The 125,411-nt window shown below is 48.3% G+C and overlaps 4 protein-coding genes and 1 pseudogene across 8 annotated transcripts; 2 read left to right on the forward strand and 3 right to left on the reverse strand.

The window, feature by feature from the left end:
* The first annotated feature begins 4,994 nt into the window (after positions 1-4,994).
* LOC124506810 (olfactory receptor 287-like) lies at positions 4,995-5,921 on the forward strand. The gene has a single exon (XM_047072795.1). The coding sequence runs from the start codon at positions 4,995-4,997 to the stop codon at positions 5,919-5,921; it is 927 nt and encodes a 308-aa protein (XP_046928751.1).
* A 25,682-nt stretch (positions 5,922-31,603) lies between these two features.
* On the reverse strand, positions 31,604-32,560 carry LOC124506475 (olfactory receptor 226-like). Its single transcript, XM_047072551.1, has one exon. The coding sequence runs from the start codon at positions 32,558-32,560 to the stop codon at positions 31,604-31,606; it is 957 nt and encodes a 318-aa protein (XP_046928507.1).
* A 5,050-nt stretch (positions 32,561-37,610) lies between these two features.
* On the forward strand, positions 37,611-57,803 carry SCART1 (scavenger receptor family member expressed on T cells 1). 5 transcript variants are annotated; one of them, XM_047073678.1, is made up of 16 exons: positions 37,617-37,761; positions 39,643-39,684; positions 40,072-40,168; positions 47,220-47,537; positions 48,783-49,079; positions 49,977-50,285; positions 50,668-50,973; positions 51,090-51,407; positions 51,476-51,790; positions 54,723-55,037; positions 55,184-55,249; positions 55,325-55,639; positions 55,897-55,944; positions 56,432-56,569; positions 56,963-57,145; positions 57,615-57,803. In XM_047073678.1, the coding sequence occupies exons 2-16, from the start codon at positions 39,679-39,681 to the stop codon at positions 57,683-57,685; spliced, it is 3,102 nt and encodes a 1,033-aa protein (XP_046929634.1). In that variant the 5' UTR covers positions 37,617-37,761; positions 39,643-39,678; the 3' UTR covers positions 57,686-57,803. The 5 variants fall into 5 exon arrangements, with proteins under 5 accessions (XP_046929638.1, XP_046929634.1, XP_046929635.1 ...); XM_047073679.1 differs by having other exon boundaries at positions 40,072-40,159; XM_047073681.1 differs by having other exon boundaries at positions 37,618-37,761; positions 39,643-39,779.
* A 5,065-nt stretch (positions 57,804-62,868) lies between these two features.
* LOC124507137 (olfactory receptor 13A1-like) lies at positions 62,869-63,785 on the reverse strand (annotated as a pseudogene).
* A 13,009-nt stretch (positions 63,786-76,794) lies between these two features.
* On the reverse strand, positions 76,795-77,706 carry LOC124506799 (olfactory receptor 13G1-like). The gene has a single exon (XM_047072785.1). It carries the CDS (start codon positions 77,701-77,703, stop codon positions 76,795-76,797), a length of 909 nt encoding a protein of 302 aa, XP_046928741.1. The 5' UTR covers positions 77,704-77,706.
* Positions 77,707-125,411: the final 47,705 nt, after the last annotated feature.

Raw genomic sequence — 125,411 nt, forward strand, 5'->3', positions numbered from 1 at the left:
TCCTTCTCTGTTGGGCATGGGGGATGGAGGCCCAGGACCATCCAGCCTGGAAGAAACCAGGTCTCCCAGCAATTTCTATGTCAACTATGCAGCATCTCAGTGGACATTTTGGTGCAGGAGCTGGAGGTCATAGGGTGAGGTTCAAACTCTGAGGTTCTCAGGCAGGAGGTCTGCAGAGAAGGTGGGCCGGGACAGAAGGTGATTCTGTAAGGACCAGGCTCAGAAACTGAGAAGGAAGCTAGGTGTGGGTCAGCCATGGTCCTGGGGTCCCAGGTGTGAGCTAGGTCACAGAAGCCCTGGTGCACCCTGGGGCTGTCCTGGGCCCCGGCCCAGCCCTGGAGGCGGGGCTCTGAGGTGTCTGGTCAGCGTGATCATGAGCCCCCGCACCCTCCTGCACGTGATCACATTTGATTCCAGGGCAGAGGAAGCAGGACAGACCATCGCTCTTTCACGGAGAAAGGGGTCCAAGAGGGGGTGCCCAGCTCATGGTCTGGCTCTGCGTTTCTGGGCACAAGCCCCTGGGCCTTGTCACCTCTTGAGTGGCTTTATCAGTGGGGGAATTAGGGATTTGAACTGCTCTTCTTCTATTGTAAGGAAATTACCAGAACCATGAAGAAGCTTTTGGTCAACATATGTTTGTCAGGCGAATGTGATAACCACTACACTACGGAAACTGGTCAACATAGGCTTGTAAGAGCGTCCCTTCATAGGAGGAGCCGGAACCCAGCTGTCCCTGCATGTCCCTGTCCCTGTCCCTGTGAAAGCCTGGTGTGTGGCGCTGAGCCTGAGGGTCAGTCTTCAGTGGGAGGCTCTTACCTTCTGCGCAGGGAAGGAGGGAGACTTTCCGAGGCGATGGTGACCATTTCACAGGTGTATGCGTATCTTCAGACTCACCAAGACGTATACTTGAAGCATGTGCACCGTTCTTGTATGTCAACCATAAGTTAATAATGAAAAAATAAATGGGGGCGCACAAGTGTGTCCCTGTCCGTGACACGGGGAAACATAATCCCAAGGAAGGGAAGACGTAGCAAATCTCCACACTGATCTGTGCCTTGAAAATCTCTCTTCTACTTCGACATCTCCCAAATTCCTAGAGTGTTACCAGATTTGGAAAAAGTGTTTATTGAATCAAACAAAGCAGCGCTCCGTGTTTTCCCAGACCAGTGGCAGCCCCTGCCTTTGGCGCTAATTGATGAGGCACGGCTCCTGCCCCAGGGGACACCCTGCGCCAACTTTTAACGAACTCCCAATTAGGGGCAGCCCAGACACCTGTGTGGCACTGGAGTCCCAGGGCAGTGTAACACTTGTCACCCCGGAGCAGGCCGGCAGGGGTCAGCATACGTCCCGACTGCCACAGTGCCCCTTGTCCCTGGGGCCTCGTCAGGACCCGCTTTGGCCAATGCTGATGAGGGAAACGGGGGGAGGCTTGTGGGGAGCACACTCCCACCATCTCCCAGGACCCCTGCCCTGGGCGGCTCAGTCTCTGCCACTGAGGCCCAGGCCCCGAGTGACCACCTTCCCATGGCCATGACCCCAGTTCCGCATATCCTGAGTGCGCCCCGTAGGTGTGCCCCGAGGTGTCCCCGGGGTTGGTGCTGGCAGAGTGCAGAGGGTGGGCTTTTGCTCACGGCCACAGCCACCTGTGGACAGGGCACGCCGGGCTGGACGCCACCTCGGGAAGCTGCCTGGTGGCAGACAGCCCCCAGCTTGGCTCTTTTTACTGCAGCCATTTCCTGCGAGCCTGGGTGGGGGCGGGGAGTGGGGCAGCCTGCTCTGCCTGTCAACCTGTGGGGCGTCATCACCTTGTTTCCAGAGGGGACATGGAGGCGTAGCTTACAGATGGGGAAAATGCCCCGCTTGCAGACGGGAGACCCAGACACAGAGCACCTGCCAAGAACACCAGTGTCCGGGGAGCAGCCAGCCCGTGCCCTGGGGCCGCTGCTGTCCCCAGGTGCGGGCACCCCGTGTAGGGCATGGCCCCAAGAGACGAGCCTGGCATGGGGAAAATGCACTTGAGCTGTGGGTGAGAAACGGCCTCCAGGCACAGCCTAAGGGCAAGAGGCCCTGCTTAGGAGGCTGGTTGCTGCCCAGGACCACCCTTGGGGCCCTCGCCAGCCCCTAGAGCCAGTCTCATTGCAGCTCTATCATTAACAAGTGGGTCCTTGCAGGCCTGCCCCCGAGGGAGGCTGGGTGAGGGCAGAAGTCACCAGAGTGTCGGAGGGCACAGGGCTCACCCTCTACCCTCCCCATTGGTGGGGGGGCAGGCGGGGGGCTCTCCAGTGTGGGGGATCCCCCTCCCTGCCCTATATCAGTTGCATCCGGTCCTTGGGCTGTGAGCAGGAGCGCCAGGGCTGTGTGTTAGCTGACGGCCAGCGGGGCTTGGTGGAATCACCGTCCTGCAGGAGAGGAAGAGGGGACACGGCACGGCCACAATCTGAGGGAAGGACAACAGCCCAAGGAACAGGACAACAGGGGAGGTGCCACTGGCTTCCTTCTCATGGCGGGGGCTGGGGCAGCCTCCACACCTGTGCTCCGGGGTCTGTGCTGGGCTCACCAGTACTGGCCACTCTGAGTACCCAGAGTCAGGGTCGCCTGGGCAGAGTGGCCTTGCACGCCTGGGGCCCCCCACAGGGGGCTTGGGGACTGCACTCCGCTCTCATGTTGGTGGATGGCCAGGCCGTCTTCCCGGACAGCCCGGACCTGCTCCCGGCCAGTGCCACGGACGCCCTGGAGCTGCAGATCTGCAGCAGCTCCTGACCCCCCACCTCTGTTCCTTCTTGCTGCGTCTCCAACAGACGGGCGGTGGGAAGCAAGCGGTCAGGCAACAGGAGACCACAGGGGCCCCCTGCCCCCCCAGGACACAGCCCTGCCTGGAGGGTCCTTGGAATCACCCCGAGCTCACCCTCCTGGTCTCTGGGCTGCTTCGGGGGGGATATCCTGGATCGAGCTCACACCCCCTGGGTGAGTGACCTTGATCATGCTATGTCCCTGCGAGCCGACCTGGGCGAGTGGACCCTCCCACCCACACTGTCCCTCTTGAGGAGTCAGGCCACTGTAGGGGGGAGGGTCCCAAGGTAGACTCATTTTGGGACCGCCCGCCCATTTATTTAGTTCTATCTTCTCTAGCCCTTATGGGACCCCTTGCAAGATGTGGAAGATTCCATGGGATTTGAGTGGTCCTCACACTGCACAGCCGGGAGGGCCTGACGCCCCTCCACGCGTAGCTCCAGGGGCACAGGAAGGCGGGAGATTTGGGGCCGGAGAACTGCGAGAGCCCTGGATAGGTCTCTTTTTAGTCTTTGTAGCCGTAATCTTGAGCGGTGAAAAAGGTTTCTAAACGAAGCTTGTCCTGGAGTCAAGGCTGAGCAAAACAGCCCAATTCTCCGGGTCAGGACCCAGTGCCCCGGGCAGAGTGCTGGGCTGCAGGGGCAGAGTGAGGGCTCACGAGCCGTGCAGTGGACTCAGGCCCTGGTGCAGCCTGGGCAGCGGCCTGTGCCCACCTGAACTCTGGAGGTGGCAGCTGAAAAGCACGCTGGCCCCCAGGAGATGGGGTCACGGGGGCCCTGCTGCGAAGACTGCTTCTTCCAGGACCCACAGTGGCCCCACTCCTGGGACCTGAGGGTGGGGAGGGGACTGGCCTGTCTGCTGGGGTTGGCTTTTGCCCGAACGTTCACCACACAGCTGCATGGCTGCGAAAGGCGGGGGCTACAGCCCGACCAGGTGTCCTGTGGCTGTGGCTGGAGCTTGGTCACTTTGTTACCGATTGGCACTGTTGGGGGTAGCTTTGCTGACTGCACTGTGGGTCTGGGGAGGGGACGCAGCCAAGGGACCCCCAGCCCATCAGGAGCCAGGGTGACTGTTCCAGGGGCTGGTTCAGGTAGTGAGTGTGCACACACGTGTGAGCACAGGCCCATGCGTGTGTGTGTGGTGTGCACAGGTGTGAGATTCTGTGTGGGTGGTGTGTGCACCTGTGCATGGCAGGGGGCAGGAGGGGCGCAGGCAGAAAACTGCAGGGGTCGCTGTGACTCCTGAGTGCAGTCCTCCCGGGGTGGACCCAGGGTCTGGACACTGTCGGGGAGAAGCCTTGCTCTGGGCTCCACGCTTGTGCGGTCACTTCCTGCCTCTGCCCAGCTGCCCCCTCGGACACTCACTGGGTGCTGTGGGCCCAGAGCAGCCGGCTGGGCAGAGTCCAGCCCTGTAGAGAGGGGTTGGGGGTGGTGCCGAGCTCAGTTCCCATCAAACCCCCTCCTCACTGGTGCCGCAGCCCCTCACTCTCTCAAGCAGGCAGCCACCCTCAAGTGCCCCCTCCCCTCCAGCAGGTTCCATCGCCCCCCCCCAACAGTGCCACCTGCAGCTTCTTGCCAGGAGGGGGCGCTGGTGATGGAGCTGTTTGCAATTCCACACGTCAGAGCCTGCTGGCTGCCGGGTTCCCAGCTAACGAATAATCCAGGGTGACAGCCCCAGGCAAGGAGAGCAGGGCCCCCATGGGCTTCCTCTGACCGTTGTTGTGCTGGGTGTGTGTGTGGGGGGGGCTTTACTGGGCACAGAGGTAAGAATGCTTTCCTAGGAATCAATCTGGTTTGTTGGATGAAAATGCGAAAAATGAAGCCATACGTAATTTCATTTGTGAAAACATGACAATTCCTGTCCTTTCCCTGGCCTCGTGAGTCTAGAATAAGGACCCCTCCCACAAGGTGACAAGGAGTCTAGAATGAGGAGATGTCCCCCCTCCCTAGGTGGCAAGCGACTGATAACCTGGGTCCAGTCTCCTGAGCGGCTTCCCCCCAAGAGGGCGAGGTCCACGGTCATCCGTGGTCCACGGGCTCCCACAGGGACACCAGGCCTGGCTGGAGCACTGGGATTAGAGACGAGGTGAGTGGACCCCAGGGAGAGGGGAACGGGCCGGGCCCCTCCGTTCCTAGGCCTCAGGGAGGGCTTGGGGTAGGAGGTCCCGCGTACTGGCGAGGGTGGTGGGTGTCCGGGCCGCCTTCATGGCCTGGGGCCGCAGCCAGAACCTCTCCACATTCATCCTACTGGGCTTCCCGGGGCCACGGGGCCTGCAGACCTGGCCCTTCCTCCTCTTCCTGGTCGCGTACGTGCTCACGGTGGCCGGGAACCCGGCCATCATCTCCCTGGTCGGGGCGCACCGGCGCCTGCAGACGCCCATGTACTTCTTCCTCTGCAACCTCTCCTTCCTGGAGATCTGGTTCACCACGGCCTGTGTGCCCAAGGCCCTGGCCACGTTCGCCTCGCACAGTGGAGCCATCTCCTTGGCGGGCTGCGCGGCGCAGATGTACTTCGTCTTCTCGCTGGGCTGCACCGAGTACTTCCTGCTGGCCGCGATGGCTTACGACCGCTACCTGGCCATCTGCCTGCCGCTGCGCTACGGCAGCACCATGACGCCTGGGCTCTCCGCCCGCCTCGCTCTGGGCTCCTGGCTGTGCGGCTTCTCCGCCATCACCGTGCCCGCTGCCCTCGTTGCTCGCCTCTCCTTCTGCCGCTCCCACGTCATCAACCACTTCTTCTGTGACATCGCGCCCTGGATCGTGCTGTCCTGCAGCGACACGCGGGGTGTGGAGCTGGCGGCCTTCGGCATTGCCTTCTGTGTCATCCTGGGCTCCTGCTTTGTCACGCTGCTCTCCTACGCCTACATCGCTGCCACCATCATCAGGATCCCCTCGGCCCGGGGCCGGCACAGAGCCTTCTCCACCTGCTCCTCCCATCTCACCGTGGTCCTCATCTGGTACGGCTCCACCATCTTCCTGCATGTGAGGACCTCGGTGGAGAGCTCGCTGGACCTGACCAAGGCCGTCACGGTGCTGAACACCGTTGTCACTCCCGTGCTGAACCCCTTCATATACACCCTGAGGAACAAGGACGTCAGGGAGGCTCTGCGGAGGTCGGTGCAGCGGAAGTGAACGCTCCGAGCGCACACAGTGGGACCGGGCCATCGGACTGCCCCGTCTGTGGGAGCCAGCGCTCAGCATCGCTCTCTGCACGGGCTGGAAACAGCATCCTGATGTCCCAGTGTGGGCGGGGGCTCTTGGGCGGCAGGGGGCTCGGGAAGGGTGCTTGGCGGTGTGGGAGGGGCCCTCCCATCCCGGCCTCAGGGGGTCTCCGCCCCTCTCACAGGCTTGGGGGTGCTCAGCCCCCGGGGTCCAGACACAGATTGTGGAAGCGAAATGAGGACACGACGCCCCGGGAAGCACTATGTGCCCTGGCACATAGCCGCTGCCCGCCAGTACTGGGCGCTGGACCAGCCCGTGAGCCCCCGGCCCGGTCTGGGTCCCGGGGGGCTGCGAGCTGTCTTGTCAGTGAGGGGTGGGCTGTCTGCCCTTGGGTTTTTCCCCACTGCTAACACGCGTGGCTTCCTGAGTCTGCCCTCATTGGTGGCACACGGACTCCCGTTTGGAGTCAGCGTGTGGGTTTGCCTCAGAGCACCCCCCTCAGGGCTCACCTCCTCCTGGGGTCTGCACTGCGGGACGCACCCGTGTCAAAGGGCGGGGGGCTTGGTTCGGCCTCTGAGTGGCTCAGTGGTGTGAGGTCCTCGGGGTCTGGAACCTCTGTGGAGGCCTGGTCTGACGCGACAGCCCATCATTACATATTCTCAGAGCAGCAAGCACAGGCTCCGAATCCAACCCTCTGCCGGCGTGACTTGGGCAAGTGACATAACGACTCTGTGACTTTGTCTACGAATGGAGACGGCGCGTGCGCAATCCCATGGGGCCCTGATGAGTGTGCGGGGAGCCCGTGTGTCCAGGGCCCGACGGGAGCAGGTGCTCGGGAGGTGCTGCTGGTGGCACCCATACTCAGCAGGTGCACTGTCCCTCTTCCCACCTCACACACGGGTCAGGCAAGGCCGAGGGACGCCACGTCCAGGGTGTTTATTCTCTGCAGTGACCCTGTGCCCACAGGTACCGGTAAGCGTCTGCCCAGTGGGTTGAGGAGACATCTCCCAACAGTGGGAAGGTGGGGTTCCCAGACACCCCGTGGGCCCAGGGCCAGAGTAAAAGTATACTGCCTCTCTCCGACTCGTCCACTCGGTCATCTGTAGCTAATGATGCTCGTGAAGCCTGTGCTTTTGTGACGTTATCTCCGAATCATGAATTAAAGCGTGTCTGCATGTAACCGACTCTTGCCTTTGCTAGAGGGGTGTGGTCAGTTAGAACACCTCACGTCAGCATGGTGTGTCCACAGCCACGGAACCCGGGTGGGAGGCCGGCCGGGGCAGGGCAGGGAGGGGGGCCAAGGTCCTGTAACTTCATTGCTGTGGCACCGGAGGCCCAGAGAGGCTGACCGACCCCCTCAAGGCCACACAGAAGGGTCAGCACAGCCAGAAACCACTTCAGTGGGCCAGCCGCTTGCTTGGAGGGGATCTCGTTCTCTTGCTCTCTCATCGAGGCCTCACTGTCGATGCTCCTCCCCAGAGACAGAGGCTGTTTCGATGGACGAACTTCAAGAGCACCAGTCGGGGCAGGGGATCCACCAAGGCTCCTCCACGCCCCACCCTACCTCCGTGCCCCACCGCCCCCACCCACACGTCCCTCCCCTCTGGTCCCTCCCCTCTGGTCCCATGTCCTCAGCCAGTCAACCTCCAGAGGGTCCTCGGCTCAGGGAACTGGACTCTGGCCCTTGCTTGTCCCCCACCCGCCCCGGGTAGCGCTCCAGGCGGATGCCCTGGTCTGCGTGACCCTGGGTGTGGCCGCAGGCAGAGGTCCTCGCCCATGTAGGCTTGACCTCCTCAAGCCACCAACAAATGCTTCTTGTCCCTGCCCCTGTCAAGGGTTTCCCTGGGCTAAAGACCCAGAGCAGGGGCGGCACAGCTCCCCTCCTTCTGGAGACACCGTGCGCTCCGTCCGCACCCGCTTTGCCGGGCCCCAGAGCAGGTCTGGGATGGCCCTCCACCCCTCCAGGCCGTGGGTGCCACGGCCTTGGATCCCCAGTCGCGGGGGCACCTCTCCTCCTGGCGCGGGGGGGGGCCCTCCTCCTGGCTCAGAGCCGCTCTGGGGGCCCCCTCATTGGGAACGCGCCAATCCTTCGGTGTCCCCTCTCTGGATTAGGAATTAGGCGGTTTCTGGAGGCCTGAAGGGAATGCTGTGTTCCATTATCGGCCGGTGTGAGGGCCGGGCTGCAGGCCTGAGGTCGGGCCTGGTGGGCTTGGTGGGTACGAAGCGCTTCTGGTGGTTCCCTGGGGAAGAGGGGTGCAGGGCATGCTGGGGACCAGGGAGGGGGCTCCAGCTGGGCTTCTCCGTCCAGCTTCTGACCTCCCCAAGCCTCGGCTTTCTCATGGCAAATGGGGTGATGCTCACGGTGAGGACCGCCAGCTGTCGGGGGTGGGGGTTCATACCCGCAAGGTGCTCTATGCGTTTATCACTGAAGGGTTTTTGTGCAGTTTTTGTGACCCAACGAGTCACGCGAGGACAAGGCCACCTCAGTGATCTGGTGCTGGACACACCTTCCTCAGGGAAGTTTGGGTTTCAAAACCGGGGTCCAGCAGGAGGGGGGCAGGGGTCAGGGAGCAACATTAGAGCAGCTCAGGGAACAGTTTGAACCTGAAGCTCTTTGAAATGCGGGTGCTGCGGTGTAAGCCAGGGTCCCGGCTCTGCTCACACTCACCTGGGGCAGCTGTCAGCACAACAGGGTGCCCCGGACAGAAGCCCCGCCCTCTGGGCCCGGCCGGTCTTGGCTCTGAGGGTCTCAGGGTCCTCAGTAAGTCAGTGAAGGAGAACCAGCTTTTAACATTTCCTGCTTTTTAATCCTTTCCTTTCTTCTTAGGGGAAAAGCTTTTTTAAAAATGGTTTTTAAAATAATAGACTTTAAGGGCACTTTTAGGTTTACAGAAAAATCGAGCAGGGACGTAGAGCTCCCATATACCCCTCCCTCAGTTTTTCCTTATTAGCATCTTGCATTAGTGTTGCGTACGTTCATTACAATTGATGAACCAATATTAACACATTATTATTAACTAAAGTCCATAATTTACATCAGGGCTCACTCTGAGTGTTACACGTTCTATGGGTTTTGGCAAACGCACCTGTAACGTGTCCGCCATTACAGAATCGCACGGAGCAGTTTTACTGCCTAAAATCCTGTGTGCCACGTGTTCGTCCTTCCTCCCTCCTTCTTGAACCCCTGGCAAGCTCCGATCTTTTTATTTTCGCTATAGTTTTATGTCATATGAGTGGAATTGTGCAGGATGGGGCCTTTCCAGATTGACCTCTTTCCCTAAGCAATATGCATATGTTTCCTCCATCTCCTTTTGTGCGTCGATAGCCTATTTCTTTTTTATTACGGAATAATATTCCATTGTCCGGATGGACCACAGTTTACTTATTCTCATCTATTCAAGAACATGTTGGCTGCTTCCAGATTTCGGCAATTATGAATGAAGCTGCTATAAGCATCTAGATGTAGGTTTTTGTTAGATGTGTTTTCAAATTACTTGGGTACATATCTAGGAGTGTGGTTGCTGGATAGTATGGTAAGGCCATGTTTTAAGTTTTGTAAGAAACTGGCCAACTGTTTTCCAAAGCGGCTGTACTGTTTTGCATTCCTTCCAACAATGAACTAGAGTTTCTGCTGCTCTACATCTTTGCCAGCATTAGTGTTCTCAGTGTTTTGGATGTTAGTCTTTCTACCGGTGTATAGTGGTATCTCATGGTTGTTAATTTGCAATCCTTAATAAGCATCTTTGCATATACTTATTTTCCATCTGTGTATCTTCTTTGGTGGGGTGTCTGCTCATATCTCTTGCTCATTTTTAAATTGGGTTGTCTGTTTTCTTATTGTTGAATTTTACGTGTTCTTTGTGCATTTTGGATACAAGTCTTCTATCCAATGGATGTCTTTCACAGAGCAGAAGTTTTAATCTTAATGATGTCCAACTTATCCTTTCATGGATTGTGTTTTTGGTGTTATACCTTAATAAGCCATCACCAAACCCCAGATCACCTCAATTTTCTCTTATGTTACCTTCTGGAAGTTCTGTAGTTTTGCATTTTACATTTAGTTCTAGGATCTATTTTGAATTAAGTTTTTTGGTGCAAGGTGTAAAGTCACTGTCTACATTTTTTTTTTTTTTGCATGTGGATGTCCACTTGTTCCAGCGCCATTTGTTGAAGAGACTGTCCTTTCGCCGTTGTATTGTCTTTGCTCCTTTGTCAATGATTAGTTGCCTGTACTTACAGGAGTCTGTTCTTTTTCAGTGATTGATTAGTCTGTTCTCTCACCAATACTGTGCTGATTACTGCAGCTTCACATAAGTCTTGAGGTCGGATAGTGTCAGTCATCTGACTTGGTCTTTCTTCAGTATTGTGATGGCTACACTTCAGAATCAGTTTTTGACACCTACAAATTAACTTGCTGGGATTTTGATTGGATTACATTGAATTTATAACTAAAATTGGGATGAATTGGCATCTTGACAATATTGAGTCTTCCTATGCATCAGCATGGAATATCTTTCCATTTATTTAGACTTTCTTTGATTTCTCTCATTGGAGCTTTATAATTTTCCTCATATAGATCTTATATGTATTTTGTTATATGTATATGTTATATGATTTATAACTAAGTATTTTATTTTTGCCAATGGAAATGCTGTTGTGTCTTACATTTCAAATTCTATTTGTTAATTGCTGACATATAAGTAATATATAAAAGAAACTGACTTGTACATTGAATTTGTATTTTGCAACTTTGTTGTAATTACTGTTTAATTACAAGAGTTTTTTGTCATTTTTTGGATGGGATTTTCTACAAAGACAATCATGTCATCCTAGAAAAATTTTCTTTCTTCCCTCCCAATCTCTATACTTTTATTTCCTTTTCTTATCTTATCACATTAGCTTAGTCTTTCAGTATGATGCTGAACTTAAGTAGTGAGATGGGACATACTTGCCTTTTTTCCAGTTTCAGGAGGGGAAATATCTAGTTTCTCATCATTAAGCATGGCGTTAGCTGTAGGTTTTTTTGTAGGAAAATTGAGGAAATTCCCTTCCAATCCTAGTTTGCTGAGTTTTCATCATGAATGGATATTGGATTTTTTCAAATGCATTTTCTGCATCCATTTATATGATCATACGACTTTTTGTCTTTAGCCTTTGGATGTGATGGATTACGTTAATTGGTTTTTAGAGGTTCCATCTTGCATACCTGGAATAAATCCCACTTGATTGTGGTGTATAGTTTTTTTTAAAAGAGAAATTGTTGGATTTGATTTACTAATATTTTTTGAGGATTTGTATACCTATGTTCATGACCTGTATTCCATAGTTTTTCTTTCCTGTAATGTCTTTGTCTGGTTTTGTTACTAGGGTAATGCTGCCTTTATAGAATGAGTTATGAAGTTTTCCCTCTGCTTTTAGTTTCTGGAAGAGCTTGTAGAGAACTGGAATCATTTCCTTCTTAAGTGTTTGGTAGAACTTATCAGTGAAACCATCTGGGTCTGGGGCTTTTTCTTCTTGAAGATTATTAATTATTGATTCAATTTCTTTAATAGATAATATGAACATTTTTTTTTAATTTTTTTTTCAACGTTTATTTATTTTTGGGACAGAGAGAGACAGAGCATGAACGGGGGAGGGGCAAAGAGAGAGGGAGACACAGAATCGGAAGCAGGCTCCAGGCTCTGGGCCATCATCAGCCCAGAGCCCGACGCGGGGCTCGAACTCACGGACCGCGAGATCGTGACCTGGCTGAAGTCGGACGCTTAACCGACTGCGCCACCCAGGCACCCCTATATGAACATTTTTAAGGGGACAAATAACCTTCCTTTTTCTCCTTATTAGTAAAGCATATATGCTCATTGTAAGGGTGGTTAAGAAATGACCATATCCATGGCTTAGTATAGGTTGTTTAAAATGCTTTTCTAAGTATATCCTCACTTTTATAAAAATATGATCACAGGACACCAAAGTTTGCAACCGAAATTTCCATTTAATATATATATGACTATATATTTTCATATCAACAAATAACAGTCCTAAGTCTTATTTTTAATTAGCAGTTATCATTCAAGTAAATGATATACCATAATTTATTTCACCAACTTCCTACTAATTGGCATTTAGAGGATCTCCATGTTTTTCCTTTATAGACGACACTGCAAATAACGTGCCCGAATGAGCCTCTTTGCACCCAAGCTTGATTCCTTGCCAAATTACTGCCTTGCATCAAAAGGCTGTGTCAGTTTACACCCCACAGTGTGAGCGGGTCTGTCTCCTGTGCTGTGCTATTGACCCAGTGAATGTGAACAACAAAACTCCCTTACATGTGGTCTGGTCATTACATTTTATAGATCACATCATCTCATTTCATGCCCATGGCTTCCTTGAAAAGTAGACCAGGTAAGGTTTTATCATCTTGTTTTCCACACAAGGTAAGACCAGGCAGAGGTCACCACAGCCAGCCAGTCTGCAAAGCTGTACCCAGACCTTCACCCTCAGACTTCATCACCTAGCTCACTACTCCTCCCTCTTCTAGAAAACAAATAAATTTAGTTAAAAGTTCTGGAAACCCATCCTCTCTCATCACCTTGGTCACACTAATATGTACAAACATTGTGGTGTGATTGTTCTGAGTCCTGGTTCCTCTCTGTGACCTGTGTTTCCTTATCTCTCTGTGTTCTTGATGTGCTGTCCCCACTCTCAGGAGCACCCTTTCCTCTTGTGCTGGCTCCATATTCTTTAGGCCTCAGCTCTTGGGTTACCTCCCTCATCCCGTGCTCCCAGGAGCCCCATGCCCATTCCTTGGGCACCCGAGACAACCAAAATCCTCAGGGTCAGCTGCCCCTTAACACATCAGGGTTACTCATGCTCATGGCATGCCATCTGCCTCTGGGCTACCATAAAGGTTGGCCTGTGGCTGTAGAACTCCACTGGTTTTTGAGGAAAGCCCCACCCAAATGCAACTTGGGTGACCCAGATCTTGAGCTGGACTCTTTGCCTTGTGGACTTGGCTATGTCTGGATTTGGTTTTTATTTCAACCATCTGGTCATGGTGGCCATTTCTGAGCCTGTGATTAAGGTGCACTCTCTCCTAAAGCTGTTCAGGTGACTCCTGACTCCATCCTAAGCCACCTTTTCCTGGCAAAAGGATGTTGTAGTGTTTATCTGTCAGTGTTGATTCCCCCTACACTGTTAGCTCCTTGAGAACAGAGGCCAGTGGCTATTATCTGTGTCCCTACCATTAGCACTGTCATCTTCTCACTCACCAGTCCAATCACCCACCTAAGATCCATCCGTCTACTCACCATCTATCTACCCACCATTTTTCTACATACCTACCATCCATCCATCCATCCATCCACCCACTAATCCAGCCAGCCATCTGCCCACCATCCATTCACCCATCTATTCATACATCTGTTGACCCACCCAAGCCCTCCTTTTCTTCCAACTTTTTGATTCCTTCCCTTTCCCCTCCCCCCTTTCCTATTCCACAGAGGGAAGGAATGTTTCCAGGGTGTTTGAGGAGCAGCTGTGGAGCCTATGTGTCTAGAGTGAGGTGATAGAAGAGTATAGTAAGAGAAGGTGATATCAGAATGGAGGCGATCCAGGTTATGCAGAACCTTGCAGGTCCTGATGAGGACCTTAATTGTGCTCTGAATGAGTTGGAAGCTCTTAGGGGTTTGAGTAGAGGAGTGATGAGATTTTGAATATGTAGAAGAGACACTGTAGTGTGGAAACAGGGAGTGCCGTTGGGAGGCCATTGCAATAATCCAAGTGAGAGGTGGTGGTGATGGCAATGGTGGAGGAAGAAGCCACTGGGGTCTAGATATATTCTCAGAGTAGATCCAATACAACTGCTGATGGGATGTGACGGAAAAAGAAGGGCCAAGAGTGACTCAGGGTTTTGGCCTGAGCAACTAGAAGGATAGAGTCCATCAGTAGAGGTGGAAAAAGCTGTGGATAGAGCAATTTTGGAGGGAATTTCAAGGGCTCTACTTTGGACACATCAAGTCTGTGAGATGAGGAGATGTCTGAGTGGAGATGGTCAGTGAGTAGCTGGACACAGGTCTGGACCTCCGGGGAGAGCCTGGACAGTGGTACTTATTTGAGAATGTTGCAGCGGAAGTCACAAGACTGGGTGAGACCCCAGAGGAGGGGCTGAGGAGAGAAAAGAGAAGTTGGATGATGAGCCTGAGCCCTTCTGATGCTAAGAGATCAGGAGCGTGATGGCACCAGCCCAGGGAACCGGGAAGAGCAGGCACGAGGGAAGCAGAGAGCCAGGTGCTACTGATAGTGCCTTCCCACCCTCATCTGGACCTTTGGCTTCACTGTGGGAGAGGCCACATGGCTGTGACAGAGTAGTTTGGGTGAGGTGGTGGGGACAGAGGCTTGGGAGAGGGTGAGCAGAGAGTACACACTGATACTCCATCAAGGAGCCAGGAAGTGGCAACAGCTGAAGGAGGAAGTGAGGTGAACCTATGGGGATAGCATCACATTTGATGGAAAATGCCTGGTATTGTGGAACAAGAGAAGGTAAATTCTGGAGTGACCTCACATCAGGTGAGAGTGGCCATCAGAAGAGGCGCTTTGTGGGGCATCCTGGATCACTCCAGCCCTAGGTTGAAGGTGAGAATTTTGAGGCTTTGGGGCCATTTCAGTAATTCTTTGAAGACCAGGGGGCAATGTGGGGCCTGTCTACCCTGGATCTGTAGACATAGAGTTCCTGTGCTCACCCTCAAGAGGAACTTGGAATGAACAGCTTGGCTGGAACTGAGCTTGGAGCTTGGCTGCAGCTTCCTCCCCAGGAGGATGCTGTCCAGGAGATGCCAGCTCCTCGTAGGCAGCAAGGGCCCTGGGCACACTGAGTCTGTGACACTTCTGTGCCTCCTGGGCTGTTCTCCAACACAGCACAGCTCATGCTGAGCTGGGGCTGTCTGCTCAGCCTCTGCCCCCTGCCTGACCTGCTTCACCCAAGGGGGTGTGTTTTAGCTTGAGCCCTGTTTCTGAGAAAAAGTTTGTGTTCTTCAGGCAATTGGAAAATCCTTAATAAACCTCTTGGTACCCAATCAAAGTTTACAGTTCCAGCCAACTTTGATGGGAGAAGTTTTAACAGCTGGGAGACCAAAGTGCTGTCTTCCCAGGGGCATCATTAAAAAGAAGGTGGGTGGGCTGCCGGAGGCTGAGCAGCCAATGGGGGGACATGCCTTGTCAGGCCCCAGTTGATGACAAGTTGGGTGGTTCTGGCTTGTTAGGCACAGGGAGTTGTGGGACCCGGGACTCTAGGGCATCATCATGAGTGTGACGAAGTCTATCTCAGTTACTAACGACACCAAATTCACTCAGAGGAGTTTGGCTCAGAGGAGGCAATTAGTTTTAAACAATTATGTTGTTGGACACAGCCTCCAGAGAGTGGGGTGGCTGCAGCAGGAGGCAGAGCCAGGAGAGGGGGCGCTGTGGGAGATGAGGTGTGTTGACTGCTTCCCAGCCTCAGCAGACGTTGGATTCCCCGGTTTGTGTGGAATTTTCCTGCAAGGACCCTGGCTGCCACATTCAGTTGGGACAGGGTCTGTGGGCTGCCCCCAGAGCATCATGCAGTGTGGCTGCGACCTTAAACACCAGCAGGCTGCACATCATGGCAGGTCTCCAACACTTCCCCACCTGCACCCAGAACACAGTCACGCCAGGCAAAGGGCTGCTTGTTCACCCCTTTTGATTTCTAGTAAGCTATGTAAGTATGTGGCAAACAAAACTTTGACAGTACTTTGCAGTTATTTACTATTTATTTATATCGACGTCTGATTGATAGATAACATTATATTAGTTTTAGGCATACAACACAATGATTTGGTATTTGTGTATACTGAGAAATGATCACCACAAGTTTAGTTAACATCCATCACCACACATAGTAACAACTTTTTTTCTTGTGATGAGAACTTTTAACATCCACTCTCTCAGCAGCTTTAAAAAATACAACACAGTGTGACCCAATGTAGTCACCGTGTTGTGGACTACATCCAGTGTGCAAACTTTTTATTGAATCATAAAATGCATAAAGAAAAGTGCCCAAACCTTAGGTGTATAATTTGATGAATTATTTGAAATATTTGAAATATCTGAAAGAGACAGCGCATGTGAACAGGGGAGGGGCAGAGAGAGAGGGAGAGAGAGGAATTCCCAAGCAGGCTCCAGGGCTTGAACCCACAACTGTGAGATCATGATCTGAGCTGAAGTCAAGAGCCAGACACTTAACTGACTGAGCTAGCCAGAGACCCTTGATGAATTCTTAGAAACAGCACACACGTATGAAACCAGCACCCTGCTGAGAGCCAGATGGACCCCATGGCCCCCAAATGTAACCATGATCTTAACCACCTACCACCACAGGTTAGTTTTGCCTGTTTTTGTCTTTATGTAAGCGAAACCACACGATGTGCTCTTGTGGGTGTGGCATTTTCCCTCAACATCATGGCTGTGAGGCTCTCTCAGGAGGCGTGTGCAGCTGAAATTCATTCCCATTGCACGAACAGATCACGATTCACCACTCAACTGTTGATGGACATTTAGGTTGTTTCTATCTTTTGTTTATTATAAGTAGTTCTGCTCTTTCAGGGAGAATATGCATGCATTCCTTTTCTTTTTTTTTAATGTTTATTTCTGAGAGAGAGAGGTGCAGAGATGCAGAGAGGTGGGGGGTGTGGACAGAGGATCTGAAGTGGGCTCTGCGCTGACAGCAGAGAGCCTGACATGGGTCTTGAACTTGCAAACTTTGAGATCATGACCTGAGCTGACGTTGGATGCTTAACTGACTGAACCACCCAGGTGCTCCCTTTGGGCACATATACAAGAATGGAATCACTGGGTCATAGGTCTGTGTCTGTTCAGCTTTAGCAGATGAGCAGTCTTTCTGAATGATTGCTGCACCGTCCAGTCCCTTAGGGGGTGTAGGAGCACTCTCTGTCCTCGTCAGCACTTAGTACTGTCTGCATTTGAGCCATCCTGGAGGATGTGTCACATTGTGGTTTCAACTTACATTTCCTGATGACTATGAAGTTGGGCGTTTCTTCATGCTCATTTGCCACTGGGATATGAGTCAGATCTCTCTTGATCTTGGATTTGAGAGCAGGACAGGGCTTCTGTGGGAACCCGTTTATCCCCACTGACCAGCAGGGCTGCATTGCACCATGCTGTGTTTCCTTGGAGATGGTGGGTCAGGTCAACCTCTTTGTCCCAGCACATCTCCCAAAACCTTTCTGTTTGAAATGCATGTGGTTGGCTAACAAGCTCCTCTTAAATATGAAGAAATGTTGGATGGGGCCACAGAGTTGCTGTGAGCTTCTCTGGGCCACACATCAGGCATTACTTGTCACTCGAGGCAGCACAGCCTCGGCCAGGAGCCGGGGTGGGCCCTGCTCCCCGTCTCAGTGGCTCTGTGACCCTGTGCTCCATCTGTCAGCTGTCAGCGGCTCTGTCATCATGCCCATCTGCACAATGAGAGTGACCACCATGTCTGCACTGTGAGGACCTGGGTTCCCCCTCACCTGTCCTGTTGGCAGGACGAAGTGGGGCTAGAGTCTCACTTTGTTGAAGAGACTCATGGTTACATGGTGAGCACAGTGCAGACCCATGACCTGAGTCTCTGTCCACCTACTGTCCCCGACTTGAATGCAGTGACTCAGCCTGGCAGCTGTGAGCGGAGGGGCCACCCTGACAGCCCCCGGGGATACTGTCCACGATGATTTCTACTCTGAAGATGACTGAGTTGCTCTGAATGCAATTCTTTATTTTTATTTACTTATTTATACTTTAATTTACATCTGAGTTAGCATAGAGTGCTATAATGATTTCAGGAGTAGATTCCAGTGATTCATTCCCTACGTATAACACCCAGTGCTCATCCCAAGAAGTGTTTTCCTCAATGCCCCTTACCCATTTAGCCCACCCCCCTCCACAACCCCTCCAGCAACCCTCACTTTGTTCTCTGTACTTAAGAGTCTTTTATGTTTTGTACCCCTCCCTGTTTTTATATTATTTTTGTTTCCCTTCCCTTATGTTCATCTGTTTTGTCTCTTAAAGTCCTCATAGGAGTGAAGTCGTATGATTTTTGTCTTTTCTCTGACTGACTAATTTCACTTAGCATAATACCCTCCAGGTCCATCCACGTAGTTGCAAATGGCAAGATTTCATTCTTTTTGATTGCTGAGTAATACTCTATTGTGTGTGTGTGTGTGTGTGTGTGTGTGTGTGTATATATATATATATATATATATATATACCACATTTTCTTTGTCCATTCATCCTCGATGGACATTTGGGTTCTTTCCGTACTTTGGCTATTGTCAATAGTGCTGCTATAAACATGGGGGTGCGTGTGTCCCTTCGAAACAGCACATCTGTATCCTGTGGGTAAATGCCTAGTAGTGCAATTGCTGGGTCATAGGGTAGTTCTATTTTTAGTTTTTTGAGGAGCCTCCATACTGTTTTCCAGAGTGGCTGCACCAGCTTGCATTCCCACCAACAATACAAAAGAGATCCTCTCTCTCCGCATCCTCGCCAACATCCGTTGCTGCCTGAGTTGTTAGTGTTAGCCATTCTGACAGGTGTGAGGTGGTATTTCATTGTGGTTTTGATTTGTATTCCCCTTTGATGAATGATGTTGAGCATTTTTCCTGGACACAATTCTTTAAGAAAATATTCCTGGGGCGCCTGGGTGGCTCAGTCGGTTAAGTGTCCAACTTTTGGTTTTGGGTCAAGTCATGATCTCATGGCTTTGTGGGATTGAGCCCCCTGTCGGGCTCTGTGCTGGCAGTGCAGAGCCTGCCTAGGATTCTCTCTCTCCCTCTTTTGCTGCCACTTCCCCACTTGTGCTGTCTCTGTCACTCTCAAAATAAATAAGTAAACTTAAAAAAATTAGAAACAAGAAAATATTCCTTTTGGTATAAAGCACCGTTTACTCTATGATTATTACATTAGTTGTTGTGATCACAATCATCACAGTTTCATTCCTGCTGAAGTGAATAGAATGTCTGTATGTGGCTGTGTGCTGTGTGTCTCTGCTCACTGAGCAGCTGGTGAGCCCTGGCTTTGGGCCGGTGGGTCGTTGATGTGGCTCTGACCCCAGGTCACAGGTGTGCCCGTCAGCTGGGGTCATGACAGGCAGCGGGGAAACCCTGCTTGTCCCCTGTTGCTTTGATGTTCATATTGCTATACTGTTCATATTAGGTGTAGGTCATCTGGTCGTGCAGTGACTGGGTAATAAGGCACCTCAGGTCTTACCAGCTTACTTCGGAAAACAGCACGGCGATATCTTTATCCACTTACCATGTGACCCAGCAATTTCACTCGTAGGTGTTTACCCACGAGGACTGGAACTGGATGTACACACAGATGTTTATGAGTGTGTTTATAGCAGCACTGTTCATGGTAGCCCCAAACTGAATGTGACCCAAGGTCCATCACCTGGATAAGCAGTGTGGGATAGTCACATTGTGGTATCCCACACGGCAACAATAGGTAGAGACGAAAAGAATTACACAGGACAATGTACTGCATGCCTCACTTACGTGCTATTCTAGGAGGGGCAAATCTGAGTGACAGGGAGCTGCTTAGACAGAGGAGACTGGTCTGCATTTTGATAGTATTGATGGCCACACTATTTCATGCAGTTACCATGACGCATCAGACTCTACACTTTACATGAGTGAATTTCATCATATGCAAATAACACCTGAATAAAAACCTCAGTGGCTTAAAGTTGCATTGCGATCGCATCGAACAAAAGCCCTCTATTACCCCTCATGAGTCTACAGCTGCAGTTTTCCTGGCTTGGCTGTGTTCAATGAGGCGTGTGTGGGTAGCTGTGGGCTGGCTGGGCTCTCTCATGGGCTTGGGGGATGCACTTGCTCTCCTCCAGTCCTGAAGCCATTTGTGACCCAGAACTTTGGAGCTGGATGATGGCAGGTGGTTGTTACAAGGATTGTCACTCTTCCTTTTGTTACCGTGGTGCATCACATTAATGGATATTTGTGCTTTGATTCATCCTTGAATCCCAAGGATAAATCCCTCTATCATGGTGTGTGAGCTATTTAATGTGCCACTGAGTTTGGTTTGATAGTATTTTGTTGAGGATTTTTCTATGTATGTTCATCAGGGATATTGGCCTGTGATTTTCTTTTCTTATAGTGTCTTTGTCTGGCATAAGTATCAGGGTAATCCTAAAATTTACACAAAATCACAAAAGACACCGAATAGCTAAAGCAATCATGAGAAAGAAGAACAAAGCTGGAGGCATCACACGTTCTGATTTCAGAAGCTACAGGGATTAAAACAGTGTGGTCCTGGCCAAATCCAGACATATAGGCCAACAGAACAAACCAGGGAAGCCGGAAACAAGCTCAGGCAATGGAACTGATCTCCAGCAAGGTTCCAGGAACACACGTGGGTAAGGACAGCCTTCCAAATGTTTTTGGAAAATGAGACCCTCATGTAAGAGGATGAAATTGGACCCTGGTCTTACACATAAATAAGCTCAAAATGGATTAGAGATTCAAATACAGGCCTTGAAACTGTAAAACCCCTAGAAGAAAACACAGGGGAGAACCTTCATGCCATCAGTCTTGACAGTGATTTCTTGGACATGACACCAAAAGCATAAGCAACAAAAAACAGAAGTAGATGAGTGGGGTGATGTCAAACAACAATCTTCTGAACAGCAAAGGAAAGAACTAAGAGTGAAAAGATTGTCTGCATTTCCACATTCATTGCAATAGTAAAGGCACAGAAACAACCTAAGTGTCCATCAACAGATGTGTGGATACACACACACACACACACACACATACATGCAAATATATAGACACATATACAAATACATCTGTGTATACACATATATACAAATATACATATACACATAGACATACACACATAAAATATTCATATGCATACGCACACATACATGCAAATATAAACACACATATACACATATACATGCAAATAAACACACATACACACATTTATACACACACATGTACATGTACACACGTGCACACACACGCACCCACACATACATGCATACAAACATATATACACATAAAGACATACACACATATACACGTATATGTGCACACATATGCACACATACACACATAAATAGACACACACATATACTCATATGCACACATGCACAGATGCACACACATGCACACATGTACATATACACATGTACACACACATAAACACACATATACACAATTCACATATATACACACATACATACAGTGGAATAGTATTCACCCTTAGAAAAGGACATCCTGCCATACACGACCTCATGGGTGAACCTGGAGGACATGCTAAACAGAACGACCCTACGACCCAGCAAGAGCACTGCTAGGAATTTACCCAATGGATACAGGAGTGCTGATGCACAGAGGTGCCTTGTACCCCAATGTTTATAGCAGCACTTTCAACAATAGCCAAATCATGGAAAGAGCCTCAACGTCCACCAACTGACGAATGGATAAAGAAGATGTGGTTTATATACACAATGGAATACTATTTGGTGGTGAGAAAGAATGAAATCTGGCCATTTGTAGCAACGTGGAGGGACCTGGAGGGTATTATGCTAAGTGAAATAAGTCAGACAGAGAAAGACAGATACCATATGTTTTCACTCATATGTGGAATTTGAGAAACTTAACAGAAGACCGTGGGGGAAGGGAAAGGGGGAAAAAAGAGGAGGGAGGGAGGCAAATCATAAGAGACTCTTAAGCAATGAGAACAAACTGAGGGGTGATGGGGGTGGGGGAGAGGGGAAAGGGGTGATGGGCATTGAGGAGGGCACCTGTTGGGATGAGCCACTGGGTGTTGTATGGAAACCAGTTTGACAATAAATTATATTAAAAAAAATAAGCCAGACACAGAAGGCCAAATACTGCACCGTTCCACTTCCATGAAGCACCTAGAAGAGTCCAATTCATAGAAACAGGGTGGAGTGGTGGTTGCCAGGAACTGGCCAGGGGGACAGGAACTTGTGGTTCAATGGGCACAGAGTCTCAGTTACACAAGTAAGTTCTAGAGATTTGCTGCATGACACTGCTCATGTTGACAACACTGGGGCATACACTTGAAAGTTTGAGAAAGGAGAAGGTTGTGGAGGCAGAGCCCAGGGTGGCCCCATGTCCCCTGCTGTATAATTCTTGAGAGTGAGTGGGACCTTTTTCCTTCTTTCAAAGCAAGTTCTTTTTTTTAAAGTTTATTTATTCATTTTGAGAGAGAGAGAGAGACGGAGAGACAGAGATAGTGCAAGTGGGGGGGGGGCAGGGAGGGAGAGAGAGAGACAGAGAGAGAGAGGGAGAGACAGAGAGACAGAGACAGTACAAGCGGGGGAAGGGCAGAGAGGGAGAGAGAGAGAGACAGAGAGAGAGAAAGAGAAACCCAAGCAGGCTTCGAGCTGTCAGCACGGAGCCTGATGTGGGGCTCGAACTCATGAACCAAGAGATCATGACCTGAGCTGAAACCAAGAGGCAGATGCTTAACCGACTGAACCCCCCCAGGCACCCCCCCCCAAGCAAGTTCTTTATTGTCCAACCAATCATCAGTTGTTCAATGGGGCCTAGGGGTATACTTGGTACATTGTATTAGACACTATAAATCACAGTGTCTGTCAGTTTGAGGCATACAAGCTAAACATTTCTCAGGAATTACTCCATGGTAAAAGTAAAATCTGGACTGGGGCGCCTGGGTGGCTCAGTTGGTTAAGTGTAGACTTAGGCTCAGGTCATGATCCCGCAATTCACGGGTTTGAGCCCCATGATGGGCTCTGTGCTGACAGCCGGGAGCCTGGAGCCTGCTTCAGATTCTGTGTCTCCCTCTGTCTCTCTGCCCCTCCCCAGCTCACACTGTCTCTCTCTCTCTCTCAAAAATAAACAAACAAATAAATAAACAAATAAATAAACAAATCTGGACTTATTTGCCAGAATTACAATGAGAATTTTTAAAAGTCAACTTTTTGAAATGTTTATTTATTTTTGAGAGAGAGTTGAGGGGGGAAGGGGAGAGAGAAAGAGATCTGAAGCAGGATCCGTGTCATTAGTGCAGAGCCCAACATGGGGCTCGAACTCATGAACCATGAGACCATGACCTGAGCCGAAATCAAGAGTCAGACTCTCAACCGATTGAGCCACCCAGGTGTTCCTTAAAAGTCAACATTTTAGGGGGGCTTGGGTGGCTCAGTTGGTTAAGCAATCGACTCGATCTCAGCTCAGGTCATGATCTCGCAGTTTGTGAGTTCGAGCCCTGCATCGGGCCTGCACTGATGGTACGGAACCTGCTTGGGATTCTGTCTCTCCTTCTCTGCTATGCTTGTGCTCATTTTCTCGTTCTCTCTCAAAATAAATAAATAAACTAAAAAAAGTCCACTATTTATTTATTTATTTATTTATTCATTTATTTATTTTTTAAGTGTTTATTTATTTTTGAGAGAGAGAGAGAGACAGAGAGAGACAGAGCACAAGCAGGGGAAGGGCAGAGAGAGAGGGAGACACAGAATCCGAAGCAGGCTCCAGGCTCTGAGCTGTCAGCACAGAGCCTGACATGGGGCTTGAACTTACGAACTGTGAGATCATGACCTGAGCCGAAGTCGGGCCCTTAACGACTGAGCTGCCCAGGTGCCCCAAAAAGTCAACATTTTAAAGAAAAACACTGCACCTCACATTTATCCTGGTGTGAAATTTCTTCCTAGTAATACAACTTCATTGTTATCAATAAATAAGTTCTACTTTGTTAAAATTTGCCTTATATTCCCCTTGTCTGTAATTTGAATGGAGGCTTTTTGAAAAAAAAGACTTTAAAAAGGTTAAGCAGTGGAAATACCTGGGTACAAATGCGGCCAACAGTTTTCTGGGCAAAAAGCCTCTAGTCTAATGAGGGAACCCAGTTCATCTCCAATTAGCTTTTATTAATATTTTGAGGACAACGTAAAGCACTTGAGAGTGGACAGCAACCAGCAGGCATGCAAAGGGGGCGGGACATCACTCTCATGACGACAGGTTACGTGGGACTCCCTCTGGGTCTGGCCCTGCTGGCCTCGAAGGAGCCGCGTGGCCTCAGTGCTGACAGCAGCCAGAAAAAGAATGGGGACCTCAGTCCTGCAGGTGCGAGGAGATGAATTCTGCCAAGAACCTGAGGGAGCTTGGAAGTGGGTCCCACCCCAGTGGAGCCCCAGCTGACATCTGACTGCAGTCTGGCGAGACCCTGAGCTGAGGGCCTGTGGAAACTATGAAGTAATAGTTGTGAGCTGCTAATCTGTGAGAAGTTGTTGTCTAGCACTGGAAAACTAATATAGATGGTTAAGGGAAGGATGGGGGAACGTGAGGCTGAAGATAATGTTAAAATAAGCAATTACTGAAGAGGCTTTTAGGTGTGGGCATGAGAGTCGTCTGAGGCTACTTAAATAGCACTTCTCCAGACTGCACAGGTGCTTTTGGCCACAGCCAGGTGACCTGGGGTGCAGAGGAGAAGCCCCTCCAGAGGCTGGTCCCCTAGAGCCACCCTCAGGAACTTCTCGGGCCTCTTCTGTAAGGCCTGGGCCAGCTGGTTCTGAATGTCTGCAGTAGTGGCAAATGTCCACCTTAGATAGTGACCCACTATCCTGAGTCCAGGATCCTAGGCTGGCAGGATTTCTAGCATTGAAGGCACTGTCTCACTGATGTCCACAGAAGCTGCTGGAAAGTCAGCTTCCAGTTCCCTGGGACCATCTGCCCCTCCCCTGGCTGCTTCTAAGAGTTTCTCTCTGTCCTTGATGTCCTGTAATTTTGGTGTAATGTGTCTGGGCATCATTTATATTAATTCTGCTCAGCATTCATTGACCTTTATTGAATGTATACATTTCTATTGCCCATCAGTTTTGGAATATTCTCAATTATGGTCTCTTCAAGTATTGCTCTATACCAGGGACAAACCTTTTTTTTTTTTTTCCAAGTTTATTTATTTATTTTGAGAGAGACCAAGAGAGCGTGAGCAGAGGAGGGGCAGAGAGAGAGGGAGAGAGAGAGATAATCCAATCAGGCTCTGAGCTGTCAGCACAGAGCCCGATGTGGGGTTCGAACCTATGGCACTGTGAGATCACGACCTGAGCCAAAATCAAAAGTCGGCCGCTCAGCCGACTGAGCCGCCCAGGTGCCCCAGGACAAGCCTCTTCTGGAAAGGGTCAGAGAGTACACACAGTTGGCTGGCAGGTCTCACTCTTCCTGCCCACCCGTCCTGCTTCGCAGGCAACCACCGATCTGCATTCTGTCACCGTTGATCAGTTTGTGTTTTCTAGATTTTTATATATCACACTTTTCCCATTTGACATCATTACTTTGAGACCATCTATGTTGCCTGTGTCAATAGTTCATTCCTGTTTATTGCTGATAAATCCAGCATGTGGATGCACCGTGATTTGTTTCTGCACCTTCTCATGGAGCTTTGAGGTGTTTCTGGCTTGGGGCTATCACAGAGAAAGCTGTTATGAACATACAATTACAGGTCTTTGAAAGACATATGCTTTCATTTCTTGTGGGTAAATACCTAAGAGTGTGATGGGGGCCATAGGGTGGGTGTGTGTTTAATGTTTCAGGAAACTCTACTTCGTTTTCCAAAGTGGTTATGTCATTACATTCCAACCAAGACTAGCGATCTGAAAATATCTTCTCTCAGACTATGGCTTGGATTTTCATTATTTTAACTGTGTTTTTGAAGACCATAAACAAATTTTTAAAAATCTTTATTTATTTTTGAGAGAGAGAAAGACCACGAGTTGGGGGAGGGGCAGAGAGAAGGAGACAGAATCTGAAGCAGGCTCCAGGCTCTGAGCTGTCAGCACAGAGCCTGACACAGGGCTTCAACCCATGAAATACGAGTTCATGACCCGAGTCAAAGTTAGATGCTCAACTGACTGAACCACCCAGGCACCCCCCCACCCCCATTAAGATTTAAATTTTGTTGAAGTCCAGTTAATGATTTTTTTCTTTTATGGACTTTGGTTTGCTTTTATGTCCAAGAAATTTTGCCCAACCCAAGGCAAAAAAGATTTCCTCAAATGTTTTCTTCTAGGAGGTTTAGGTTATATTTAGGTCTATGAGTTTATTAGTATATATGGTGTGAGGTATGGATCAAAGCCTGCTTTGGGGAATAAGAGATACCTGAATTTTCCAGTATTATTTGTTGAAAAGACTATTATTTTTCCACTGAATTGCCTTTGCATCTTTGTCAGAAATAAGTTGTCTTTCTCCCTGTTTTTATATTATTTTTGTTTCCCTTCCCTTATGTTCATCTGTTTTGTCTCTTAAAGTCTTCATATAAGTGAAGTCATATGATTTTTGTCTTTCTCTGACTAATTTTGCTTAGCATAAGACCCTCTAGTTCCATCCACGTAGTTGCAAATGGCAAGATTTCATTCTTTTTGATTGCCAAGTAATACTCCATTGTATATATAAACCACATCTTCTTTATCCATTTATCCATCAATGGACATTTGGGTTCTTTCCATACTTTGGCTATTGTTGATAGTGTGGCTATAAACATGGCGGGGTGGGGGGACAAAACAGAAGAGACTCATAAATATGGAGAACTAACTGAGGGTTATGGGAGGGGTTGTGGGAGGGGGGATGAGCTAAATGGGTAAGGGACACTAAGGAATCTACTCCCGAAATCATTGTTGCACTCTATGCTAACTAATTTGGATGCAAATTTAAAAAAATAAGAAGTAAAACAAGTTAAAAAAATAAGTTGTCTTTGTATGTGTGGCTCCATTTCTGTAGTCTCTCTACTCTGATCTGCTGATCTATTTGTCTCTCTTGATGGCAATGCTACACCGTCTTACCACTGTAGCTTTATAATAAAACTTGAAATCAGATAGTATTAGTTTTCCAAATCTGTGGCTCTTTTTCAACTTGTTTTGAAAATTCTAGGTCCTTTGCTTCCCATATAAACTTTAGAATCAGTTTGGTAATCTCTAAGAGAAACCTGCTTAGCTTCTGATTGAGAGCGCATTGAATCTATAGATCAATTTGGGGAGGATTGTCACCCTAACATTTTGAGTGTTTCAACCAGTTAACATGGTTTACATCTCCATTTCTTTAGGTCTTCTTTAATGTTCTAAGCAATATTTTGTAGTTTTGAGAGTACAGTTCTTGCACATTTTTGTAAGATCTACACTTAGCTATTTTATGTTTTTTTGATACTAGTGGAAATGGTATCTGAAAGATATTTTAATTTCCTATTGTTTGTCACTGGTATATAGAAATACAATTGATTTTTGAATAATAAGCTTTATTGTAGATTCCATGAGTTTCCTCTTTGTCCATCATGTCAGCCACGAATAAAGACCATGTCAGAGGTACTGGGTGGTAAACTCGCTGCTCCTGGGCTTTGCACTTGAGTCCTCTCTGCTCTGCCAAGCCCACTCCGTGTATCCAGTTTCTGGAGTTTTGTTGCTGCTGTCCTCTCTGTCATTGTCCTTAGTCTATGGGTTCCTTTCTCATCACTCTGGTGGGATTTAAGGCGGGAGGATGTGATGCTCAATCCACTATCTTTAACTGAAAACTGTGTCCTCATTGAGGCTGGGGGAGGAGACAGAGGAGGCCCTGGAGATGGCCTGTGGTGGGGGGAATGGCCGTCAACGGGACTGCTGGTGGTGAGGCGTTCCAGCCCACAGAGTTCTGTCTCCTCATCTGCTAATGGGCCATCCTGTTTCTTGTGGCTCTGGGGAATGGGGCAGGTCTGGCTCCACACTGCTGCTCAGACAGGAGTAGGGGCCTCCTCCTTGTCTGCTGCAATAGCCCCCAACTTCACAGTGAGCAGAGAGAGGGGTAGGAATATCCGTCTTCCAGAGTCTGAGGAAACAGAACAAATGGAGCATCAGATCAGGCAGTTCTGGCCCCGATGAGGAAGGAGCCAGCTGGATGCTCCCAGTGGATGCCAGGGGCCTCTCCCATGGCCTCCAGTCCGACAGCTGCCTTTGTCCCAGTCAGTGCTTGGTCCCTGCACCAGGGCACATGTGGACAGAGCGGCTGGGCCTGCAGGATGCTTCTGTCCACCTGAGGGTGGAGTGCCTGGAACACGTGTATATAGTAGATGGACAGACACGGGTGGATACCCGGGGAGCTGGGGCAGTTTAGGGGATGTCTTTCTGTGTGAGCCCCACTTGGAGTCAAGCTTGTGAGAGGGGTCAGGGCAAAGGGGACTGTTCCCCTCAGTGTCCTCGGGTAGGGGCTGGTGAGACCTGGATCACAGGGTCTCAGTAAGGATTTGGGAATTTAACCTGTGGACGACAGGAGTCTGATGGCAGGATCAAGTGAATGGGTGAGGGGTAGGAGTCCAGGGTGGTCCCAGCAGGGGTTCTGCTTGGGGACGGTGTGGAGGGGGACAGAGGCACAGCCCTGCAGGGCTGGCAATGTGGGGTGAGCACAGGTGGATGCCAGTATTACAGCGTGAGGTCTCTCTGTCCCCCTGGAGGGGAAGTCATCCAAATTTGGTGGGAGGGGCCCCTGTGGAGTGGGGGCTGTTGAGAGGCCTGGAGCCCAGGACAGGGTGTGGGGTGGGGGTAGGTGGAGCTTAGGATGAGAATCGTCCCGGACCGGGTATGGCCTGGAGAGCAGGGGCCAGCTCAGAGAAGGGTGCCCTTTGCAGCTCTGGGGAGTCTGGTAGGGAGATCCCTCCTGCAGTCCTCGCCCAGAACGGGGAGAGCTGAGGGCTGGGCTCCCTCCCAGCTGAGGCCCTGGCCTGTTCCTGCCCAGATGGCCTACGTCCCTTTGCCTCAACCCCTCCCTCCTCAAGCTCTTCCCATCAGCTGGCTCGGCAACAAGGAGCCCCCTCCCCCCAACAGCCGCCTCCTCTAGCAGCCCCCTCCTCCGCCAGTGTTCCTTCAATGCCCTTTCTCCAGCTGACCTGGCAGGTGTGCCCCTTCCAGCACCCCCTCTCCCTCTCCCACCTGACGAGCCACCTGCTGACAAACCCAGTGGAACAGGTCTGTCCTCACTTGGTGCCTTACGGGGACCTCCCCCCTGGCCACCTCTCCCGCCTCAGGGCTTCCTTGCTGAGGGTGCTTCTCTGCTTCATCCCCGGCTGGTGACCTTCTCGTACTCCTGACGGCGCACCCTCTGTAAGCTGACGACTCTCCAAGTTCTGTTTCTGGTCACTTTTCCCTGGAGCTCCAGAGCCAGGAACCGGGCAACCTCTTGGGCTTTCCGGGGTCCTCCTTCTCAGACCTGCCTGTCTGGGTGGATGGACAGCTGACCACCCAGCCTCAGGTGGCCCAGAGCTCAGGCTCCTCCCTCGGGCGGCTCTGTAGCCTCACAGTCCTGCCCACGGCACCCGTGCCCCCCCCCGGACCAGGTCCTGCCCACGGAACCCGTGTCCCCCGGACCAGGTCCTGCCCATGGTGCCCGTGCCCCCCCGGACCAGGTCCTGCCCACAGAACCCGTGTCCCCTGGACCAGGTCCTGCCCATGGCACCTGTGCCCCTCCCAGACTAGGTCCTGCCCACGGCACCCGTGCCCCCCCGGACTAGGTCCTGCCCACGGCACCCGTGCCCCTCCCAGACTAGGTCCTGCCCACGGCACCCGTGCCCCTCCCAGACTAGGTCCTGCCCACGGCACCCGTGCCCACTCGGACCAGGTCCTGCCCATGGCACCTGTGCCCCTCCCAGACTAGGTCCTGCCCACGGCACCCGTGCCCACTCGGACCAGGTCCTGCCCACGGCACCTGTGCCCCTCCCAGACTAGGTCCTGCCCACAGCACCCGTGCCCCCCCGGACCAGGTCCTGCCCACAGTGCCTGTGCCCCCCCCAGACCAGGTCCTGCCCACAGCACCAATGCCCGGCCTGGACCAATTCCTGTGTCTCTGGCGCCTTGGAGGCCCTGCTGTGTGCTGGGCCCGGACCCGAGCGGTGTCTGTTGCTTCTGGGTGTCTAAGCCAGGCTGTGAATTCCCTGACCCAGCTGGTCTCTGCAGGGCCACATAGCACCCAGTGAGAGGCTGGCACTCAATGCTTGCTTTATGAATTGATAAATCAGTGAGCACAATAGTGTTTTCACCCCATGTTTTAAAGCAATCATTTTACAGTAGTTTGATTTGGAAGCACATCCACATGAAAGAGGGAGGTGCCTGAAATTGTAGACTTACAGGCACCTTGCATGGGACATTCGCTAACCCTAGTGGCCGCCACGGCAGTGGGGTCTGTGCCAAGACCCTTGGAAAGGACTCAGCGACGGGTTGGTCAGTGCTGGTCCGTCCAGCAGCAGCTCCCTGCTTAGCTCCGCCCATAGCCCTGGCCCCCGCTCCTTGCAGTGTCCTCCCTGGGACAACAGAGAGCCCCTCGCCGCCTAGCACCACCTCCTAACGCAATGACGGTCCGCTGCTACCTCGCTGCCCTGCGCTCCGTGAGCCCTTGCCCTCGGTAACACTGTGCTCGAGGTGGGGCCTGGTCTCACAGGCTTTGGGTCACGTTCAGCACAAGGCCCATCACACGCATTGAGCCCAGTGTGTGCTGAATGAGTGGTCTGAACCCTCAGTCTGTAGTGTGTTTCTGGGGTGGCCCTGAGAGTGAAGCTCAAAGCCCCCATCGTCCATTGCACAAGACGAACATTCTAGGTTTCCCAACCTTGCCAGCACAGTTGACAGCTATTACCTGAAATCCTGCACAGGCACCACGAGATTTCTGACCAACTCTCAGGCGGCACAGGCTGGGGCCAGGCCTTGTGACTCTAGAAGCCGCCGTGGAAAGTTCACGGCACCATCACAGTCATCTGCTGGCTCGCGTGGAGCGCCTTTTGAAGCCAGGCGTCAAGGAGAGCAGGAGAGCAGGTGAGGGCTCCTCTGGGGAGACCCAGGTCCTGCCCTCCCGGGTCAGCCAGGCGTGCAGCGGGCGTGGATGCCACCCTATTGCCCCTTGGTGACAATGCGTGTGTGGGGGCTGTGGCTGGGGCAGGCATCAGGGCCCACGTACACTTTCAAGGCTGGCCTCGCTTACTCCACCTACTCCCAACAGAGAGGGATGCTGGTCACAGGGACACTGGTCAGGGGAAGCTGGTTTCAGTGGCCGGTTCTGGTTTTCATTTGGGAATATCCACCACTCCTCAGAGTCTTATTTGCTCTGCTGGGTTGTCAACACACCTGCCCTGGGCATCACCCTGCACGGCCCGAGACCTCCCATAACTGCAGGGGGTCGTGGTGCTGCGGCTGACCGGGTCTCTGGGGGCCTGGTTAGAGGAGGGAGCGCCCAGCTGCCTGGGGCCTCAACAAGGACGTGGGGCCAGTCTGCAACCTGGCCTCCCACTCTTGCATGATGTGGGGGACGGGGGTGTCCCCACCTGGAGCGGGGGTAACTGGTACTCTGCAGCAGTTGCAAAGTGTCCCAGGATGATACCTTGTGTGGCACCCGGAGAGGGTCAGGGTTGGGGGCTCCACACGAGGCATCTGTTCCAGGCATTGGGAAGGGGTGAGCCAGGTTGGGGTGGTCACCAAACCTGTGTCCTGGGAAGGCACCACTCAGATGAGGGACAGGAAGGACTCTGCCTTCAGCCCCTCACCCCACCGGAGCCACTCAGGAGATAAACGGGAGACACAGAGGTCTGGAGCAGGTCTGAGGGAGCGCGAGGTCCCAGGGAGGCCCCTAGGACGGGGCACCCAGGGCCTGGGCCACCCTCTGCACTGCCTTGCGTAGGGCCTCCTTGACCTCCTGGTTCCGCAGGCAGTAGATGATGGGGTTGAGCAGGGGCGTGAGCACCGTGTAGACCACGGACACCACCTTGTTGAAGTCAAAGGAGTAGATGGCGCGTGGCCGGGCGTAGATGAAGAGGGAGGCGGAGTAGAAGATGACCACCACGGCCAGGTGCGAGGCACAGGTGGAGAAGGCCTTGCGCCGGCCGGCGGCGGACGGGATGCGCAGCACGGTGCCGAGGATGGCGGCGTACGAGAAGATGGTGAGCTGCAGCGGCCCCAGCAGGATGAGCAGAGCCAGGAGGAAGTCGACCAGCTCCGCCACGGACACGTCGGAGCACGCGAGGCTCAGCAGGGGGGACACGTCGCAGAAGAAGTGGTTCATGACGTTGGGGCCACAGTAGCCCAGGCGCGAGATGAAGAAGACCTTTCCCAGGGAGACGGTGAAGCCCGAGAGCCAGGAGCTGGCGGCCAGAAAGCTGCAGAGGCCGGGGCTCATGATGGCCGGGTAGCGCAGGGGGCTGCAGATGGCCACGTAGCGGTCGTAGGCCATGACGCCCAGGAGCGTGCACTCGGTGCAGGCCAGCGCCAGGAAGAAATACAGCTGCGTCATGCAGCCCGTGAAGGAGATGTGTCGGAACTGGGGCTCCGCCAGGCTGAGCAGCATCTTGGGCACGGTGACGGAGACGTACCACACCTCCAGGAAGGACAGGTTGCTGAGGAAGACATACATGGGCTTGTGCAGCTGGGGGCTGACCCGGATCACTGCGACGACGACCACGTTCTCTGTGACGGTCAGCATGTAGGCCAGCGTGAACAGCACCACCAGGCACACGTGGAGGCCCAGCGAGCCCGAGAAGCCCACCAGGATGAACTCTGTCACCTCCGAGCGATTGTCCCCGAAGGGCATGGTGTGCACCTGGTGGCAGAGACAATGGGTCAGATGCTGGCTGGTGGGTGGGGTGCTGGAGGCCACGGCCCCTGCTCTGCTGCCCACGGGTGGGCCTCCCCTCAGGCGCTGGGTGGGATCTGGGCAGATGTGGGCTCTGCCCTGGGGCCACCGGCCCTGCCTGGCCGCAGACTGGATGAAGGCTGTGGTGGGCTGGGTGCCATGAGAACGTCTCAGGGGCCCGGCCTGGGGACCCGCTCACGGGTGTGGATGGGGCCCCACGGGATGGTGGGGGAGGCCTTGGCCAAGGTCACCCAGGTTAGGAGAATGGTTGCTGTGGGGAGGGGGCAAGGGGTTGGCCTGGGGTGGACAGGGACCTGCTGGGCTCCCGCCGTCTCTTGGGTCGGGCGGGGGGGAGGGTATCTGCGGCCATGAGATGGGGCTTCCTCATCTGTACGCACAACGACAGCCAGAACTTGCCCTGCAGGTGGGATGCAGACCTATCGCACCTCCAGGGGGGTGGGCTGCTGAGGAGGACGTCCGTGGGCTTGTGCCACAGGGGCTGATGGGGAACACGGCCACTCCTGGGGTGCCAGTTCCCTAGGAGAATTCAGGGTCCCAGGGAATTGGGAGGATGCAGGAGGCCGAGTTTCCCACCCTGGGTCCCCTTTCCGCCCTGTCCTGGCCAGGTGAGCCGTGCTCCCTGCCATGGGCCCTGGGGGTCCAGCCCTCCACCGCCCGACTCCACGTGTGGCTCGCCTGGTTCTGTCCAAGCCGCACTGGTATGGCCACAGGTGTGCAGGGGGCCCTCAGGGCCGTGACTTCCTGTGCCCCCCGATTCCAGCCCCTGCAGGGATGGCTAGGGGATCAAAGGGGCAGGACTGGCAGGTGGCTTCCTTGCCTCCACAAGGACCTGTTTCACACCAGTGAAAGGGCCAGACCCTAAAAACAGAAGTCAGCTTCCTTCACCCCGGGCGTTCCCCTCCTGCCCGCCCACGGGTTTCCTGGCTCAGGGGCCCCCTGAAATGCTCCCCTGCACCCCACCCCACATCAGCCAGGGCCTCTGTCCTAGGAACGTCCCTGCAGGCCACAGGCGTGCTTCCTGACCTCCAAAACCTGTGTCGGGACCAATCCACTCATTTGTAGAACGGTTGGGGTTTTGGCTTCTTACCTGCACCCTGAGTGCATCCGTACACTTGGCGTGGAAGTGAGTTTGCTAAAACAAGCTGGCTGATACGGAGAATGGGCTTGGAGCACAAAAACCAGCCTCCGTTCTGCATCTTGCTGCCTCGAACCCTCAAGTTTAGTATATGTGCTGCCAAAGTGAGTGCTGCTGTGAGCCCTCAGAGGGCATCCCCCACACCAGGCCTTACCCACCGGGGCCTCGGACCTGAGCTTGGGGCCGAGCGGGGTGTGGAGGGCGGTCCTCCTGCCCTGATGGAGTAGATGCCCCTTCTGGGGAGGCCCTTGAGCCCAGCACCTGGTAGGGTGGGCTGCCCCCAGCCCAGGTGTCAGCTCTTCTCGGCTTCCTGCCTCTTCCCGGAACCCCAGAACGCCCCAGGGCTCCTCCTGGCCTGTGCCCTTGAGTGACCACAGGCCCTTTGCCTCTCTCCCCTGCATGCTGCCCCAGATCCCAGGCAGCAGATCCCAGAGCTCTAAGGTGTGGCTCTGGGATGGGTGGCTCCAGTTGAAACCCCACCCTCCCGGAGACACCTGTGCCTAGGATGGGATAGCCACCCTCTCTGCCTCGGTTGTCCCATGGGGTCAGAGCAAGACCCTTGCTGGGCTGTCCTGGCCCCAGAACGCCACGAGGGGGTGGGGATACACCAGCTCTGAGGACCACAGAAAGCCTGCACATCTGCTGCGTTCACTCGGGTGGGCTTGGTGGCCCGGGTGGGCAGCGATGCCTATGCAGCAGGAGGCGGCCTGGCCAGATCTCAGTGGGCCTGGTCAGCTCCCCCGTAGCTGGGGCTCTATCTCTCCCCCACTGTGGCCCCTGGTGACTCCAGGAGTGTCTGCTCAGACCTGCCACTGATCAGCTGTTGGACTTGGAATCGATGTCTCTCTCATCCGGAGCCTGTTTGTGTGAAAGAGGGAGCAAAGCCGTCGGCTTAGCCGACGGGATGGGAGACTGGTGCTTCATTAGGAGCCCCAAGTTCTCGTCACACAGACAGGAGAGGACACACGGTGAGTCCCCAGGCCCCACCGTGATGCTCCATGTGTGCTCCCCAAACTTCACATGGGTGCGGAATCACACGTGTCCTCCCCCAAACAGATTCGCTCAGGCACCCAGCCTCCCTGAGTCAAAGTCCTGCACGCCCCACGAGAGGCCCCTGACGCAGGTGTTCATGCAGACACCAGGGTCCTGCCAGCTGGACCCCCAGCAGACGCCCCCCAGCGGGTCCAGATCCGGCACACAGACCTCGGTGCCCATGCCTTAGACACACAGATGCCCCTATAGACCCGGTCCTGCCCAGGAGACAGGTGCTGGCCCCCACCCCCCACGGCCTAAGCCTCAGGAGCCATACGCTGTGCCACAGAAACACACACGGACACAGGGATAAACCCCCAGACCACAGACACCTGGCCCTCAGAGACACTGGTTCGAGACAGACTGCTCGCTTTGTTGCCTTCATCGCATGCCTGGGCACACACAAACTCACGAGCGGGGGCTCACACAGGAGCACACACAGACACAGGTGCACATGCCTGTGCACATTCAGGGATGCACTGCACACGGACACGTGCACCTTTCAGCTCTCACCTGTGTGGAGACTGCTGGTTTTAGGTGGGAGATCGGGTTTGGAATCCCAGCCCCGCCCGCCCTCTGCTCTCAACCCGCCGCCCCAGCTCCTCACGGGTGGAGGGGAGGGTCTCTCAGTTCTCTGGCTTTCCTCAGGACTCGGTGCTGTTCCAGCCAGGGACTCAGCAAAAGCGGGTCCCTACCTGGTCCTTGAGTGCTGAGAGGGGGCTCGGCATGAGAGGTGACAGAGGGCTCTGACAGGGCTGTGTCCTGCTCTCAGCTGAATGTGGCACTGGGTGCCGGCCCCATGCGTCTCCCCCTCCCAGGGATGTCACATACCCCGTGAGCATGTAGGTCCAGGAGAGAGCTTGGAAGACACGAAACGAGATGAGCCGCTGCAAAGACCCCTCCTCACAATGAAAAAGACAAAGAGACCTCAAGTCCGAGGCGGCCACTGGTGCCTCCCCTGCTGTCTGCATTTCACAGGACCAAGAGTCAGGTGTGGGGGGAAAGTACGGGGGAGCCCCGGTTCGCGGCCGTTGGGAACATCCCCTCTGCATGGGGAGAGCCTGGGCAGCCCAGGAGCTGAGCACCCCCAGGCCCCCCAGACCACGAACGAGTGTCTTTCTAAAGCATAACCGAGCGGAAGACGGAAAGCTTACCTCAGCCCTCGCTCACCATCTGCTCACTGGAGAAGGTCTCACAGGAGAGACAGGCAGAGCAGGAACTGGGCAGACTGGCAAGGCTCCGTCCCTCCCCGCTGTCCCAGGGGCTGGTGCCCAAGACACCAACGGCTCCTCTTGGGAAACCCTTGAGCCTCTGCTCAGGGACCCACACCCCCTGGGAGCAGCTTTGTCAGCCAAAGTGGCCAGAATCAGAGGCCAGATGGCCTCCCTGGTTTCCTTGTGGGCACAGGGCAGCTGTGACCTGATGGGGGTGGGGTGTGCGTATGGGGGTCACTCTCGTCCAACCAGCAACAGCTCAGTGCAGCAGAGGGGCCCGGAAGTCTCTGCCCCCACCCCGCCAGAACTGTGGGTGACGAGCAGGCCCAGGCTGGTCCCAGACCCCGCTCTCCTGAATGGGCTCCATGCTGCCTCATGGTCACCCACCTCCCTGCTCTCCAGCTGGTCACTGTGAGGGTCACATGAGGTGGTCAGAGACGCCCCCTTGTCAGCCGTGACACAGCTGTGGGGCGGAGGTGTGTCCCTCTCTCCCACAGAGGTGGAGGTGAGAGGAAGGTGTCCAGGACCCCGCACTGGGCTACAGCCCTTCCCTGCCACATGGGGTCCAAGGTCTGCCCACACTGTCCTGTCAGTCTCTGTACTCAGTCAGAGAAGGGTCCCCACAGGCCACAGGGGACGGCAGACCGGCCCCTTAGAGGTGGGCAAGGGACCTGCTGTCTGCTGGCCTGGGGTCCGTGCCTTAGTGGAACCCAGATCTCTGGAGCTGCCTCTCTGGTGGCACAGGGCGGCATGGGTTGGCCTTGTGTCCCTGGGCCCCTAAGTCATTTTAAAGAAGTCACGTGTTCTCAGCAAAGTCTGCCGGCTCCTACAGCGTCTCAGCAGGGCCCTGGACTCCAGATACGACACTGAGCAGACAAGCTCCTGTGTGTGGCGCTCTGGTGCTGCAGGGAACGCACAAGCGGGATTGGGGAAGAGCGCTCCCGCCAGCGGGGTCACGGAGGAGGTCTGGGGTGCAGTTATAGCTTGTCCAGGAAGCTGCGGACCGCGGGGGTGGCGTGGGCTGCCGGGTGGGGAATGGGGTGATTTCTGTGTGCTGGGTGTGGCGGGACAGGCCTGGACTCAGAGCTGGGGAGTGGGTGCGGCCTGGCGGCGCCCCGGAGACGGGCCAGGTTCTGGGCAGAGCAGGGCTGCCGGGGAGGGGGGGCAGACTGGCAGGGTCCAGATGGGGTGCAGGCTGCAGTCCGAGCTCGCGATCACCGTGGTGGCGCAGGGCGTCGCTGGGTTTGCTGGTGGATCCGGCATGGGGCGCAGGAGCGAGGGCCCAAGGATGTGGGATCGGTGGCTTTTGGAGTCTTCGGGGGGGGGGGAGGAAGTTTTCCGTGTGCAGATTTAGGATGAGGGGAAGTTAGGTGGGGGCGTGGACATGTGAGTCCGGAACCTCGCGGAACCTCCCGGAGGTGGGCGCTTGGGGTCCGCCGGGGTGCCGGCCGAGGGCCAAGGAGGGTGCAGGAGCAGGGCTGGCTGGCTGCTGTTCCGTTGCTGTAGGCTAACTCTCACTCGCGCTGGACGAGGCCCTTCAGGTGCAGTGCGATGCGACAAGAGCGTGGCCAGCGCGAGTGGCCAAGAGAGGACGCTCGGATACTGGTCCACGTGTCCACACTCTCGGCCCCTATGCCATCTTCCCTGCTGGGCCTTGAGGCCGGGCTGACCATGGCGCCCTGGGCTCCACCTGTGCCACCAGGCAGCTTTGCAGAGAGGTGGCTGGAGCCTTCCAGACAGGAAGCTCTGTGACCCGTGTGAGTGTCCTCGCCCTCGCCCTGGCCTGCTTGGGGCTTCCTGCCCTGGTGCAAATCCCAGCACCCCTGCACCCTCCCGGGAGCCTGGCCTGTCTCCGGCAGTGGGGTCGGGGGTCTCTCCGCGGGTGTGTCTTGGGCTGTAGGGCTGCTGGTTTCTTGCTGGTTTGTTGCTGACTCTGGTGGCTGGGAGGAGTTTTCTTCTGGGGACCCCAGCATCCACAGACAGCCCTCCCCACTCACAGCTCCCGGCCTCCTGTTTCCCTGTGCCCGCTCAGCCCCTTCCCACAGACACCCCTGGCTTCCCATGGCCCAGAACCTCACCTCTGGATCCGAGCCGTGTAGATGAAGGTCCTGCCTGTTTCTCACATCGCTGCCCCAGCACCTTAGTCCCACCTCGGGCCCACCACCCCCTCCCCAGCCTCAGTGCTCACCCCTGCCCCCTGCAGCAAGATCTCTGGCAGCCTCCCCCCCGCCCCCCCGCCCCCCATCCCTGCCTTCCCCAAGCAGGTGTCCTAAACTCTGGCCCCCGCCCCACCCCTTCTCAGAAAACAAGCCAAGGGGCAGGGACTCTGACATCCTGCTTCAGACACCTTATCTTTACGCACACACATCCTGGGGGCTTTCCTGCTCCCGGCTGTGCTGAGCTCTGCACCTGGCCCCCAACCCCTAAGGGCCCTCCCCTGGCTTTTGCTGCTGGGTCTGCCTTCTAACGTCAGCATGGACACAGGCTCCAGCCTCCTGTCTGAGAAGCGAAAGGGGAGGAAGCCCCAGCCCTCAGACTACACCCTCTGCCCCTTGGTAGCAGCACCCGCCTGTCCTCATCTACCTTCTCCTCGGCTCTAGTGTCCCTGTCAGCTGGGCAGCAGGCCGCCCCTCCTGTCACTGGCCTTCAAGAAGCAGAGAATCCCCTCCTAACCCTGCTGTCTGCCTCCGTCCACACTGGCTGGGCAACAAGCAATGGAGACCCCACAACTGCGTTACTGCTAATCCAGACGGGGCTGCACAATTCTGCTGCTCGTGGGTTTGACAGCGATGCCCGCCCATTCGGGATTCCATGTCGATTCTAGAATCATTTTGTTAGGTCCGGGATCCCTCCTTCAGCAGTTAATTTGGGGGATTTTTTTTCCTGTCTTTGCAAGATTGAGTCTTCTGGGCGCCTGGGTGGTTCAGTTGGTTAAGCTTCTGACTCTTGGTTTCGGCTCAGGTCATGATCTTGGCTCATGGGATCGAGTTTCATGAAGGGCTCTGTGATGATAGTGTGGAGTCTGCTTGGGATTCTCTCTCTCCGTCTCTGCCCTTCCCCTGCTCATTCTCTCTCTCTCTCTCTCTCTCTCAAAATAAAGAAATAAACATTAAATATGAAGATAAACTTTTCTGACTCATAAACTTGGCGTATTTCCATTCTTATTTAAACTTTGCTGTGATGTGGGGCGCCTGGGTGGCGCAGTCGGTTAAGCGTCTGACTTCAGCCAGGTCACGATCTCACAGTCTGTGAGTTCGAGCCCCGCGTCAGGCTCTGGGCTGATGGCTCGGAGCCTGGAGCCTGTTTCCGATTCTGTGTCTCCCTCTCTCTCTGCCCCTCCCCTGTTCATGCTCTGTCTCTCTCTGTCCCAAAAATAAATAAACGTTGAAAAAAAAAATTAAAAAAAAAATAAACTTTGCTGTGATGTCTCAGTTGTCTGTGTAAAGGTTTTCCACATCTTTCATTAGAGTAATTCCTAGATGTTTAATATTTTTGTTGCTTTTATAAGTGGTAGCTACTTAAAAGAATTCATTTTCTGTTTGCTGCTTTTATGTAGAAAGATAACAGCTTTTTGTTTATTAACTGTGTCCAGTGAGCTTGCTAAGTAAACTTTGTCATGAATTCTAACTTCTCTGCAGATTCTTCTGGATTCCCTATATTCCCGGTGGCATTGTATGTGGGTAAGAGGGCTTCACCTTCCCATCCTGTCTTACAACTTCCTTCTCCGAACTGACTGCACCGTGAGAGCCCCCAGGGCAGAGCAGAGGCGGACAAGGTGGGGAGGGACAAGGTGGGGAAGGATAAGGTGGGGAGGGACAAGGTGGGGAGGGATAAGGTGGGGAGGGACAAGGTGGGGAGGGACAAGATGGGGAGGGCTGTCCTGTGGTGTCTCCGGCCTCAGAGAGCCGGACACTTGCTGTGGCGTGTTTCCATGATCCTTGTTTTCAGATTAAGGGAGTTCCCTGCTATTTCTACTTTGCAAAGTATTTATTTATTGTAGTAAATGGTTTTTTTAATATAAAACTTTTTGCCTCTTTTAAGATGATAATATGATTTTTCTCCCTTAGTATTTCAGTGTGACAAGTGACAATGATGGATTTCCTAATGCCAAACCAACTTGGCACTCCTGGAAGAAGGCCATCGTGGGCACCGCTGGTATGCTTTGTACGCATCGCTGATTTTATTGGTTCTGGGCCCAGGGTTTTCTTTGTGGGAGGATAATCTTTCCTTGAGAACAGGACTATTGAGGGACAATTGACATACATTAAATAGCACATATTTGAAGTGAACAATTTGATTAGCTTCGACATATACATATCTATATCTCCATGAAACCATTCCCACAACCAACGGAATGTGCATTTTCATCACCCCCAAAACTTTCCCCCTTCCTGCCCCTCCCCGTACCTACCTCTCCAGGCGACCACTGACCTGCTTTCTGTCACCGCAGGTTAGTTTGCATTTCCTGGAAATTTATGTAGTGCAGAGGATGTGGAGGACCTGAAGCCCCAAAGAGCACAACCACTTTGGAAACAGTTCCGGCCTTTCATGGTGACTTACACACCCCTCACTGTGCTCCTCAGTATTTACTTAAGAGAAATCAGAATATATATCCACCAAAAGGCTTGTACAAGAATGTTCTTAACCGGTTTATTTATAATAGTCCCAAACTGTACACAATCCAGGAAATACACTTTGGAACAATCCAGGGAGCTTTCTCAAGTTTTGCCGGTTGTGCATGTGCTCATTCGTGCGTCCGTGGAACTCACAATTTTACCACACGTGTAGCTTCAGGTGACCACCACAGCAATGACGTGAACTCCCTGGGGCTGCCGCCTTACATTCACACCCCTCCACCCCGACATACCTAACCCTGCTAACCTGTTCTTTGTGTCTACTGTTATTTCAGAAATATCGTATACATGGGATCATGCGATATGTGTCCCTTTCAGATTGCTGTTTTCATTCAGCATAATTTCCTTCAGGTTCACGCAAGTCGTCGTGTGTATCAATACCTTGGTCCTTCTTACTGCCGAGCAATGTTCCATGTATGAATGCACCACGATTTGTTAACCGTTGAGCCACGGAAAGGCACCTAAGTAATTTCCAGTTTCTGGCTACCATGAATAAAGCCACTGTAAGCGCCAGAGTAAACGTTTCTGCACGAAGGGAAGTTTTCACTGCTCTGGGGTCAATGCCCAACTGTGCGGTCGCTGAGTCGTGCGGGCAAGTCTAGTCTGAGTGTTAAAAAGAACTGCTGAATTATTCCACAGGGCGGCCGTGGCTGCACTGTTCACCTCCCCACCAGTGATGCATGAGTGATTTAGTTTCTTGACTTCTTGCCAGCATTTGGTATTATCACTAATTTTTTAAAAAGCCTTTCTGGTAGTTCTGTAGTGATACCTTATTGTGTTTTTTGTCTGCAGTCACTGAATGGCTAATGGAGGTGAGCATCCTTTCATGTCCTCGTATGACACATCTGTATGTCCTCTTTGCTGAAGTGCCTGCACACACCCATTTTCTTTTCTTTTCTTTAAAAAATTTTTTAAAACATTTTCATTTATTTTTGAGAGACAGAGAGAGACAGAGCGTGAGCAGTGGAGGGGCAGAGAAAGAGTGAGAGAGAGAGAGAGGGAGAGAGAGAGAATCTCGAGCAGGCTCCACATTGTCAGCACAGAGCCTGGCATGGGGCTCAATCTCATGAATGGTAAGATCACGACCTGAGCCAAAGTCAAGAGTCAGATGCTCAACCGACTGAGCTACCCAGGCACCCTGGGTTATCACCTTTTCTATTCCAGGTATTGATTTGGGTCTTTTTTGATCTTTGTCAAACTTGTTAGAAGTGTGTTAATTTTATTTTTATTTTTTTCAAAAACCCAGCTTTTTGTTTCACTAATGTTTTGCTATTATTTTCCTGTTTTTAACTTCATTGATTTCTGGTTTTATCTTTATTGTTTCCCTCCTTACTCCTTCCTTTATTCCTTTCCTTCCTTTCACTTTTTCTCTAGATTTTTGAGATAGCAATTTAGATTATGGATTTGAGATCTTTCCTCTCACGTAAGTATCAAACACTATAAATTTCCCTCTCACCATTACTTTAGCGGCATCCCATAAATTCTGATATGTTATTTTCATTTTTAATTCACTTTTTAGTATTTTCAAAATTTCATTTGAGACTTCATCATTAAGCCATGGCTTTTTTAGAAGTGTGTTTAATTTTCAAGTGTTTGCAGATTTTTCCATTGTCTCTCTGTTATTGAGTTCTTGTTTTTTTCTATTAGGATACAGTCAGTTTTGTTGAATGTACCATGTGTGCATGAAACAAATGTGTCTTCGACTTTGTTGTAGGAAGTGCTCTGTGATCCTGTTGGTTGCTGTTCCATTCTTTCAGACCTTGCTGAGTTTCTGTTGATTGCTGTGAATGGCATCTTGAAGTGCCCAAGAATTGTGGATTTGTCTTTTTTCATTATGTAATGTCCCCCATTCTTCCTAGTAATTTCCTTTTATCTGAAAATTTTGTCTGATATCAATATAGCTACTTCTGCTTTTTTTGGTTTAATGTTCACATGAAATGTTTTTTTCTTGAATCGGCACACATTTGGATAATTTTTAAAAATTTTCTCTGCCAACATCTGTCTTTTAATTTGTGTGGTTAGAACCTTTACATTTAAATTATTACTGATGTGTTGGGGCTTATATCTGCCACTTGCTTTTTATTTTCTATTTGTTCCCTTGTTTCTCATGTACATGTTTCTTTTTCTCTTGTCTCCTTGTGAGTTATGTGAACATTTTTTAGACTTCTATTTTGATGTATTTATAATATTTTTGTATTTTGTATAATTTTATTATTGGTTGCCTTGTACAGGACTTATAACAGCCTCCTGGTGTTGACATTTTACCACTTCAGGTGAAATATGGAAACCTTACTTAAATTTTGTTTTTTACCCTCCCAATTTAAACACATAATCGTGCTAAGTATTTCCTCTGTATTCCCTGAGCACTACTTCTGGTAGTGTCATAACGTAAAATGTGATTGAAGAAACTCACAAAGTGAAGGACGGTCTATTATAGTCACTTCTACTTTTATCCATTTCATTGTTCTTCTTTCCTTTCTGAAAGCCCCATCTTTTTGTTATCATTTTCTTTCTGTTTGGAGAGTTTTCTTTAACTATCACGTAATAATATGTCTGCTAGCAAGAAGTTCTTTTAGTTTTCCTTCACTTGAGCATGCCTTTACTTCCCCTTAATTTCTGCAGGATAGTATCACACACATAGAATTCAGGCTTGACACATCCTCTGTTTCAGCACTTAAAAACTGGTCCACTCCCTACTGGTCTCCATTTCAGAGGAGAAATTTGCTGTCATTCTAATTGGTTTTTCTCTGTAGATGATGTATCATTTTTCTTTAACTGGTTTTAGGATTGTTTTAATCTTTAGTTTTCAAAATGTTAATTATGATGTGTTTTGGTGTGAATTTCTTTGGATTTATCTTGTTTGGAGTTTAGTCAGCTTCCTGAATCTGTAAGTTTATGTGTTGGGAAGTTTTCAGCCATTGTTTCTTCATATTCTTTCCTCTCTCCCCTACTTCTCAGATATCCATTGATAGAAATAATGGATCTTTTGTTATTGTCCCAGAGGTCTCTGAGGCTATATTATTGTTGTCCGTTTTCTCTCTTTTGTTTACATTAGGTAAATTCTATTTGTCTTCAGGTTGACTGATGCTGTCCTCTGTCATTTCCATTCTACTCTTGAGATCATTTGGTGATTTTTTAAAGCAACTTCAGTTACTGTATTTTCAGTTCTATAATCTCCACTTGGTTCTTTAAAAAGTAACAATTTTAGGGGCGCCTGGGTGGCTAAGTCAGTTGAGAGTTCAACTTTGGCTCAGGTCATGATCTCGCGGTTCGTGAGTTCGAGCCCTGCATCAGGCTCTGTGTTGACAGCTTGGAGCCTGGAGCCTGCTTCAGATTCTGTGTCTCCCTCTCTCTCTGCCCCTACCCTTTACTCTGTCATTCTCTCTCTCTCTCTCAAAAATAAATAAACATTACAAAATTTTAGAAAAAAGTGTATAATCCAGTAGTTTCTAGCATACTCAGAATTATGCAGCAATCACCACTAGTTGATTTCAGAGCATCTTCATCTCCCCCAAGGAAACCCCATATATATAGCAGCAGTCATTTCCATTTTCTCCTTCTTCCAGCCCCTGGCAGCCATCCAGCCACTGTCTCTGTCTGTGGATTTGCCTCGTCAGGACATTTCATATCAGTGGAGTCATACAGGTGGTGTTCTGTGTCTGACAACTTTCACTGAGTGTGATGTTTTCAAATGATGAGTGATTTTCGCTTGTGTTTTGGACAATTTTGGTTGTGATGTTAGGAGACTTTTCCAGGTTGGCAGGTAGCCACCTGTTTGAGCTCAGGGTGTAGGTTCTGGCCTTTTGTGGCTTTGGTTCCAATGACAGTTCAGTTTTTAGGGGCTTTGTGAGGCTATCCTGGCCTGTCTCATTCTCCTGGTGCTGTGGGGCTCCCACTCAGTCCTTGCTGGTCCCCAGAAGTTGGTTGTCACTGTGTCACTATCTGTGGTGGGGAGCCAGAGCCACTGGGCTTGGGTGGAAGGCAGAGGCACACAGAGCTTTGCGGCTGCGGTTGTGGGCAGATTGGACTACCTGCTTGACTTTGGGTCTGAGTGAACCTGGTCTGTCAGCAGTTATCAGTGTGAGAGGAAACCCGCAGCCTGGGGCCCTTGCTCATGTGCTCAGGGCTTCTGAGGCCCCTGATATGCTCTGGAAAGGCCCTTGCTGTCTCCACTGGTTCCTGGAGGCCATTGGTGACTCCTATTTCTGCATATTTCACTCTGGACTGAAATCTCTGCTCTTGTCCTAGTTGAAAAGCAGGAACTGGTTGAGCCCTGGGGGGTCACAGTGCCATGAAGGCAGCTGTCTGGGCCTTGGGACTGGGGACCCTTCTCCTCACTCTCAGTGCAGTCCCTGTTGGTAAGTTTCTCCTTCCTTCATCTATGGAGGCTTCTGGAGGCGGTGGTTCTGTAGAAGCTGAGACCCTGGGGTATGGGGATCTCCTGCTGTGACCAGATGTCTTTCTGGCTCTTGCTCAGCTTGGACGTGGATGGGTCGTCCACAGGAGGGCAGGAGGGCATGTGGGCTCCAAAGTGTGTACCCCCAGAGACTCTTGTTCCAACACTGACTGAGCCTAACTCCAAGGTGAACCCAGGGTGCAGAGCTGGGTCAGAGCCTGGATGGAATGAGGGGGCATGGCTAGCGTCTGGTCCCAGTGACCCCGATGGACATGAGGTGCTGATAGGTCCAGCAGAGGGGCTGCTCCACCCTTGTCCCTGGGGCTGGGGTGCTGGTGGGGGAGTGTGAAAGCTGGCCGCACCTGGCATTGAGGGTGATCCCCAGCTCACTCACTGTTCCAGGGAGTGGCAACAACCTGGGGAGGGGGCCCAGGGGTGTGAGGGCTGCCGGGTCTAGAAGACAAGAGGCAGAATCACGGGCAGGAGCCTGTAGAGAGGGGTTCTGTCAGGTGGAACAGCACAGAGAGGCTGGACGTGACAGAATGACCCCTGGGGGTACTGCATACAGTAACACAGAGCCTCTGGGTGAGTGTGTGATAGTATGTGTCAGAGAGAGTGTGAGAGCATGCGTGTGTGTGTTTGTGTGTGTGTGTGTGTGGTAGGGAGTGTGTGAGAGCGTGCATGTGTGTGTGAGTGTCAGAGTGAGTGCATGCATGCATATGTGTGATAGTGTGTCAGAGAGTATATGAGAGCATGCACATGTGTGAGTGCATGCATGTGTGTGTGATAGTGTCAGAGTGTGTGAGAGTGTGCATGTGTGTGTGATAGTGTCAGAGAGTGTGTGAGAGCGTGTGTGCACGTGTGATAGTGTCAGAGTGTGAGCAAGTGTGCATGTGTGTGATAGTGATAGTGTCAGAGAGTGTGTGAGTGCGTGCATGCGTGTGTGATAGTGTCAGAGAGTGTGAGAGTGTGCATGTGTGTGTGAGTACGTGCACGCATGTGAGTTGGGCAGAGAGACAGGAGAGGGTAGCAGTCGGTGTCCAGTGTTCTGGAAGCTGATGGAAGAACACTCTGTTGGGCAGGCCGATCCAAGGTCCAGCAAGGGGGTGACCTCAGGGCTGGACAGTAGGGGCATCCCGGGTGCTGGTGGCAGGAATCTGTGGGCAGTGATGCCGTCTGGCGGGAGCGGTGTGGGAACGCTGGAGGGGATCCCGTTTTGTGTTAAAGATGCAGATATGTGTGCACGTTTACGTCTGCAGAAGAACAGGCCGGCAGGGTGTGAGGAAGCCGTGGGGGAGGATGCCAGCGGTGAATGACGACCATCAGGGGGTGGTGAGAGGGGCAGTGAGAGGGGCATGCCTTCCTCTGGACCTATATGTGGGAGTCTGCGCTCTGTCCCCTCCTCACATGAGTTCGGGGTGGGCACTGGAGGTGGTCTGGGGTGGCCCAGGCTGGGACTGCGTGCAAGACTTCTTTCTTCTGCACCAGCTGTGGATGGGATTGTGAGGACCAAGGGGGCTGTGATGGGGAGAGGCTGTGCAGAGAGAACCAGGGCGCAGGGCCTAGAAGGGGCATGGTTGAGGAAGTGCATCCGTGGCCCTGGTGGGAGGTCTTGTTGGTCCAAGTTCAGGTCCAGGGAGCTGCTGAGACCCTGAGACCTGAGGAGGCCGGCCTAGAGATTGTAACTGGAAGGGCAGGTGGCCGGCCGGTGAGGCAGGAAACAGAGAGTCAGGGGCCCCGGTGCCTCTACTGCACTGGAGAAACGATTGGGGGTGGGGAGGGGTGGCCTGGCAGAGCCACCCCGCTTCCAGGCAGCGGAACACAAGGGCACTTCCTTGCCAAGAGGGTGAGGGTCACCCACATCGTGGGGGCCTCAGAGGGCTTGGGAGGGGAGCAGAGGCCGTGGTCCTGGCGGGAGGGAAGGGGGTGTGTGGAGGTGAGGATGCAGGGCTGCGTGGGGGCAGTGGGAGGGTTTCCATGTGACTCCACCCCATCACCTTTCTGGACTGTGAGTATTGGGGGTGGGGGTAGGGGGACCTGGCTTTGTGCTGAGGCCTCACAGCAAGGCCTTGGAAGTGGCCCCAGGCAAACGTAGGAGTCTTCCTACCTCCCAGCTGGCGCTGGCTCACCCTCCACCCCGCGAACTGGTTCCGGGCCCCTCTGAGGCTGGCCTGTTCTTCCGTAGGTGGACCAAGAGAACTGAGGCTGGCGTACAGACACAGTCCCTGTGACGGAGTGGTGCTAGTCCTACACGATGGGCAGTGGGGACACGTGTGCAACCAGGAGTGGACGTTGGCAGAGGCATCCGTGGTCTGCAGGCAGCTGGGCTGTGGACATGCTGTGGGAGCCCCCAAGTACGTCCCACTGCCCGGGGAGATGGTGCGGCCCTGGCTCCACAACGTGTCCTGCAGGGGTGACGAACCCTCCCTCTGGGAGTGCAGCCTTGGGGCCTGGACACAGACCGAGTGTCCCCATGAGTGGGTGGTGGTCGCTCTGTGTGCGAGTAAGTCTGAACAGGAGGGGGAAGAGGAGGAGGAGGGTGAGTCTGGGGGAGGAGGGGGAGGAGGGCTTGGTGGAGAGGGGGAGAGAGGGTCTAGTGCAGGGGGAGGAGGAGCGCAGGTCTGGGGGGGGAGGGGGAGGAAGAGGAGGAGATAGGCGGGTCTGGGGGGAGGAGGAGGAGGTTGGTAGGCCTGGGGGAGGGGCAGAGAGAGGGTCTGGTGCAGGGGGAGGAGGAGCGCGGGTCTGGGGGAGGAGGGGAGGAGGAGGAGGTGGGTAGGCCTGGGGGGGGAGGGGGAGGGGGAGGAAGCTGGCGGGTCTGGGGAAGGAGGGGGAGGGGGAGGAGGTGGGCGGGCCTGGGGGAGGGGTGGAGAGAGGGTCTGGCGGCTCTGTGGTGGAGGTGGGGGGCTCCTCCCAGGGCACCGGACCATGCTGACCTGTCTTGGTTCCAGTCTCTCATGACTCGGTCACTCCTGTAAGGGGCCCTTCGTCTTTCACCCAACAGATGCTTATTCGCAAGGCTCTATTCTAGGTGCTTGGCCATATGCAGCTGTGAATAAACCAGACAAAAGTCCTGCTGCATGGAGCCTGTACTGTCCCGGGAGAAACAGTGAACAACTAAGTAAAACAGCAATGCGGGAACGTGGAGACGCAGAAAACAGACGGGGCGGGGGGGGAGGTCAGAGACACCTTGTCTTCTAGATGCCTGAGGGCCTGACACCCCTGTCCCTGCCCCACCCCCACCCTCCATCGTAGGTATTTAACATTAGGTATCTCAACATGATTTCAAAAGTCACCAGGAGGCAAATGCTTTCCCTGTGAGGTCTGTCGTGAGGGTCTTCTGCTGTCTCTGGGCACTTATGTGACAGGGAGCTCCTGAGGCCCCCTTACAACATCCTGTCTCTGAAGCTGACCCATGACATGGTTTATGGGCCCAGGATGAAGGGAAAATGCAGGGATCCTCGTTCAACAAGATTTTCAAGACAATGACGGCAGAATGTTAAACCAGGCATACATCCCTCTGAGCGAGGGGTCCTCTGTGACCTCCCACCCAGGGCCCTCTCAGCTAGTGATGACCCTCTTGAAGGAGCAGGGTTGGTCTCAGGCTGTAACCCAGGCCCAGGGCGGAGGCCCAGGTAGGGGCTGCTTGCCCAGATGGCAACGTCTGGTCGCTGGGGCAGGCCATGGGTTCCAAGGGACCACGGGGCCCGCGGAGTCCGTGCCTTCGGTAATGTGGGCCTGTGCTTCTCAGATGGCACTTTTCGGGAGATCCGGCTGGTAAAGGGCCGCAGCCCCTGCTCCGGACTCCCCGAGATCAGGAATGTGAACGGGGTGGATCGCCTCTGTGGCCTCCATGAAGAGGAGGCCACGGTGTTCTGCCGGGAGCTGGGGTGTGGGCCTGCACTTCAGGCTCCCCGCCAGGATGCGGGCGTCGTTGGGAAGTATATGACGTGCCGGGGCACCGAGCCGACCATCCGGAACTGTAGACTCAACAACCGCCTGCGCAGGGGCTGTGACTTCCAGCACGATGCCGAGGTGGTCTGCTCAGGTGAGGCCCGCCGGGCACAGCCAGGCTCGGGGGGGGGGGCGGTGCAGACCCTTGGGGGACGCTCTGTCCTCACATCTCACAGTGTGTCCCCCTCTTGATGCCTGTGCAGCCTGCTGTTCCAGAGGGACTACGAGCGGGCTGGGCAGGCGAGGGAAGGCAGGGAGGAAGGCACTGTGCTGGGAAGATCCGATGCTCTCTAGCTCAGGGTTGTTGCAGACAGAGGCCTAGAGGAGAGGGCACGGGAAGTGCTGGTGGATGGTTCGCCGGTGGGTGTGTGGTGGGCTCAGGTCTGTGCCTACGTCCCAGCAGAGGTGGGCTGGCTCAGGAACCCGGGCCTGGGGGTGGGGGTGGGGGTGGGCGTGGGGTCCTGGCTGTCCTGCAGCATCTGTGCTCTGATTATTGTGTGTCCAGTAGGAGTCAAGGTGGCTGGTGGTCACCCCCTCCCAGCCCTGTCTCCAAGGGGCAAGCGAATTGACCCTCAGATTCTGGCTGTGTTCTGGGAATTAGGGCAGGCTAACGTGAGACGGACAGGCCAGCCTCCTTGGTGCCCCTAAGAAGGCAGCGTTCTGTGGCCGGAGAGGTGCCTTGACCTGGCCTCCAAGACCACACAGGACCTTGATGCCACTGCCTTGGGCAGGCAGAGGCTATGTCACACATGTGGGCACCTGTAGGAGGTGACTCTGACCTCTGACCTCAGGGAAGTGACCAGGGACCCCTTCTCTGTTCTGGGTGCAGGGTGTATGGGTCTCTGGCTATCAGTTTCTGCCCAGGACTTGCAGACCCACTGCCTGGTCCCGGATGGTCTACCCTGGCCAGAGTCTCCTGTGGTCCAGGGAGGTGGCTGAACTGCTCACCTGAGAACACTTATCCCTAACTGAGAGTTTGTGTCTCCCCCAGGACACACGGAAGCCCGGCTGGAGGGCGGTGAGCACCCCTGTGCTGGGCGTCTGGAAGTGAGGCGCGGCCTGACCTGGGGCACTGTCTGTGATGCTGACCTGGACCGGGCGACGGCCCATGTGGTGTGCCGGGAGCTGCAGTGTGGTTCTGCTGTGTCCACTCCTGGGGGCGCCCACTTCGGCCAGGGCTCTGGGCTCGTGTGGACAGAGGCCTTCCGTTGTGCAGGCAATGAGTCTCTGCTGTTCCACTGCCCTCGGGGGCCTGGGCGCCAGTGTGGGCACCACCAGGACGCCGGGCTCAGGTGCTCAGGTGAGGCTGGGAGGGTGGGATCTGAGGCTCAGCCTTGCCCCCTTCCCTGCCAGCCTCCCTCAATGACTCTGCCTGGGGGCTCTAAGCTAGGCTCGTGAAGGCCCCTCTGGCCAGTTGGGGGTGTGCGTGTCCTTGGCTAGGAAGTGTTGCTTCTGGGGGTTGAGGGGGGAGGGAAGAGAGGACTGTGTTCCCCGCTAAGGCTGTACCACAGACTGTAGGCCCATCTGCAGAGAACATGATCTGGATGCGGGGGGCTGAGGTGGGTAGGGGGCTGGTGAGGCAAGGGCCTGGCTCTGGTCACCACACTGGGTGCAACTTGAAGAAACTGCCCCAAGCTGGGTCTGCGAGTGAGGGAGGCGCTGACCCCTAGCCCCCTCTTTAGAGTTCCAGCTGGTTAACGGCAGCAGCAGCTGTGAGGGACGCGTGGAGCTCCAGGTGCAGGGGGCCTGGGCACCCCTCTGTGCTGCCCACTGGGACTTAGCGGATGCCACCGTCCTCTGCCACCAGCTCAACTGTGGCAGCGCGGTGGCCACACCCCGAGGAGGCCACTTTGGGGTCGGGGACGCTCCCATCTGGCCTGATGTGTTTCACTGTGTGGGGACAGAGCCCTACTTATGGAATTGCCCAGTAACCACCCTGGGGGCCCGGGCCTGTGCCCCGGGAAACGCAGCCACCGCTGTCTGCTCAGGTGGGTGCTGGAGGCTGGGAGTGGGAGGGGTCCTGCGGGGAGGGGTGGTCCTCTCCCCTTTGCAGGCGCAGGGCTCCTCCCCCCCGACACCCTGTCTCGTCCGCCGGTCTCCCCAGGTCTCCCCCACGCCCTGAGGCTGAGGGACGGACAGAGCCGCTGCGATGGCCGCGTGGAGGTCTCCCTGGACGGGGTGTGGGGCCGCGTCCTGGACGACGCGTGGGACCTGCGTGGCGCCCGCGTGGTGTGCAGGCAGCTGGGGTGCGGACAGGCCGACCGGGCGTACGACGCTCCGGCGCCTGGGCGCGGGGCGCTCCCCGTGGGGCTGAGCCGCGCGCTATGTCTGGGCACTGAGACCCGCCTGACCCAGTGCAACGTGTCCGCGTCCCCGCTGGTGCCCGCGGGGGCCTCGCGGGACGCGGGCGTCGTGTGTTCGGGTGAGTGAGGCCCGGGCCGCCCGCCCCTCGGCCCCTGGGCCCGCCGCCCTGACGCGGTGTCTCCGCAGGGAGCCGGCGGGTGCGACTGGCCGCGGGGCCCCACCGCTGCGCGGGGCGCGTGGAGGTGCTGCACAGGGGCGACTGGGGCACCGTGTGTGACGACGGCTGGGACCTGCGGGACGCCCAGGTGGTCTGCCGGCAGCTGGGCTGCGGCCGCGCCCTCCGCGCCCTGGGCGCCGCGCCCTTCGGTGCCGGGACGGGGCGCATCTGGATGGCCGAGCTGGGCTGCAGGGGCCACGAGTCTGCGCTGTGGCGGTGCCCGTCAGGGGGCCGGGGCCCGCGGGACTGCGGGCACAAGGAGGACGCCGGCGTCGTCTGCTCAGGTCGGTGAGGGTAGTTGGGCGTCTTCTCGGGGCGGCTGGGTATCGAGCGGTGCACTGTCTTTGTGCGCCCAGGCCTTCCGTGGGCTTCCACGGGACTTCCGCAGACCCCACTGACCCCTTCCCGAATGGGGCCCCCACCATGTACTGCACCGTCCTCTTGCTGCCACGCTGCTGCGGGCCGGGCCGGGCACAGCCGGGTCTCTCCCCGCTGCTCACAGGCTCGTCTCACATTTGTGCGGGAGGGTTCTCCCCCCAGCTCCTGGCCCGTGTTTCCGTGAGCTGCAGGAAAGGTGGTGTTTGGAGGGTCTTTGCTTTTCAGCTTGTGCATATCCGAGGTTCCTTACGTTGGCCTTGTCTGGGTGTGACCATTCTTGAGGGACGGGGTTCTGCGGTCACTGGGGAGCCCGGGAGGGGTGTGTACAGGGCAGCCTCCGGGGGCGTCTTCAGGCTCCCCTCCAGGGCGGGGGTGAGCGTTCGGGTGTGGTTTCTTCTCAGTGATTTCAGCCGTTGCCTCAACTGTGTCTCAGATGATTGCATTCATTTCAATCGTCCTGTTTCTTTTAAAGTAACACTTGGGCTCATCATTTTACCTCTTCCCCATCCTTTTTATTCATTATCTTTTGGGGAGTCTGCTCTTTCTCATGAATTCTGGGAGAGTTTCCAGGTACTGTGCACATCACTGATTGGCTTAGCGTCTACACCGGTCCTACGTGCTCGGATGTACATTCCACGTGGCCTTTGTGCCTGCAGTTCTCCTCCGCCTTGTCTCATGGGCTCCCTCAGGCTGCTGGTCACTTGCCGACTGATAGGACTCTGCTGCTGGGGACTGGCTGCGGGCAGGGGTGGGGGACGCTCTGTTTCTGTCACAATTCAACATGGAAGCAGTGTTCCCAAATCGAGAGCAGAAGCAGACGAGGTGCATGGGAAGCCCAGGCCTGGAAGGAGTGAGGGTCGCTCTTACGCCATGTGGTCAGTCGGCTGAAGTCCCAGGGCAGCCCAGAGTCAGGGGGGTGGGGACACAGACTCCTTTCTAGGGCTGTGGGTACAGCAGGAGACCTTTGTGGCCATGTTGGTAATCTATCATGGATGTACTTCCTTCAAGTGTTTTTGTTTTTTAAAGGTTATTTAAATTTTAATTGGTTATGACTCTGTCACATGCAATTCATATCTTACTGTCTCCATTTATCCTATGGAGGTATTTTTGATATATCAGACATTCAAAACATAATTTTAAAGGGCTATCAAATACTTTATTATTGGTGATATTATAGTCTCCTTGCTTCGTCACACTGTTGTGGAGATTACTCTGCTTGAGGGCTTGGGCGCTGACCAGCCGGGGCTGCTGCTGTCTCCAAACATAGAACTCTGCACTCGTTACTTTTTTTTTTGCTTTTATTTTTATTTTTTATTTTTTAAAATTTGCATCCAATTAGTTAGCATAGAGTGCAACAATGATTTCCGGAGCAGATTCCTTACTGCCCCTTACCCATGTAGCCTATCCCCCTCCCACAATCACTCCCGTAACCCTCAGTTTGTTCTCCATATTTATGAGTCTCTTACGTTTTGTCCCCCTCCCTGTTTTTATATTATTTTTGTTTCCCTTCCCTTACGTTCATCGGTTTTGTCTCTTAAAGTCCTCATATGAGTGAAGTCATATGATTTTTGTCTTTCTCTGACTAATTTCACTTAGCATAATACCCTCCAGTTCCACCCACGTAGTTGCAAATGGCAAGATTTCATTCTTTTTGATTGCTGAGGAATACTCCATTGTATATATATACCACACCTTTTTTTAAAAAATGCTTATTTAGTTTTGAGACAGAGACAGAGTGTGAACAGGGGAGGGGCAGAGAGAGAGGGAGACACAGAATCTGAAACAGGCTCCAGTCTCTGAGCTGTCAGCACAGAGCCCGATGCGGGGCTCGAACCCACGAGCCGTGAGATCATGACCTGAGCTGAAGTTGGACGCTTAACCGACTGAGCCACCCAGGCACCCCTAAACCACATCTTCTTTATCTGTTCATCCATCGATGGACATTTGGGCTCTTTCCATACTTTGGCTATTGTTGATAGCACTGCTATAAACATGGGGGTGCCTGTGTCCCTTCAAACAGCACACCTGTATCCCGTGGATAAATGCCTAGTTAGCGCAATTGCTGGGTGGTAGCGTAGTTCTATTTTTAGTTTTTTGAGGAACCTCCATACTGTTTTCCAGAGTGGCTGCACCAGCTTGCATTGCCACCAACAATGCAAAAGAGGTCCTCTCTCTTCGCGTCCTCGCCAACATCTGTTGTTGCCTGAGTTGTTAACGTTAGCCATTCTGACAGGTGTGAGGTGGTATCTCATTGCGGTTTTAATTTGTATTTCCCTGATGACGAGTGATGTTGAACATTTTTTCATGTGTCGGTTGGCCATCTGGATGTCTTCTTTGGAGAAGTGTCTATTCATGTCTTTTGCCCACTTCTTCACTGGATTACTTGTTTTTTGGGTGTTGAGTTTGATAAGTTCTTTATAGATTTTGGATACTAACCCTTTATCCGATATGTCATTTGCAAATATCTTCTCCCATCTGTCAGTTGCCTTTTAGTTTTGCTGATTTTTAAAAAAACTTTTTATAATCACTGCTAAATTGATCATCTTGTGCAAAAGATTATTCTTTTTTGAATGATTTCCAAGGGTGGGTTTCTGGGCAATCAGGTGACACCTGCTAAGATGTTACAGCTGGCCGTTAAATCTGATCACCTGAGATTAACCGCTACCTGCATCCTTGGGGTGGGAGGTTGCCACGGGGACACATGACTGATTTAAGGTTCTTGCTAGGGGCTCACTGGGTTCGATGCCCCTGAGCAGCATTGATCTTAGTGCTGGGACCCTCTCATTTTGGGGTCATCCTTTGGAGATTTCTCCTGGCCCGACTGCTTTTGTCTTCCAGGGTCAGTGGCCCTGAGGCTGCGAGGTGGCACCCACCAGTGTGCTGGGTGGCTAGATGTGTTCTACAATGGGACGTGGGGCGCCGTGTGCAGTAATGCCCTGAAAGACATCTCCTTGTCCATCATCTGCAAGCAGCTGGGCTGTGGGGAGCAGGGCTGGCTAGAGAACAGGCCTGTCCACACTGGCTTGGGCACCTCCTGGCTGGACAACATCGAGTGTCGCAAGCTGAGAAACTCCACACTGTGGCAATGCCCCTCGGCACCATGGCACCCACGCTCCTGTGCCCACGGAGAGGAGGCTTGGGTCACCTGTGCAGGTGGGTCTCCGGCGGTTTCTGACAAGTCACCTGCAAGGCTGCCATTGATCCGTGACTTAGGGCCTGGAGGTCACTCAGGCTCCACACGCTTCATTCTGAAGCTTTCAGGGCATTTACAGAGGGATGGTCGCTGTTTAATCCCATAGGATTGCCAGAGAAAATGACGCAGGATTCTGGGGAGACCAACTGCTCGTCCGCCCACAGCTGCCCAGGTACCCTTCTGTCCGCCTCCCTGTGCACTCTTCACCTCGGTCCTGCCCTGCAGTGACCACAGCCCCCTCTCCCAGGGGAGGGCATGCTGCGTGTGCGCGGAGGCAAGGACAGCTGCTCGGGCCGCGTGGAGCTCTGGCACGCTGGCTCCTGGGGCACCGTGTGTGACGATTCCTGGGACCTGGCAGACGCGGAGGTGGTATGCCGCCAGCTGGGCTGTGGCCCAGCTGTGGGTGCCCTTGCCGGGGCCGCCTTTGGCCCAGGCTCAGGGCCCGTGTGGCTGGACGAGGTGGGGTGCCGGGGCAGCGAGGCGTCTCTGTGGAACTGCCCCGCAGAGCCGTGGGGACTCGGAGACTGTGGGCACAAGGAGGACGCGGGCGTGCACTGCTCCCGTGAGTGGGGAGGGGAGGGGGCACAGGTGGGTGGGAGGGTTTGCCTGGGGCTGGGGAGGGGGTCTCCCCACCCAGAACATGGCCCTGAGGCCGTCCCCGTGCTGGGTCCTTCTGGCTGCCTCTGCGGCTGTCCCATGCCATGCTGGGATCAGGCTGAGTGGGGCTGGGACACTTCCTGAGGGTCTGGGTGGAGGGTCTGGGCTGCCCAGGGCTGCGGCCGCCTCTCTTCCTGGGAGTCCCTCCCATTTCTCCTGCAGGTGACAGGGGGACCACGGCTCGGCCACCAGCACTGGGATGGGCATCAGGTAGGTGTGCTCTCCCTCAGGGCTCAGGTCACGCCCTCTTGTCTGGCCCCGACCCAGAGGGGCCCTGCCGTGGGCTCTGCACAGAGGGGCAGTCTCCCGGGGGGTGCCAGGGCTGCAGCCAGCCACTCTTTAGGCTGATCAGGCCAGGGTCAGGAGGGTCAGGACCGCCCACTCTGTCCTCCTGTGCTAGCCTGGGCAGAGAACCATGGGGAGGCACAGCAGGCCCAGCCACTTCTCCGGGGTCTTTCTTTTACCCACTGGGGGCATTTGACCCTGGAACACTGTGGCCTCCCCCCTCCCTCCTGACCCTGGCCCTGTGACCTCAGCCCTGTGACCTCTGGGCCATCTCTGGGGGAGGAGCACCAGGGCCATCTCCTTTGGGTGCCCTCCCCCTCCCTGAAAGGTTCAGGTGGCCCAGGCCCAAGGTCACAATACCCCAGGCAGCACAGACACACAGGGGAGACCCCGCCTCTCACTGTCCTCACAGGCGCCCCCCTCACCCCTCCAACTGCCCTCAAGGCTGGGAACCTGCCCATGACCTTTTGCCTTGTCCTGGGCACCCTCCTGGTCATCGTCTCCCTGGTCCTGGGGGTGCAGTGGTTCCGTGGAAGGAGAGTCTGCCAGGGTAGGTGGGTGTGGCCGGGGCGGGTGACACAGGACTGTGGGGGAGGGAGGTTGGGGGCATACTTGGAGACCCCAGCCCATCACAGGCCCTTTCTGCCAGGTCCCACCTGGAACCCTGCTGCATGGCAACTTCTCAGTGACACTCATGGGCCCAGGAGTAGTTGGGGTCAGGGGACCCTGGGCCCTGCTCCGCTTCTGAGGGGTGCCTGGGTGTGAGGACAAGGCCCCAGGGGTATCCCGATTCCCCATGTCATCTGTGTAGTAGGGCCAACTGCCCCGTCTGTCTGGGACGTGGCTCTGGGTGGGCACGCGTGAGACACCCCACGGGGCCAGCAGCGGGTGGGCCCAGACTGTGAGAGCGCCTGTCCTAGAAGCTGTGGCATGCCCTTTGCAGGTTCCAGAATGTTGGGGAGTCTGCCCTCAGAGGGTGTTTATGAGGACATCGGAGTTGTTCCCACGGGGGAGAAAGATGAGGGGCCCAGAGTGTCCCTGAACCTGGCCCTGGAGGAGGAGTATGATGACGCTGGGGAACCAGAACAGGGCCCTGAGGAGGAGGACGCGCCCCTGAACCCCGCCGGTGTGCACCTCTGCGCCTTGGCGCCTGCGCTGCTGTTCCTGCTGTACTCTTACGCCCAGGGCTCTGCTCTGGCCAGTGCCTACATTTAAAGACCCTGAGAGCCACCTCTCCACGAGTCCGTGACCCTCACTGCTGTGTCCAGGCTTGGACATTAGGGGATTCAGCTGTCCCTTCAAAGTTGCTCCTTAGACTGGAATCTTCTCGTGGGTGGACGTGGAGTCCAGGGAGGGTCCTGGAGTTTTATTTGGGTTTCTTTTTGTGGCTGCCCACAGGGTCCTTCTAGCACCTTGTCTCAGTCGGCTGCAGGGGGCCTGAGCAGAAAGGGTGGGAGGGTGGCCCCGGCTCATGCCGTCCTGTTCTTGTCTGACGTTCTGGCTTCAGGGTGCAGTGACACAGCAGGGCCCAGAGACCGTGGGGGCTCTGAGGGGTTTCCAGGGGGCCCAACGTGCATCTCTCTCCTTCAACACAGGTGGGGTTCCTTGCAGCCTGGGTCCCCAAGCTCCTGCTGAGACAAAAGATGCGGCGTGCCCTAGGACCTGATGACAGTGTGCTGGCCATGGGACGTCAGCGAGACCAGAGTGGGGAGAGAACCCAGGCCCCGGGGTCTTTCATTATCTTCATTTCTAAGAGAGATGTCATTAAACTCCCTTTGAAGTTCCTCATTCACCCATTAATTCATCTCAGAAGCATTCCTCGGGCCCCGCCACAGCCCGGGTTGTGTTTCCTCCCCGCTTCACCCTGGTCGGATGCGGGCCGAGTGTGTCCGACTTCCTCACTGCACGCACTGGGGTGGGCACGCACTGGGGTGGGGTAGCCAGTGAACCAGCTCCTTGCCACCCCTCCTCACATCTGCAGTGGTGTTCCGGTGTTCCCTTGTGCCAGAGTCCCCAGTACTCCAGGAAGGACCCAGCCCTTTTCAACCACACCCTCCCTACCCCCACCCTCACACCTTCCTCTGACCACACCCTCCCTCCATGACCACACCCCACCCCACCCTCACACCTTCCTCTGACCACACCCACCACGACCACACCCCGACCACACCCTCCCCATGCTAACCCTCACATCTTCATTCCTGATCGCATCCTCCCCACTCAACCCTCTCTGACCACATTCACCGTGACCTCACCCTGACCATACCTGCCCTGCCCTCCCCTCCCACCCCACTCACACTGGATATCCTTGGGGCCTGGGGGTTAGGGGAAGATGTGCAGCAGGAGGGCGTCCCTGGGGTCAGGAGGGAGAGAAATGAGCAGGCAGGCAGTGGTGTGGGGGTCTGAGTATGGGACAGGAGACCTGGAAGATATATGGGGAGCAGAGTAAGGATGTCAGCTGAGCAGCCCGAGTAGGTTGGGACTTAGAGGAAGGATGCAGGGCTCCTCCATCTGTGCTGCCCTACCCCAGTGCGGACTGCTCCCTGTCCCTTCCCCAGTGCGGAATGCTCCCCATCCCTTCCCCAGTGCAGAGTGCTCCCCGTCCCTTCACCAGTAAGGAGTGCTCCCTGTCCTTCCCCAGTGTGGAGTGCTCCCCATCCTTCCCCAATGTGGAGTGCTCCCTGCCCTTCCCCAGTGTTGAGTGCTCCCCTGCAGAGTGCAGAGTGCTCCCTCCCCTGCCACAGTACAGAGTGCTCCCTGTCCTTCCCCAGTGTGGAGTGCTCCCCGTCCTTCCCCAATGCGGAGGGCTCCCTGCCCTTCCCCCATGCAGAGTGCTCCCTGCCCTTCCCCCGTGCAGAGTGCTCCCTGTCCCTTCACCAGTAAGGAGTGCTCCCTGTCCTTCCCCAGTGTGGAGTGCTCCCCATCCTTCCCCAGTGTGGAGTGCTCCCCGTCCTTCCCCAATGCGGAGTGCTCCCTGCCCTTCCCCCATGCAGAGTGCTCCCTGCCCTTCTCCAGTGCAGAGGGCTGTGCCTGTTTTTGTAGTTTCTCCGGCAGGAAACTAATGGGTTGCTGATCTGCTGCTTTTAAGGTTACACGTAAGTGCCCTGGGGTTGTCTAGAGTAGTCTTTATTCTGCAGCTAAGTTGGCCTTGCATCTGACCTACAGCCCTTCTGCATCCTCCACGGAGTATGTGAAGTCTCTATGAATCATGACGATGGGCAAACACATGTCACAGAGGAGGAACAATGAGTGCAGATTACATCAATGATGAAATAAAATTTCACTTTCAGATTGAAAATTTTGGTGAAGAGAAGGGGAAATTAATACATGTGTACATTGTTTGTATTTTGTGAACAAATAAAATTTGTCAGTGTTCATAAATATCCCTTCCAAGATTCATCCCCCTTCCCAGACTGTGTTCTGCATAAATACCCAGTGCTCAAATATTTATGAAAATACCAAGTGTAGCATTTTTATAACAAAAATGAAGTAATCAAATTTCCATCAATAAATGCCTGGCTAGGGGTGCCTGGGTGGCTCGGTCGGTTAAGCCTCTGACTCTCGGTTATGGCTCAGGTCATGATCTCACAGTCTGTGAGATCAAGCCCCATGTTGGGCTCTGTGCTGACAGCATAGAACCTGCTTAGAATTCATTCTCTCTCTCTCTCTCTGCCCCTCCCCTGCTTGTGCTTTCTCGCTCGCTCGCTCTCTCAAAATAAATAAACATTAAGAAAATTGGGAGATGAATTCTAAGTGACTAAAGTGGCCCGGAGGGGCCGGTTGAAACCGTTTTGATCCTGCTGACTCACAAGCTGTCAGTGCTGTGTAACATTCTGTAGCCGGTTCGTTTGTCTTTTGGAGTCAGGCAAGCTGAGAATGATAGAAATGCAGATGGCTGGATGGTGGTTGGAAGCATTCCTGTGATTTATATTTTGATAGAATTTGGAAGAAATCTTTTCCCTGTAATACTATCTTCAGAGCTCAAGTACTGTGTTACCATCCGAAGCAGTGTGTGGTCCTCTACAGCCTTCCCACAGCGTGACCGTGCTGCCAGTGGTACATCAGGCCCTGGTCACAGAGGGACTCATGTGCCGTGTGGTGACCCTCCCACAGCAGTGAAACATAACCTTCATGGAGCCTCTGGGAGCTGCCTGTGGCTGGGCCTTGCAGTGGGGAGATGACCCATGGCCTGCAGGCCATTGAGAGGAAACGGGGTGTTCTGGGGGACACGATGCACTTGCCAACCAGCTGAGCTGCCTACACTTACTAAGAGGGGTGCCTCTGAAACCTCACATTATGAGACTGGCAACTTCTCTTTAAACAAACAGTGTATGAGTATTTCTGCTGAGTGAAAATTAAAAATTATCTGCTAAATGGAGGAATTTAGTTGAGGGGGTCCTCAGCTTTCTCCGGGTTGAGGGAGAGTATCAGATCCATGACAATACAGGAAAGTCGTGCTTTTACCCTGGATCAGGAGTACTCACACCTTGGTTTACACGGGCATCACCCAGGGAGCCTGTTAAAATGCAGACTCTGATTCATTAGGTTTTTTTTTTTTCTTTCAACGTTTTAATTTTATTTTTGGGACAGAGAGAGACAGATCATGAACAGGGGAGGGGCAGAGAGAGAGGGAGACACAGAATCGGAAACAGGCTCCAGGCTCCGAGCCATCAGCCCAGAGCCTGACGCGGGGCTGGAACTCACGGACCGCGAGATCGTGACCTGGCTGAAGTCGGACGCTTAACCGACTGCGCCACCCAGGCGCCCCTGATTCATTAGGTTTTAATGAGCTTTCCAAGTGATTCCTTTTTTAGTAGTAAAAATTAACAGTAAAATTAAAACTATTTTTAATCATGTGAAATTTCAAATGTATACGTGTAACAAGACGCTGACTTCTTGCCACATTTGCTTTATATCTCTGTGTAAGAAAACATCACAGAGCAACTCAAGTTTCCCATTTAATCTCTCTCCCTCCTTGCACCCCAGATGTGACTGCTATTCTGAAGACTGAACACCATTTCATATGTTTTTGCATATATTTATTTTAGTAAACAATACGATGTATTATTTCAATATTTTTATAAATACGGCAATGCTTGCCACCTGTCTGCCGTCACTTTCTACTTGCTTTCCTTACTTGACATTATGCTTTTGGTGTGTGTCCCTGTGGAAAAGGCACATCCAACATGACAGTCCACGTGTGATGTGTGTCCACATTAATATGTATGGATTTGGGATGATAATCAATGTGTGATGAATCCATGGCTCGCTAATTTATCTTCCCATGGTTAGGTAGTTTCCACTTTTTTGCTCCTGCACAAAGTGATGGAATAAACAACTGTGACCCTGTGTTGTACACACAGGAATGAAATTGTTGTATAGTAGATATGTGCATCTTCACCTTGAATAGATGTGCAAAGTAAGACAGTCCTGTGGATCACGTGTCATTTAGTTATCACCTATTGTGTTCCAGGTCCTGTTTTCTTGCTGAGGATACAATGGTGAGCACAAACTATAGCCCCTCTCTTAATGAAACCCAGTATGAGAGATATTAATTAAGTAATCAACTGAATGAGTAGCTCTAAGGGAAATAAGAAGGTACTAGGAGGGCAGACGGTGGAGGGAGCTGACTCAGTCTGGTTAGGGGGAAATCAGGGATTTAACATGCAGCTGGGATGTGAAAAGAGCATAAGCTAACCAGGCAAATAGCATTTCGTGCAGGAATAATGTGTCCACAAGACTCAAGGAGGCACGTTGCCTTGGGTCATGAGGTTCTTATCCTATCCTTGGACCAGAGATTCCAGGGCCATCATTAGATGGGAAGGGAGATGTCTTAGGGTTCTCCAGAGAAACAGAACCAGTGGGAGATATACATACTTCTGGGCTTATGATGATTTATACACACACACACACACACACACACACACAAACACATATAATATGCACTTACACACATATGTATAACATAGTATAACTAATATATGTGTAATTACATGAACGGCATTATACAATATAGCGTGCAATACACATATACATACATATGGAGGCTCATTATTGAATTGGCTCATGCAGTTATGGAAGTCCTCACTACCAGCCATCTGTAAACTGGGGACCTAGAAGAACTGATGGAATAATTCAGTCCAAGTCTGAAGGCCTGTTAGTTGGGGGGCAACATGTAAGTCCGATTCTGGGTCTGAAAGCCAAAGAAGCAAGTATATTCTTCCTTCCCTTTTTTGTTCCATTCTGACCGTCACTGGACTGAATGACGCCCATCCCCGCTGGTGAGGACAGTCTTCTTTATCCAGTTTTCCCGTTCAAATGTTCATCTCTTCCAGAGACACCCTCACAAGCACACCCAGAAGTAATGTTTGACCAGCTGTCTGGTGTGCTGCAGCCCAGTCAGGTTGGCACACAAAAGCAACTATCGTAGGAGAGACATCCTCGGCGGTTCAGGACCGAGACCCACGTGGCCTAAGCAGAATTCTGGGCAGCTCTACAGGGGCACTTTTAATGGAACTGAGCCAGCTCCCACCTCCTGAAGGTCCATAAGACATAGGCAGAGACTCTGGGTTGGTGAGAAATCCCAGGGATCTCAGAAGGAACCAATGCATCCGTTGTGTGTTAATGTGTGTCATATTCTGGGAACTGCAAACTTTCAGTAACAGGCGGCTGAAAGCCACATCTCACTAGGATGCCATGGAGAATCCACAGAGGAATATTTCCTCAACAAAGCTGTTTTGAAGGTGTCAATGGCAACTCACATAGAAAGAGGGTGTTTATAACAGGTAGGACACATAAGAGTCAGGGGTCAGAGAGCAACAAAGAACGCGAACTTTAGAAACTGCCCATTTACAGATTTTTGGCCATGTGCATCAAGACCTTCCTGAGAGCTGCCTTGATATCCTTGTTCCTCAGGCTGTAGATGAGAGGGTTCAAGGTGGGGCTCACAGTGGAGTAAAGCACAGCCACCACCTTGCCCGTCCCTGGGGAGTGGCTGGAGCCAGGGCTCAAGTAGGTGTAGATGATGGTGGAGTAGTACAAGGTGGCTGCAATGAGATGGGAGGAACAGGTGGAGAAGGCCCGCTGCTTCCCCTCGGCTGTTTGAACCCTCAGGATGGTGGACATGATGAACCCGTAGGACACCATGGTGAGCAGGAAGTTCAACATGGCAAAGAAGACGTCAGCTATAATTGCCATGATGTTGTTCACATATGTGGAGGAGCAGGAGAGCAGCAGCAGAGGAGGGATCCCACAGAAGACGTGGCCAATCACGTTGGGCCCACGGAAGGTCTGCCGTGACATCAGGCAGGCATTGACTCCAACGCCAAGCATGCCGATGCCCACACAGCTCCAGCCCGCGCTGCACACACCCTGGGGGTCATCATGGAGCCGTAGTGCAGTGGTTGACAGATGGCCATGTAGCGGTCGTAGGCCACGGCAGTGAAGAGCAGCACCTCCCCTGCCACCGCCCACAACCATGCAGGGCCATGCAGCCCCAGTAGGAGATGCTCCTCTTCTCCTCCACCAGGATCCCTTGGGCACCATGGTGCATGTGCAGACAAGATCCAGCACAGACAGGTTGGCCAGGAAGAAGTACATGGGGGTGTGGAGCCTGGAGCTGAGGGTGATGGCCACCACGAGGAGGGAGTTGCCACAGATGCCACGGCGTAGAGGCAGAGGAAGAGAATGAAGAGGAGAGCCTGGAATGGCGGCACTTCTGAGAAGCCCTGCAGTGGGAATTGTGTCACCAGCATCCGATTACTCATGGGCTTTGGTCTGTCCAGACTCTTTCTGGTCAAGATACCTTCATATGTCAGACTCTCCCGGAATTTACCAAATTTCTTATTTCATTAGACTTAGACATCACCAGCTAACAAGCTCCTCTCAGGGAAACGGGTAGGAGCACTTACCCTTCCACCTCCTGCACTCAGGACTACCTCCCCACCCCCCACGTCCCTACACTCAGGACTACCTCCCCGCCCCCCACACCCCTGTGCTCAGGACTACCCACACCCTTACCTGGTGCAGTGGTCTCCCGCAGTGATTGTCTGACCTCACCCTGTCCCTGCTAGAACCCTTCAGGAGCATGATGTACAGCGTCCACAGTGGGCCTTAAAGTGTCCCCATGTCCCATCCTGGCCAGGGAGTGTCCAGCCTCACCCCTGCTCTTCTCCCCTCTCCCTCAAAGTGTCCTATTCTGCTCCCTCTGCCTGGTCCCCCAACCCTCTGCACATCCCCTGATGAGCTGCCCCAGATGGGAGCTTCCACCTAAGTGAACGTCAGACCCCAACATGGAGCCTGGGCTCTGCTTAGGGGACAGGGGCTTCTGCCGGGGGAAGCAGGAGCCCAGGTTCGGGGAAGGGTGGTCTGCAGTCAGGTGGGAGAGTAAGTCACCAATGGGGACAGACACGAGGTCCAGGCTGGTGGGCAGAGTCAAGACCAGAAGAGGAAGGCCAGTGGTGGTTCAGGCAGTCCTGGAAGCAAGGAGGAGGTCCCAGGCTGAGGGGTCCAGGGCAGACACACAAAGAAGGAGCAGATCAAGGGGTTTCCCAGAGCCCAGGGTTGCTGATTCTGCCCCGATGACTGCCCAGTCCTGGGAATGATACACCCAAGGCCAGGTCAGGGCAGCATCAACTGATTCTGTAGGGGTGACCTTGTCCGTAGCCCTTGTCCATGCTGATTCCATGCTGGCCCTTTGGAACTTAGCACAACTGCAGATGTATTTCATATTCCTTAATAATATTTGTTGTATGAAACAGACACAAGAGATATTTCAAGGATGAGCCTGTAAATGACAAGTGCATAAATGTCAGGATTATGGAGAAGGCTGGACACTTCAGAAAGACACAGTTGCTCCAGTGGATGGGGTTACACAGTGTCCCGTTAACCGGACCCAGTATCAGGACCACACCCCCCACAAGCATACTTCACACATGCAGACACAGGGGCCCTTTTCAGACAAGTAACCCTATTGCAGATCAGATGACAGTATTACCTACTGCTGAGTGGGAGAGTCTCTTTCTTCCATCCCGAGCCCAGACCTGCCTGAACGGAAGGACACTGTGAACCAGTTAAGTCTGTCAGTAAAGCACTTCTTAAAGGGTTTCCTATAACAAACAGGTGACATGTTGTATTGTCACTGTTCTAATGATGACTTTGTCCAGCAAATGTACAAACCTTCCCCAAGTTCACAGGGGAAGTTCACAGTCTTAAGAAAAATATTTCTGCTTAAAATATCAGGTGTGAATGGGTCCCAGCATCCTCATTTTTACAACCCAAGGGATTTTCATGTTGGAAAGACCAGCAAGCATGGGGTAGCCAGTCTATCTTCTGAAGGAAGATACTGCTCCTGCTCTGTGCAGTAATGTGGTATTAATAGGGACATTCTTGGAAGTGTCATTAAATACATCATTCTGGCAACTGGACCTGAAGTCAGACCCTTTCAGGCTTTTCCCATTGCAGAAAAGAGAATAGTGCACAGAATGAGCTATTTATGATCTGCTGCCCTTGGGTTGGGCTGTGCTGTGAACACGAGGGGCCCAAGAAGAGCAGAGGCTGAAGTCTGAGGGTCAGAGGAGAGCAGTGGGAACATAGAAGCACCGTAGGGCAAACCCTCTGCTCTTGTGAAGACGCAGAAAACTCCCACCCTGCTCTCCTTTCCGGCCACGGAAGAACTGACCCTGGACAGTGTGTGGTCAGTTGTTGGTTTATGAAATTGCAACTTATCATAACAACATATTCCCTCAAAAAGCAGAAGCCGGTAACTTTCAAACTCTCCCTAATGTCCAGGACAGACTTGCACACGACCCCCTCCCAGGGCACAGCCAGGGTACGTGACCCAGACAGACAGAAATGGCAGAACTTAAGGGCACTGGGCTCTGGGGGGCAGCAGGCCACCACGGACGTGACCACATGCAAACCCAGGACAGAAGGTGCATCAGCCAGAGGGAGATGGGAGCAACTGGGGGCCTGTCTCACTTCCTTGGGGTCAGGAGAGGTGACAAGTGTGGCAGCACCCACCTCAGAGGAGAGCCGTGCTGTCCTCTGCCTTCCTGGCAGGTATTTGGAGGCGTCTGCTGGTGGTCCAGAGAGGACGGGGCACATCTCTGCCCTTGCACCTGCCCTGAGCTGCAGAACTCATGTACGTGGACTTCAGCCACAGAGTCCTAGCCCCTACTCCCTTCCCTGCCCTGCTCTCTCTGTGAACACTGAAGCTGATTAAACCCCTTAAAATTCAAAACTGCTCAATAACTTTTGACCTAGCAAATAAAAACTTTCATGATCTAAGTCATTGTATTCCACTAATTTTGTAAAGTGAATCTCTCCAACTATAGCAAGAGATTCACAATCAAGAATAAATACACAGTACCACTTAAACAATTTTTTGGCAGATTGAAGCTTCTTCTCAAGTCCTGGAAACATTGCAGATGGTCCTTAAACTGCCGAGGGAGTCCCCTCGGGACTGATTCAGAAGAAACAAACCACATCCCCTTGTGCAGGCACAGTCTGGGTCCTCCTGTGCTCAGGATGGGGGACAGTAGCCGGAGCCGAGGGTGGCCTGGTTTTAAAGAGCCAGGCTGCTGTGTGACGCAGCGAGTGAGGGCGTAAACCCACTGGGACCCAGCTCCAGATCCTGTCACTTAGAGGAACTCAGAAGTCCTGGGGGCCTCTGAACCTGAGGGCGGTGGCCGCAGCACAGAGTGGGTAGCACTATGGACAGAGACAAGAGGTGTTGACGTTAGCTGTCCCTCCTCGAGGTTCAGCAGACAAGAACTCACTTCCCTACGGGGCTGTGGTGGGGAATGTCTGCCAGACAACGAAATGCCAAGTGCATACTCCGAGTGTTTCCTTGTGGAAACACAGCACTGGAAGTCTCCTTGGAGGTGACGGTGCTGACCCTCATGTACAGAGGAGAAAGCAGGTGCAGCGAGGGGGGGATCGCCCCACGTCATGGGCCTGTGGATGGCAGAGCAGAGCTGGACGTGGCCCCACGCACAGCCTCCAGGCTGGGAGGGTTGTCCCAGCAGTGATTCTGGGCCTCCAGCTTGGAGCCTGCTTCGGATTCTGGGTCTCCTTCTCTCTCTGCCCTTCCCCGCTGGTGCTCTGTCTCTCTTTCCCAAAAATAAATAAACATTAAAAAAATTAAAACAAAAACAGAACAAAGAATTTGCAAATAAAAGTTGTATCTATTCAAGGGTATGTGACTTAATATTCTCCCACAGCATTTCTACGTTTCCTTATTGTGGTAAAATACCCATAACATAAAGTTTACTATTTTAACCATTTTACATTTTTTTAAAAGTAGGATTCTTCCCCAGCACAGATCCCGGTGTGGGGCTTGAACTCAAGACCCTGAGATCAAGACCTGAGCTGAGATCTAGAGTCAGATGCTTAACCAACTGAGCCACCCACATGTCCCTATTTTAACCATTTTATTTTATTTTTATTTTGTAAAAAGTTTTTTAATGTTTATTTATTTTTGAGAGAGACAGAGCGCAAGCAGAGGAGGGCAGAGAAAGGGACACACAGAATCTGAAGCAGGCCCCAGGCTCTGAGCTGTCAGCACAGAGCCTGACATGGGGCTTGAACCCACAAACTGAGAGATTGTGACCTGGGCTGAAGTCGGATGCTTAACCGACTGAGTCACCCAGGTGCCCCTTAACCGTTTAAAGTGAACAATTCAGTGGCACCGAGGACGTTCTTGATGTCATGTGACCATTACCACTGTCTAGGTGCAGAACTTTCTTGGCGCCCAAACGGAGACGCTGTAGCTCTCAAGTGGTCACTCCACATCCACGCTGTCGGCCCCGGCAACCGCGTCTGCGGCCCGGCACGTGGTGTTGCCTGTGGTGGACGTTCCCTGTCCTCACTGTAGCCTGAACCACAGCAACAATGAGGCATGCCTTGAAGACCACCGTTTGGGTCACGTCCAAGCTATGGCGCCTCTCACCAGGGCAGCGCATCAGGTAGGATGAAGGTCTCCGAGTCACCGTCTTCCAGAGACTGAAAATGGCAAGTTATAGAACAAGAAGCATATCTTGCTGCTAACAAGAAAATTATGAGGCAGGGGCTATAATTCTCTGTATAAACACAGGCACGCGAATACACAGGCAGCAGTTTCTGTGGACACACAACACACGACCGTGGTGCTGGGGGTGGTCGAGGGCCTTCAGCTCTGGCTCTTGATGTTTGGGTTTCCAAGGGGGAATGTGTTCGCCTGTGAGTGTGTCATTATAGTGAATTAAATTGAGAGAAAAGAGGAAAAGTGGAAGAGAGGGAACAGTGGACGGAGGGAAAGGCCAGAAGGGAGGCCCACAGAGGCATTCTCTCTGGAGCGGGGTGTGGGGTGCTTTGTTTTAGTTTGTTTTCAACACCACAAGTGGGCTCCTGAATACCCATCACTCTCCACCCCCACCCACCTCCCCTCTGGTGACCAGCAGTGTGTTCCTTGTAGTTGAGTCTGTTTCTTGGTTTGTCTCTCTGTCTCTTTTTCCCTTTGCCCATTTGTTTTCTTTCTTAAATTCCACACACGAGTGAAATCATAGGGTATTTGTCTTCCTCTGACTGACTCGCTTTGCTTAGCACAGCACTCTCCAGTTCCATCTGCGTTGTTGCAAATGGCAAGATTTTATTCTTTTTCATGGCTGAGTAATATTCCACGTGCCTGCACCCTCTTCAGCATGAGGTGTTTGGCAGGGGGTGTCCCACTGGGAGACGAGCTGGATGCTGGTGATTCTGGGCCAGTCCCAGGGTTGCAAAGCCCAGAGGCCAGTTCAGGGTGAAGCCGCTCCTTTGGCGGTGAAGTCTTGCTCTGTAAGCAGTGTTTGGATTTTAGAGAGAATTCTCCAAGCTAATCAAGTTGTTCTTCTCGTGTTGCCGATTCTCAAGCAAGTGTATGGGACGGGCGCTAAACCCACCCCAGTGTGGGGCTCAGTGCTCCGGGGGGCTGCCATCCACCACCCTGGGGCCTTGCTACTGTCCCACCTTCTCTCCTGCCACCGCCCTCACGCCGAGACCCAGGGACATGTCCACCCAGAATCATGGTGGTCTGTTTGCCAATGGACGGTGTCTCCAACCCCGACTGGGCACAAACCCCACAGACAAAATGGCCATGTTGTCCTGCCTGCTGGGTAGACACAGGATTGTGGCTCTCTTGGAGATAGAGGTACATGGAGGTCCAGTCCAGAAGAGGCCAGCAGAGCTCAGCCGGGGGAGTGGAGGTTAGGGTACGGGTGACCTGGTCAGAGTGGGGACAACATCTGTTACTGTGGATGTGGACACGGCAGTCACCATGTATGAGACGTAAGCACCTGCCCTGCAGAGACTCTGGCCACTGGCCTGCCTGGTGCCCAGGGGTCCTCACACACTAGCTGACCTCGGGGCAAGACACTTGGCAGTAGATGAGCAACCTGCCAGATCTAATGGGCATCGTGGCCAACAGATTGTGGAACATCGTGTGTCTTCAGCTAAAGTGCAACTTGGTTCCAGTGCTGCCAATAGAACCAGTGACACATTGAGGGGCCTGGCAAGGTTCCTGGACACACAGCTGACGAAGCTCCCTTCCTCCTGCCTCCCTCTTTCCATCCACGGGGAGCTAAGGGCCTGAGCAAGGAGCTCGGGGCTTCACGAGAGGGATGAGAACTGCAGCAAGGGCATGGCGGCCTGTGGCTTTGCGGAAGACCCTCCCGAGGCCAGCGTGGGAAGTAGATTGAGGCTGGGCTGCAGGGAAGGCAACCAGTGAACAGTTTTGTAGGAATCAAGGAAGAAATTGTAGAGGCAGTGGAGCTGGGCCACATCTTGAGATGTTTGAGGAGGTTGGCAGGTGCCCCTGGGTGTGGTGGGAGAGGAGGAGCCAGGAGGGCTGTGCAGTTGGCACACGGGTCCTTGAGAAGCGAACAGAGAAGGGCTGTTCTCATCACCCCCTCCACTGCGGTCTGGGGAGACTGCACAGCAGTGGGGGCTTTCTGCCTTCACGCCAGAGACAAAACAGATGCCAGGGAGCTTGATGAGAGTGGACAGGAGGGAGAAACCATGGCAAGTGACTTAGCGGATGGGTGCCTGAAGTTTTTCATTCATAGAGTTCTTACCTCGAAGAACTGTTATAAAGATTAATTTGGAGATGCAGTGGAGGCTTGCCACCGGTTCTGACTCAGTGTTTGAGAAGTGGTGGGCACATGGTTTGGGAGGTAAGAATGTAGAGTGGTAAGAGCACAAGCTTTGGGGAGACAGAGGGCGTGCCCAGTCCCCACTGCATTTCAACCCAGGCTTCCTGCAGCCACCACTCTGCTGGGACGTACACACAGGGGCTTAGGGGCCCACTCAGCCTACCTCTTGTGCTGGGCCCTGCCCACCAGGTGTCTGGCAGAGTTGCTCACCCTCTGACCTCGGCTTCTCCACTGTCCGGCCTGGGCCCTGCTCTGCATTGGGTGTCCTCCCTCCCACCCCTCAGAGGCCTCCTCCTCTGCTCTGCCCTCTCTCCTGTGTAGTGAACTTTCCCTCCTGGCTGCCTCCTTCCCTCACTGGTCACATATTAAATCAAAGAAGCAAAAAGGCAGAACAATCTTGCCTGCAAGTCACGTCCCCTCACAGCTCAAGGTTTGAAGGGTCATCTTGCGCAAACATTCACTCTCTGCAGACATCCTTCACCTTGTTCTCGCATGCCCTTGGCTGCACGGAAGTGTCTCCTGGAAGGTCCTCCGACTCTTCCCCATCTACTCCTGTCCCCTGTTTCCCGTCACTGTGCTCTGGCTGGCTGGTCTCAGACACACGCTGCTCACTCCCAGCTGGCCCTCTTGCAGTCTCCTGTCACATGCCCTGCTTCTGTGAGGGCCCCTCATCCCAGCTGCCTCCTTGAAGCCTACCCTTCTTGCTTGGCCAAGAATATGTTATTCTGGCCCTTTGCTTTCTTTTTTTTTTTTTTTAATTTAATGTTATTTATTTTTGAGAGACAGAGAGAGAGAGAGGGAGAGAGAGCAGGGGAGGGGCAGAGAGAGAGGGAGACACAGAATCCGAAGCAGGCTCCAGGCCCCGAGCTGTCAGCACAGAGCCCGATGCCGGGCTCGAACCCACGAACCGTGAGATCATGACCGGAGACAAAGTCGGACGCCTAACCGACTGAGCCCCCCAGGTGCCCCAGGCCCCTTGCCTCTGACATCGCACTTCCCCACCCATAGCCCTACATGAGAGGTTAGAGTCCCTGACGGGTGCCCCTGGAATCTAGGTATTTTATATCAAACACTTACAGAGATGCAAGGACATCACTTTTCTTGTTTTTTATTTTTACTTTTATTTTTTTTTGTTTGTGTAAAGGCGGCCCCCTGCCCTGGACAGTAAAATCCCTGAGGTGAGGGCTCTGCTCAGAGTGTCTAATCATCCTCCTTCAGAGTGTGGTGCTGATCAGACAACAGTGCACGTCTGAGGTCAGTGGTGGTGGGGCTGTGAATGGAAGATGAGCACCATCTGGTAAAGGACCTGAAGACACAATACGTACTCATACAAGCTCAAGGGAAGTTGGGGAAATATGGGTTATCTTGTAGCAGCATGATGTTTGACGTGGGGAGGAACACGCGATTGCTGGTGCTGTTGTTGAGTTTGCTCTGACGCTCCTGACGGAAAACACCCTGCTCAGCTTCTCGGCCCGTAAACTGCGTTGCCCCCAAATGCTCTGACCCTCCCCCATCTTAGACCTCACTGCCCCCAGGGCCTCGCCCTCCCCCTCCTAGGTGAAGGTCACTGGCTTGAAGATGGCATTTTTAGGTTGAATTTCTACATTATTGCTGTTTTATTGCTTTTTTTAAAATCTCATTTAATATATTTTATTGAAGACTAGAAAGGCTAAGACACCACAGTTGTACCTGATTTTCTCAGAGGAACACACACTTCACGTGTCACTGAGCCACAAGCATGCTCACGTGCTCCTGGGTGACCCTCTTAACGGAGGCCCCACCAGGTCCAGCTGCTAGTTCCCTCACACTCAATCCTGGCCCCTCAGAATGGGGCCTGGTGCTGTCTGGAGACTCAGTGCATGCTAGGGGAATTGACTGTATGGGATGGAAATTGAAAACCGAGGTGCATAGAAATAGAATGCCATGGACACCAAAGCCAGACAGGAGCCGGAGACTTTTATGGCCTATACCCTTGGCAGAGACTCACTAAGAGACTGAGACCTGATCGTAGGACTGCAGAAGGCTTTTCCTGCCTCCGCATCATGACCACATTCTTAAGACCTACTTACACTAGTCCCTTCACCCGTTCTATCATAGCTGCCTCTGAAAAAGGGATTACTGGAATATCAAAAGGCAAAAAGTACAAATTGAAGACACAGAACAAACATCAGAACCAGACATGACGGGGATGTTGGAATGATCAGACCAAGAATTTAAAACAATTCTAATTAATAGGTGGGCAATGTAAGCAGAGAGGTAGATTCCCAAGAAAGAACAAAAGTGAAATTCTAGATATACAAATCACTATAACAGAAATGAAGAATGTCTTTTATGGGCACATTAGTAGACTGGACACGGTGGAAAAAACAATATCTGAGCTACAGGATAAATCAGTGGAATTTTCAACAATTGCAAAGCAGAGAGGAAAAAGATTGAAACAAAAAAGCAGAATATCCTCAGGCTGTGGGGCAAGTGCAGAAGGTGAAACACACGTGTAATGGTAAGAATAGAAGGAGAAAAAGGAGAGAGAGGAAGGGAGAAAATCTTTGAAGCAACCATGACGTAGGAAATAGCTACTTTAGAGTAATTGTCTGATAAGTCCAACATCTGGGTCATCACAAGGTCTAATTGTATCAACTGTGTTTTCTGTCTGTCTTTGGTCACACACCTTCTTTATTGTGTGTGTAACATTGGACTACTAGACCTTGTAAATGAAACTTCACAAAGACTCTGATTATGTTACCTTCATGTGAAGACTGATGACTTTTTCTTCTAGTGGAGTTAAATTACTGGGGGATCTTATGGAGGCTTAGTTTTGTTTGTTAGAGGTTACTTTTTATTTTGTCAGGATAGTTCTGTTTTGGTTTTGACCTCAGTTTTTCCCTCATTATTTTAAATTTATTTTTTCTGGATTTATTGAGATGTAATTGACATAAAACATTTATAGGTTAAGGTGTACAGCCTCTTGATTTTATACGTTTGTATATTGAAAAGTTTGTGTATTGTAAAATATTACCATCAGGGCATTAGCTAATACCTCCATCATGTCAAATAATTACCATTTCTTTTTTGTGGTAAGAACATTTAAGATCTACTCTCTTAGTAACATTCAAGTATGTAAATAGTATTATTAGCTATAATAACCATGATGTACATTAGATCCCCAGAACTTGTTAATCTTATAACTGGAAGTTTGTACCCTTTGACCAATATCTCCAATTTCCTACCCCACACCCTCTAGCCCCTGCTAATCCTCACCTTACAGTCTGTTCCTCTTGTTTTTTTTTGTTTTTTTTTTTTTTTTAGATTCCACACATAAGAGATATCATACAGTATGTATCTTTCTCTGTCCACATACCTCAGTTGGCACAATGTCCTCAAGGTACATACAAGTTTTATAAATGGCAGATCTCCTTCTTTCTCATGGGTGAATAGTATTCTACTGTATATGAGCCATATATTTATCCATTCATCCACCAACAGATGCTTAGGTTGTTTCTACATCTTGCCTATTGTGAGCAATGTTGTAATGGACATGGGAGTGCAGGTGTCTCTACAAGATTCTGATTCAATCCCTTTGGATACGTACCCAGAAGTACAACTGTTGCATGATGAGGTAGTTGTATGTTAATTTTTGAGGAACCTCCGTGGTGTTTTCCACACTGGCTGCACCAGTTTGCATCCTTACCAATAGTGCAAGAGAGTTCCTTTTTCTCCACATTCCTGCTAACACATATTATCTCTTGTCTTTTTGATGTGAGCCATTCTGACAGGTGTGAGGTGACACATCATTATGGTTTTGATTTGTATTTGAGTGATCTTAGTCTTAAGGTAAACCTTTGGTCCTGTGACATAGTCTTTATTCCTTAGGTGTGGCCCTTCTTGGGTTTTAATGGAGATGTTGAGGTGTTTACCAAGCCCCTCTAATGTGGGAGGACTTGAATTTCAAACTCCATCTGTCCCATGATGAGAAGTAGCTCATGTATCAGCCACTAGAGCCTGCCAGATATTGTCTCCTTTCAGGGCCCTCTTTTCATGCACAGTTCAAGTATCAGCCAATGGCTGGAAGACCTTTTCCCACCCCCAGAAGCTCTTGACTTTTTCTGAGACATTTATCCTCAATTTCCATCTGCCTCGCAGCCACAATCTCTGTCCTCTGAGACCTTGGACCAACAGGTCTATGGCCCGGTGATGAGTCATAAGTGCTCTGAATTCATTAGCAGTTGAGCTTAGATACAGGAGATCTTTACAGTGACTCCATTCGTTCGAGGTTTATTCCTACCCAGATTTTCCTGGTTTAGGTCAGTCTCAGGTGCTAGAAAGAGTTGTGACATTTAAAAAATATTTATTCAGGAGATTGTAATTGATATCTATGTGAGGGCTACTGACACAGTCTAGAAACAGCCCACTGTATCCTTTTTAATTCAAATTTTTCCAAAAATCCTTAAATATGCATACATTTTATTCTGAAGTAAGAAAAGAACAAAAGACTTGCTGATAATTTGAATACACTTTATTCTGAAGTAAGAAAAGAAAAAAAGACTTGCTGATAATTTGAATACAGGGGCTTGAGAAGAGGGAGAAGGCCAACATTTCTAGCACATGTGTCTGAGGCACTGGTGAGCCTCTGAACCTGTGTATACACGCTGGTAACTAAAGTGAACACTTCCAATGTGAACTAATTTGGGAGAACCTGGAATGAGAAGGAAAGGATTACACCGTGTTTTTTAAACTGAAAGGAACAGTTTATAAAATAATAAGTATAAAGTTATTCTATATTTATTAAAGTCTGTGTATATGTGCAAACATAGACAAACAAAAAATTGTTCACACCAGCCTTTGGATGGAATTAAAAGGCTTTGCTTTTTTACTTTCTCCTTTTAAATGTCTTTGTTTTCCAATTTTATTAGCATGAAATACACATTTGGAAAGATAAGAAACCCCATGGATCTTTTTCAGAGAATCCCTACCACACAGAGCAACAGAAAACCTAGGAGCAGATACAAGTTAAGGGTGTGAGTCATGCTGGGGGTCCCTGGGCCTGGGGTCCTCCATGGTGGCTCCAGACCCTCCCCTCTGCAGAATGCCTCCCTCAACCCGAGGGTGGGAACTGGCGCCTCTCCTGCAGAGTTCTGGCCCCAGAGTTTATCCCTGGGAGCATTTCTGGCAACCGTCTCCCACTGTGGTCTGAGCAGCAAGGCAGGCTAAGCCACCTCTGTGGCTGCAGCCAGTCCCAACATGGCTGTGCTGACCAGCCACCCTCCTGTGTCCTGTGCAAAGCTTGGAGGCTCCAGGACTGTGTTGCAAACTCTGCCCCTGGCCGCCATCCTGATAGCTCTGCCCAGGTTCCACAGGTTCTATAACCCTCATAAACGTGAAGTTTATTTCCAATTAGGGAAAAATAAAGAGAATGGTCACTGTCCCCCTGACTAACCATGTCACAAAAATGCTTCTGTGCAGCCTTTCCAAAATTACTTCTAATTGGTAGAAATCATCCCTGGATGATTGGTCCATTCTGTCAGCTGGTATTTACTGGGCTCCTGCCATGTGCCTGGTGCACAATGCTTGCAAGTGAATTGATTTAGACAAACAGCCCTGGTGCAGGAGTAAGAAGGTAAACAGGACATTGTCCTTGTCCTCAAAGAGTTTAAAGTCTGTAAAGGGAGATAGACAAGGCGACGTGGAGGAGGGCGGGCCTGGAAACATGGTGACAGAGCATGTGGGGGTCACAGCCCTGTTCCATCAAAGGACCATTTCTGTCCACGAGCTTCCAAACTACATATCTTCTTGCACCCCATCCCAGCCCTGCACAGTTAGATCTCAAGGGGGAATGGAGTGTTTGGGCCACGAGGAGCTTCGCTTCCCTCAGGCCTCCCCTGGTGCCCAAATTCTCTGGAACCCAAACCTCCTCAGGTCCAGGGTCGACAGGTTCCTGGTTTGTGATGGAAGAGGGCAGGGCACAGCCACCCTGGTTCACCTCCCACACTGATGACCATCTCCATATTCCAGACTTGAAAAAGCCTTGTCAGAATATCACCCTAAAAAGTGCTAACATTTTTTTTAAAGACAACTCTTGGAGACTCTGTTTCCAGGCAGAACCTCTTCTCCTAAAAACAAATCCTCCCCCAAGCTGCCACCCTCACTGGCTCTGCCTCGAGACAGCCTCGAGAGTGTGGGGGTGGGGGGGCGGCCACGGGCCCCACTTAAAGCCCGTGCCTTGAGCCCCTGCCTTGAGCACAGGCATGTTGGAGAGAAAATTGGTAGCCAGGGCTGGGGACAGGGCCATGTCCACACTGATGACTTCTTTAATCTATTTAGTGCCTTTCAGTTCACAGAGCTGCCACACAGGTCTCCTTGACCCTACAGGGCAGGACACCCAGCATCTGGGAGGATAAGGGGCTTCCTGGGGCCCCAGGGTGCAGTGGTGTCACAGCTGGGCCCCATGGATGCTGCACAGCACATTGAGATGTGCGTGCAGGGAGCAGGATGGGGGCTCCCGGACACTAGGACACATCTCACTTTAGGGAAACCTGTACCCTGGGTCACTGCCTGTTGCCAAACCCTTCGGGGGAGGTGGCGGGGCCTGGGCATTGGGCACACAGACCTTAGCTCAGGAGAACAGCCTCCGGAGGGCAGCTTTGACCTCTGTGTTCCTCAGGGAGTAGATAAGGGGGTTCAGGGAGGGCGCCACCGAAGTGTAGATCACAGACACCACCTTGTCCTTGTGCAACGAGTATCTGGATGCTGGGCGGATGTAGGTGTAGATGACAGTGCAGTAGTACAGGGAGACCACCAGGAGGTGGGAGGAGCAGGTGGAGAAGGCCCGTCGCTTGCCTGAGGCCGAGCGGATGCGCAGGATGCTGGCGATGATGCAGCCGTAGGAGAGCATGATCACAGAGAAGTTCCCCAAGGCCAGGATCACGTCTGCAGTGAAGGCCATGGCCTCGTTCAGGCGTGTCGGGGCACAGGCGAGCTTCAGCAGAGGGGGGATCTCGCAGAAGAAGTGCTCGACCACGTTGGAATGGCAGAAGGGCAGGTGCAGCAGGAGGCCAGTGTTCACACTAGTGTTGGCCAAGCTGATGGTCCACACGGCCACGGCCAAGAGCCTGCAAACCCGGGAGTCCATGAGGGTGCTGTAGCGCAGGGGCCAGCAGATGGCCACGTAGCGGTCATAGGCCATGGCGGAAAACAGCAGCAGCTCAGCTCCCAGAGACCACGTGAAGGAGAAAAGCTGCACTATGCAACCCCCGTAGGAGATGGTCCTGTCAGCCACCATGCTGCCCAGCAGCTTGGGCAGGATCGTGGAGGTGCAGAGGATGTCCACCACGGCCAGGTTTACCAGGAAGAAGTACATGGGGGTGTGCAAGGCAGGGCAGGAGCCAATGGCCACCACGATGAGCAGGTTTCCAGAGAGGGCCACCATGTAGAGGAGGAGGAAGACAGGAAAGAGGAGCATTTGCAGCTGAGGTGTTTCTGAGAATCCCAGAATGAGGAACTCGGTGACCAGTGTCTGGTTCATCACAGCCACTGGGGGTGAGGCTCTGACCCTGCTGTGAAGGAAAGACGTTCTCACTGTTTCAACTTGTTCTGAGCATCCTGCAAATATGTGTGTGACCCGCTTTGAAAGAGAACTTCAAATACTATTTTGGTAATAAAAATGGAGATTTGTGTCCTGGAAAACTTTGGGGGGCAGGGACATCACAGAAGAAGCAGTTGCCCCTAATGTGCAGAGAAGTCCCAGTCCTCACCCCTTCCCTCCCTGGTGCAGGACTGAGACCCCACTCACAAGATCACTGGACCTGGGGCCCTGGTCGGCAAGGGCTGGTCTCCCCACCACACAGAGCACTGAGCATGCATGGTGTTGGGGGGCTTATGGAGAACTGGAGGACCTGATTGTGTTTACAGCCCACTCACCCACTCAGACAGGGTCTGGGGACAGAGAAGGGGTGGGAGGGAGGGGGAGAAGGGAGAGCTGCTTCTGAAGTCCGCTGTCTTCTTCCCAGACTGACCACACCCGGGCAGCACTGGCTGAGAGGGACCCAGGGTCCCTCTGGGACTTGTGCACACACATGCACTGGGCGCGAGGGGCAGGCCTGTCTTTAGGGTGCAGAATGGCCCACAACAGCACCCCCCCCCCGATCAAAGACAAATCACCACCAAACTCTTCAGCTGAATCAAAAGTTCCCCCAAGATAAACCTGGGATAGCACAGACCCAGGTTCATCCATGCAGCTTCTGTAAGTGGGGGTGGCATGACTCCTTCTAGATTATTGTGTCCTGTGGGGCCACTGTGTTGATTTCAAAACAGTGCATCTTGGAAATGTTTCACTGCTTAGATCATAGCCCTTTAACGAGAAAAGAAGAGTTTCAGATATCCGCATAAAGTCAGGGGCTTGGCAACCTACTTGCTGGCATTGCTGTTGGGGTGTTGGCTTTCACTAAACATTATAAGGACATGTTGTTATGAGGGGTGGTCTGAGAATGAGGAATCAGATCACCCACTGGAATGTGCCCACTGGTGTGGAAAATGTTGACACATTTCAACCAAAAATCTGATACTTTAAAAAAGAGAAAGATGAGAGATGGGGGAGAGAGAAAGGGAGAGAGTGTTAGAAAGAGGGGAGAGAGGAGAGAGGGAGAGAGAGTTAGAGGGAGAGAGAAGGGGAGAGAGATAGAGAGTTTTATAGGGAGAGAGAGGGGGTGAGAGAAAGGGAGAGAGTGTTAGAGAGAGGGGAGACAGAAGGGAGAGAGAGGGAGAGAGAGAGTGTTAGAGGGAGAGACCGAGAGAGAGAGAGAGAGAGAGAGAGAGAGACAGGGAGAGAGAGAGGGAGAGAGGTGGATCTTATGCTACATACTCGCCATGTTGTTCTGTTTACTTTTTAAAAATATGATTAGAGAATTATCATCCTCAAACATAACAGCCAAAGGGATATCATGATTCTTAGTCACAGAGTAAAATGTAATTGTCCACATGATCAAAGCACTGTTTATATTTAAAACATACACGATACACAGAATCAACATTCAATGATAGTAGGTGCTTACAAAAATATGAAAAAAGGCTTCTGGAATCCCTGGTATCCTCTCAAGAAACTTCCTTCTTGGTCCCAAGGAAAAATCTTTAGAGAATCAGAAATTATTAGGAAATAGAGTTGGTTTTAAAAAGAAAAACTACAGTGAGTGACACTTGCAGCCAAGAGCAGGGTCAGTTGGAGATTTGTAACCAGGGCTGGAGAAGCCCTATACCATCTGGAGTAGGTAGACACGGCTCACAGGTAGTGCTTGGTGCACCCTGAGGGACCAATTAGCACAGAACCTGCTCACCCATGGATTCAGGACTCTCTGGAGAAGCTGACCAGCACCTGGGGGACCCATCTAATCACCACCAAGTAAGAACAGAACATATTCTTGGCACCTGATGGCGTGGTCCAGACTCAAACAGGGGCTGGTGCTCAGCAGTAACCAGGGGCTGGCTGCCCAATGGGCATCAGGAGGAGGCAATGGGCATGTCAGGCAGTGAGACTGTCATGGTATTGAGCCAATGAACACACTGACCCACCATTTCTGCCTCGGGCAGACCTTGTCCTTTCTTCCCAGATAGAAGTGTGCAAATATTGGGAAGCCTGGGTGGCTCAGATGGCTAAGTGACTGACTCTTGATTTTGGCTCAGGTCATGATCCCAGGATCATGAAATTGAGCCCCTTGTCAGGCTCTGTGCTGAGTGTCAAATCTGCTTAAGATTCTCTCTCTCTCTCTCTCTCTCTCTCTCTGTCCCACCCACCCCATCTCTCTCTCAAAAAGAAAAATCAAGGTGAACTCCCATTGGCTTAGAGCTGTTGCTGGACATTACCAGGTCCCAGAAACTTGGAGTAGCTAATGGCCAGTTATCAGTGGCCACTGGACATTGTCCTCAGCTTTCTGTGCCCCCTGCTTTACACACAGAGCTAGTGCAGATGCCATCCAGTCAGGCAGCACTCCTCTCCTTACTCCACAAACCTGGGAGAATGGATAGTTGCCCTGGGGGAACCACACTAACCCAGGCCAGTGGTGTCAGGCTGCCTCGTTCCTGGAAAGGGTGCGTCTTACAGCTGGTAGCTTTTCATGCCTCCGGGACATTTACTCCAGGACAGTATGTGGAAGCAGTGACTGGCTGGTCACCAGGTCTTCTCAGACTTGTCCAAACTGCTGATCTGGGCTGGACATTTTCAGTTCAAGGTCAGGGCACTTGTCAGCTTGAGTCTCATCTCGGGTTCACCTTAACCCTCAACTGCTTGGTTTCAGAGAAAGGGTCAGCCTGTCACTTGGGATGTTTCCCTTAGTTTTATTTAGGTATGGATGACAAATAAAAGTTGTATGTACTTTGTGTTAACAGCATAAGTTTTTTTTTTTTTGAAATATACAATATGATGATTTGATAGATATGTACATTGTGAAGTGATTGCCACAACCAAGTTAAATAACATATCCATCATCTTGCAGAGTTACTTTTTTGTTGTTGTTGAGAAAGCTTAATATGTATGGTCGTAGCAAATGTCAGGTATACAGTACGGTGTATTGTCACCATGCGGCACGCTCACTCCTCAAACCCACTCATCTTGTAACTGAAGGCTTGAACCTTTGTTCAGAATCTCTCTATTCCCCACACCCTTGGCTCCTGGCAGGCACTATTCTACTCTCTGTTTCTATGTGATCACCTTTTTTCAGATTCCACATAGAAAGAGTACCATACACTGATGATCATTTTTGTGTGGTGGATTTCACTGAACGTTATGTTCTCTAGGCTCATCCATGTTATTGCAAATGTCAGGAGATGTTTCTGGCAATGTTCAGTATTCTCTATATACAAGATCATGTTATCTGCAGGCAAGTTACTTCCTTCTTTCCAATTTGGATGGCTTTTATCTCTTTTTTTGACTTATTTATTATTTATCTATTTTTTCCAAATTTTTATTTTTATTTTGTTTTTGTCTCTTTAAAATTTATTTAAATTTTAGTTAACATGCAGTGCAATATGGGTTTCAGTAGTAGAACTCGGTGATTTATCACTTAAATACAACACCCAGTGCTCATCCCAACAAGTGCCTTCCTTAATGCCCATCACCCATTTAGCCCATCCCCTCACCCACTTCCTTCCATCAACCCTCAATTTGTTCTCTATTGTTCAATGTCTCTTATGGTTCCCCTTTTTCTCCCCCGCCCTCCTCAATATGTTAATCTGTTTTGTTTCCCAAACTCCACATATGAGTGAAATCATATGAAATTTGTCTTTCTCTGAATGACTTATTTTGCTTAGCATGATACAAATGGCAAGATTTGTAGCAAATGGCAAGATTTCATTCTTTTTGATGGATGAGTAATATTCCATTGTGTGTATATATATCACATCTTCTTTATCCATTCATCAGTCAATGGACATTTAAGCTCTTTCCTTAATTTGGCAATTTCTGGTAGCACTGCTAAAAACATTGGGACATATGTACCCTTTCAAATCAACATTTTTGTATCATGTGGATAAATACCTGGTAGTGCAATTCCTGGATCATAGGATAGTTCTATTTTTATTTTTTTTCAGGAACCGCCATGCTGTTTTCCAGAGTGGCTGCACCAGTTTGCATTCCCACTAACAGTGGAAGAGGGTTTCCCCTTTCCCCACATCTTTGCCCACACCTGTTGTTTCCTGAGTTGTTAATTTTAGCTGTTATGACAGGTGTGAAGTGGTATCTCATTGTGATTTTGATTTGTATTTCTCTGATGATGAACGATGTTGAGAATCTTTTCATGTGTCTGTTAGCCATCTGGAGGTCTTTTTTGGAAAAGTGTCTATTCATGTATTCTACCTATTTCTTCAATGGATTATTTTTGTTGGCGGGGCGTGTTGAGTTTGAAAAGTTCTTTATACATTTTGGATACTAACCCTTTATCTGATATGTCATTTCCAAATATCTTTTCCCATTCTTTCAGTTGCCTTTTAGTTTTATTGATTGCTTCCTTCACTGTTCAGAAGCTTTTAATCTTGATGAAGTCCCAGAAGTTAACGTTTACTTCTGTTTCCCTTGCCTTCAGTGATGTGTCTAGTAAGAAGTTGCTATGGCTGTGGTCAAATAGATTGCTGCCTGTGTTCTCCTCTAAGATTTTAATGGTTTCCTAGGGGCGCCTGGGTGGCTCAGTTGGTTAAGCTCCAACTTCGGCTCAGGTTATGATGTTGTGGTTCGTGGGTTCGAGCCCCGCATCGGGCTCTGTGCTGACAGCTCAGAGCCTGGAGCCTGCTTCTGATTCTGTGTCTCCCTTTCTCTCTGCCCCTCCCCCGCTCAGGTTCTGTCTCTTTCTGTCTCAAAACTAAATAAACATTAAAAAAAAGCTTTTAATGGTTTCCTGTCTCACATTTAGGTCTTTCATCCATTTTGAATTTATTTTTGTGCATGGTATAAGAAAGTAGTCAAGTTTCATTCTTCTACACATTGTTGTCCAGTTTTCCCAACACCATTTGTTGAAGAGACTGTCTTTTTTTTTCAGTTGGATATTCTTTCCTGCTTCATCGAAGATTGGTTGACCATAGAGTTGTGGGTCCATTTCTGGGTTTTCTTTTCTGTTCCATTGATCTATGTGTCTGTTTTTGTGCCAGTACCATACTGTCTTGATGACCAAACCTTTTTAATATAGCTTGAAATCTGGAATCATGATGCCTCCAGTTTTCTTTTTTAGGATTGCTTTAGCTCTTGGGGGCCTTTTGGGGTTCCAGACAAATTTTAAGATTGTTTGTTCTAGCTCTGTGAAAAATACTGGTGTTATTTTGATAGGGATTGCATTAAATGTGTAGATTGTTTTGTGTAGACATTTTAACAATATTTGTTTCTCTAATCCATGAACATGGAATATTTTTCCATTTCTTTGTGTTCTCTTCAATTTCTTTCATACGTTTTTTATAGTTTTCACGGTACAGATCTTTTACCTCTTTAATTAGTTTTATTCCTAAGTATCTTATTGTTCTGGTGCAATTGCAAATGGGATTGATTCCTTGATTCCTTTTTTTCCCAAGATGTATTTTATTATTTTTAAATTGAATTGAATTAAATTAAATTAAATTATTAAAATTTACATCCAAGTTAGTTAGGATATAGTGCAACAATGACTTGAGGGGTAGATTACTTAAGGCCCCTTACCCATTTAGACCATCCCCCCTCCCACAGCCCCTCCAGAAACCCTCTGTTCTCCATATTTAAGAGTCTCTTATGTTTTGCCCCCCTCCCTGTTTTTATATTATTTTTGCTTCCCTTCCCTTATGGTCATCCGTTCTGTGTCTTAAAGTCCTCATATGAGTGAAGTCATATGGTATTTCTCTTTCTCTGACTAATTTCACTTAGCATAATACCCTCTAGTTCCATCCATGTGGCTGCAAATGACAAGATTTCATTCTTTTTGATTGCTGAGTAATACTCCATTGTATATATATACCACATCTTCTTTATCCATTCATCCATCGATGGACATTTGGGCTCTTTCCATACTTTGGCTATTGTTGATAGTGCTGCTATCAACATGGGGGTGCATGTGCTCCTTTGAAACAGCCTACCTGTATCCCTTGGATAAATACCCAGTAGTGCAATTGCTGGGTTGTAAGGTAGTTCTATTTTTCATTTTTGAGGAACCTCCATACTGTTTTCCAGAGTGGCTACACCAGTTTGCATTCCCACCAGCAGTGCAAAAGAGATCCTTTTTCTCCACATCCTCAACAACATGTGTTGTTGCCTGAGTTGTTAATGTGAGCCATTCTGACAGGTGTGAGGTGGTATCTCCTTGTGGTTTTGATTTGTATTTCCCTGATGATGAGTGATGTTGAGCATGTTTTCATGTGTCAGTTGGCCATCTGGATGTCTTCTTTGGAGAAGTGTCTATTCATGTCTTTTGCCCATTTCTTCATTGGATTATTTGTTTTTGGGTGTTGAGTTTGATAAGTTCTTTATAGATTTTGGATACTAACCCTTTATCTGATATGTCGTTTGCAAATATCTTCTCCCATTCCGTCAGCTGCCTTTTAGTTTTGCTGATTGTTTCCCTCACTGTGCAGAAGCTTTTTATTTTGATGAGGTCCTAATAGTTCATTTTTGCTTTGGTGTCCCTTCCCTCTGGAGACATGTTGAGTAAGAAGTTGCTGTGGCCAAGATCAAAGAGGTTTTTGCCTGCTTTCTCCTCAAGGATTCTGATGGCTTCCTGTCTTAAATTTAGGTCTTTCATCCATTTTGAGGTTTTTTTTTTGTGTATGGTGTAAGAAAGTGGTCCAGGTTCATTCTGCATGGCGCTGTCCAGTTTTCCCAGCACGACTTGTTGAAGAGACTGTCTTGATCCCACTGGATATTCTTTCCTGCTTTGTCAAAGATTAGTTGGCCATACATTTGTGGGTCCATTTCTGGGTTCTCTATTTTGTTCCATTGATCTGAGTATCTGTTCTTGTGCCAGTACCATACAGTCTTGATGATTACAGCTTTGTAATACAGTTTGAAGTCTGGGATTGTGATGCCTCCTGCTTTGGTTTTCTTTTTCAGGATTGCTTTGGCTATTTGGGGTCTTTTCTGGTTCCATACAAATTTTGGGATTGTTTGTTCTAGCTCTGTGAAGAATGCTGGTGTTATTTTGATAGGGATTGCATTGAATATGTAGATTGCTTTGGGTAGTAGTGACATTTTAATAATATTTGTTCTTCCTATCCTGGAGCATGGAATATTTTTCCTTTCTTTGTGTGTCTTCTTCAATTTCTTTCATAAAGTTTCTATAGTTTTCAGTGTGTAGATTTTTGACCTCTTTGGTTAGATTTATTCCTAGGTATTCTATGTTTTTTGGTGCGATTATAAATGGGATTGTTTCCTTGATTTCCCTTTCTGTTGCTTCATTGCTGGTGTATAGGTAAGCAACCGATTTCTGGGCATTGATTTTTATATCCTGCCACTTGCTGAATTCATGAACCAATTCTAGCAGTTTTTTGGTGGAATCTTTTGGGTTTTCCATATAGAGTATCATGTCATCTTCAAAGAGTGAAAGTTTGACTTCCTCCTGGCTGATTTGGATGCCTTTTATTTCTTTTTGTTGTCTGATTGCTTAGGCTAAGACTTCCAATACTATGTTGAATAACAGTGGTGAGAGTGGATATCCCTGTCATGTTCCTGACCTTAGGGGGAAAGTTCTCAGTTCCTACCCATTGAGGATGATATTAGTATTGCATCTTTCATCTATGGATTTTATGATCTCGAGGTATGATCTTTCTATCCCTACTTTCTTGAGGGTTTGTATCAAGAAAGGATGCTGTATTTTGTCAAATGCTTTCTCTGCATCTATTGAGAGCATCATGTGGTTCTTGTCCTTTCTTTTATTGATGTGATGAATTACCTTGATTGTTTTGTGGATATTGAACCAGCCCTGCATCCCAGGTATAAATCCCACTTGGTTGTGGTGAATAATTTTTTAAATGTACTGTTGGATCCGGTTCTCTAATATCTTGATGAGGATTTTTGCATCTATGTTCATCAGGGATGTTGGTCTATAGTTCTCCTTTTTAGTGGGGTCTTTGTCTGGTTTTGGAATCAAGGTAACGCTGGCTTCATAGAAAGTGTTTGGAAGTTTTCCTTCCATTTCTATTTTTTGGAACAGCTTCAAGAGAATAGGTGTTAACTTTTCCTTAGATGTTTGGTAGAATTCCCCTGGAAAGCAATCTGGCCCTGGAGTCTTGTTTTTTTGGGGGGAGAGTTTTGATTACTAATTAAATTTCTTTACTGGTTATGGGTCTGTTCAAATTTTCTATTTCTTCCTGTTTCAGTTTTGGTAGTTCATATGTTTCTAGGAATTTTTCCATTTCTTCCAGATTGCCTACCTTATTGGCGTATAATTGCTCACAGTATTCTCTTATTAGTGTTTTTATTTCTGCTGTGTTGGCTGTGATCTGTCCTCTTTAATTCTTGATTTCATTTATTTGGGTCCTTTCCTTTTTCTTTTTGATCAAACTGGCTAGTGGTTTATCAATTTTGTTTATTCTTGCAAAGAACCAGCTTCTGGTTTCATTGATTTGTTCTACTGTTTATTTGTTTGTTTGTTTGTTTTGAAAGCATTAATTTCTGCTCTAATCTTTATTATTTCCCATCTTCTGCTCGTTTTGGGTTTTGCTTGCTGTTTTCTTCCAGCTCTTTAAGGTGTAAGGTTGGGTTGTGTATCTGACACCTTTCTTCCTACTTAGGAATGCCTGGATTGCTATATACTTTCCTGTTATGACCACCTTTTCTGCATCCCAGAGGTTTGGGGCTGTGGTGTTATTTTCATTGGCTTCCATGTACTTTTTAATTTCTTCTTTAACTTCTTGGTTAGCCCATTCATTCCTTAGTAGGATGTTCTTTAGTCTCTAAGTATTTGTTACCTTTCCAAATTTTTTCTTGTGGTTGATTTTGAGTTTCACAGTGTTATGGTCTGAAAATATGCATGATATGATCTCGATCTTTTTGTACTTGTTGAGGGATGATTTGTGTCCCAGTATGTGGTCTATTCTGGAGAACATTCCATGTGCACTGGAGAAGAATGGATATTCCGCTCTTTTAGGATGAAATGTTCTGAATATATCTGTTAAGTCCATCTGGTCCAGTGTGTCATTCAAAGCCACTGTTTCCTGCTTTATTTTCTGATTAGGTGATCTGTCCATTGTTGTAAGTGGGGTGTTGAAGTCCCCTACTATTATGGTATTGTTATCAATGAGTTTCTTTATGTTTGTGATTAATTGATTTATATATTTGGGTGTTCTCACATTTGGAGCGTAAATGTTTACAATTGTTAGGTCTTGGTGGATAGACCCCTTAATTATGATATAATGCCTTCATTCGTGTTTTGTTACAGTCTTTATTTTAAAGTCTAGGTTGTCTGATATAAGTATGGCTACTCCGGCTACTCCATCTCATCATTAGCATGATAGATGGTTCTTCATCCACTTACGTTCAATCTAAAGGTGTCTTTAGGTCTAAAGTGGGTCTCTTGTAAACAGCATGTAGATGGACCTTGTTTTCTTATCCATTCTGTTACCTTATGTCTTTTGATTGGAGCACTTAGTCCATTGACATTTAGAGTGGGTACTGAAAGATATGAATTTATTGCCATTATGTTGCTTGTAGAGTTAGAGTTTCTGGTAGCATTCTCTGGTCCTTTCTAGTCTTTGTTGCTTTTGGTATTTATGTATTTATGTATTTATGTATGTATGTATGTATGTATTTATTTATTTAGTCTTTTCTCCCCTCAGAGAGTCCCCCTTAAAATTTCTTGCAGGGCTGGTTTAGTGGTCACGAACTCCTTTAATTTTTGTTTGTCTGGTAAACTTTAAATCTCTCCTTCTGTTTTGAATGACAGCCTTGCTCGATAAAGAATTCTTGGCTGCATATTCTTCCCATTTATCACTTGAATATATCCTTCCACTCCTTTCTGGCCTGCCAAGTTTCTGTGGATAGGTCTGCTGCAAACCTGATATGTCTTCCCTTGTAGGTTATGGACTTTTTTCCCTTGTTGGTTTCATAATTCTCTCCTTGCCCGAGTATTTTGTGAATTTGACTATGATATGCCTTGTTGATGGTCAGTTTTTGTTGAATCTGATGGGGGTACTCTGTGCTTCTTGGATTTTGATGTCTGTGTCTTTACCCAGGTTAGGAAAGTTTTCTGCTATGATTTGCTCACATAACCCTTCTACCCTTATTTCTCTCTCTTCCTCTTCTGGGACCCCTATGATTCTGATGTTGTTCCTTTTTAATGAGTCACTGATTTCTCTAATTCTTAAATCGTGCTCTTTTGCCTTAGTCTCCCTCTTTTTTTTCTGCTTCCGTATTCTCCATAAGTTTGTCCTCTGTATCACTGATTCTCTGTTCTGCCTCATCCATCCTTGCTGCTGTGGCATCCATTCGAGATTGCACCTCAGTTATGGCATTTTTTATTTCATCCTGACTAGCTTTTACTTCTTTTATTTCTGCAGAGAGGGATTCTAATCTATTTTTGACTCCAGCTATTATTCTTGTTATCAAGATTCTAAATTATGGTTCAGACATCTTGCTTGTATTTCTTTTAGTCATTTTGAAGGAAGAAAAGGAATTAATGAGGTAAAAAAACTAAAATAAAAAAATTGAAAACAACACACACACACACACACACACACACAAATCAAATAAATAATGCTAGATCCTAGGTGTGTTTTGGTCTGGGTGTTGAAAGGGGCTTGATAGATTAGAGAAAAAAGGGGAAAGGAAAAAAAAGGGAAATAGGTTGAAAATTTGAAAAATGAATACACTGAAATAGAATAAAATGAAATGATGGAAGTAAAATAGAATTAGAAAAATTTACAAAAAAGTAAAAAATATAGTTGAAAAAATTAAAAATAGTTTAATAAAAAGTGAGAATAAAAACAGATTTTTTCTCTTTCTGTATTCAAGAAAAAGAAAAATGTAAAAGAGAGAAAAAAAGAAAATTGAATAGATGGACCAGCGAACAGATGGAAATACGATTGGAATTACTTTGTTTTCCCCTAGAAGTCAACTATGAATCACTTTATAGTCTGTAAACTAAGCAGGTGGTAAGACTTGTGTTCTTGAAGAGTGAGGTTGGCCCAATTGCGGGGGGCTTAGTGTAACTGCTCCGTTCTCCACTAGATGGCGCTGCTTAGCTTACCGGGGGATTGTTGTGGTGCTCGTAGGTGTGTATGTGCATGCGCGGGAGTGGTGAAAATGGCGTCACCCAGCTACCAAGTCTCTAGCATCAGAACTCTGTTCTCACTGATCAGCAGTCGTGCACCCATCCTTTGTCTCCGGCTTCCGTCCACTCCCCACTTGTACACTGTCCATGACCAAGCCCCAGGCAGCACCTCCCTCCTGAGTTTTATCTCAGATGTGGCTGTTTTTCTCAACCCCTTATTTCTGAGGGACTGTGGCTTTGACCCGTTCTGCCCCTCTGTGGACAGTCTCACCGAGCAATGGCCAGGTGCCAGCTGTACCCAGGAACGTTCCCAGGACTGTGCTGCTGCTGATGCCCAGAGACTGTGGCCGCGTGCCAGCCTTCCTCAGAAAAAGCTCGTGAGACAGTGTAGCAGCACTGTTTCAGGGATTATGGAAGTGACAACACACATCTGGCACCAGGCTTCACCCCCAACAACCTTGTTCCAGCACCAGTGAATGTGGTTGTTCTCCCAGGTCCACTGGGATCCCTGCCTGTGGGGGGCCACAAAGCCTCTACCAGATGTCCTGCCAGCAGGGGAACCGCCTCTCCCGTGTGGCCTGAAGAACCCCGGACTTCACTCTGCTCTTGGGGATTCGCCCTTCCCACCAGAGCACCGCCAGGTATAGAGCTGCAGAGTTTCAGACTCTGCACTCCCCCTTTTTTTAGAGTCTTAATGGAATTTAAACCCTCTCCTTTCTCCTTTCTCTTTTATCCTTTTTTAGTTCAGTCCCTGTGGCTGTTTTCACCTTTCCACTTTCTCTCCAGCTGCTTTTGGGGGGGTGTTTTTACTGTATTCTCCCCCCCCCCATTCTCCATCCTCTCTCCGCATGCAAAAACAGCTCCCTGCCCTCCGAGGCTTCTCTCTCCCCCAGTTCACCTCTCCATGCCATGTACCTGCTGAGTTCTATAGTTTAGGTTGTGAAAATTGTTGTGTTAATCCTCAAATCAGTTTTCTAGGTGTGCAGGATGGTTTAGTGTCGATCTGGCTGTATTTCATGGATGTGAGACACACAAAAAACTTCCATGTTGTTCTGCCATCTTGGCCTCTCCCCCTCCTTGATTTCTTTTTCTGTGCTTTGTTATTGATGTATAGAAATACAACAGATTTCTGCACATTGATTTTCAATCCTGCAACTTTGTTGAATTCGTGTACTAGTTCTAGAAATTTTTTGGTGGAGTCTTTTGGGTTTTGGACATGGAGTATCATGTTGTCTGCAAATAGTAAAGTTTAACTTCTTCCTTGTTGATTCGGAGGCCTTTTATTTCTTTCTGTTGTCTGATTGCTGAGGTTAAGACTCCCAGTACTATGTTAGATAGTAATGGTGAGAGTGGACATCCTTGTCTTGTTCTTGACTGTAGATGAAAGGCTCAGTATTTCCCCATTGAGGATGGTATTAGCTGTGGGTCTTTCATATATGGCCTTTATGATGTTGAGGTATGTTCTATCTATCTCTCCTTTGTTGAGGGTTTTTATCAAGAAAGGATGCTTATTTTGTCAAATGCTTTTTCTGCATCTATTGACAGGATCATATGGTTCTTATCCCTTCTCTTATGAATGTGGTGTATCATGTTGATTGATTTGCAAATATTGAACCATCCCTGCAGCCCAGGAATAAATACCAGTTGATCTTGGTGAATAATTCTTTTAATTTACTGTTGGGGTTGATTTGCTGGTAACTTTTTGAGAATTTTTGCATCCATTTTTATCAGGGATATTGGCATGCAATTCACCTTTCTAGTGGGGTTTTTGTCTGGTTTTGGAATCAAGGTAATGCTGGCTTTGTAGAATGAGTTTGAATGAATGGAAAGCTTTCTTTTCATTTTTATTTTTTGGAACAGTTTGAGAAGAATAGGTATTGACTCTTCTGTAAATGTCTGGTAGAATTCCTGTGGGAAGACATCTGACTCTGGATTTTAAAAAAAGGTTTATTTATTTATTTTGAGAGGGAGAGAGAGAGAGAGAGAGCGCGAGCATGATTGGGGTAGGGGTAGAGAGAGAATCCTAAGAAGGCACCACACTGTCAGTGTAGAACCCTATGCACAGCTCGATCCCATGAACCATGAGATCATAATCTGAGCCAAAATCAAGAGCTGGACTCTTAGCTGACTGAGCCACCCAACTACCCCAGGACTTTTATTTGTTAGGAGATTTTTTTGATTACTGATTCAATTATTTACTGGTTATGGATCTGTTCAAATTTTCTATTTCTTCCTGTTTCAGTTTTGGTGGTTTGTATGTTTCTGGGTATTTATCCATTTCTTCCAGATTGCCCAATTTGTTGGCATATAATTGCTCATAATATTCTCCTGTGATTGTATTTCTGAGGTATTGATTGTGGTCTCTTCCCTTTAATTTGTGATTTTTTGGATCCTTTTTATTTTTGATAAGTATGGCTAGTGGTTTATCACCTCTTTAGAAGAACCAGCTCTTAGTTTCATTGATCTGTTCTACTGTTTTTTTTTGTTTGTTTTTGCTTTGCTTTGTTTTGTTTCTATATTGTTTGTTTCTGCTCTAGTCTTTATTAATGCCCTTCTTCTGCTGGCTTTTGACTTTATTTGCTGTTATTTTTCTAGATTCTTTAGGTGTAAGGTTAGGTTGTGTATTTGAGACCTTTCTTGCTTCTTTTTTAAAATTTTTTTTTTCAACGTTTTATTTATTTTTGGGACAGAGAGAGACAGAGCATGAACGGGGGAGGGGCAGAGAGAGAGGGAGACACAGAATCGGAAACAGGCTCCAGGCTCTGAGCCATCAGCCCAGAGCCCGACGCGGGGCTCGAACTCACGGACCGCGAGATCGTGACCTGGCTGAAGTCGGACGCTTAACCAACTGCACCACCCAGGCGCCCCGAGACCTTTCTTGCTTCTTGAGATAGGCCTGTATTGCAATATACTTTCCTCTTAGGACTGCCTTTGCTGCTTCCCAAAGATTTTGGAGTGTTGTGTTTTCATTTTCATTTCCTTCCATGTACTTTTAAAATTTCTTCTTTAATTTCCTGGTTAACTCATTCATTCTTCAGTAAGATGTTTTTTAACCTCCATGTATCTGTGGTCTTTCCAAATTTTTCTTGAGGTTAACTTCAAATTTTATAGCGTGTGGTCTGAAAATATGCTTGGTATGATCCTGATTTTTTGTACTTGTTGAGAGCTGATTTGTGACCCAGTATGTGATCTATTCTAGAGAATGTGCCATGGGACAGAGAGAGACAGAGCATGAATGGGGGAGGGGCAGAGAGAGGGAGACACAGAATCGGAAACAGGCTCCAGGCTCTGAGCCATCAGCCCAGAGCCCGACGCGGGGCTCGAACTCACAGATCGCGAGATCGTGACCTGGCTGAAGTCGGACGCTTAACCGACTGCGCCACCCAGACGCCCCTAGATGGGTCTTTTTAAAAAATCTTTATGATACCCTATGTTTATTTTTATTGGCGCATTTAGCCCATTTATATTCAGAGTGATTATTGAAAGATATGAATTTAGTGCTTTTGTGTTACCTGTAAATCTGGTGTTTCTGGTGATGTTCTCTGTTCCTTTTTAGTCTTTCTTTCCTTGGCCTTTTATTCATTCACTCAAAGAGTCCCTCTTAAAATTTCTTATAGGGCTGGTTTAGGGTCACAGACTCCTCAGTTTTTGTTTGTCTGGGAAACTTTTTTTTTTTTTTTTTTGAGAGAGAGAGGGCATAAGTGAGCAAGGGGCAGGGAGAGAGAGAGAGAGAGAAAGAAGCGGGGCTCACTTGAATTAGGGCTCCTGTTTTTACCCAAAGCAGGGCTCAAGCTCACCCCAAGTGGGGCTCGAGCTCACCCAATGTGGGACTTGAACTCATGAACCTTGAGATCATGACCTGTGTCAGATGCTTAATGACTAAGCTACGCAGGTGCCCTGTTTGGGAAACTCTTTATCTCTCCTTCTATTCTAAGTGACAGTCTTGTTGGATAAAGAATTCTTGATTGCATATCTTTTCCTCATTCGGCACATTGAATATATCATGAGACTCCCTTCTGGCCTGCCAAGTTTCTGTGTACAGATCTGCTGTGAACCTGATGGGTCTCTGCTTGTAGGTTAAAGACTTTTCTCCTTTGCTACTTTCAAGATTTTCTCCTTGTCTGTGTATTTTGTAAATTTAACTATGATATGCCTTGGTGATGACTTGATTTGTTGAATTTAATGTAAGTTCACACTGCTTCTTGGATTTTGATGTCTGCGTCTTTCCCCAGATTGGGAAGTTTTCAGCTATAATTTGCTCCAATAAACCTTCTGTCCCCTTTTCTCTCTCTTCATCTTCTGGGACTCCTATGATATGAATGTTATTACATTTTCATAAGTTGCTGAGTTCCCTAAATCTACCTTCATGAGCAATTACCTTTGTTTTCCTCTTCTTTTCAGCTTCACTATTTTCCATAATTTTATCTTCTATATTATGAATTCATTTCTCTGTTTTGTCCATTCTCATTGTTATGGCAACCATTCAAGTTTGCATCTTGGTTATAGCATTTTAAATTTTGGGCTGTATAGATTTTAGCTCTTTTGACTGTGCAGTAAGGGATTCTTTAGAGTCTTCTATGCTTTTTTTTTCAAACCCCACTAGAATTCTTACAATTTTTGTTTTAAATTCTAGTTCAGACATTTTACTTATTATCTATATTGATTAAATCCCTGGCAGTCATTTCCTCCTGTTCTTTCTTTTGGGGTGAATTCCTCCATCTTGTAATTTTGGAGGGAAAAAATTAATAATAAAATAAAATTAAAATTAAAAAAATAAACACATAATAAAAAGGAAGTTATATCTGAGGTTTGTTTTGACCTGCTTGTGAAGCAAAACTTGATAGAAAAAAGAAAAAATATAAGACATAACAAATAAAAAAATAAAAAAATAAAAAATGAAAATAAATACTTGCTCTTTCTGTATCTAAGAAAAAAAAAGAAACAAAAGCAAAACCAGAAAGAAAACAAGCAAATAACCCAAATGGAGCTAGATCCAGTTTCTGCTACAGTTGAAGCTTTGTAGCACTCCATGATCAGTAGACTTAGCACATGCAAGGGACTTGTGCTGGTTTTCTGGGGAGGGGCCTGCTGCTCTGATTCTCAGCTGGAGAATGCCCTGGTGGAGATGTGCCTGGAATGCACAGGGGGTGGGGCATGATGTAACAGTTCTGTTCTCCACTTGGTGATGCTGTTTGGCTCACTGGGATCCCTCAGTACTGGTGGGCTAGAGGTGAAGATGGCTTTACCCTGCTTTCTAGTCTCTGGATTGGGAAGTTCATACCCTCATGGATGTGCAATAAATCACATCTCATGTGTCCTTGGCTTCTGTCAGTTCCCTGCCTTCACCCTGTGTTTGAGCTGGCCACTTGCAAGGTAACACTGCCCTCCTGGGTTTTATCTTAGGTTCGGCTGTGTTTTAAAAACCCAAACTTCAGAGACCCCCCACCCCCAGTACTCAGAACCATGCTGATCATCTGGGGGAGGGTCTCACCATGCTGTGGCTGGTACTGGCTTGCTTGTCTCAGGAAATGGCTCAGGTTTATGGTAAATCCCAACACATAGCTGGAGCCAGGGTTTTTCTACCCTCAGTGGGGCCTTTGTTTCTATACTGGTAAATGGGACAGCTCTGTGGTGCCTGCTGGGTCTTTTGCCTGCAGAGAGACCATATCTACCAAATGCACTCCAAGCAGAGGAACTGTTTCTCCCCATGTGACCCAGGGATCTTCAGACTGTGATGTCTGTTCTTGGGTCTCCATCCTGTTTCCTCGCCAGAGCATGGCCAGACATTGAGCTCTAAAACTTCAGACTGCACTCTGCTGCTTATAAAAAAACTGTTGGTATTGGAACCTTCTCCTTTTCCCCCATCACCGGTTTTGAAGAACAATTTTCTTATGCAATCCCCTGTGTGTGTTTTCACTCTTTTTGTCTTCACTCTTAGTTCACCTTTCTGTGATCAAGCCTCCCTCCTCACTGTAGCGCCCATAGCTCTTTTATCCTGTATTGACTCTGCAGTTCATACCTTCCATGAATTGTTTCTTCTGTTTGTGGACGTGCAGCTTTATTCTCTAAGTCTTATTGATTGCTTGGGTGTTCAGAATTATTTGATATTTATCTAGCTGTTGGAGGGGAGGAGGCAAGTTTAGGGTCACCCTATTCCTCAGCCATATTAATCCTGGATCTGTATTTTATTTCTTTTTATTGCCCATTTGCTCTGGCTAGGACTCTTACTTCTCTGCTGAATGATAGTGTGGGAGTGGGCATCTCTGTCTCATTCCTGATCTTCAAGGAAAAGCTGTTGGATTTCTACCATCACATGTGATGTTAGCTGGGGGCTTGTGTATGACTCACATTTATTGTGTTGATGTACCTTTTTTCTATACCTAATGGTTGAAAGATTGTTATTATGAAAGGACGTTGAATTTTGTCTAATGCTGTTCCTGCATCTGTCCAGATGATCATATGGTTTCATCCTCATTCTGTTAATGTGGTCATCACGTTGACTGATTTGAATATGTTGAGGCATGCCCACATCAGGGATAATCCCACCTGATCTTTTAATGTGCTGCTGAATTCTGTTTGCTAGTATTGTGTTGAGATTTTCTCATCTGTGTTCACCAGGGATATTTACCCATAGTTTCTTTTCTTGTGTCCTTGTGTGGCTTCAGTAACAGGGTAGTGCTGGCCTGGTGAAATGACCTCCAGTTCATATTCAGAAGAGTTTGAAGGATAGGTGTTAATCTTTAAATGTTTTGTGGAATTCACACATGAAACCATCCAGTCCTGGGCTTGTCTTTGCTGGGAGGTTTTTGGTTACTTATTCAATATCCTTACTCACTACTTTTCTGTTCAGACTTCCTATTTGTTTATGATTCAGCCATGGTCAGTTATGTATTTATAGGAATTTATTCATTTCTTCTAGGTTGTCCAACTTGCTGGGATATAATTGTTCCTAGTAGTCTCTTAAGATTGTCTGTATATCTGTGGCATCAGTTGTAATGTCTCTGTCATGTATTTTACTTCTCTCTTGAATCTTTGTGAGTCTATCTAAGGGTTTGTAAAGGGTTTTTTTTTTAAATTTTTTTTTTCAACGTTTTTATTTATTTTTGGGACAGAGAGAGACAGAGCATGAACGGGGGAGGGGCAGAGAGAGAGGGAGACACAGAATCCGAAACAGGCTCCAAGCCATCAGCCCAGAGCCTGACGCGGGGCTCAAACTCACGGACCGCGAGATCGTGACCTGGCTGAAGTCGGACGCTTAACCGACTGCGCCACCCAGGTGCCCCAGGGTTTTTTTTTTTTAACAACTTCAAAAAACCAGCTCTTAATTTCATTGATCTTTTCTATTGTGTTTCTAGTCTGTATTTCACTTTCTCCTGTTCAAATATTTATAATTTCCTTCATTCTGTAATTTAGGGCTTTGTTCTTTTCCTGTTTCCTGAGGTGTAAATTTAGGTTTTTTTTTATTTGAAATCTCTCTTTTTTTCATGTAGGCATTTATCAGTATAAACTACTCTCTTAGAACTACTTTTGCTGAAAACTGCAAGTTATTGTATGTTGTGTTTCCTTTTTAGTTTGTCTCAAGATATTTTTGATTTCCCCTTTGGTCACTGGCTCTTCAGAAATGTGTTTTCTCAGGGCGCCTGGGTGGCTTAGTTAGTTGAGCATCCAATTCTTGATTTTAGCTCAGGTCATGATCCCCAGGTTGTGAGATTGAGAACTGAGTTGGGCTCCATGCCAAGTGTGGAGCCTGCTTAAGATTCTCTTTTTCTTTCCTTTGCCCCTCTCCTCCACTTGTTCTCTAATTAGCTTTCTGTACTTTTCTCTCTTCTCCTGTGATGGAACTCTGGGATTCGCATGATGCATATGTTTTTTCACGTGATTACTTTCCATTGCTATCATATGCTTTTTTCACTTCTTTTTCTTTTTATTCTTCTAACTGGCTAATTTCAAATTACTTGCCTTTGAATTCACTGATTCTTTCTTCTTAATATAAATTCTGCTTTTAAGTTCTCTTTTGGGTTTCTCAATTCTGTCACCATAACCTTTAGCTCCAGAATTACTGTTTGATGTTTTTTATGGATTTTTTAATTAAACTTCCCATTGTTCTCCTGATTTCAGTTAATTATCTGCCTGTGTTCTCTTGTATCTCATTGAGCTCCTTTAGGTGATTATTTTTAAATGTTTCTCAGGCAATTCACAGATCTCCACTTCTTTGGGGTCAATCTCTGGAGCTTCATTAGTTTCCTTTGGTGGTGTAATTTTTGCTTTGTTATTCATGTTCTTTGTAGTTTTGTATTGGTATCTGTGCATCTGAAAGAATAAATACCTCTCTCAGTCTTTATAAACTATGTTTAGCAGCTTAAGACCTTGTTTTAGGTCCCCAGGCTGGCAGTATTATTCCTGAGATCTCAGTTGGTGGGGTGGGAGCCCAGTCATGTGGCTGCTGCTAGGTCCATAGTAGGGTCCATGGTTGGTGGTCCTGTTAATGGGGTCTTAGGTGGGTGCGGATTCTATCTGGTCCTTGGATGATGGGACTGTACTCACGATCTTGTTTAGTAGAGCTGACACTGGAACTAGTACCTGTCCAGGGTCTGCAGACTGGGCCTGTTACTGGATTCACAGACAGGTCATTGGGCTGTCCTTGGGCAGGCAGGATTAGGCCCACATGCAGCTGGACCGGAGATAGACTGAGGTCTGCAAACTGGCCTCCAGGGTGGATAGGTGTGCCTCCTGCTAGGTTTCTGTGCAGACGGGACTGCCCCATACAGCAGCTGAGTGCGCCTGGAGCCCGGTTACAGGGCTGCATCAGGATCCACAATTGGACTGCTGTTAGCAGGCATGCTGCCAGAGGCACAGGTAGGTGTGTTTCCTGTTCGGTGCCTGGACAGGCCGGAGTGCACCCGACTGCCGCTGGAAGGGGATGGCTGAGTTATAAGACCATTTCATGATGTATAGTAAGACTAAGGCTAAAGGTCCTGCTTCAGGAGCACAGACAGTGTCTCCCAGTGAAGACCCAGGTTTGGTGATTCATCCACCCTCCCTCAGTAGAGACCCTCCAACCTCTCCCCTTATCTCTGTTCATGCTCACATTTGCTCTGTATTATCTTTAATTCCCAAATACACATAATCACCCGAACCAAGCCCCCTTGGTCCTCACCAAATTTTATTCCAGCATCGGGTCCAACCATCCATATATCTACTAGGAATTTGTAGCTTGCAGCCCAGTGACAGGCCCCAGTTCGGCCTCAGGGCTGCAGTGGTGGACTGGCCACAACATGCCTTTCCTAAAGCATAGATACAATACACACGGCACACGCAGTTATCAATTCGCCCCTTCTCTGCACGCACTCCTGAGTACTTCCCTCCCCCCAGCACCTCCCTCCATGCGAGGCCTACGCTACAGCTCTGGTGCCACATCACTGCATGTGAGGACCAGACTGTCCTGCACATCTACTTCCCTGTCCCACAGCCAGTGGACAGGGACTGGCCGGTGTGGGAGAATGAAAGTCCACCCCCCCCCCATTCATGCCAGCTTCATGTTCCAGAGCTGCCCACAGGATCAGACTGAGTTTGAGACAACAACTGGAATCATTCACACTTGTGTTTGATTCTGTGTCCTTCCCTAGCCTGGTTTTCCTGGGGTGCTGCTTTAATAAATCACATTCACAAAGCGCTATCTTAGGATCTACTTCTAGGAAGCCCCTGAGGCAGTCGGCAATGACTGCTAGTGCTGGCTGATGTGTATTCAGGCTGAGGATCAGCTACAGTTCAGGTGGACAGGAGCACCAGTGGAGAGCACGTGTCCTGGGGAAGCCTTGGGGCCACCACTGCAGAAGGAGTAGTGCCAGCTCACCAAGGGCTAAGACAGGCTCAGCATTGCCAAGGACTCACTTGAGAATTCCATTTAAACAGATGCACATGACTCTGAAGTCTCACTTTCAGAAAAGGTCTCTTCGTAATCTCTACACTCCCCACGCCACCAGAGGGTTCCATCCCTGTCCACTGAAGCCTCCTGGACACCTTCAGAGGATGCACGCAGACATGCTTGGACATGTTCAGGCTTTGGGAACTGCACTTAGCTTCTTGATATTTTAGTTACAGGCAACTAAAACTGACCTGGCAGCCTAAAAACACCACATGAGTGTGTGACCCTATTCTAAACTCAAAACCACATTTACAGTGTACAGTCCAGCCCATGGTTCTCCAGAAGAATGTGGGTAATCATTTACTCAGGAAACGATGACTGTGTTGTGCTCAGCTTGAACAAAGCAGGTGGAGACTTTGTGGAAGCAGAGTTCACATTCTAGAGTATGAGACATTCATGCATTCAACTGATATCAGATGCCCACTGCATGCAAGTTATCATTCTAGATTCAGGAGTACAACACGAACAGAACAGACAAAAGAATCCATGGGCTCATGGAGCTTATGTTCTAATAAAATATACGTGGATAAATAAACAATATGATTTCACAAAATAAACAGAGTAATATAGTGTGAATAGCTGGAAGAGAACTTTCAGGTAAGAGGACAAAGAGAGACTCTGTGGGTGGCGTTTCATCTGAGGCCTCAGTGAGACCAAGGTCCAAGACAGGTGAAGGGGTAGCACAGTGAGCAAGCTGGGCATTGGCTTTTCCTGCTGTTGAAGCCCTGAGAGTTCCTGCCCTTAGGACCTTGGATGGCTTAGTTCAAGTGCCATGTGGAACACTGTGCAGCTCCTACAGGGGAAACGCATGTACAATCTATTGCATAAATTACCTTCTTGCTCTTTGCCACTTACATCCGATTCTCTGAGTTCTATTTTAGCTGGTTAAGCTAAACTAATTTAGCTATGTAGTCCTATATTAGCAGGTTAAGGCCTGACCATTCCACATTGGCCATTTCCCTTCATTTATTGGATGTAGGAAAATACTTTCTTGAAGGCCACTTTGACATCCTTGTCCCACAGAGAGTAGGTGAGGGTGTTCAAGGTGAGGCTGATTGCTAAGTACACCACAGTGACCACTTTGCCATTTTCCATGGAAGTGCTGAAGCCTGGGAGGATGTAGGTGTAAACGATGGTGCAGTAGGGGTGGAGGCAGGTAGAGAAATGCCCACTACTTCCCCGCGGCCCAGAAGATGCCCAGAATACAGGCGATGATGCAGCTGTAGGACACCAGGGTGAGCAGGAAGTTGACCACTTCAGCATAAATGTCCATGATGATGATCATAATGTTGTTCAGGGTTGTTGGGCCATGGGAGAGCAGCAGCAGTTTGGGGACTCCACACAGAAAATGATGGCTCTGACAGGGACCACAGAATATTAGTCTGGTCATCAGGCCTGTACAGATGTGCTGACCACACTGACCGCCCGTGCTGCCTAAGAGCAGGGCACAGATGGGCCAGGTCATCAGAGTGTTGTCATGGAGCGGGTGGGGGATGACCATGTAGCAGTCACAGGCCATGGCCGTGTGCAGCAGTGGCCTGACCCCCAGGAACGATGTCAGGAAGAGGAGTTGGACCATGAAGGCTTGGTTGGAAATGATGCCCGGCCGTGACCACCAGGTTCTCCAGCAATTTGGAGAGAACAGTGGATGTGAAAGTGGTGTCTACAAGGGCCAGGTTGGTGGGAAAGAAGTACACTGGGGCACAGAGGCCTGGATGCAGGCTGGTGGTCATGACAATGAGGGCAGAGGAGGAGGGACATGGCCAAGAAGAGAGCCTGCAGCCTAGCCCCCCCACCCCCCACCCCCCAAGGAGAAAAACTTCTCTGCAGCCAGGGAGTTGTTTGCAGCCATTCATCAGCTGAAGCCCCCTGGCCCTGGGAGGCAGCAGCCCTTGCAAAGTGAAGCTCAGGGAGTGTGGGGTAGCCTCTGTGGGAATGCTTGCTGCCTGAGACTTTGCTGCACAAAGCATGTAATTAAGATACCAGCAAAGGTCCCTAGGAGACAATCAGAGAAACTGTCCTCTCTGAACTCCCTCCAGACCCTTCCTCCTCCCTCCCCATGACAGCCTGCTTGTGGCTGGGCCTGCATCACACCACAAATTACACAGAAAGTCCAGTGTGAAGCTTTGTTCTTTGATTTTGGACATTTCCTACATTATCCAGAGACAAGAAGCTCACTGCTGCACTGTGTGCTCAGACTCCAGATTCCCAGAAGGAGAATCCAATTAACTGGGGTTGGGCCTCAAGGATAGGATGGAGTTTTCATCTGTGGGGGCTTTGAGCTGGACACTCATTGGTAGCACAGGGTTTTAGAGGGGAGTGAGTGGTCATGGCTTGGGCACCAGAGGGCTTGGCTGCTCTGTGAAGGTCAGAATCAGCTGTCAGAGTCAGCTGTGGACTGACCTGGCCATAGCCCTTCATTTGAAGCCACAGCTGCCTAACCCTGCCAGGGCCAGTCCAGGCTGCTCCCTCAGGATGGGAAGCGGGGAATGTGGGTCGCCCAAGCTCTTGGTTCTCACCCTGCCCCCTGCTCCTGAGCTTGACAGAAAGTGTACCCCTTCTTTGGATCAGAGACTGGAATACAGGGAAGAAAGGCACAAACCTAGCCCAGCACAGTCCCACAACCTCAGCTGATGCACCCACCCAGCTCCCAGGTCTGTGCACCAGTCCCCACAGCCCTCAATCCTTCTGGGGCCACCCAGCCTCCCTGGGCAGGACAGACCCCAGCTCAGTCAAGGAAACCATCTTCCTCATGCCACAGAGAAATCAAATGATGCATGAGTGGAAATGAGGCCAGCCCAATCTCCCTCCCTGGGGCCAGCCCCAGGCAGCTCTGGGGGTATCAGGCAGGAGAATCCACAGCATGTGCTAGGGGTTCACAAAGGTTGTGGGCTACCGTGCACAAATATTAACAACATGGCACATCTCAAACAGAGAAAGTTTGTCTTTTCCAGGGAGGAATATGAACAGACTTTCCAATTTACAGAAATATGTCATCAGCTGCAATCAGTTAAGGCTGGAGGGCTCTGGGCTCCTGCTTCATGCAAGTCTAACCCTTTCCCCTCTTTGCTCCACTCCTGCAGAGCCAAGATGCCATTGAGTCAGCAGGACGGGGCTCCCCATCTGCTGGGCACTGATGGCCCTGTCCCATGCCAGATGCCACACAAACCCCTTCTTGGCAGTCACCCAGGACCTGCTGTGTGCAAGCGTGAATTCCTAAAGCCATCTCTGGCTGCAGCATCTGAGCTACCTGAGCTCCCCTCTAGCACCCCAGGTACCTGTCTGCCTGTGTGGCTGGCTGCCCACCCAGATTCATAAAACCCCAGCTGCAGGCTCACTTCTGGGTCAGGGACCTTGGGCTCTGGTTTCTCTTAAAGATCCTGACCCACTTAGAGACCAAACCATATAGCGGTTTCTCCTCCTTCCTGATCTTGTGCACAGATAGGTCATGGTTGAGCAGATGTGCTGGAGGTCTCTGGGGACTTTGCAATTTCAAACTGACGCAGTGAAAGCCACGAGAAAAGTGATTTCCACCATTTTTTCCACAATAAAATAGGTCAGGGCAAGAAAAAAATCTGCCTTTTGAGAAACATCAAAAGGGAAGTTAGGAGAGATAGTCCACAAAACAAGAAGAGATAATGACAGAAAGTCACTCACTGTGAATGGAAGGGGTGCACCCTAGACCACCTCCTGTGTAAATGTAAGACATCCACAATTTCATTCAGACACAGGAAAGGTCTGGTGAGATAGAGAGTGGGTGGGGCTTGAGGCTGAAACCATCTCTCCTGGTTCTGTGACCCCCTTGTTTGCTGTAACCTTTAAGTGGAGTTTGTCCTCTCAAGTGGATGTTGGAGTGTTGGCTAGCTCAGAGAGCAAGAGCTGTAACCCCATCAGGAAGTAAACAGGGACCCCTGTGGTGCTGAAAAAGACGAGGGTGCCTGGGGCCACAGGGGCAGGGCTTCAAGGCCCACAAGTGTGAAAGCAGCATGAGCTGACAGCCTCTCTCTCAGAGACGATCTCAGATAAGAGTAAGAGCCATATGAAACCAATCCCTGGAGGAAGAACGGGGTTTTATGTTAAATAGAATTTATTTCTTGGAACAGATTTTGGACATACATAAAAATGGAGAAGACAGTACAGAGAGTTCCTATAAGCCCCAGACCCAGTTTCCCTTATTATTAACACTTTCCATTACGATGGGATATTTGTTATCGGTAATGAATCCATATCGATATATTATCATCACCTAAAGTCCACAGTTGATTCAGATTGCTTTATTTTCTACCGTAAATTTGTTCCTTTTTCTGTCCCAGGATCTCACCCAGGACATCACATGCCATTTAGGGTCCTCTTGGCTGACATTGTCTTGGACTTTCCTTGGTTTTGATGACCTGGGCAGTTTTGAGCGGTGCTGGCCTGGCTTTTGGAGACTGTTCCTCTCTTGGGATTTGTCTGCTCTTTTCTCATAATCAAATGAGGGTGGTGTAGTTCAGGAGGAAGATCACACAGTGAGGTGTAACCTTATCTCTCCTCAACATCAGGAGACTTCCATCACTTGATTGCACTGTTGATGTGGCCTGGAGAATATGGTTTTCTCTATCATCATTTTTTTTTTTAATTTTTTTTTTCAACGTTTATTTATTTTTGGGACAGAGAGAGACAGAGCATGAACGGGGGAGGGGCAGAGAGAGAGGGAGACACAGAATCGGAAACAGGCTCCAGGCTCTGAGCCATCAGCCCAGAGCCCGACGCGGGGCTCGAACTCACGGACCGCGAGATCGTGACCTGGCTGAAGTCAGACGCTTAACCGACTGCGCCACCCAGGCGCCCCTCTATCATCATTTTTAAGTGCCCAGCCCAATGCCAAGTGTCCCAGTTGGGGGAGGAGAGTCCACACTGGCAGGCTCAACCCAAACCTCCCATGCCCCGGGGTCTCTGGAATGGGTGATGAGGCACAGTGAGCTCATTGCAGGTGGCTCCTTCATCTGAATGGTGAAGAGGCCCAAACTGGCTGCTAGAGTATCTGTTGGTGGTCTGTCTACAACATGCCCAAGATTAAAAGATAATATGTACAAGGAAAAGCCAGTAATTTATCTTAGTGACCAAGTTCAGAAAATATGGCATACAGATATTAGTCATTGTGAAAGAGCCAAAGAAGGGGACATTATTAATTTAAAGTGGTTCTTAACTTTGCAAAAGTATTAACCACTAGTCCCAAGCTTTCTAATTCCTTCACCTCAACCATTAGCACATAGTTTTAGTCTCTGATCAATAATTATTTATTTCACATGACAGTAAATGCAATAGAGTTTCAGCAACTCAAGATCTGAATAATTCCTCTACTTTACCTAGATGTGATATAACCTTTGACTATGTCTGATTTTCCTAATTGACACATTCTTTTAAAGGGATTATGTTGATCCATAAAAATAATCAGTGACCAAGGGTGCCTGCAACACTAACTTTATCTCATGGGGCACAGCATGTAGCCATAATTTGTAGCATATAAACTTTAATATCTGTACTGATTTAGTTAATAACAGTCTGGTGGGCACCGGCCAAATGGGTAGAACTGTCCCAGGGCTGTGAGGATTCTCAGAATAGTGCAAGAGTCTCTCTTCTCCAGAGGTTTCCAGGTCCACAGGGCAGCAACACTCAGCAGGATGCTAATGGACCCAATAACACTCTTTCTGACTTCAAGTTTTCTATGAGGTTATAGTAATCAAGGCATAAGGATGGACATGTAGATGGAATACAACTCAGAGTACAGAAACAAACCTGTGTAACTATTGCCAATCGATTTTCCACAAATCTACCAAGACCATTCAGTGGGGAAGAAACAATCTTTTGAATAATGGTGCTGGGACAACTGGACATCTACCTGCAAAAGAATGCAGCTGGACCCTTGCCTCATGCCAGAATTCACTAAAAAGGGTCAAAAACCTAAGAATTAAAACTATAAGACATTTACAAGAAAATATAGAGGCATATATATCATCATGACCTTGAATTTGACAATGTCTTTTTAGATATGACAAGAAAATGACTGGAAACCCGATAAAAATAGATTAATAGGACTTTGGACTTTAAAATTTATGTGTCAAAAGACACTATCAAGAAATTGAAAAGACAACCTAGCAAATGGAAGGAAATATTTGCAAATGATACATCTGATAAGGGACTTATATCTAGAATTAAAAAAAAAACCCTACAATTCAATAATACAAAAATCAATAACCTGATTAAAAATAGGCAAAGGATGCACGTGTCCCTTCAAAACAGCACACCTGTATCCCGTGGACAAATGCCTAGTAAGGGGCATTAAGGAATCTACTCCTGGGGCGCCTGGGTGGCGCAGTCGGTTAAGCGTCCGACTTCAGCCAGGTCACGATCTCGCGGTCCGTGAGTTCGAGCCCCGCGTCGGGCTCTGGGCTGATGGCTCAGAGCCTGGAGCCTGTTTCCGATTCTGTGTCTCCCTCTCTCTCTACCCCTCCCCCGTTCATGCTCTGTCTCTCTCTGTCCCAAAAATAAATAAACGCTGAAAAAAAAAAAATTAAAAAAAAAAAAAAAAAAAAAAAAAAAGGAATCTACTCCTGAAATCATTGTTTCACTATATGCTAACTAATTTGGATGTAAATTTTAAAAAAGAAAAAATAAAATTAAAAAATAAAAAATAATGTAATTTATAATAATAAAAATATATAATAATGTAAAAAAAATAGGCAAAGGGTCTGAATAGAAATTTCTCAAAAGAAGATATATAAATGGCCAATGAGTAGATGAAAAGATGCTCAACATCATAAGTCATCAAGAACATGCAAATCAAAACCACACAAGTTACCACTTCACACCCACTAGGACAGACAATAACTAGTGTTGCTGAGAATGTAGAGAAATCTGACCATTCATGCCCCACTGGTGGGAACATAAACTGGTGCAACCACTTCAGAAAACAGTTTTGTGGTTCTCTGTCTGTGAAATATGGAGTCACCATCTGACCCAGCAGGTATATATGCAGGTATGTACTCAGGTATAGAGGTACCCAAGAGAAATGAAAGCATCTGTACACAAAACAATTGTATACAAATGTCAGCAAGTAGCAACAAAACCCGTAATAGCCAAAAAGTGGAAACACATCAATTCTCATCAACTAATGAGTAGTTAAACAAAATGTGGTACATCAGCAAGGAGACACAGATCTTGTGCACTGAAAATTACACAACGGTGTTGAGAAAACTAAAGACCTAGATGAATGGCAAGACATTCCATGAAATGTTACTGGGTCATAGACAGGAAGGAAGTCCTGACATAGACACTATGAGGGTAAACCTTAATGACACCATGCTAAGTGGAAAACATGGTCACAATATACCAAGTATTACAGGATTCTACTTCTATGAAATGTCCAGAAAAGCCCTTGCACGGCACCCCAGGTGAAGCTCCACAGGCTTCCTCCCGTCTCTGAGGGTACAAGGTCCAAAGTAACCTCTATGAAACTTGCTCAGGACTATCTGCAAGTAACAAAGATATTATGTGATCACTGTAGTCCCGCCTTACCCATGGGGGATGCCCAAAACCACAGAAAGCACCAGACTCTACATAAACTGCTTTTTAGGGGTCTTGTTCCTTTCTGAGCCCAAGCCCCTCACTCGTCTCTTCATTGGTGCCTCTTTCACCATCTTCTCCATCGACAGCCATTGGCCTCCCTTAGCTTAGCCTCCCAGGGAGCCCTGAACCCTGGGACTTTTCCACCAGTCACCTCTGCCCTGGGCTGGCAGTGACCCTGAGCTCTGATATCTGCTAACCACAAAGGAAAGTGCTCAAGGCCTGAGCTCCCTGCCTTAACATGATTTTTACTCCAGAGCCCCACAGGTTCACAAGAGTGGTTCCCAAGCTTGGCTGCACATGGGAGTCAAGTGGAAAGGCCCAGGTTAGGTCTCAAAACATGACATCAGAATGGCTGATGATCGACCCAAGCACCCATGTTGATTAAAGTTCCCCAGATGGGTGATGGATGTCAATATAGCACCAAGACTCAGAACAAGCATCTAAAAATCAAGCTCCTGACTGATCTAGTGCATTTCTGTTCATGTAGAATCAGCAACACTTTCTATGGACTGAAATGGGTCCTTTGCCTTTTGAAAAAGTTTGTAGAATTTTATGTGTTGTTTTCTTGTTTGCTTTATTTTGATCAGTTCAAGGAGTTCAAGCAAGCAAGTAACCAGAAAACAAGGAAATTCAGAGAAAGTAACTCTAGAGACAGCAGAGCTTAAATAGCCTCTCCTCCCCCAACCTAAGAGGGGACAGCAGGCCCAGCCCAGGACCTTAGTGTGATGGTCTGAGGCCTTTGAAAAGCTGGGGACTGGCAGGTCCCAAGGTGCAGTGCAGGTCCTTCCTCTGGAGAGGTGCTCAGGTAGAGACTTGCCCTCAAGCCAGACAACAGGATGAACTCCCACAGAGTGGGAGTGTCAGCATTGCTTTCTCTTTGACATTGATCATTTGAATGAATGTTTTAAAAAAATGTTTATTTATTTCTTTTGAGAGAGAGAGAGCAGGAACCAACAGCACCAGGATTGGTGGCCGTCAGTTCCTACGGTTTGCAGGACACTGTTGAGAGTATTTTACTATCTCCTCTGTGGCAGTAAGTTGTTTGACATCATCATCTTGGCAATGATTTTTAGATTTAACACCAAAAGCAAAAGCAACAAATTCGAAAATAAACTGCGGGGACTACATCAAACTAAAAAGCTTCTGCACAGCAAAGGAAACCATAAACAAAGTAAAAAAAGCAACCTATAGAATTGGAGAAAATTTTTGCAAAACATATTATATGGTAAGGGGTTAATATACAAAGTATGTAAAGAACTCATACAATTCAACAGCAAAAAAATTATCATATTAAAAAATGGACAGATGACCTGAATAGACATTTTCCAAAGAAGACATACAGATGGCCAATAGACACATGAAAAGATGCTCAACATCACTCACCATCAGGGAAATGCAAATCAGAACCACAATAAGATATCACCTCATACCTGTCAGAATGACATGTATCAAAAAGATAGGAAATAACAAATGCTGACAAGGATGTGCAAAAAAAAAGGACCCTCATGTATTTTTGGTGGGAATGCCAACTGGTGCAGCCACTGTGGACAACAGTATGGACATTCCTCAAAAAACTAAAAATAGAACCACCATATGATCCAGTAATTCCACTTCTGGGTATCTGTCCAAAGAAAATGAAAACACTAATTCAAAAAGATTTATGCACCTCTATGTTTATTGCAGCAGTATTTACAATAGCTAAGATACGGAAACAACCTAAATGTCCATCAGTGGATGAATGGATAAAGAAGATGTGATTTATATACATAATATATTTATATATAATATGTGTATTATATATATAATATTATTCAGCCATAAAAAGAAGGAAATCTTGTCATTTCCAACAACATAGATAAACCTTGAAGGACATTATGCCAAATGAAATAAGTCAGGCAGAGAAAGACAAATAAGTTATGATTTCACTTATATGTGGAATTAAAAAAAGTTCATAAAAACACAGAACAGACTGGCAGAGCTGAAGGTTGGGGTGGGGAGCAGGTAAAATGGGTGAAGGGGGTGAGCAGGTACAGACTTCAAGTTATAAAGTAAACAAGCATGGGATGTCAAGTTTGGCATGGTGACTACAATTAATTATAGTGAACTGCATATTTGAAAGGTGCTAAGAGAGTAAATCTTAAAAGTTCTCATTGCAAGAAAAAAAACTTTGTAACTATGTGTGGTGATGGATGTTAGCTAGACTTGTGGTGATCATTTCTTGATATATACAAATATCAAATCATTATGTTTTACACCTGAAATTAATGTAATGTTATATGTAAATTATACTTTAATAAAAATTAATGTTGTATAAAATTATAAATAAAAATAAAAGACTATATATACTAACATAAAATATGGATTTGGGTGATATGATGTGTCAGTGTAAGTTCATTGGTTGTAGCTGACATACGTTTTTGGAGAGGTGTTGACAGTGGGGAGAGACAGGGAGTATATGGGAAATATCTATACTTCCTGATCAATTTTGTTGTAAACCTAAAAATGCTTTAAAAAAGAAAGTCTATTTTTAAGTTATAGGGAAATATGTAAAAAAAAAAATAAACATTTAACTCAAGAAACAAGAAAAATCCCCAAAAAAAGGAACCAAAAAGAAATAGGAGGAAGGATTGGTGTGGACAAAAAGCAAAGCAGTAGCAACGATCACTCTGAGGCTTGCCCCCCACCGTGCTTCCCTGAGGAACTACCCTACTGCTCACATCTCTGAGACAAAATTAAAACCACAGTGGGATACCGCTACACGTCCATTAGAACAGCTGCCATTGAAAAGACTGACAGCACTAAGTGTTGGGAAGGATGGATCTCCCGTTCAGTCTTGGAGGGGTGAAAATGGGTAGAATTACTTTGGAATAAAGGCCCAGAATATCTACACCTAAGTTAAATGAAAACATATGGCCATGAAAAGACTGTGCAAGAATGTTTGGAGCAGCTTTATCCATAATACCCAAAACAGCAAAATCAACACAGGTGTCCATCAGTAAGAAAATGGAAAAACAAATGGTGGAATACACCTGTGGTAGAATACTCCCTGGTAATATAAGCAGACTATGGAATCGCAGAGCAGCATGGATGAGTCTCAAGGACATTATGTTAAATGTAAGAACCCTTACACAAAAGAGTACATACCATGATTCTGGCTTATATGGAATTCTAGACCATGCAAAACTGTCTTATGGTAGAAAGAATTAAAACTGGTTGCATCAGGAGAAGGGGTGGGCATTGGCTAGAAAGGAACATGAAGGAACCTTCTGGATGTGATGGTAATGTTCTGTAACTTGGTAGATGTTTGGGTTACACAGCTTAATGCATTTGCCAAAACTCAATGAATATACACTTAAGATTATACATTTTGTTGTATATAAATTAGACATCAAAAGAAAACAGTATAAATAAATATTGAACTCTAGTTAGTGCATACTGAAGTATTTAGGAGAAATTGCATAGATATCTGCAATGTATTTACCCAACATCAAATAAAATTTTGATTTATAAAGATACAACTCTTAACTATACTTTGTCATTCTAATTCAAATTATTAGATAAAAGGCAAAAACATAGAGTATTATTCAAGAACCAAGGAAACATAAAATGAATATCTAATTAATCATGCAAAGGATGAAAATGAAATGACATTATTAGATTTTTATTGAAATGTTAAAAGACCAACATAACAATTCCATACTTTAAGAATTTTGTTGTTAAGTTGTGATTTTAATTTTGTGCAGTTTTTCACTGACTGAATAAAGCTCTTTTGGGCCCCACTTCAATCAGGTGGGCAGTGTGAGCAGATGGGTATGAATCGTTCCCAAATATTGGTCTCTGACCCCTTTATCTTCAACTATATACTTCATTTCTTACTTGATAACTTTGAACCAAAATTCTTTGGTTTTTAGCCAGAGTTATAGCTGTGCTTTTTTTTCTTTTATTGAGAGTAGGTTTTAGCTTTTGGTTTAATGTTTATTTTTGAGAGACAGAGAGAGATAGAGTGTGAGTGGGGAAGGGGCACACTCTCTCTAAAAAGTAATAAACATATAAATAGATAGAAACCATATCTTGTCGTCTTTAATTTCTTCATGTATACATAACATTTTCATGCATATTCACTGTATAGATCTCATTATTTTTATGATTGTTCCCTGCCCCTCAGAGAGTCCTGAACTAGGATGAGGGAGGCTTTTCGTCATCTTGCTCTTCAGGCTGACAGACAAATGGAAAGTACTTTCTAGACAAGGTTACCTTTGCAATTCCATGTATTAGCAGAGCCTAGAGCTGTCCAGATGCATTTTCAGGTGAAGCTAGACCAGATTTCAGACTTTTAAAATATCACATGTTGGTATTCATGCTACTTTGACTCTTTTTTTTTTAATTTTTATTTATTTTTGACAGAGAGGGAGAGAGAGAGAGAGCATGAGTAGGAGAGGAGCAGAGGCAGAGGGAGACACAGAATCTGAAACAGGCTCCAGGCTCTGAGCTGTCAGCACAGAGCCCGACGCGGGGCTCGAACTCCCAGACCGCAAGATCGTGACCTGAGCCGAAGTCAGACGCTCAACCAACTGAGCCACCCAGGCGCCCCTACTTTGACTCTTAAACACAAAGTTGGATTCTGGGCTTCCAGTACGTGAGTTGTGCTGTCTACAATGACCAGGGCATCATGGAAGCATCAGTAGAGATGTTGCCTTTCTCAGTGCTGGCCTCCATCCTGGGATGATTAATTCTAATATGCCTTCCTTCACCTGATTTTCTTTTATTCTTCTTTTAAATTGAAGTATAATTATCATATAGTGTTACATTAGTTGCAGTGTACAATATAGTGATTTAATAATTCTATGCATTTCTCAGTGCTCATCAAGATAACTGAACTTGTAATCTCCTTTATCTGTCTCCCCCATCCCCACCTCCCTTCTGACAACCAGTTTGTTCTCATATTTAAGGATCTGTTCTTTTGTTTGTTTCTTTTATTCTTTGCTTATTTGTTTTGTTTCTTAAGTTCTACATGAGTGAAATCATATGGTATTTATCTTTTCCTTCTGACTTATTTCGTTTAGCATTACACTCTCTAGTTCTATTCGTATTGTTGCAAATAGCAAGATTTTATTCTTTTTTTATGGCTGAGTAATACCCCTGTGTGTGTGTGTGTGTGTGTGTGTGTGTGTGTGTGTATCATATCTTCTTTATCCATTCATCTATGGATGGACACTTTGGGCTGCTTCCACATCTTGACTATTGTAAATAACGCTGCAATAAACATGGGAGTGTATATATCTTTTTTGAATTAGTGTTTTCATTTTCTTTGGGTAAATAGCCAGTAGTGGAATTACTGGATCATATAGTAATTCTATTTTTAACTTTTCAAGGAATCTCCATATTGTTTTCCACAGTGACTGCACCAATTTGCACTCCTACCAACAGTGGAAGCACTCCCACCAACAGTGCACGAGAGTTCCCATTCTCAATTTCCTCACCAACATCTATTGTTTCTTGTCCCTTTTTTAAAATATAGAATTTATTGTCCAATTGGCTAACATACAGTGTGTAAAGCGTGCTCTTGGTTTTTTGGGGTAGATTCCCATGGTTTATCGCTTATATACAAAACCCATTGCTCATCCAAACAACTGCCCTCCTCAATTCCCATCACCCATTTTCCCCTCTCCCCCACCCCCCCATCAACCCTCAGTTTGTTCTCTGTATATAAGAGTCTCTTATGGTTTACCTCCCTCCCTCTCTGTTTGTAACTATTTTTTTCCTCTTCCATTCCCCCATGGTCTTCTGTTAAGTTTCTCAAGATTCACATATGAGGGAAAACATGATATCTGTCTTTCTCTGACTGACTTATTTCACTCAGCATAATACCTTCCAGTTCCATCCACTTGCTGCAAATGGCATGATTTCATGCTTTCTCATTGTCAAGTATTCCATTGTATATATAAACCACATCTTCTTTATCCATTCATCAGTTGATGAACATTTAGGCTCTCTCCATAATTTGGCTATTGTTGAAAATGCTGCTGTAAATATTGGGGTACATGTGCCCTTATGAATCAGCACTCCTGTATCCTTTGGATAAATTCCTAGTAGTGCTATTGCTGGTTCGTAGGTTACTTCTATTTTTAATTTTTTTTTTTTTTTTTTTTTTTTTTTAATTTTTTTTTTTCTTTTTCAACGTTTATTTATTTTTGGGACAGAGAGAGACAGAGCATGAACGGGGGAGGGGCAGAGAGAGAGGGAGACACAGAATCGGAAACAGGCTCCAGGCCCTGAGCCATCAACCCAGAGCCCGACGCGGGGCTCGAACTCACGTACCGCGAGATCGTGACCTGGCTGAAGTCGGACGCTTAACCGACTGCGCCACCCAGGTGCCCCCTATTTTTAATTTTTTGAGGAACCTCCACACTGTTTTCCAGAGTGGCTGCAGCAGTTTGCATTCCCACCAAAGGTGCAAAAGGGTTCCTGTCTTTCCACATCCTTGCCAGCAACTGTTGTTTCCTGAGTTGTTAATTTTAGCCACTCTGACAAGTGTGAAGTGGTATCTCAGTGTGGTTTTGATTTGTATTTCCCTGATGATGAGTGACATTGAGCATCTTTTCATGTGTCTGTTGGCCATCAGGATGTCTTCTTTGGAAAAGTGTCCATTCATGCCTCTTGCCCATTTCTTCACTGGATTATTTATTTTTTGAGTATTGAGTTTGGTAAGTTCTTTATAGATTTTGGATACTAACCCTTTATCCAATATGTCATTTGCAAATATATTTTCCCATTCTGTCAGTTGCCTTTTAGTTTTGTTGATTGTTTCCTTTGTACTGTAGAAGCTTTTTATCTTCATGAGGTTCTAATAGTTCATTTTTGCTTTTAATTCCCTTGGCTTGGGAGATGTGTTGAGCAAGAAATTCCTGTGGCTGAGGTTAGAGAGGTTGTTGCCTGCTTTCTCCTCTAAGGTTTTGATGGTTTCCTGTCTTACATTTAGGTCTTCATCCATTTTTAATTCATTTTTGTGTATGATGTAAGGAAGTGGTCCAGTTTCATTCTTTTGCATGTTTCTGTCCCATTTTCCCAGCACCATTTGTTGAAGATACTGTCTTTCTTCCCTTATTATTCTTTCCTGTTTTGTCAAAGATTATTTGACCATATAATTGTGGGTCCATTTCCAAATTTTCTATTCTGTTCCATTAATCTATGTGTCTGTTTTTTGTGCAGTACCATACTGTCTTGATGACAACAGCTTTGCAATATAGCCAGACTCATGATACCTCCAGCTTTTCTTTTCTTTTTCAGGATTTCTTTGGCTACTTGGGGACTTATGTGGTTTCACACAAATTTCAGGATTGTTTGTTCTAGTCTGTGAAAAATGCTGGCAGGATTTTGATAGGGATTGCAATAAATGTGTAGACTTCTTTGGGTATTGTAGACACTTTAACAATGTCTTCCAATCCATGAGCATGGAATTTTTTCCATTTTTTTTGTGTCTTCTTCAATTTCTTTCGCAAGTGTTCTAGGGTTTTCAGAGTACAAATCTTTTACCTTTTAGTTAGGTTTATCCCTAGGTATCTGACTGCTTTGGATGCAATTGGAATTGGGATTGATTCCTTGATTTCTTTTTCTGCTGCTTCATTATTGGTGTGTAGAAATGCGACAGATCTGTACATTGATTTTATATCCTATGATTCTGCTGAATTCATGTATTAGTTTTAGCAATTTTTTGGTGGAGTCGTTTGGGTTTTGGACATAGAGTATCACGTTGTCTGCAAATAGTGAAAATTTGACTTTTCCCTTGCTGATTTGGATGCCTTTTATTTCTTTTTGTTGTCTGATTGCTGAAGCTAAGCCTTCCAGTACTATATTAAATAGTAATGGTGAGGGTAGTCATACCTGTCTTGTTCCTGACTGTAGGGGAAAAAAATCTCTCAGTATTTCCCCATTGAGGATGATATTAGCTGTGGGCCTTTCATATATGGCCTTTATGATATTGATGTATGTTCCATCTATCCCCACTTGTTGAGGGTTTTTTTTTTTTTATCAAGAATCGATTCTGAATTTTGTCAAATGCTTTTTCTGCATCTATTGACAGGATTATATGGTTCTTATCCTTTCTCTTATTAATATGATGTATCATGTTGATTGATTTGCAGATTTTAAATTTTTTTTTTCAACGTTTATTTATTTTTTTGGGACAGAGAGAGACAGAGCATGAATGGGGGAGGGGCAGAGAGAGGGAGACACAGAATCGGAAACAGGCTCCAGGCTCTGAGCCATCAGCCCAGAGCCTGACGCGGGGCTCGAACTCACAGATCGCGAGATCGTGACCTGGCTGAAGTCGGACGCTTAACCGACTGCGCCACCCAGGCGCCCCGATTTGCAGATTTTAAACCACTCCTGCGACCCAGGAATAAATCCCACTTGATCGTGGTGAATAATTCTTTTAATGTACTATTGGATTCAATTTGCTGGTATCTTGTTGAGAATTTTTGCATTCATATTCATCAGGGATATTGACCTGTAATTCTCCTTTTTATGGGAGTTGTATATGGTTTTGGAATCAAGGTAATGCTGGCTTTATAGAATGAGTTTGGAAGCTTTCCTTCCATCTCTGTTTTTTGGAACAGTTTGAGAAGAATAGGTATTAACTCTTCTTTAAATGTCTGGTAGAATTCCCATGGGAAGCCATCTGGCCCTGGACTTTTGTTTGTTGGGAGATTTTTGATTACTGATTCAATTTTTTTGCTGGTTATAGGTCTGTTCAAACTTTCTATTTCTTCCTGTTGCAGTTTTGGCATTTGTATGTTTCTAGAAATTTATTCATTTTTTTCCAGATTTTTTGGCCCAATTTGTTGGCATATAATTTTTCATAATATTCTCTTGTGATTTATTTCTGAGGTGTTGTGATCTCTCCTCTTTTGTTTGTGATTTTATTTATTCAGGTCCTTTCTCTTTTCTTTTTGAGAACCTGGCTAAAGTTTATCAATTTTGTTAATTCTTTCAAGGAACCAGGTCTTAGTTTCGTTGGTCTGCTCTGCTGGTTTTTTGTTTGTTTGTTTGTTTCCATATCATTAATTTCTGCTCTATTCTTTATTATTTCCCTTTGTCCACTTTATTTGCTTTTCTAGCTCCTTTAAGTATAAGGTTACGTTATGTATTTGAGCCTTTTCTTGCTTCTTAAGGTAGGCCTGTATTGCAATATACTTCCCTCTTTGGACTGTCCTTGCTGCATTCCAAAGGTTTTGGATTGTAATGTTTTCATTTTCATTTGCTTCCATGTACTTCTTCATTTCTTCTTCAATTTCATGACTAACCCTTTCACTTTTTAGTAGGATGTTCTTTAACCTCCACGTATTTGTGGTCTTTCCAAATTTTTTCTTGTGGTTGCCTTCAGGTTTCATAGTGTCGTGGTCTGAAAATATGACATCAAGCATGGCATGATCTCAATTTTTTGTACTTGTTGAGGGCTGATTTGTGGCCCAGTATGTGATCTATTCTGGAGAATGCTGCATGTGCACTCGAAAAGAATGTATATTCTCCTGCTTTAGAGTGGATTGTTGTGAATATATCTGTTAAGTCGATCGGGTCCAGTGTGTCATTCAAAGCCATTATTTCCATGTTGATTTTCTGCTTAGATGATCCGTCCTCTTAAAGCAATGGTTCCCTACTATTGTTACATTATTATCAATGAGTTTATTTATGTTTGTTATTGGTTATATATTTTGTTGGTTATTGATTATATATATTGTTATTGGTTTATATATTTAGGTGCTTTCAAGTTTGGGATATAAATATCTACAATTTTGTTAGATCTTGTTGGAGAGAAATGATATAGTAGATTTCTCATCCCTTGGTACAGTGTTTGATTTAAAATCTAGTTTGTCTGATTTTAAGTATGGCTATTCTTGCTTTTGATGTCCATTAGCATGATAGGTGGTTTTCCATCCCCTCACTTTCAATATGCAGGTATCTTTAGGACTAAAATGAGTCTCTCGTAGGCAGCATATAGAAAGGTCTTGTATTTTTATCCAATCTCTTCCCCTATATTTTTTGATTGGAGCGTTTATTATTACATTTACATTCAGAGTGATTATTGATAGATATAATTTAGTGTCATTGTATTACCTGTAAAGTTGGCGTTTCTGGTGATGTTCTCTGTTCCTTTCTAGTCTTTGTTGCTTTTGGTCTTTCCCACTCAAAGAGTCCTTTTTAATATTTCTTGCAGGGCTGGTTTAGTGGTCATGAACTCCTTTAGTTTTGGTTTGTCTGGGAACTCTTTATCTCTCCTTATAGTCTGAATGATATCCTTGCTGGATAAAGTATTCTTGGCTAAAGATTTTTCCCATTCAGCACATTGAATATATCGTGCTACGCCCTTCAGGCCTGCTAAGTTCCTGTGGGCAGATCTTCTGTGAACCTGATCTGTCTTCCCTTGTAGGTTAAGGAATTTTTTTCCCTTGCTGCTTTCAGGATTCTTTCCATGTTTGTGAATTTTGTGAATTTGACTATGACGTATCTTGGTGATGGCCTGCTTTTGTTGAATTTAATGCTGGTTCTCTGCTTTTTGGATTTAGATGTCTGTTCCCTTTCCCAAATTAGGGAAGTTTTCAGCTACAGTTTGCTCAAATAAATCTTCTGCCCACCTTTCCCTCTCTTCTTCTGGGTCTCCTATGGTATGAATGTTATTATGCTTTAAGGAGTTGCTGAGTTCCCTAGGTCTGCCCTCATGATCCAATACCTTTGTTTCTCTCTTTTTTTTCAGCTTTATTATTTTCCATAATTTTATCTTCTATATCACTATTTGCTGCTCTGCTTTGTCCATCCTTGTTGTCATGGCATTCATTCAGGTTAGTATCTTGGTTATAGCATTTTTTAAAAAATTTCAATCTGACTAGTTAGTAAGGGATTCTCTAGTGTCTTCTATGCTTCTCATAGCCCAGGTAATATCATTATGATTGTTGTTTTAAATTATGGTTCAGGCATCTTATATCCATTCTGATTAAATTCCTGGCCCTTACTTCTTCCTATTCTTTCTTTTGGGGTGAATTCATCCATCTTGTCATTTTGTCTAGGTCACTGTGTGTGTGTGTGTGTGTGTGTGTATGTGTGTGTGTGTGTGTGTGTGTGTGTGTGTGTGATTGTTAGGAAAGCCTGATATGTTTACTGGTCCTGAGAGTAATGGCTATATTAAGAAGAGGTCCTACATTGTCCAGGGTGTGGTGCTTCAGGAGATGTTTCAGAGCATGCACTCTGCTGCTATGTTTTGCCTTTCCTTCCCTCAGGTCTATTCTCTGTAGAGTTTCTCCTTGTCTGCAGTGGGGGGTGTTTGGACCTTGTCCAGTATGTGGCAATTTTTAAATAAGTGTGTTTTGGTCTGCTTGTTAAAAGAAGCTAGATCCATGGGGCGCCTGGGTGGCTCAGTCAGTTGAGCAGCCAACTTTGGCTCAGGTCATGATCTTATGGTTCACGAGTTAGAGCCTCACATTGGACTCTGTGCTTACAGCTCAGAGCCTGGAGCCTGCTTCAGATTCTGTGTTTCCGTCTCTCCCCCTGCCCCTCCCCTGCTCATGCTCTGTCACTTTCTTTGTCAAAAATAAATTTAAAAAATATTAAAAAATATTTTTTAATAAAAAAGAATCTAGATCTTATTTCCCCTATAGCTGAAGTTTTGCTGTACTCTATGATCAGTAGCCTAAGCGTGTGGAAGGGATTTGTGGTAGTCTTCCGGGGGAGGGGTCTGCTGCATTGATTCATCAGGTGCACTTGCCCTAGTGGAGATGCACCTGCAGGGCTCAAGAGGGCAGGGCTTGGTGTAATTAGTCCCAGCCTCCACTGGGGGTCGCTGTGTTGCTCACTGAAGGTGGTCAGTGTTGATGGTCTGGTGGGGTGGGGGGAGGTTGATGTTGCCCTGCTTTCTCCTCCCTGGAATGGGGAGCTTGCTCCCACCACTCTTCAGGAAGCTCTCAGAGAAGGGCAAACAATCTCCCCACTTTTGTCCCCAGCTTCTGTCAGACCCCTGCCTTCTTCTGTCTGTGTCTAAATTATCTGCCTACCAGGCAGCCCAGTGCTCCTGTGCTTTATCTCAAGGGTTGGGCTGGGTTTAAGAACTCCAAATTCTAGGGACCCTCACTGATCCTCTGGGGGAGGGTCTTATGGTGCTGTGGCCTATGCTGGTTTGTCATAGAAAACCAGTTGCACCCCCATGAAGCAGTCTGGAGTTTATGGTAAAGTGCAGCAAAAAGTTGGACCAAAGTTCTCTGCCTTTGGAGGATGTCTCTGTTCTTGTGTTAATGAACAGGGAAATACGTGGGTGCTTGCCATCTCTTTTGTCCCCAGGGGGGCTGTGCCACCTCTCTCAAATGCACCCCAAGTAGGGGAACTATTTCTCCCCATGCGACCCTGGGGATCCTCAGACCACACTGTCCTAACCTGGGCCTCTGCCCTTCTTCCCCAGCAGAGCACTGCTAAGCCTGCCAGGCTCCAGCCTGGTGATGGCGTGGACTTCTAAAACTTCAGACTTTGAGCTCTGCTGCTTATAAAAACTTGTGCTATTTGCCTCTCTCCCTTTCCCAGAAAGTGGTTTTGGGGAAGAGTTTTTCTTGTGCAATCCCCTGCACGTGTTTTCACTCTTTCTCCCTCACTTTCTCTCTTGTTCCCCTCTCTGTGATCAGGGATCCCTCCCCTCTGTAGCACCTGCAGCTCTTTTCTCTCCCAAATCAACTCTGCAGCCCCTACCTTCTATAAGGTGGCTACTTTTCTACCTCTAGTTGTATGGTTTTTTCTTTCAGATATATTTCCTGGGTGTTCAGAAGGATTTATAATTAGCTGTGTTCAAGGGACAAGGCAAGCTTAAGGCCCTCCTATTACTCCCCCATCTGAATTCCTCCCACTCAATATCAAGACTCACATTTAAAGTATAGTAAATAAGATAGTATGGGATTGGTGTAAGAAAAGACAGATAAACCAATAGAGACACACAAGGTTCAGAAGCAACCTATACCTGTATGAAACCTTGATTATTATGTGTGCTTACCTTATGCTCCAGCAATTTCACTTTTAGATACATAAGCAACAGAAATGTGCACACACGTGCATGAAAAGACAAGTGCTATAATGTTCATAGTATCATGGCTTGCAGTAGCTAACAAGTGGAAAAAAAAATATCACTTGGGGTAGAACGTATATATCATGCTATAGTCACAAAATGGATTCTTGTGCAGCAATGAAGAAGAATGAGCTTCTTGTGCAAATAACATGTGTGAATTGCACAAACATGATGTTGAGTAAGAGAAGCAAGACACAAAAGAATACATACTGTATAATTGTATTAATGTTAAACAAAAGTACAAAAATAGACAAAATTAATCTAATCTATGGTATTAGAAGTTAGAATAAAGTTCCCTTTGCCTGGGGGAGGAGTTAGTGGCTGAAGAGGGTCAGGAACCCTTCTGAGGTGTGGGCAACACTCATTTATTTTGTTTTATTATTATTATTATTTTAATTTACATCCAAGTTAGTTAGCATACAGTGCAACAGTGATTTCAGGAGTAGATTCCTTAATGCCCCTTACCCATTTAGTCCATCCCCCCTCCCACAACCCCTCCAGGAAACCTGTGTTTGTTCTCCATATTTAAGAGTCTCTTATGTTTTGTCCTCCTCCTTGTTTTTATATTATATTTGCTTCCCTTCCCTTGTGTTCATCTGTTCTGTGTCTTAAAGCCCTCATATGAGTGAAGTCATATAATATTTCTCTTTCTCTGGCTGACTAATTTCGCTTAGCATAATACCCTCTAGTTCCATCCATGTAGCTGCAAATGGCAAAATTTCATTCTTTTTGATTGCTGAGTAATACTCCATTATATATATACACCACATCTTCTTTATCCATTCATCCATCAATGGACATTTGGGCTCTTTCCATACTTTGGCTATTGTTGATAGTGCTGCTATCAACATGGGGGTGCATGTGCTCCTTCGAAACAGCCTACCTGTATCCCTTGGATAAATACCTAGTAGTGCAATTGCTGGGTTGTAAGGTAGTTCTATTTTTCATTTTTGAGGAACCTCCATACTGTTTTCCAGAGTGGCTGCACCAGTTTGCATTCCCACTAACAATGCAAAAGAGATCCTCTTTCTCCACATCCTTGCCAACATCTGTTGTTGCCTGAGTTGTTAATGTTAGCCATTCTGACAGGTGTGAGGTGGTATCTCCTTGTGGTTTTGATTTGTATTTCCCTGATAATGAGTGATGTTGAGCATGTTTTCATGTGTCAGTTGGCCATCTGGATGTCTTCTTTGGAGAAGTGTCTATTCATGTCTTTTGCCCATTTCTTCACTGGATTACTTGTTTTTTAGGTGTTGAGTTTGATAAGTTCTTTATAGATTTTGGATACTAACCCTTTATCTGATATGTCGTTTGCAAATATCTTCTCCCATTCCATTGGTTGCCTTTTAGTTTTGCTAATTGTTTCCCTTGCTGTGCAGAAGCTTTTTATTTTGATGAGGTCCTAATAGTTCATTTTTGCTTTGCTGTCCCTTCCCTCTGGAGACATGTTGAGTAAGAAGTTGCTGCGGCCAGGGTCAAAGAGGTTATTACCTGCTTTCTCCTCAAGGATTCTGATGGCTTCCTGTCTTAAATTTAGGTCTTTCATCCATTTTGAGTTTGTTTTTGTGTATGGTGTAAGAAAATGGTCCAGGTTCATTTTTCTGCATGTCCCTGTCCAGTTTTCTCAGCACCACCTGTTGAAGAGACTGTCTTGATCCCACTGGATATTCTTTCCTGCTTTGTCAAAGAATAGTTGGCCATACATTTGTGGGTCCATTTCTGGGTTCTCTAATCTGTTCTATTGATCTGAGTGTCTGTTCTTGTGCCAGTACCATACTGTCTTGATGATTACAGCTTTATAGTATAGCTTGAAGTCCGGGATTATGATGCCTCCTGCTTTGGTTTTCTTTTTCAAGATTGCTTTGGCTGTTTGGGGTCTTTTATGGTTCCATACAAATTTTAGGATTGTTTGTTCTAGCTCTGTGAATAATGCTGGTGTTATTTTGATAGGGATTGCATTGAATATATAGATTGCTTTGGGCAGTATCAACATTTTAACAATATTTGTTCTTTCTATCCAGGAGCATGGAATATTTTTCCATTCTTTGTGTTTTCTTCAATTTCCTTCATAAGGTTTCTATAGTTTTTAGTGTATAGATTTTTCACCTCTTTGGTTAGATTTATTCCTAGGTATTTTATGGTTTTTGGTGCGATTGTAAATGGGATTGATTCCTTGATTTACCTTTCTGTTGCTTTATTGTTGGTGTATAGGAAAGCAACCAATGTCTGGTATTTATTTTATATCCTGCCAATTTGATGAACTCATGGATCAGCTCTAGCAGTTTTTTGGTGGAATCTTTTGGGTTTTCCATATAGAGTATCATGTCATCTGCAGAGAGTGAAAGTTTGACCTCCTTCTTGCCAGTTTGGAAGCCTTTTATTTCTTTGTGTTGTATGATTGCTGAGGCTGACTTCCAACACTATGTTGAATAACAGTGGCGAGAGTGGACATCCCTGTCTTGTCCCTCACCTTATGGGGAATATTCTCAGTTTTTCCCCATTGAGGATGATATTAGAATTGGGTCTTTCATATATGGCTTTTATGATCTCGAAGTATGATCCTTCTATCCCTACTTTCTTAAGAGTTTTTATCAAGAAAGGATGCTGTATTTTGTAAAATGCTTTCTCTTCATCTATTGTAAACTCTGGCATTTTAGATAGAGATTTACTTCTGAGGCCATTAACAAAACTGCGGCCTTTCTGTTTATAAATCCTCTGAATACAATAGATATATTGAAAGCCTTGAAACTTGCACATGATTTAAGTCCAGAAAATGATATGCCAATTTTTTTTTATTTTATTTTTTTATATATGAAGTTTATTGACAAATTGGTTTCCATACAACACCCAGTGCTCATCCCAAAAGGTGCCCTCCTCAATACCCATCACCCACCCTCCCCTCCCTCCCACCCCCCATCAACCCTCAGTTTGTTCTCAGTTTTTAACAGTCTCTTATGCTTTGGCTCTCTCCCACTCTAACGTCCTTTTTTTTTTTTTTTCCTTCCCCTCCCCCATGGGTTCCTGTTAAGTTTCTCAGGATCCACATAAGAGTGAAACCATATGGTATCTGTCTTTCTCTGTATGGCTTATTTCACTTAGCATCACACTCTCCAGTTCCATCCACGTTGCTACAAAAGGCCATATTTCATTTTTTCTCATTGCCACGTAGTATTCCATTGTGTAAATAAACCACAATTTCTTTATCCATTCATCAGTTGATGGACATTTAGGCTCTTTCCATAATTTGGCTATTGTTGAGAGTGCTGCTATGAACATTGGGGTACAAGTGCCCCTATGCATCAGTACTCCTGTATCCCTTGGGTAAATTCCTAGCAGTGCTATTGCTGGGTCATAGGGTAGGTCTATTTTTAATTTTCTGAGGAACTTCCACACTGCTTTCCAGAGCGGCTGCACCAATTTGCATTCCCACCAACAGTGCAAGAGGGTTCCCGTTTCTCCACAACCTCTCCAGCATCTATAGTCTCCTGATTTGTTCATTTTGGCCACTCTGACTGGCGTGAGGTGATACCTGAGTGTGGTTTTGATTTGTATTTCCCTGATAAGGAGCGACGCTGAACATCTTTTCATGTGTCTGTTGGCCATCTGGATGTCTTCTTTAGAGAAGTGTTTATTCATGTTTTCTGCCCATTTCTTCACTGGGTTATTTGTTTTTCGGGTGTGGAGTTTGGTGAGCTCTTTATAGATTTTGGATACTAGCCCTCTGTCCGATATGTCATTTGCAAATATCTTTTCCCATTGCGTTGGTTGCCTTTTAGTTTTGTTGGTTGTTTCCTTTGCTGTGCAGAAGCTTTTTATCTTCATAAGGTCCCAGTAATTCACTTTTGCTTTTAATTCCCTTGCCTTTGGGGATGTGTCGAGTAAGAGATTGCTACGGCTGAGGTCAGAGAGGTCTTTTCCTGCTTTCTCCTCTAAGGTTTTGATGGTTTCCTGTCTCACATTTAGGTCCTTTATCCATTTTGAGTTTATTTTTGTAAATGGTGTGAGAAAGTGGTCTAGTTTCAACCTTCTGCATGTTGCTGTCCAGTTCTCCCAGCACGATTTGTTAAAGAGACTGTCTTTTTTCTATTGGATGTTCTTTCCTGCTTTGTCAAAGATGAGTTGGCCATACGTTTGTGGGTCTAGTTCTGGGGTTTCTATTCTATTCCATTGGTCTGTGTGTCTGTTTTTGTGCCAGATATGCCAATTTTCTAAGAGTGTCTTAATGAATATTATCATTACTATTACTATTACCATCATTGCCACCGCTACTATCACTATCATCATCACCACCGCAATCATCATCACCACCATCATTACCATGAACATCATCATCACTGTTCTCACCATTGCCACCATCATCATCACCATCATCATCAACATTATCACTATTATCATCACCATCACTAACACCACCATCACCACCATCAACATTATCATCATCACCATCACCATTTGCATTGTTGCTGTTATCATATCATCATAGGAAAGAAAGTAGTGATGTGGTTGCACTCTGGTCCTACTTTTTCACTTAGACTCGGATGACCTTTATAACTCTTGTCTCCATCTCTTAACTACACTTCCTCCATGCTTGTTTTTATTCTTTGAACCCATTGATCCTCTCTCCTCTTTTCTTTCATCAGTCCTTCATGCTGTGTCTTCACTTCATCTTTCCCCTTTACTCAGGGCCATTTGCACAGTCTCCATGTTTTTCATTGAAGAGTCCCTTGCAGGTATCACCTATGAGGCAGTGCTCTCTGTGCAGGCAGCACTCCACTTCTCCCTCATGCCCATACCCCAAACCCAGATATCCTAGTGTAATTGTTTTAGGGAGTTCTGGACATCAGTGTTTTTTGAAAGCTCTCTTGGTGATTTTGATGTGCAGCCAGGATTGAAAACACTGAGTTTGGAAAAATTTAATTGCAACTGCATGTAGTTAAGTTCCAGACAACTCTATCTTCTAAATTAGAAAATGCAGGTTGTAGAGCTAAAACATTATATAACCATGGGATGTCTCAGCTCCCTGCCATTTAACCAGGGACCTCTCAACTCTCCTCCTGGATGACATTTAAAAGTAAGGAATGCCAGAGACCTTCAGTCCCCAATGTTCCTATGTGCACTTTTACTGTAAGGATGTTTTAACTCAGGTGACATTTTCTCATAAATATGCACTTTACAAACAGAATTGTGCCAACATTGATGACTCTTCATTAAAATTCAGTTCCTATGATCTAATATGTTGGCCATATGTAAACTATGTCTAATTTTTTTCTATTTAATTTTACTTAAATGCTTTTCATCTATATTAGTTTCTCCATTTAAATTACCCAATGAAGATTTGATTTATCAATTAGTTTTTTTGTTCATACCTATTATTTTTATCTCATCACTTCTGCCAATGTGAGTTTTTCTTAGTGGTCAATATTTCTCCAAATCTTATCTTCATGTTTCCATTATTTCTCAGCTGAATTTATGAGAGAACTGAGAGTCATTTTGTGAGCCAGAGATGGAGGGGAGAAGGCAGGCTGTCGGCAAGGTGGGCCAGCACTTAGAGGTCATGCTGTGGGTGGTGGGTGGCACTGCTATGACAAGCTCATTACCCATATTTCCTCTGCTCCCATGTTTGAAAGTGGGTGCTTAGTTGTGATCCTGCCTCGGGTGGAGGGGTGTGAAGTTGAAAGAAGATTGTGTGTTGCCTGACTGGGCAGTTGTTTCTTGTGACATGTGTGAGTCCCTTCCAAAAACCGTCCATCCCTGAGTCAGGCTTCAGGTGTACACAAACCCCACCCATGACCCTTTGGTCTCATAAGTTACTATCAACTACGTTGGGTTTAATGCCTTATATAGGAAGCCTGGGTAGTTACATTAACACCAAAAAACAAAATTGGCTCCAAGACAGAAGGTGTTAT

This window comes from Lynx rufus, unplaced genomic scaffold (assembly GCF_022079265.1).
Source record: "Lynx rufus isolate CCGP_SWC_20201006 ecotype Redwood Valley unplaced genomic scaffold, mLynRuf1.p SCAF_11, whole genome shotgun sequence".
NCBI lineage: Eukaryota > Metazoa > Chordata > Mammalia > Carnivora > Felidae > Lynx > Lynx rufus.

Excerpts from the sequence above, each read along its gene's own strand:
- LOC124506475 (XM_047072551.1), bottom strand. The coding sequence starts at position 32,560 with ATGCCCTTCGGGGACAATCGCTCGGAGGTGACAGAGTTCATCCTGGTG.
- LOC124506799 (XM_047072785.1), bottom strand. The coding sequence starts at position 77,703 with ATGAACCAGACACTGGTCACCGAGTTCCTCATTCTGGGATTCTCAGAA.
- LOC124506810 (XM_047072795.1), top strand. The coding sequence starts at position 4,995 with ATGGCCTGGGGCCGCAGCCAGAACCTCTCCACATTCATCCTACTGGGC.
- SCART1 (XM_047073678.1), top strand. Across the intron at positions 47,538-48,782 it reads GGTGGTCGCTCTGTGTGCGA|ATGGCACTTTTCGGGAGATC; the intron begins GTAAGTCTGAAC and ends TGTGCTTCTCAG. Across the intron at positions 55,945-56,431 it reads AGCACTGGGATGGGCATCAG|GCGCCCCCCTCACCCCTCCA; the intron begins GTAGGTGTGCTC and ends CTGTCCTCACAG.